The following is a 133,016-nucleotide window of genomic DNA, read 5'->3' on the forward strand; positions in this document are numbered from 1 at the left end:
CCAGCTGAAAAATGGAAAACCTCCAGTTTTGGGATTTGAAACTAGCAACATGTATGGCTTGTTACCTGTGGAAAATCGGTTAGCCCGAGCTGTGAAAGTTTGGTAGCCACGGGCGGTCGGCACTACCGGAATTGCGGAACAATGTAGTAGAGGATGATTAGGGGCCTGTGTGGATGGCATTTGAAACTATGTAAAAGGCCTTTTGAAACCGTTGAAATTGATCATGAAAAGGGAGCTTATATACATCGGTTATAATAATAATAAGTTACTGCTTTTATCCCTTGCGCATACTGGCGAGTACACACGGTAAAAAGTTATCATGTACAGTACTGACACGGTTAAATCACAGAAAATTCGTGAATTTGGATCTATTTGATAATTTTTACATATAAATCAATGAGGAAACTGAACCCCTTTCGATATACCTTAAGTTTCTATTTGAATTTGATGGCCAATGGGAAATAATCGCATTTAAACCTATAGCATGTTAAGCGTCAACAGCAATGAAAATTATCGGTATCGGAAATTGCTTTCAACTATTTTGGTCTTACCCGAGTGGAATATGCCCTAATGAAAAAAGATGATCTCAATATTCCTAGGATCGCGTCGTTCACATTAGTTGGACTTGCGTCCTCTGCAAAGACCAGTAGTATTTGGAAAATTTGAAGGCTCAACTGTTAGTGTTTGTTGTTAATTGTTCTGCTGTGCAAATGGTATAAATTCAAGTTAGAAATTTAAAGAAATTCTGGATGATGAGCAATGGTTTAGACCTTGAGCTAAGGGATCTGCGGACGCTAAATTGAACGAGATTACCCGAAAACAAATTGAATTGTTACTTACAATTTAAAGGATAATACAAAATATTACATATTATTGAAAAGTAAACATGCGAGAAGAATTAACTGTAAAATTGTGACTGACAAGATTTATAAAGAAAGAAAACAAGTCTTTTGTGTAACGGGTCACGCAGCAAGTTATCAGGAAGTCGCCCAATCTTGGTGAAATTAAGGGACGCGAGAATGACGTATTCACTTCTTTTACTTTTAAACTTTTCTGTCTTAAGTAAGCAGTTAATCAAAATCTAAATTTATCATATAAGGCCCATTGTTATTGGATATTCAAAAGCTTTTATTTATAAAATTCGTATGATTCGCTCATTTTTTTTCTCTCCTGTTTTATTTACACGGTCATGATAATCAGTCAGAAAGGGAGGCCCGTCGTAGGTTTAAGACACCTAAATTAAATTCGCGCCAGCCTCTTAAATAACTGGTCTAGCCTGCCTGCTTAGCTCAATAGGCAGAGCGAAGACCTACGGGTTGCACGGCCGTATTCTCCGTGACATTTTGATAAAGAATCAATTGTCCTCCACCTCTGATTCATATGGGCAAAGACCTATATACTTCTTTGATATGGGGAAGTTGGCAGTTACTTGCGGAGGACAGGTTTGTACTGGTACAGAATCCAGGAACACTGGTGAAATACAGTTGAAAAATGGCGTTAAACCCAAACAAACAAATAAATGATAAATATATAACACAACCTGGTCTCTAATTATTCTGTAAAATATTGTAGAGGTAGAAAGATGTTTAGACAATACACTAAAAATATTTCAGTCATATTGAGACACTGCTGAAATTGCAAACACACACTTCATCTTATCTTTTAACTTCCTCGGTATCTCAGTCGTAAATCATCAGCTTTGAGTGTTCAAGGTCTGGAGCATCCTTGTAGTTATTTAATAGGGCGGTGAAAAGATTTACCAGTTTTTAACTCAGGCAGCCTCTAAAAGGGGCCAAGTAGAACCAACTGGGAAAAAAAACTTGAAAAAGTAATTTACAATGATACTACAGACCAAGTTTGATGAAGATCAATCAAATGATTCACAAGAGTTTATCTATTTTTAGCTCTGGCAACTCCTAAAAGGTCCCAGTCAAAATATTTAAACAGTTCAGACTAAAGAAAGGAAATTCAAAGGATGCTCCAGACCAAATGTGGTGAAGATCCATCCACTGGTTTTATTTATGAGAAATCAACAAAACCATTTGAATGAAAGGGATTAATTAATCATTAAATAAACAACAACAGAATGTGCATGACTTTTTTCAATGTTTATTATAAAGGAAAATATTCATATAAAAATAAAAACACATTCTACAAGAAAATTAACACAAGAAAATAAAACAAAATAAAAATAATCTCAAAACATTTTGTCTATTTTATCTGTCTGTGAAAAAAAATATGTATGCATTTCAATGAAGTTCGTTAACAGTAGATAACATTTTGAAAAAACAAGAGATACAAAAACTTTAAAGCCTTACATACAAAACAAGAGGGGTCATGGTGGACTATCTGGGATCGCTCACCTGGTAATGTGCTACATGTTTTCAAGGTCACACTGATACTAAACATAAACAAGAGGACCCGATGGTCATGAAGCGACCTCACCTTCTTCCCCACATGACCCAGTTTGAGGTCATGACGTGTTTTTTCTATATTGACATGAGTGACCTATTGTCAGCTAGTGGACCAGTTTGGAACATGACCTAGATATGATTCAGATAAAAACTTCTGACCCATTTCATGAAGATCCATTGAAAACTATGTCCCTAGGAGAGGCACAAGGTTTTTCTATTATTTGCACATATGACTAGTTTTCGAAGGAATGTGACCCTGTTTTGCCTTTAGTTAGAATCATCAAGATGAAATTCTCCCCACTTAATTTTCATGAAGATCTCATGAAAAACTGGCCTCTCGAGAGGTCACAATGTTTTTCTATATTATACTACTGGCCTAGTTTTTGAACGCAAACATGACCCAGTTTCGACTGACCCTAGATATCATCAAGGTGAACATTCAGATCAATTTTCATGAAGATCCAATGTGCAAATATGGCTCTGAGAGGTCAAAAGATCTTTAATAATTTAGACCTACGGACCTAGTTTTTGACCGCAAGTTGATCCCACGTTTCAAACTTGACCCCTAGATATCACAAGTGAACTTCAGCCAAACTTTCATAAAGATCCCATGAAAAGTATGCCATTAGAGAGGCCAAGGTTTTTTATTATTTGACTAAATGACCTAGTTTTTTAAGCACGTGACCCAGTTTCAAACCTGATCTAGATATCATCAAGCGGTGAACATTATGACCACAATTTTTAGGAGAGATCCATTTCACAGTATGGCCTCTCGAGGCGAGTCACAAGGGTGGGTTTCATTTTTGACCTACTGGACCCTCGTTTTGGACCGCACATGACACCGGGTTTCAATGCCTAGATATCATCAAGATGGAAACATTCCGACCAATTTTCATAAAAGATCCCATGAAAAAATATGGCCTTTAGAGCGGTCACAAAGTTTTTTTCCACTTATACTGACCTACTGGACCTAGTTTTTGACGGCAAGTGACCCCAGTTTCAAACTTGCCTAGATATCATCAAACGAACCTTGAACAAACTTTTCATACAGATCCATGGGAAAATATGGCCTGCTCGAGAGGGGTCACATGGTTTTCTATTATGTGAACGTACTGCCTAGTTTTTGAAGGCAAGTGAACCCACTTTCGAACTTGGACCTAGATATCATAAGGTGTAACATTCTGACCAATTTTCATGAAGATCTCAGAAATATATGGATCTAGAGACTGGTCACAAACTTTTCTATTTTTAGACCAATGACTAGTTTTTGACAGGACCGTGACCAGTTGCAAACTTGACCTAGATATCATCAAGAGTGAAACATTCAGACCAACTTTCATACAGATCCAATGAAAAATATGGCCTTTCGAGAGCGTCACAAGGTTTTTCTATTATTTTGACCTACTGACCTGTTTTTGACGGAAACGTGCACCCAGTTTTAAAATGATCTAAGATATAATTCATGTGAATGTTCTGTCAAATTTCATGAACAGCTCCCATGAAAAAATATGGCCTCTAGAGAGGTCACAAGGTTGTTTCTATTTTTTAGCTACTGACCTAGTTTGTTCATGGCACGTGAATTCACAGTTTCAAACTTGAACTAGATTATCATCAAGGTGAATGTTCTGACACAATTTTCATAAAGATCTTGTGAATATGATTATGGCGTCTAGAGAAACAGGTCAAAGGTTTTTTCTATTTTAGACCTCTACATAGTTTTTTATGGCACGTGACCCAGTTTCCCAAAAACTTGGACCGAGATATCATCAAGAGGAACCATCTGACCAATTTTCATAAAAACCCATGAAAAATGTGACCTCAGAGTGCGGTCACACGCACAAGTTACGGAAGGGAAGGACGGCCGTACGGGCGACGGACAACGGGACACCGCGCGGATCACAAAAAGCTCACCTTGTCACTTTGTGACAGGTGAGCTAAAAAGTAGGTCAGTAGGTCACATTCATGGTCACTAGTCCGTGTTATGAGCGGTGTGCAAAACTGTTTTATGTCATCCTTTCAAGGATGTATCTTAAAATAACAAGTTTAAGTTATGACGTCAGTAGGTCAAGGGTACACAGGTCACATATATGGACCATTTTCTGTACCAGTTTGCCAGGAAAACTACGATTGGTAAGAATTACTACATATCTTTCAGCTATGTGCACCAGTTGTAAGATCTTTTTAAGTATGCATGAACATTCCCTCATTTTTACAAAAAAACATCCTTAATGCGAAGAGTGGGGACTAATGCTCTTCCATCTCAACTTCCCTTATATTCCCCTATGCTACGACATGATTACACATTTCTCAGATGTCACCACTGCAATTCGTACTGTTAAACGCAGGGGGACTAACCCCCTTTACCTCTTAAATTCTCACTATCTTGTTTAATAAGCTACGATAAAATTTCACGTTTTTAATTTCGCCACTTATAAATTACTTTCTTACAGAACTATCATTACTATTTGAAATGCATGGACTTAGCTCCTTTCATCTCCTACGAATCTACTGACTTCCCCGTACTTCACCTACTTGTATGATCTATGTAAAATTTCATATTTTTCAAATTTCGCCAACTAACAAATTACATTCTTACAAAATAATTCTAAGTATGAAAAGGGCTGGGGACTTAGCTCCTTTTATCTCTATATCTCGATCTTCCCTGTATTGTCCCCACTTCTATTTGAATCTAAGAAAAAATTTCATAATTTTCAAATTCGCCCCACTTACAAAAATTACCATCTTACAAATAATTCTAAGTCGGAAAGGCCGGGCCGACTCGTGGCTCCGTTATCTCTCTATCTCCGCAGCTTCCACGGGATTTTCACTTGGAATATTTTGTAAGAATGTAATTTTCCAGCATTGTGGAACGAGAATTGTTTGTTAATGTATCAATCATTGCTCACACTAGGGGAGATTAAAAACAGGGATTCAATGTGGTACATGTCTCCATTTGTCTCAATCGTATTGTTAGGACAGACCTTAAAATGCTTAACCGATTCAGACTCGTGCACGATGGGCTTTTACAAATAAGCCATTATTATTTCTAATTTTAATGTCCATTGTAAGTAATTCTTACAACATGCGCGCTTCTGGCAAACGCAATTATCAAAGGCCTGGGCCTTGAACTTTCAGACCAAGAAATTTTTTTAAAGATTTTTCGATTATGTAAAACTTTGGGACCCCCAGGGCAGGGACTCTTTCAACCAGGGGCACTAAATTTGAATAATTCTGGTAGGAGGACCCACTAGGCCATGCCAACAAACCAAAATATCAAAAGCCTTAGGGGCATTGCAGTTTCAGAAGATTTAAAAACAATTTCCTATATAAGTATATGCCAAACTTGGGACCCACGGGGTGGGGCCTCTTTAACCCTAGGCGGGATAATGTGAATAATCTTGGGTAGAGGACCACAAAGGCAATGCTACTTACAAATACAAAAGGCTAGGTCTTGTGGTTTCAGTAAGACGATTTTTAAAGTTTTTTTCTATATAAGTCTAGGTAAAACTGGGACCCCCAGGGCCAGGGCACCTTTTCATCCCAGGGGCATATAATTTGAAAATCTTGAAGAGGACCATTAGGTGATGTCACAACCAAATACTCGAGTCTCTATACTTACAGTTTTTGGACAAGAAGATTTTTAAGTGTGTACCTTTCATGCCATGGAAACCAGCGGTCTGTGGAATTTAATATTTAATCTTTAGATCAATTTGAAAGGGGCCACCCAATGATCATTCCTGTGAAGTTTGAAGTTTGATTGTAACTCTGACCAGTGGTTTTGGAAGAGAAGATTTTTTCAAGACATTGTGATGGAGGATGCAGACTCGAGCCAGTCACAAAAGCCCCACCATGATGCCTTTGGATCAGGTGAGCTATTAAGCCGTCTCTCATGTCACTTTATTTAAAGGAGTCAGTGGCGCAGTGGTTAGCAGGTTCGACTACAATGCCAGCAATCCAGTCATGGCTGATATCCCGACTAGTGTCGTGCTGGGTTCTAAAATTACTTAAATTGGTACTGTTGTCCAGCAGATAGACGGCCCAGATGGAGGCTGGGGAGGGTACAAATATGAGCGCCTTGCCTGTGGGCTCAGCTGGACAAAGTTGTTCAGCCATTCCAGATGGGGACCTTTGTCAACCTCCACGTAAACAAGAACACTTGATCTTTTTTTTAGTTAAATGAAGAATAAATGGATTTATACTACATCTTGACAGATCAGAAGTTGTGTTGAGCCCGAGAAAGATAAACATAAATTAAAAGCAGTACAATGTTTGTGATAGGAGTTAATTCTTGGTGAAAACAGAACAGGAAATTATTAAAAATAACTTTCAACAGTATACATGAATCCATACCGCCAGAATCATAAAGGGAAGTAATCAAAACAATGGATTCAATAATACTTTCTACTATGATTATTATAAAATTATATTCAAACTTATGACAAATATATGAAACAAGAGGGCCATGAAGGCCCTGTATCGCTCACCTGACCTATTGACCTAAAGATCTCTGACCAAGTGTCATTAAAAAATGGTCTAAACCTTTAGATGTGGTCTCGAAGTGTTAACTAGCTTTTCCTTTGATTGGACCGGGACCTAGTTTTGGACACCACAGGGACCCAGATTCGAACTTGACCCTAAAGATCATCAGACTAATATTTGACCTAAGTTTCATGAGAAGCTACAGTCATAAATGTGGCCTACTCTAGAGTGTTAACAGCTTTTCTTTGAATTACATAGTGACCTAGTTTTTGAACCCACCTGACACATTGGAACCTGACCTATAGATCATCAGGATAAACCACTCGACTTAAGTTTCATTCAGATCGGTCATAAATGTGGCATCGACAGTTTATTAACTTGCTTTTCCTTTGATGTGAAAATGGTTGACCTAGTTTTGATGCTGCAGACCCAGATTCAAACTGGACCTTGAGACTATCACGAATAACATTCTGACCAAAGATCATGAAGATTACAGTAAAAATGTTTGGCCTCTACAGTTTTAACAGCTATTCCTTAGATATACCCGACGAGGTGACCTAGTTTTTAACCCAAGATTGAACCCAATATCGAACTCGTCCAAGAGTTTTATTGAGGGTAACATTCTTGACCAAGTTTTATTAAGATGGACCAAATTGTGACCTATGTGAGTAGTGTTAAAAGCTTTTCTTTGAGTTTGCCTGCGTGACCAGTTTTTGACCCAGATGACCCCCCAATACAAATCATCCACGATTTTATAAGGTTAACATTCTGGACCAAGTTCATTAAGAATGGGCCAAAATTGTGACCCTAGAGACGTTTTAACAAGCTTTCCTTTGATTGACCTGGGCACTAGTGTTTGATCCCAGATTGACCCAATATAAAATTCGTCCAAGATTTTATTGCGGGAACATTATGACCAAGTTTCATTAAGATGGGGCCAAAATTGTGACCTTCTAGGTGGTAACAAACTTTTCCTTGTGGTTTGGAACTGGGGACCTAGTTTGGACCCAAGACGACCCAAATATCCAAACTCGTCCAATATTTTATTAGGATAACATTCTGACCAAGTTCATTAAGATTGGGCTAAAATTGTGACCTCTAGGGAGTTAACAGCATTTTTCCTTTGATCTGACCTGGTGAACTAGTTTTGACCCCAAGATGGACCCCAAATCGAAATACATCCAAGATTTTATTGCGGGTACATTCGGACCAAGTTCATGAAGCTTAGGCCAAAAACTGTGACCTCTAGAGTCGTTAACAAATTGTTGACGATGGAACGGACGGACGACGGACATAGGGTGATCACAAAAGCTCACCTTTGAAGAACTTTGTGCTCAGGTGAGCTAAAAAACAAATGATACAAAAAAAAATGATTTAAAATGAAAAATAATACATTTATGTTCATAAGAAAAATGTAAACAACTTAAAAAAGTTTTGCCATTCTACATTCTTATTAAATCGGCAGCATTCAGATTCTTCAAGTTACACAAGAGCTTCACAGGAGACAGCACCCCGCTCGTATTCGAGCGGATAATGAAAACTGGCGCACACTATGAGGGAAGTGGTGCTGTCAGGATGGGCGTGTTTATCTCCGATGTGGATGAAGATATTGGACAAAGCTTTTAGTCTGTGTCAAATGTATTAAGTAATAACAGAGATAAAGATAAAGTGTATCAAAACATTAAATAAGTATAATTTTAAGCAAAAAGGAAGGAGGCACAATTCATGAAAAATTGGTGCCAGAGTTATGGACCTTGTGTCGTATGATGTGGGTGATAAGGTGGAACAACTATTTTAAGTTTGAATCAAATCCATCTAGTAACAAGAAGATGCTTTTGTAAACAAGAGCTGTCTGATGACAGCGCCTAGACTATTCGAAGAATTGATTTGAAGAATGGGGTCAAAATATTCCACGGATATGTCAGACAAAAGAAATAATAAGATTAGACAAACAATTGTTCCTGTATTATTCGATTTCGATAAGTCTTGCACTAAATGGCATATATGAGCCAATTCAAAGTCCAAAAGGGCCATAATTAGTCAAATAGTTACGTACTCTTGCCTACAGATGGAAATCATAATGCTAAAACCAAGTGTTAGAAGTGTAAAAAGCATATGTCCAAACAGTTTTGACCAAAACATAGACTTGTATGAAAAACAGAAAACCAATTTCAAAGTCCAAAAAAAAAGGAGATAATTCAGCCAAAAATAGATGACAGAGTTGTTCTCTTTTCCTACAGATCAGAGACTATTATATGAAAAACTTAACCAAGGTGTGACGCCGACGCCGACGCCGACGCCGTGGTGAGTAGGATAGCTCTACTTATTCTTCGAATAGTCGAGCTAAAAAGTGCATGTCTCCTCCAGTGTATAGTCATATAGGCAAGAAGTCAATAGGGGACAGGAGTGAAAGTCAAAGAGACACTGATGGTTGGCAGCAGTAGGGATCATCTACTTGGCATGTCCAATCATACCGCTAAGTTTCAACATTTTGGGCCTGGTGGTTCTCAAATTATGAATTGGAAACAGTTTTCCATGTTCAGGCCCCTGTGTCCTTGACCTTTGATCAAGTGACCCCAAAATCAGGAGTGGTCATCTACCCTGGATGTTCAATCATCCTAGTAAGTTTCAACAAGGTGGGTCAAGTGGTTCTCAAGTTACTGATTGGAAATAGTTTTCTACAGTCAGCCCTCTGTTGCCTTGACCTTCGGTGGAGTGACCCCAAAGACATTAAGGGTCATCTACTCTGTAAGTCCTATCACCCTATGAAGTTTGAAGGTTCTAGGTCAAATAGTTCTCAAGCTATTGACTGGAAATGGATTTCCATGTTCTGTCTGCTGTGACCTTGACCTTTATTAAAGTGACCCCCAAAAACAATAGGGGTAATCTACTCTGCATGTCCAATTATCCTATGAAGTTTCAACATTATGGGTCAAGCGGTTCTCAAGTTATTGATCGGAAATGGTTTTCCATGTTCAAGCCCCTGTGACCTTGACTTTTAACAGAGAAACCCCAAAAACAATAGGGGTCATCTACTCTGCATGTCCAATCATCCTATGAAGTTTCAACATTCTGGGTCAAGTGGTTCTCAAGTAATTGATCAGAAATAACTTTCCATGTGTAAGTCCCTGTGACCTTGACCTTTAACAATAGGAGTCATCTACTCTGCATGTCCAATCATCCTATTAAGTTTCAACATTCTGGGTCAAGTGGTTCTCATCTTATTGGTTGGAAAGAGTTTTCTATGTTCAGCCCCCTGTGACCTTAACCTTTGATGGAGTGACCCCAAAAACATTAAGGGTCGTCTACTCTGTAAGTCCTATCACCCTATGAAGTTTGAAGGTTCTAGGTCAAATAGTTCTCAAATTATTGACCGAATATGGATTTCCATGTTCTGTCCACTGTGATCGTGACTTTTGATAGAGTGACCACAAATTCAATCGGGGTCATCTACTCTGCATGTCCAATCATCCTATGAAGTTTCAACATTCTGGGTCAAGTGGATCTCATGTTATTGATCGGAAATCATTTCCATGTTCTTGCCCCTGTGACCCTGACCTTTGATGGAGTGACCCCAAAAACAATAGGGTCATCTACTCTGCATGACCAATCATCCTATGAAGTTTCAACATTCTGGGTCAAGTGGTTCTCCAGTTATTGATCGGAAATGGTTTTCCATGTTCAGGCCCCTGTGACCTTGACCTTTGATGGAGTGACCCCAAAAACAATAGCAGCCGCCTACTCCATAAGCCCTACCATCCTATATAGTTTGAAGGTTATAGGTCAATGGTTCTCCTGTTATTGACCGGAAATGAGGTGTGACATACGGACGGACAGGGCAAAAACAATATGTCTCCCCCAGTGTGGGGAGACATAATAACTGAGATAGAGTAAAATTGCACGAAACTTTTAACCTGAAATTCTAAGTAAAAAAAGGGGGGGGGCATAACGCATGAAAAATTGCTGCTAGAGTTATTGACATTGTGTCATATGATGTGGGTGATGAGGTGGAATAACAATTTTAAGTTTGAATCAAATCCATTTAGTGATAACAGAGATAGAGTGAAAGTACATCAAAACTTTAACCTGAATTTCTAAGTAAAAGGGGTGATAATTCATACAATATTGGTGTGAGAGTTATGGCCCTTGTGCCATAAGATATGAGTTATGATGAGAAATAACTATTTTAAGTTTGAAACAAATCCATCTAGTAATTACAGAGATAAAGAGAAAGACTTTAACCAAGGTGTATCTGAATTTATGATAGTACCTGGAGTGATTCCCATATACTGTGCACATTTTGTGTGCTCTAATTTAAGAAATGTTCATTGGTATCACACTTTATCAAAACTATGCTAAAAAGTAAAAAAGTTTTGATTTTTGGACTAGCACTAAAATACTGCTCCATTGTATAAAAACCAGGATACAAAACATTTTGTAACTTTAACCACTGTATATTAAAAGAACAATATCATCTAGTATATGGTAAAGCGATCCTTTCAAACTCATATAAAATTCCATGTTAATCAATCAAATATCACAGTATAGAGATTCAACTCCTGATTGAGTATAAATGCTACAATTTACCAACATACAATTTCAAATTTTGTATAGATTGTTTTATAATTGGCACACTTTCATCTGTAGGTGTTTTCTGTATATACACTTCAAAATGGAATATAGTGTCATTGACAATGTCACTGAGTGAATATTTATGTTTGATTCTGAGCATACGTTCACATGCCAGTGCGTAGTTTCTGTGCCAGTAGTCAGGGATAGCTTCTAGTGTTTCCTTCTCTACTGCTTTCTTGTACAGCTGAAAGATATCAACATAGAAAATAACTTGTAGAGATAGAACATTGAATTTTCACAGATAAAAAACATCAGATAAAGCCTAGAAATTCAACTCGAAGTCCTTAAAATAACCAAAAATATTTATCAAATAATTGTGAATGTTGTGCTTATTGATGTTTTGAGATATTTTCTGTACCTGCGGTTGCAAAGAATGTTTATACTAAAGATACTACGTTTTTGCTTTTTATGATAATGTCACATATATTAACGAGTTCTGTAGTACATCATAGGGAGGATATGTAAAGGTTTAACTATACTAGTAGTACTTATGCCTACTAGATATGTGTCCATAGGACCTTGGTGCCCCCACTCACTCCTGCCACTGAACAGTCATAACTATGTTCCATGTTGACAATGCAAGACTAAGTAAATATTCATAATGATATATAATCTTCATTGTTAAGAAATCAAAACTGGAAAAAACTATGTCTAAAGGATATCACCAGTGAATCAAAAGAACAAGAAACTTAAATAGAGTGGGTTTATAATATTAGCATTTAAACTAGAAATGTGTCACCGACATGGATGCCCCCACAACATGAGAAAGGTCACAAGCATGGTACTGCTCACAAACTAAAAGAAGGACCCTCGGCCCTATTTATTTACAAACAAGAGTGGCAGACTGTCACAAAATACGCCCGTCATCAAACTTGGCCTAATTCAAGGGCCATAATCCAAGAGTGCCAGGGACGATTTGGCTGGTTATCAAACTTGGCCGAGATATTATGCCCACAAATATTGTTACCAAGTTTGGATGAAAACTGTTTGACTTAGAGAGCGGACAAGGCTAAATTTGCAGTGTTTCGAGTAACTCAAGGGCCATAATCCAAGAGTGCCTGGGGCGATTTGGTTGGTTATCAAACTTGGCCAAGATATTATGCCCACAAACATTGTCATCAAGTTTGGTGAAGATTGGATGAAAACTGGTTGACTTAGAGGGCGGACAAGGCTAAATTTGCAGATTTTGAGTAATTTAAGAGCCATAACTCAAGAGTGCCTGGGACGATTTTGCTGGTTATCAAACTTGGCTGAGATACTATGCCCATGAACATTGTCACCAAGTTTGATGAAGATAGGATGAAAACTGTTCGACTTAGACAGCTGACATAGTAAAAAGGTCAACCAAGGGCTGTGACCTTGACCTTTGATCTAGTGAAATGCTTGTTGCGCATGACACATTGTCTATCCATGGTTACCATATGTGTGAAATTATTCTGAAATCGGACCATGCATGTCAAAGTTATGGCCCGGAAACGAACATCACCCTTTCCCATACACACACACACACGGACAGGGGTAACACTATATGCCCACCCCCACATTGTATGGCAGGGGCTTAAAAAGCATGTGTCTGTATGTGTGTGTGTGTATGTGTGTGTGTATGCGTGTGCGTGCGCATGTATGTGTGTGTGGATACCACAAAACACCAAGATAAAATAGGTGAAAGAGTAGAGCACAAAACTTTTTTCGCATGCTTGTCAGCATGCCTATAATGTTTTATGACTCAAGGACAAAATTAATACTTTGTTTAAGATACAATTTTTTGTTAGACTGACGGACAAAGACAAATTTAAGTGCCCAACTCCACTCTTCAAAAAAATCTGATGGTAGCGTGAGGAGGTGGAGGTAGAGGGCACAACTTAGTCTTTAAGGCAGATCCTGCACAACTTGAATTTGTCATTTAAAGTACCAGCTTCAGGCAAATAGTAAAAAGCATGCATAATGTGAGAAGGAAATGATTAAACTCATGTCATTTTCTTAAATTTGTCCCTGTTGGGTAGTGCAAGACAACTGCTTCATTTATTAAGAAACAGTTTCTTTATTATTCAAAATCCATCTTAATGAAGCAATAAAGGTACATCAGCTTTTTATTAACAATGTATGGAAAGGTGAAGTTATCAAATGGTAAATACACAATGACTAAACTTTTCTTTTTGACAAAATTCATTTATTTCTCGGCTTTAAAATGTCTTCAAAATTTCACAGCAGTTGTTACAGGGACTGGTAGATGGGGATTGGTTGAAGGTCTTACCTCATAAGATTTGATCATCAGTTCTGAATACATTGTATCTGTCTCCTTCAACACTACAGCCATTTCATACAACTTTAAGGCTATGTTCACTCTGCAATGTTATATCCAAATACAAGTTTATCTCAATTTTAGTATTTTCGATTTTCTGTTGCATTTTAATATTTTCACAAAGAATGGTTCAATTCCCTTTCCTCTTAAAGTCAAGGAACACACCTCAACACACACATCATAATGTCAAAACTTTATACACAGACAATATCTTCAAGATATCAAAATGACATATACTGGTATCATTTACGTTGATGGCTCAATAAGCTTAATATCAAGTAAAACTTAAGTCAGTAATCACCATTATTTAAGTTGATATTTTAAAAGTCATAAATCAGTATTTCTTAAATTGATGATTTAAAAAGTATAGTATAAAGCAGAACTAAAGATACAAATCTGTATTGCTTAAGTTGTATATCTTAATTCATTAGTCAAAATCATTAAAGTAGATACAGTATTTTAGTGAGTATAATATTCAGTAGAACTGCAAATTTCACTGTCTGACTAACACTGTAGGTAAAATTTCTGTATACTAAACTACAGGGGTGCTTTTAAAATGTATATAACAAAATCAGCCAACTACTGGCTGAATCTAAATATATTCTTGTATTCCACTTTTCAGTGACTTACATAATAATAAATATTATGATTATTTAAATATATAAACAGGAAATATCTTACAAATTATGTGAGCAACGGCATTATAACATATATTAGTACATTTACAATAAAATGACAATTACATATACAAAGTATAATGCAAAATATTTATATCAAACTGTTTACATCTGAGTTTGTTCAGCTAAATAGAATTCATTTACGCTGCATTTCCCTGTATTCTCCATTACATAACTTATTGAAAGACGAAATATAAGTATCATGTCAGGGAAAGTATAATCAGGGTACTGGTATGCACAATACAGCTTCATGTTATTTTAGTCATTTCAGAAGAAAGCTCCCAAGGAGGATGTCATAAGATGGATCTAAGATTATTTTTATATTGCAATGATATGTCATGCATGTATTTACAGCATAAAGTGGTGAAGCTCTATTAGAGTTCTGGGTTAACGCCAAAAACGGTGAGTAGATTGCAATCAAAGAGACCTCTTATAAATGTTTCTGAATTTATTCTAAGAAATAAATTGCAAATATCGGAACTGATTTCTGCATGGATGGACTGAGTAAATCATCTACTTTCATTTCTTACTGCATCACACTCAGCTAATATTATAAATTATTTCCTTAAAATAATTTTATTTATTTATTGAGAAATAAGGTTTTTCCGTTGCTAAGGAATCGGGATTAATTTGCTTTTATCCCCGAGTTAAACTGGTTCCCGTCTTATCAATGCAGAACTGTTGTGTATGTGTAGTGAGCCGAGAACATGGCTTGCTGTTCGATATAAAAGCAAAAATCCCGTGCAAAATCTTCACTGTATTTCTACACGTCCAGTAAGTTTAACTTACCCTCCCGCCACACCCCTATAATTGCTATGCATTAATTTTGCTTTATATATTTGGTTAAAAGAAAGAGAGAAAGGCCTAAACATTTAGTGTTTTTTCTTGGTATAACATGCAACATGGGTTATTTTGTATCAGTTTTGCTGCTTTTAGTATTATCCTTTCAGGATCGTTCATATTATGACGTTTGTTGAAATTGTCAGTGAGCTGGTAGTGCAACGTTATGACGTCTCCGATATCCAATTACAAACACATCCAAGGAAGTTACGTTAGAACATTTGGTTACACAGAAACTAAGTGTAAGGAACTTCCAGGTACTGTAAATGTTACATGGCGACGCTTGGAAATTACACATCGAGTTAAATCCCGGACATGGAACTGAACTACAGAAAATAAGTGAATTTGTGTTTTTGACTTGTATATCAGTGTTTGTTTAATAAGTTTGTTTCGAACTTTGTGAGGATATCGGAAGTTAGATGATTACTCTAGGACGTTTTTTATTCTTAAGATAAATTGAGGAAAAGAAATGATATAAACTTGTGCATTACATTTTCTTTATTATTTCGTTTATGTCTAAGTTTCATTGATACGTTAAAGCTCACTGATAATAATTCTTTGTCACTTCTATGAATCAGTAATTGTTTTATTTTAATTATTAGGATTGTCGCTCAAGTAAAGTTGAGGAGATCAGACGAGGCATCTGGTTAACGAGGGTGATAAATCTAATCGGGTTGGGTTTTTTTCATGGTCACGAAGTAATTTATACAGTGAATGTTGAACTATAGATAAATATAGGCATTTAGCTTCAGACATTTGTTTCGTAACTGTTCAGTGGATTTGGCATAATGGACATAGTCAGCTTAGTTGTGCATATGTAGGATGCGTATATACGGGCCTATCAGTGCTATTAGGATTCCTTAACCAGTACAGCTTGCTCACGACACCAAGGGTTGTTAATTTTGAAAGATGCACATTGCTATTTAAGGTTGGTTGACCCGTGTTGCTTCGGGTCACTAGGTCTCGTCCTTATAGTACTGGCGAGTCCTAGATTGCGTTGCATTGCGTTGCTTGCTTGTGAAGTGCCTGTAGTGCACCACTATTGTATTTGCGAGTCTGATATTGCATTGCGTTTTTAGCAAAGTAGTGTCCGTAGTGCATCACTATAGTACTGGCTATCTGTAGTTCTTTTTGCGTCTTGCACAAGTGAAGTGTCTGTTGGCATCACTAGGTTATTAGTGAGGCCTATGTTGCATTGCGTTTTGTGAAGTGGTGTCTGTAAAACATCCCTTGGTGATCGTATGATAGGCCCAAACAGTCTGGTCAATACCGATGGTAACCACGAGCTGTGTCACAAATATTTAATAGGTGCCGTTTTTTGTGGATAATTTTGGGTGCTTCTTTTTTGTTTGAAAGCATACTTATAAGCACTAGATGTTTGGCAGTAGCTCTTGACTTATTTCGAGGTACCACTTTGGTACGAAGCCAGAGTAAGCCGAGGTCTACGGTCATGCATTCGGGTGTGGTCCGTGTAGGCTACTATATACCTTTTGCAGGTTTTTCAGGATTATCGTATCGTGTATTGTTTCATGTTTACGCCTGGTCTCCTCTCGCTCGAAGATTTTTAGAGCGGCCAAAACATGCCAACTTAATCTTTCAAGTTTCTCTCACACAATCATATCTGTTGATGCATTTACTTTGGAAATGTAAAGTTTCTCTCATATCTATTGATGCATTTACTTTTAGCAAATGTTCCTTCAAAACTAACTTTTAAGTCATTATATTGGTTCATCATAAATTTCTTATGCATGTATTACGTTATATGCTCTTTAAATATGTAAAATATAGTAATGAGGTAAATAAAACAATGAATGTTACATGTTCTTATTTTATTTCGAATAACTTGAAATAAATGTCTGTTTATATCCTCAGTTCCTATCCGATAATGTTGAAACTATGAAAAGTTTCATGAAAATCTATATTATTGTGAAAATTTTCCTGTATGTGAAAATGTCATCAAGTGCATTTTCCCCACAGAAGCTCATTGCTAGAATTGACCAGATGACCAGTTTTCAAATTAATCTAACAAAAAGCCAAGCACCACCCTGTCTTTTTTACTGGCTGAAAAATTTGGTTTAATAAAATTTTGCATTGTAAAAGGATATTTATTTCAAACATGTAGAATTGCTTTAAATAAATTCTTACTTTGCATTCCACATCTCATTTGTAGCGACTCTTTCCCACGATTTTGCATCAAATCTAAAAAAAAGATGTTGGAATGATGTAAAAATGAACTTAAACTTCATGACGACTCTAGTGCCTTCTTGCATGTACCCATGAAGTCTCACCATGCTTACTCAATGTTGCCAGCAAGACTCAGTCATATACTGTGAAATCATTAAGTTTCGTGGGGGACTAATTTTTGTGGATTTTGTGCTTGCGTCAATCCACAAAATTAAGTCCCAACGAACAAATAAAATTCCAATTCATTTTATCTTCAAAAGATAAAATCCATGAATTCATATTCCCACAAAATAGCCGTTTCGGTCAAAACCACAAAAATTCATACCCAAGAAATTAAATGATTTCACAGTATCTTTGATAACTGCTCATTATTCATAACTGAGTGTTTTTATTCATAAGCTTGAGAATATTTATGATTTCTGGCACATTTAAAAGGATTAACTGCTTAACAAATTACAAAAAAAAAAAAACTGATCAAAACTGAAAATGCTGGTACATAACTGCAGAAGGAAGTAGCTATAATAATAATATACTACCAAATATAATCTGACATTCTTGTACTGCATGTGTCAGAATAGATCAGTAAAAGGAAACAACAGTGTAAGAACACATACCCTTCATAAGGGTACTCCCAGCCAGCTGAAATATTCTCTGCACTGTTCTGTATGGTGTTTATATCAAGTTTTCCCCCAGCTTTCATCACCAGTGAGCAAGGTCCATAGGGAAATAAATGATAACTTTGCTCCCATGATTTCTCACGCTTCTGTATACCTATACATCCTATAACTGGTCTCCTATAATAGTTTAAAGAAAAACAGAAGACTCATTAAGTGCATGTCCAACAGTTGGTCACATAAAAGATCACCGAGTCAGATGCTGAATGTAATATATACATGTATGTATCAAAACTAGTGCACAGTTACTGCACCTTTGCTAATATAACTTAGTAAAAACGAAACATTTCAAATAAAGTTAAGCTGAAAATGATCTTTTTGCAAAATATTAACATATCAAATGGAAAAGGGAACTTATATTTTGTCTATATTAACTAGAGCTATCACTAAAGGTGATGAATGTACCCCCGCATGCACTGACACAGTACATTGCAATCTGACGCACACAATATTGCATAATTATGTGGACTGTATGTATATAGACTGTATGTATACAGTATAGTAACAAAAAACAAAGTCCCATAACTCTGCAGAATATTTATCTAAAAGAACGTAACATGCACCATGCACAACTAGGGTTGGTACTGATCACTTGTGTGAAGTTTCATTAAATTGTGTGTAAGGGTTCGGAAGATTAGGCGCGCACAAGATTGCATATGCAGACTGTATGTACATAGTATGTTAACGAAAAACAAAGTCCCATAACTCTGCAATTTTTTTTTTGAAAGAACCTAACATGCACCATGCACAACTACTGTAGTTACTGATCACTTGTGTAAAGTTTCATTAAATTGTGTCAAGGGTATGAGGAGAGATGGTGCGCACAAGATTGTGTCTATGTATACAGTATAGTAACAAAAAACGAAATGCCGTAACTCTGCAAAACATTTTTCTGAAAGAACCTAACATGCCCAATGCACAACTACTGTTGTTACTGATCACTTGTGTGAAGTTTCATTAAATTGTGTCAATGGGATGAGGAGAGATGGAGCGCACAAGATTGTGTCTATGTATTTAGTATAGTAACAAAAAACAAAGTCCTGTAACTCTGCAATTTTTTTTCTGAAAGAACCTTAGATGCCCCATGCACAACTACTGTTGTTACTAATCATTTATGTGGAGTTTCATTAAACTGTGTCAAGGGGATGAGGAGAGATGGTGCGCACAAGATTGTGTCTACGGACGGACAGACACAGACAGATGGACGGATGGACAGACAGACAGACAGACAGACAGACAGACAGACAGACAGACAGACAACCTGAAATCAGTATACCCCCCTTTACAACTTTGTTGTTCGAGGGGTACAATAAAATAAACACTACCTCTTTATGTTTGCATCAAGAAAAGTTTTAAAGTTGAACACACGTTGGCCTGTGTCCAGTAGTCCAGTCTGTGCCTCCATATGGTGGCCAGGAAATGTAACACTGGGATAGGTGTGTCTTAACATTGGAACATACCATGGATATGTCATCAACTGAAAGGTCCAGTTAAATCAGGTTTAGAACTTTTAGGTTAATATGTAAACTGAATAACTATTTAAGTTTAAAGTTTTATAATATGAACGATTTTTGTCTAGTCATTTTAATAGTAAATTTAAATACATGGGTTGGTGAAATAAAACCAAGAAATTTAATTACAATAAATTAAACAATAATAGATATAAGTCAAATTTTGTAGAGAAAGGGGAGAGTGGAGGGGAAACAATCTACAAAATGGTACTTACCTCCTGATCAAGTACTGTGACATCTGGTCGATTATTTTCACACAAATACAAATACCTGTAAAATAAAGGTTTTATACATTACATCTAATTTTACTCATGTTCATAATTATGAAAACTGCAATACCAGCAGTATTAATTATTTTTTCTACCTAAAATATAAAATCTTGCAATTAAATTAATTATTTTCATTAATCAACTGCCTGCGAAATGAAGCTGTTAAAATACTGAAATAAAAGCACAATTACCTGAGTACATTAGAAGGGAGATCACCTACTGTCAGGACTAGAGCATTTTGTGGCATATTACGATAAAGCCGGGACCCAAACTCTGCAACTACTGTACTGTTTCCTTGGTTACAGTCCGACAAATTCTTACCCTACAACATTTATAATTATTATAGTATTATCAATAACTAGATGTTTAATAAAGATTATAAATGTATGCATAACAAAATATACAAACAAAACATCATAATGTATCAATATATTAGCAAGATATAGGTATTCAGCTACATGCAATTTACTGCAACACGAAAAGTGACTTTTTGTAGGCTTATCAGTCTGATTGAAATCAAAAAAACTATTTCCAAGACAAAGGAAAACACGAAACCCCATTTACATATATACAGTCTAAATGCCTTTCCGTCCACTGAATTATATACCACTATTGTCCATACAAAGACTTCATTTTACTTAAAACCCATGTATTTCATACTCTAATGGACACTATAACTCTCCCCCGCCCCCTACCCCCACGCCACTATTCATTTCTGAAGTATACTTACAATGTACATGGAAAACACTGCAGCTGCCAAAGATATTTCCATGACTGATATTCTTTTTGAGGAGAATGTTGTTTCTAACATCCTTAAAAGATATATATAAACAACAGTAAAAGTAACAATTGATGTATTTTGTTTTCATAAATAATTTCAACCTGATAATATTATTTACAACTTGTGAAATCACTGGAAATAAGTTTCACAAAACATTCATTTTTAAGATGGGCAAAAAAATCTGAGGCACGAATTAAAGTTAAGTAATGAGCCAGGCATTAATCACACACTAATTTACATAAATAAGCATGCATTTAATACAATGTTGTCTATGACATGTGCACTATTTTACCAACTGTCACAGTAGTCTTACTCACAAAATGTACTACACACTCACATGAAAACTATGAACGTGTTGAAAACTATGAATGTGTTGTTAGTCAAGTCAAGTTCTAATAGTTTCATTACTGAACAAAGCTGACTTACCTAAATACTGAAGAAAGACCAACAACTGCTAGCAAAACAATGATCATGTCTGACTGCATCCAGAATCTCTCAACCTGATTGTCAAATATAGAAATCAGAAAGTTCTTTTACAAGTACATTTGTAATAAAAAATAAAAATAAATAAATAAACTGTCAAATATCATCTTCAGATCAATATTACAGTCTTGGAATATTAACATGTTTCATCAACATGAACTGTTATTATTATTATTATTATTATTATAGATGTGTTTTAAACAGAACTGTTCTCCAGGGTGTAACTTATCTACATTTGACCCCTGAACATCTATTTAGACAGTACTAATGACAAAACGTATCTCCATTTTACAGTGGCACTTTTACGTAAGTTAAGACATATTTAGTTAAACTAAGCTAGAATAAGCAAGCACTGTACAACATAAAACATTGCTGTCACCTTTTTTACTCCCTGATTTTTACTGTTGATTCCTGCAAGGAACATAGTTCCCTGAATCCATTAAAATGATTCAGGAGAAGAAAGAATTTTCTAAAACCATTAAACCAACTGCCTTAGTCATGAATATCAGGACTTAATCCTTATTTTATCAAAAGCTACATACCACACCAAGGTAAAGTTGATTATCAAGATTCAAGTTGGCTCTCCAGGAAAACAGTATCAAATATAACAGACACATCACCATGGAAACAATCAAACTTGTACCATACCTGGAACTGTTTAATGCCATTTTCAATATTAAATATACAAGTATCATCAAGTGGCATCAGGTATTTCAATGTTTAAATGAGTATAAAAATTGCATAAGCAGGTGGAGTAAGACCACCACTGACCCAAATGGCAACTAAATGTCAAAACAAAATATTTAAGTCCTGACCAGGCTGACTTAGCCAAGGTATTTTCTTTATATTGCAAATATATATCAAAATAAATCTATATCACTCTTCAATGCCAAATATTTAAAATGTTAGTATACTGCCGAAGTAATGGTAGATGTTGTTAGCATTGCTGAAATATGACCATGGTGTATCAGGTATTATGTACTGGCTCTATAAGGGAAGGCAAAGCCTCTTGCAATATTGTGCTACTACCTTCAGATTTGCAGCAGTGTTAGCAGAAAGATTGTGAGTCATTATGATGCATTTCTTATTTTGTTTCATTGAAGAAAGTCACTAGCAAGTTTATCTTATATACAACCTTCATGTTACATATCTCTTAGCTCTTCTAACAATGTAGCAAACTGCATGTTTTATGGAAGGAACATAAAAACATATACAACATACTCCTACCCTTTCTTTGCATATACAGCGCCAAACACTGCCAATACTGCCCCAACAACTGTAAACTGTGACAGTACATGCCAAACATAGGTTCTGTAAAAAATTGTCCATTGTTTTACCAACAATCTGGAAATATTTCTTGGGGACCACAAGAAGGTCAATGTGACATGTACAAAAGTACATATTACTAAAAATTAACATAATATATATTTCCTGGGAATAAAATGAAGATCCTAATATGACAATACATATTTCCTGGGAATAAAATGTAGATCCTAATATGACAATACATGTTAATTTTCAGTAATATGTACTTTTGTTGATGCCACATTGACCTACCTGTGGTCCCCAAGAAATATTGCTATACTATTTTACATGTAAGACATATCAAAATTGTTTGCAGCAGAAACAGGTTTCAATAAATTTACACACTCCAAATCAGTTATATGGAGCACTGAATAAAAATTTCAGGCTATGCTCTCATGAATTTATTCTGTAGATCATGTATCCTCTCCATCCTGTGTAAGTTTATAATGATTCAGCTTTATTTCTTAGCTGACTGCTTGTACACATTTTAATGAGAAAATTTTAGCCTTACAAGTAACATTTAAAGCATTATGCAATTTACAATTTAAGCCAGCTTAATCAAGGATAGTCATTTAAACATAAGTAAAATACAAAATATTCTTCATCGCCAAATTGCACATATATGACTTATGTTAACAAATTCTCTCGAAATATAGAAATACTGTGCATGATATGGTGATAGATTTACCTTAATCCATCAACAATACTATGACCTGTACCATCTTCCTGAAAGAACAAATACTATTCTTAACAAAAGCTGTCAGCGGCAAGTAACAATACACTATTCAAGTTTGATGAAAATCCTTCAATGGGTTTAGGAGATACAGAGTGGACACAAAATGGAAGGCTCAAACCTTTGACCTTAAGTTGTGACCTTGGCATTGAGCCGGCATGGCTGACTCATGAGTTCTGCACATCGTCTTGAAGGGGTGTCCATTTGACCCAAGTTTTATAAAATTCCTTCAAGGGGTTTAGGAGATATAGAGTGGACACGAAATGGAAGGCTAAAACCTTTGATCTTGCATTGTGACCTTGATCTTGAGCCGGCATGACTGACTCATGAGTTCTGCAAATCGTCTTGGGCAGGTGATCATTTGACCCAAGTTTCATATGAATCCTTCAAGGGGCATTAGGAGATACAGAGCAGAAACAAAATGGAAGGCTCAAACCTTTGACCCTGAGTTGTGACCGTGACCTTGAGCCAACATGACTGGCTCATGAGTTCTGCAAATAGCCTTGATGAGGTAATCATTTGACCAAAGTTTCATGAAAATCCTTCACAGGGTTTAGGAGATACAGAGCGGACACAATATAGAAAGCGCAAACCTTTGAGCCTAAGTTGTGACCTTGACCTTGAGCCAGCATGGCTGACTCATATGTTCTGCACATCATCTTGATGAGGTGATCATTTGACTCAAGTTTTATAAAATTCCCTCAAGGGGTTTAGGAGATATAGAACTTGACCTTGAGTTGTGACCTTGACCTTTAGCCGACATGGCTAACTCATGAGTTCTGCACATCGTCTTGATGAGGCGATCATTGGACCCAAGTTTCATGAAAATCCTTCAAGGGGTTTAGGAGATATGGAGCGGACACGAAAGTGTTACGAACGGACAGAAGGACAGAACGACCGACGGAGACCATTCCTATAACCCCCAACCACTCGAGCGGGGCATTAAAAGAGGGGCATCATTCTGTAAAAAGTAAAACAGTTACGGTATCTGAGCACTGCATGTCATATCATCACAGTGAACCAGTGTATTCAGTTTCAAACCATTACCAATAGAACTTAACCAGAAATTGCTAAGTTGAAAAATGGACACGACTATGTAAATATGCAAAACTACTTTATAAAACCTTTATCAGACTATCACAGTGAACAATCCATTTCTATCAGTGGATATTGCAATACCAGTTTACATATAAAACTTAACAATTCAGGATGCTGATGCAGATGCCGATGCCAACACGGCAAATATGAGAGTGCAAAAGCTTTCCCTATTCTTCGAAATGCAGTAAGAATAGTGTCAATATGATCTTTTTAACTAAATAAAATGTTAAGAAGTGCCAGACATATACCTGCTCCTAGATTTGCTCCTGTTTTTAGTTTTTGTAGCAGGAATGCCACCTGCATTTAATATTTTCTTTCCTTTATACACTATAAAGGCAAGTCTTAACCCTTTACATGCTGGACACGATTGGTTTTCTGCCTTTGCGATCAGGGTAGATCATGGTCAGCCTGCACATCCATGCAGTCTGATCATGATCTGCACTGTTTGCTTTCAGTCAGTATTTTTTTGGTAAGCACTACTTTTAACAGTTGAAAGTATTGTCCAAATTGGAAGATGGACAAGTTCAATATAGAAACTTCACATGGTAAGGGTTAAGAAATCAATGAATTCCGGAGTCAGCACATGTTCTTGTCATATAACTGAAACCCAACATATTCATACATGTAAAGGCAGTACCTGTTTAGCAAGACTGAATGTTCCATATTCCTGCCTGAGTAGATGTTTTAGGAAACCTTCAAGGTTTGCCTGGTTCCCCCAAGTATATCTAGCTGAAAGCAACCATGATGATACTGGTAGATAGATGTAGGGAACCAGACCACATAGGAAGCTCACAGAAATAAGCAGCAAAATACCAGCAGACAATTTCTGAGAAAAGAAACAAAAAAGTTGTAAATAATCAATTCCCAGATAGAACATAACTAGATTTATACTGGATGTAGAGAGCACTGGATACAAAACTGCCATACACACTGAACTGCTACTTGCCCGGCTGTGAAAAAATATATACCTACAACTTCAGTAATTAGAATGTTAAAAAGAGATTTGATGTAAAAAGATTCAATATGTGAGGTGAACAGCCCTCTGAAAGGAAAACTGGACTTCTCTCTAAAGTCTCAAGCAAATTCAATGTGACTGTTTTGCTACATCTATCCAAAAATGTGTGTAATACTCAATATGTTACATGAACAACACATAGCATTTACCGGTGATGGAAAATGATTATTACTATGAAATCTTCAGTCTAACCTTGACCTTGAGAAGCTCCAGGAGAACCCAGATTGCTATCACTGCCACATATACCACACTGGTGTGCTGGTTACATAGTGTTATACCACACATGAACGATCCCAAATACGCTACCTGAAAAATAAAATTATCACATATCTTACATAAACAGCCTGCAAAATACAGCCTCCATGAATGGAATAAACCTTCAAAAATATCATTTTAAACAAACCTGTAACAAACTATAATCTAGAGCAGCAATGAAATTGTAAACGGACATAATGATAGTCAATTCCATTGTCCCTAAAGTGGTAGCAGACCAAAATGAAGCCCATAAAATATAGTTCAAAGCCAAATCTGCAAATCTAGCCAGACAGAGTCCATGCTTTCCAAACCAAGAAAACTCTAATGTTTCATACCAAGAGGTTATCTACATGAGCCGTGCCATGGGAAAACCAACATAGTGGGTGTGCGACCAGCATGGATCCAGACCAGCCTGCGCATCCGCGCAGTCTGGTCAGGCTCCATGCTGTTGGCTAACAGTTTCTCCAATTCCAATAGGCTTTAAAAGCGAACAGCATGGAGCCTGACCAGACTGCGCAGATGCGCAGGCTGGTCTGGATCCATGCTGGTCGCACACCCACTATGTTGGTTTTCCCATGGCACGGCTCAAATACTGAAGTTATTACCCTGACTTTCTTGTCTGTTTGCACAGTTTCAAACTCTACCATGAGATAGAGCAGTGTAGCTATACACAGGTTGTTCAGACTGAACACTTCTACAGTGGTAGACCAGGTCCATGTCAGCTTGTTTAATGACCACATTGACGCTCCAATAACTGAAATTCCCACACTTCTAGTATACCTATAAATTATCAAGTATTACTATAATCTAATGAAATCATGTACATGTAGTAGCATTACTATATATCAATAATGAGTGATTTCTTTGAACTGGTACATGCAAGTTTCTTATAGCAGACATTAGACTACAAAGTTTGCACCCTTTAAAGAAAATATTGAACCTTCATCTACTAGACTGTAGATTTATGTGGAGATCCTGAGAGAGAAGGCAGTCAATACAATAGTGACACATAACAAGTATCCATAATTTACATAACTCCTCCTACATGGTCTGTTTACTAAAGGTTTACCTGTATATGGTGAGGGAGAACATGAGAGTAGCTCCTGCTGAGAGTACAGCGTTAAGTAGGTTAGCTCTCCATGCTACACTACCAAATGGTATAAACTTCATAGCTGACCATAGTAACAATGTAAACAATGGGTATCCAGGGGGATGGGCAACCTGTAATGTAAAACATAGACTATCAGTTCAAACCCTGGATACTGTTGTTATTATAACCAACAAAAACAACAAAGGTAAAATTGTCTGACAAAAATATCTCAGTGCAATTCCATACTTCAGACCTGCAATAACACTAGAAATAAAAGGTTCTATAGTAACTATACAGAGTTGCATGTACTTTATTGTAACAAATAATCATGCAAGCATTTTCTGTATCAAACATACATCTCTATAGTAATCATTCACTTTCTAATTACAACTCCTTCTAATATCAAATATCATTAATCAATATAATTTATGCAGATGTTTAAGGACCACAATATACAAGGAATATAAATTTCTTCTATGTTACTGCTCATTTCTACAGCATACCAAAAGTTTTGAGCTTTTCTGAATACTTTATAAAGGTCAATAGTGATAAATTTCTACTGCCCCAGGCTAAGTGAATCACTACTACCTATAGCTCACAGAGTTACTTTTTTTTTATTTAGAATTACTAATAAATGAAAGCATTCATTATTTTAAAAAATTCACATCAATTTCAAGGCATGCCCTAAGCCCCATTAATATTTAATTACAATTACTTTTGCAAACCAGAGTGGCATTTCCAGGGATTCTACCCATACTGGCAAAACCCATCTGGAAATGCCCATTACAATGATTCTTTTGCTGTAAATGGTGTCCAACGAATTTTAACTATATATGGTAGATTTGTGAATATTTTTATGTATAACTAGACAATAAGACATATACCTATAGGACTATTCGGATATTTATTGATTCAAATAATGTTATTTTTCAACAAGAGATCACAGAGTGATCTTGGCGCCCACCAATGTGCCATTTTTGAGTGTTCCAAATTTCAAGTCTTAATGAATAGCTCAAGGTCAAATTTCATTTCTGTACACATCAGTGTGCATGTGGTCCAAATTCGAAAGCTGTAGCTTGAGAAATGTGAAAGTAGGTCACTAGATCAATTTCAAGGACAAAGTTCTTTGTACGCAAAACTATGCATGTGCATCAAGTCTGCAGGCTGTAGTTTGAGAAATTTGAAAGTAGGTCACTAGGTCAATCTTAAGGTCAAAGTTTATTTCGGTACACAAAACTATGCAAGTGGTCAAAATTTGAAGGCTGTAGCTTGAGAAATGTGAAAGTTGGTCACTAGGCCAAAATCAAGGTCAAATTACACTTCAGAACACAAATCTATGCATGTGGTCCAAATTTAAAGACTGTACCTTCAAAAATGTGAAAGTAGGTCACTAGGTCAATGTCAAGGTCAAAGTTTGTTTCGGTACACAATCCTATGCATGTGGTCTAAATTTGAAGCCTGCAGCTACAGAAATGTGAAAGTAGGTCACTAGGTCAATCTTAAGGGCAAAGTTCATTTCGGTACACAAAACTAAGCAAGTTGTCCAAATTTGAAGGCTGTAGCTCGAGAAATGTGAAAGTAGGTCACTAGGTCAAAATCAAGGTCAATTTTTTTTTTCGGAACACAGAACTATGCATGTGGTCCAAATTTGAAGCCTGTACCTTCAAAAATGTGAAAGTAGGTCACTAGGTCAATGTAAAGGTCAAGGTTTGTTTCGGTACACAAAACTATGCCTAAGGTCCAAATTTGAAGGCTGCAGCTTGAGAAATGTGAAAGTAGGTCACTAGGTCAAAATCAAGGTTAAATTTCATTTCAGAACACGAAACTATGCATGCGGTCCAAATTTGAAGCCTGTACCTTCAAAAATGTGAAAGTAGGTCACTAGGTCAATGTCAAGGTCAAAGGTTTTTTCAGTGCACAAAACTATGCATGTGGTCCAAATTTGAAGGCTGTAACTACAGAAATGTGAAAGTAGGTCACTAGGTCAAAATCAAGGTCAACTCATGCCAAGGTTCATCTTGCCATTCAAAACCATACATGTGGTCCAAATCTGAATGTTGTAGGTTATTGACAAGAAGATTTTAAAAGCTTTTCCCTTTACAAGTCTATATGAACCATGTAACCCCCAGGGCGGGGCCATATTTGACCCTAGGAGGATAATCTGAACAAACTTGGTAGAGAACCACTAGATGATGCTACATTACAAATGCCAAAGCCCTAGTCTTTGTGGTTTGGACAAGAAGATTTTCAAAGTTTTCCCTATATAAGTCTATGTAAACCATGTGACCCCCGGGGCGGGGCCATATTTGACCCTAGGGGGATAATTTGAAAAATCTTAGTAGAAAACCACTAAATGATGTCACATACAAAATATCAAAGCCCTAGGTCCTGTGGTTTTGAACAAGAGGTTTTTCAAAGTTTTTCCTATATACGTCCATATAAATCATGTGACCCCGGGGCGGGGCCATATTAGACCAAAGGGATATACTTTGAATCATCTTGGTAGAGGACCACTAGATGATGCTTCATACCAAATATCAAAGCCCTAGGCTCTGTGGTTTTGGACAAGAAGATTTTCAAAGTTTTTCCCTATATAAATCTATGTAAATTATAGAAATAAACAAAGGGCTATAACTCATCAAAATTGTTGAACCAGTCTGATTTTCAGCGGGGACACAACTAGGGTACCAATACATCATTCTGACAAAGTTTGGTCAAAATCCCCCTGGTAGTTTCTGAGGAGATGCGATAACGAGAAATTGTTAACGGAAGGACGGACGGACGGAATGACGGACGGACGGACGGAAGGACGACGGACCACGGACGCAGAGTGATTTGAACAGCCCACCATCATCAGATGGTGGGCTAAAAATACATGCTACAAATGATAAAACTACACTAGAACTTGTTGTTGCTGTTCGTCTTTGAAAAAAAAATCATGCCATTATTTGTTTACTGACCTTAATTTCCCATACTTCCTTTAAATATGCTATGAAGCAAGTCATTCATTCTATTATTTGTAGAATATGCTACACTAAAAACATTTGTCACTGCTATCACTGGTTGATGGTGCAGATCGGAATATCTGGCTCTCAAGTAACTGTTCTTGTGTGAGCCTCATAATTGCCAAACAGTCACCCTCAAGCCAGATATTCCCAACTGCAACTACAACCATTGACAGACTCTTATATTTGATACAAACTTTTAAACATCTATTGGTGTGTAACTACAGAGGAAAATGTAAATATGTATAATCTGGTCTAAGCTTACCCCTAATTCATGTGCAGCTACAATCAATTCCCCTGAAAAGTAACAACCAATACCAGTAAAACTTTTCTGGTGGCTTCTACTAGCAAACTGTCAATTCAAAACAAAACAGTTTAATGTAACAGATATACCTCAAACTACAAGGACTCTTCATATACATGTTCTTGTATTACAGAATAAAAGCTTAAAAACAAGCTTTGCTTTACTGACCCTTATTACATGATTGAATTATATAATTCAGGGTAATGTTGGTAAAGATGTCACTAAACTAAACAGATCTTAAATATATGAAAAAGCAAGATATCAAATGTGAAATCTACAGAAGTTCATACCCGAGTCACCTCCAGGAACTGTTGGATACATGGTGTAAATATACACTGCCAAAACTGCTACAGTGTGGCATGCTAAATACATAAAAGGTCTACCTCTTATCTGATGTCTGAAACATATAAATTATTATTCTAAATAAGAACTTCCCAAAATTCAATATGAACATTATAACTGTTTACAAATTCAGTCTTTAATACATTTTTAAAAGTAGATCCACCTTTCACTGATTTTAACTAATTTCAATATTACATATTTAAAACCTTTTGGATTTCTACTAAGACCTTTGCAGACTTTCAGTGTTGCAACTCCTGCACGATATTTAAAATGGTCATTTCTAGCATGGGCATCACTGGCAATGCAGATTGACAAGTCTAAGTCATACTGATGATATATTGCATTTCTGGTTTTTTTGCTGTTTTATTTCTTTCAGAGCAACCTTAAAACTTCAACTGTGTCTAAAGAAAGTTATGAAGAAAAGTCAAACATTCGCACAGAAATATTTGAGCATAGCAGATGAATGATTATGAGTAATAAAAATTGTTTGTAAAGTTAACACAGACTGATCACATGCTCTCCTTCCATCTGTAACATCTCGCTTCTTGTTACCAACTTCAATCTGTTTCTTCCTTTTGTCTCGCATAGTTCACTGAAATTTTTTGTAACATAATTAATTTCTTAGCCTGCTGGTGGTAAGTGATTCTGCCTTTGCGACCAGTGCAGACTAAGATCAACCTGCACATCATGGTCTAGCTGCACTGTTCGCCATTCAGTCAGTATCTTTTTCCAGGTAAGCATGATGATGCATCCCTTTTAACAGTTAATGGTACTGTCCAAATTGAAAGATGGACAAGTTCATTATAGAAATTTAGCCGGGTATGGGTCAATAGTCTAATAATAGATCAATAGTCTAAAACATTTTGCAATATATTATTTCAAATCATCATCAGTTTATTTATATCAGCTATGAGAATACTTGCTTTCCAAATTGCATACAGCATCACATTAGAACAAACAGAATAGATATATCAGTTCTGACAAGTTGAAAAAAATCTGCCTATATGAATGAATCAGATATGTTTTGTTTTACCTTTCTATTCTATCGTATTCGTTTGTATTGCTGACAGTAATCTCCAAAATAATACTGAAGGTAACCATATTGTCTCCAAGATAATTATTAATTTTAAGCAATTGATGATTTAGTGGTAAAAAGTACTGGATATATTTCCTTAGGACACTCAGGGGCCCCAAATTCCTGTCGCTATACAGTTATATGTTGTTGTTTTTTTATTATAATTGGTAGGATTTAAATCCAAAGTTGATGGTTATTTGGTGACTATATATGTAAAGAATTTAATAGGTCATATCGATCATATCACGACACGGCAGGTAGTCAACACGGCGGGTATATGTTAAGCCACAGAATACCTGGGAACTGGACGCCTGATGACAAGACACAGTAATTTCATTTGAAACGCGGCTTTGGAATGGTTGAAAAAAGTGTAAACCCAACATAATCTGACTGGATGAAAAGGTATTAAAGATTTGTGTCGCAATCGGGCAATACATTTTTTCTGTGAACTTTGGAATACTTTACAAGTGTCTGGTTGAATGCATTTCTTTTTGTCACAGGGTGAGAAAAATGTGCAGTCAGTCCGGGGCTCGAACCCGGGACCCCTCGCTTACAGGGCGAGTGCGCTACCGACTGAGCTAACCGGCTGTCTGACACATATTCTACCCTTATGTGACCAAGTCCGTACCGTGACATACACCCCCACAAATTGGAAATTCGTCCTCGAATTCCGAAGGTACATAATATTGCATGCGTCATAACACTGACCAAGCAAGCATGCCACGGTCCCACGTTGGGCGCCAAATGTCACAGGGTGAGAAAAATGTGCAGTCAGTCCGGGGCTCGAACCCGGGACCCCTCGCTTACAGGGCAAGTGCTCTACCGACTGAGCTAACCGGCTGCCTGACACATATTCTACCCTTACGTGACCAAGTCCGTACCGTGACATTTTTAATTGTCTCTTTAGAATAGTAGTTGTCAGTCGGCATTTTGCCTCAAATTCTATTCAACAAAGGGGTATAATAATGTGTGAAGAAATATTGTAAAAAAAATTGAAATGAATATTTTAAACCTATATAAAATTGCTATTTCTTGTGTGTTTGAAACTGTGCTGTAATGACATTTTAATGGTCAACTCAATTTTGGGGTATGTGATAAACTCATTTCTTATAATGAAAGCCTGTGGAACAAAAAAAAATGCAATGTCTGTCACAGTCTGACCTTCTTCATCAGTTCATTCAAGTAACGATCGACAATCTTTGCAGACAGGCATTTTGTGGAGTTAGACAATTATTGAAGATAATTTAAATACCTTGATACCTTGATCTTCGGGCCGTAATATTAGCTGTGCTTTCCTGGCCCCTCTTGTGAAGAATCTTCTGAGTATATCTCAAAACTAATTGTTACGTAAGTATTAATGAACTCTGAGTGCGCACTTTATAGTCATACTAAAGTCAATAACAACTTGGCACAAATTTCTTTGGATTCCAATTATCATTGTTCAGCAGCGATTTAAACACATTTACTGACTCAGCATTCACAGTTCTTGCACTTAAAGCATTCCAGTAAAAAATGGATCTTTGACTAAATGAGTTAAGCCTTATGTTATGGCGGCACTTTTTCTTCATGAATTTTAAGTGATGTCCTCGAAGACCACCCACAGATAAATTGAACATTCTGTCCCAATTCATATCGTCAAATTATGAACTGATTTAAATATCTGTATAACGTCAGCTCGATCACGTCTGTATTCTAATGTTACAAGACCCAGATTCCTCAACCTCTGTTCATATGACAAATGTGAAATATCATAAACCAACCTGGTTGCTCTGCGTTGCACGTCTTCAATTTTTCTAATATCTTTTTTCAAAAATGGTGACCACACACTGGATCCATATTCTAAAACTGGTCTAACTAGAGATTTGTATAATGTGAGAAACATGTCCCTGTCCATATACTCAAAAGACCTATGTATAATCCCAAGGGTTCTTTGTGCTTTATTAGTAATGTTGATAATATGTTGCTCAAAGTTCAAGCCCTCATCAAAAGTTACACCTAAATCTTTCTCAGATTGTACTGGATCTACATACACATAATTTCCATCAGTATCAGGCATTGTATATCTGTAATGCTCATTACTATTTCCAATATGCAGAACTTTGCACTTCTTTGCATTAAACGAAAGTTTCCATTCCAAACTCCAATTACATAGACTGTCCAAATCTGACTGTAAACTTTCACAATGTCTCATGTCCGAAACACCAGAATAAATTTTGGTATCATCAGCAAAAATCTTTACAAGACCCTTCACTACATCTGGTAAATCATTGATGAAGCACAAAAACAGAACTGGGCCGTTAAAGGCGAATAACTAAATACCCGCCCAGTGATAGTCGGAAATCGACGGTTGGGTGAAAGATGTAGATGTAGATCAGGTTCTGTAAACGGATACAGTCTTTGACAATCTGCCGACTCCGCAAAAATACTGTCGCGAAAATAAGTGACAAAATAACTTTTGCAACATAAACAATATAATGTTGCGGTCAGACTATTGCGTCTTGAGCTCAGATAACATCTAAATGTACAAATGAAATGAACTTATATTGTAAAAAATACCTCATCGCCTGTTGATATGCAATTGAAGAAAAATGCACGATCGAGTTTGCTTTGTTTACCTCAGTGCTCGCCCTTGACGAATCTTCAGCAAGTTTGAATGGCGGCTGCATTTGAAATTTGCGGACACGCATGACTTGGTGGGGGGGGGGTGGGGGCGGGGACGGAATTGAGAACAATCTACTGAGAATTATTTTTGAAAATTTATCTAGAAAAAGAAAAAAAAAATTAATTTGGTCCACAAAGTCAGGGTGGCACCTGTTTTAAAGGATGACCCCATACAGGCATACAGGGACACAGTAAATTATGGGTTCATTACCTACCCCCACGATTTCTTCATGTGCAAGCTTCTTGAACATATTGTCGCATCTAATCTCTCACCTCACTTTATCCAACACCATTTATGATCAGCAGCACAAATTCCAGGTCAGATGTTCTTGTGAAACCCATTTAGCTAAATACTGAAAATCTCTTAAAATTTTGTTAAACTCATACATTTAGCTCAATTTCAACTTTAACTTCAACTTTAAACTGCCTTAAAATCAATGCTGATTACACTTCGCAGGCGCTTGTCAGGATCAGTTATTAGCTAGTTTAAAAGATATGTTATGTGCATGGGGATTAAAAGTATATACATAGTATATACATATATTGAAAAGATAAAAGATCTAGATCTACAGGTCTAAGGTTGAAAGCAGTATGCACCGGTCTACAGAGAGCATGAGTCAAGTCTACCGACAAAAATTGGTAGACTTGGACTTGACTGGACATATATTGGAAGACTGTTCCATAGCCTGATGGTCCTTGGGAAGAAGGATGTAGCATGGTAGTTGGTCTTAGAATGTGGGATTAAGTTTGTTCTGGCTACCACAACTTAACTGACACTGTTTTTATTTTCTGATGGTCAGAGATCTGTAACAGCATATAAACATCCCTGAGCTGAAATTTTTTAGCTAGGATTAAGTAATTCAGATTTCTAGTAGGGAGGAGGTGATGGTTATATTCCTGGAAAGTGACTGCTATTTTATAGAACATGATCAGGGAGGTATGGTTTCTACGTTGTTCGAGCGTTTTCCATTTGAGAGTGTGTTGATTACTGAAAATCTCATAAAATCATTGAGTTAGGGCAAAAAAACGGACATATAGGGTAGCCATTGAAATAGTTTCCTGTTAGGTCCAAAGGCTGGGTCTGCACATTACAGATTTTCACAGGTTTGATTTATCATATATTAATACTTTCAAAATGAGAAAACCAACATAATGCATTTGCGACCAGCATGGATCCAGACCAGCCTGCGCATCGGTTTCAAAGCCTATTACAATTAGAGAAACCGTTAGCAAACAGCATGGATCCTGACCAGACTGCGCAGATGCGCAGGCTGGTCTGGATCCATGCTGGTTGCAAATGAACTATGTTGGTTTTCTCATGGTGCGGCTCATATATCTCCAAATACATGTCAAATGCACCAGATCTATTGTACAACTTTTTTCCAGGAACATCGCCCCAATAAGTTGTCCCTGAACATTTTGGGGTATCTTTGTCCCTGCATGGTTACTAATCTAAATTACCTTTTAGGTATCAATCATATATATATATATATATACATTAATAGTAGACTTGAAACATGGCTTATTGTATAATTATGACAATGGCGAAAATCTGAGGAGCTTTAATTTGAGTCAAACTATTTCTTGTTTGAAAATTAAATCAATGAAGTACAAGACAAAATATTTGCATTTTCATATTTCAAGTACTTAAAAGCACACTTCTCAATACAGAATGTATTTCTTATACTTGAACTTGTTAAACGCTTTTGAATAGCATAAAAAATGTATTTGGTTTACTCTGAAAAAAATTCTGGCCTTCAATCAAAATCTGAAAAAGTCTAACTTCAAGAAAACATCTCTCGTGTCCAAATGTTGTTTTTTTTTAATTTGCAAATTTTCAAATATATTACACTGTTGAGCAGACCTGTTTTTAAATGATATGCAAGTAATGCTGTCAATTTGATTTATAAAGTGTTTAATGCCAGACAAATTTTAGAGGGTGTGCATGCTAAGCAAGCCCACCACCTTCTTGTTCTGCTAGGTAATACATCATGTCCATGTCTGGTCTGACTATATATAAATTAACACTGTTCACTTAAAGAAATCCACATCTAACCTCTCTAAATAAAACTGTACAGTAACTGTTGTATCCTGTACATACACAGCTTGTTGACTTATATCCAAGGATTCATCAGCTGTCTGGAATACTTACTAAGTGACATGTAAAATTTTAAAGTCCAATATGGAATGGGGCAAAACTCATTGTACAATTATTGTTTTGATTCAAGAGTTTCAGTCAGCATTTACAACAAGATGGCCCTATGTCACACATCGGTTTCACAGCTCGGACAGATATTACAAGAAACACTTCTGCAAACTGGCCTGCTGATTCTGCAGAGATTTCCAAACTTTTCCATAGAGCCAAATAGGGAAAAATAGACCAGCCACAGGCAGCTAATTAAGTTTTCATTTTGAAAAATCAAGATGGCTTTTATCAATTTCAGTAGACAGTCATCCAAGGAACATTTCTGTTACATTATTTCAAAATCTGACCAGTGGTTCAGGACAAGATGGCATTTTAAGTTTTTTCTATTTTCAATTCTGGTGGCCATGCTAAATATATGAACATTCTTGGTAGATTGTCATCCAAGGAACATTTCTGTGAAATTATTTTTAAACAAGAGGGTCACTGACCCTAAAGCGCTCACCTGTGTACAAGGCTTCAAGTGTGTTTGTATAAGTACAAAAGCCTATAGTTAGTAAATGTCTGACACAGGGGCGTGGCCATTTTTTTTTACCTTAGGGCAATAATTTGGACAAGTATGGTATACATAAAGAGAAAAGTGACCACGACCCCTGGCGGCCATGTTTTTTGACAAATCAGAATAATTTGAACAATCTTGGTAGAGCGTCACACAAGAACTATACGTGTAAAATTATTCTAAAATCGGGCCAGCAGTTTCACACAATAAGATTTTTAAAGTTTCCACTATATACATATAGGGAAAAGTGACCACGCCCTCTGGCGGCCATGTTTTTTGATGAATTGGAATAATTTGAACAATCTTGGTAGAGGGTCACAAAAGGACCATTTGTGTAAAATTATTCTTAAATCCAGCCAGCAGTTTCACACAAGAAGATTTTTAAAGTTTCCACTATATACATATAGGGAAAAGTGACCACGCCCTCTGGCGGCCATGTTTTTTGATGAATTGGAATAATTTGAACACTCTTGGTAGAGGGTCACAAAAGGACCATTTGTGTAAAATTATTCTAAAATCAGGCCAGCAATTTCACACATGAAGATTTTTAAAGTTTCCACTATATACATATACAGAAAAGTGACCACGCCCTCTGGCGGCCATGTTTTTTTGAAAATTGGAATAATTTGAATAATCTTGGTAGCGGGTCACACAAGGATCATTTGTGTAAAATTATTCTAAAATCGGGCCAGCAGTTTCACACAGTCAAGAAGATTTTTAAAGTTTCCACTATATACGTATAGGGAAAAGTGACCACGCCCTCTGGCGGCCATGTTTTTTGACGAATCGGAATAATTTGAACAATCTTGGTAGAGGGTCACACAAGGACCATTTGCGTAAAAATATTTCAAAATCAGGCCAGCAGTTTCACACAAGAAGATTTTTAGTTTCCACCATATACATATAGGGAAAAGTGACCACGCCCTCTGGCCGCCATGTTTTTTGACGAATCAATATAATTTGAACAATCTTGGTAGAGGGTGACATAAGGACCATTTGTGTGAAATTATTTCAAAATTGGACCATTGGTGTAGGAGGAGATGTCGTTTGAAGATTTTTAGCTCTGGCGGCCCCTATGTGCAACCAAGCGGAACCGTTTGAACAGCTTTGGTAGAGGACCATCTAAGGAACATCCATGCCAAGTTTCATCAAAATCCATTTAGTGGTTATGGAGGAGTGGCTTTTAAACACAGTTGTTGAAGACGGACGGATGCACGCACGGACGCACAACGGACACAGCATGATCACAATAGCTCACCCTGTGCAATGCTCAGGTGAGCTAAAAATCAGGTCAACAGTTAAAAGAGATGTTTGTTGTTTCAAGACTTTTTTATTATATTATTGCTTGCTCTGACCATCATGTTTTTTGACAAATCAGAATAATTTTAACAATCTTAGTAAAGGGTCATCCAAAGAAAGAATCACTTTTAAATCAGGCAAGCAGTTTCTGACAAGAAGATTTTTAAAATTTCAACGTGAAAAGTGAAAATGCCATCTGGTGACAATATTTTTTGATAAATCGAAATAATTTGAACGAACCTGGTGAAGTGTTACCCAAGGAACATTTCTGTAAAGTTATTTTAAAGTCGGGCCAGCAGTTTCTGATGATAAGATTTTTTAGTTTTCATTACAGACATATTACAGATAATATATATGTAGGGAAAAGTGACCATGTCCTCTGGCAGCCGTGTTTTACGATGAATCAGTATAATTTGAACACTCTTGGTAGAGGGTCACACAAGTACCATTAAATTTTGTTTGAAATTATTTCAAAATTTGACTGGCGGTTTAGGAAAAGATGTTGTTTGAAGATTTTTCTAGTTTTAGCTCTGGTGGCCCCAATTTGTAACCAAGCCTGATTGTTGGAATAAATTTGGAAGACGACCATCCAGGACAAGTTTTATCAACTTCCCCTAGATGGTTTTAGAGAATATGTTAATTCAAGGAAACTAAGGACTGACATTGAATGATCATAATAGCTCATCCCGAGCATTTGGTGCTCAGGTGAACAAAAAACATGACACAAATTTAATTTCAACTTTGTTTTGGTGTTTTGCATGTGCATGGTTATTGCCATTTTACAGAAAAGCTAATGAACATGGAAAGTTAGATGATAGTAATTTTTTGTGGGTGAAAGACCAAAAGAACAACACACTTGACTGTCACATTTATTTTTTGGCATATTAGTAAAACAAAATCACAAAATATCCATATATTGCAATAAGACAACCCAGGCACCAATAAAGGGAAAAAACAAAACAATGTTTTTGGTGTTTTGTATAAATTCAAAATATCCCTGATTATTGTAGACTGTTTCACATTCACCCTAGTTTTATTTTCACTAATATTTTCGAGAAATGCAAATTTAAAATATTCATGCATATTAATCTGCATTATGTCCCACAACACAGACACTCGAGTTTTAAGAATTCTTTAAACAGTGAATATGACAGCCATCCAGGACACTGCTAAATAAAGCCTGCACAAAAATCAGTCAATCTACAGCACAGTAATAAGATCATTAACAGATGAATTTTTTTATTTATTTATTTGGGTTTTACGGCGCACCAACACAGTATAGGTTATATGGCGCCAAACAGGACTACAAATTTTGGTTCCACATCTCATTTACATCGAAATAAAAACATGAGGTACGGAATAAAAATTTGCATACCTGCTGGAATCACAGAGTTACTGCAAAACCAAGTGTTAAGACCCTATTAGTCGCCTCTTACGATCACGCAAGGGTAAGGCAGTGGTTCCAATTCTTTTCATACACAGATCGTCCCAGAACCACATGGGGCCATTAACAGATGAAATCAAATGACTTAAATGAAGAAAGTGCTACACACTTGATAAAACAGAAATCATATTAAAGGCCTTTGCAAGCTTTATAATATTGACTACTGAATGAGACAATGACAGAGGTCAGAGCAAAAGAGGTACATGCTAACAGTATTACAGATGTTCTGTTATCAACACTGTACCACTACTGCACCAGGGCAGGTATAAAGCAAATACAAACATCATACTGCAGCATGTATAAAGTAAACTCAAACTTCTGTTTAATCTTAACTGTAAATATAATCTATTATTAGCACCATTACCACACGTACATAATTATGCAAATATGAGATTATAAAACCCAAGTACTGAGATCACAAATGACTTAACATTGATGAGATTCTGTAGATAAATAAATGACTAAACCAGCAATGGAAAATTCTGAGTAAAATTATTTTAGTTAGTACAAGACAGCCTGTAAAGCATGTATCATAATGAAACTCCATGTACAAAGTTTACCTCTGAGATTAAACTGTATTTGGATTCAAGTTGTAAATTCATCTTAAAAATGTCTGTAACCACACAAAACAAAATATAAACAATAACAAAAATATATGCATGTGGAAATTAATTAGCACAAAATATGCGACAAAATACAACCTGACTTTATTCTAGGTCATACAAAACTCAATGCCCTTTGGTGCCATACTTACAAGAAAGTATAGGGTTGACTAGGAGTAAAGTAAAGGTTTGAAAGGACATTATGTGAAAGAGTACAGGCTGGCATTTATTTTCATAAACAGTCCAACACAAACACTAACAATTAAATTTCGTTTTAAGCTATTTTTGACCTGTTCCTTGAATACTGAAAATAGTATGCACAATATAGTAATGTTTGAACCTTTTTTATCAAGTGTGAAGAGATATCTAGTTCTAGGTCACTTTAGGATTAAAGGTATAAAATATTATCATTTTTTTAACTTGTCACAAACTGTCAGATAGTTTCAAACAGGTAAGCTGTTTTGTTCAATGAATTTAGGAAAAGCTGCCAGCCCTTTTGTTTATAATAGAGTCCTATGATAAGCCCCTTTGCTGCATTGTTTTAGCATGACCTTTAATTTAGTCCCTTTTCCTGGTAACATAATATTTAAATGATATTCATAGAATAACACCATTATCTACAATTGTTTAACATACTAACATCATCTTGTCTCTGCAGGAATGTGCTTAAGGAAAATTTAACAAAGACTCGGAATTACAGATGAAGGTGAAAACCATGAGGGTGAAGTACTTTTTTCTTTTTAAAATGAGGTAAGTCAAAAGAAGTAAAAGGCACATTAATTTCTGTTTGGTCCCATCTAGGATTATCACATTTTTTTTATTTAGGCCCAAGCATTTGTTCAGGTCTAACCCAGCTGTCAAACTGTTCCTCTGTTAGAAAACCTAACTTCAAAGCTGCAACTTTCAATGTGGCCCCGTCTTTGTGTGCTGTTTTGGCTATCAGTGCTGCCTTGTCGTACCCTATGTGAGGATTTAAAGCTGTGACTAGCATCAGTGATTCATTTAGCAATCTTCCTATAACATCCTGGTTCGCTTTTATACCATTCACACAGTTCTTTGTGAAAGAGACACTGGAATCAGCTAGCAGACGGACAGACTGAAGAACGTTACTAACTATCAATGGTTTGTAACAGTTAAGTTCAAAATGTCCGTTACTTCCACCTATAGTAACTGCAACATGATTCCCCATGACCTGAGCTGATACCATGGTGATGGCTTCACACTGTGTAGGATTGACCTTACCTGTAAAGTAAAAGATTTCCTTAAATTTCAATCATGTTTGTCAACTGCACAAAGATGTAGCTATCACTAAATGTTTACACATTATTGTTTCAAAGTACAGGAATCTACAATCTTTAGCAATACTATTTATTGGCTTAATGCCAGTTCCTTACAGTATTTTAGTTTCTTAAGTATATAAAGGGCTACAAATAAAACTAAATGCATGTGAGAGTTATAACTTTTAATTTACACATCACCTTATGATGTTAAATAAGTTTGCAAAGTTTCAAAGCTGTTGCTGTTATAATAATCAAGTATACAGGACCTAAAAATATTTAACCATGAAAATCAAATTTTCTATTTACAGTAAAAGAAAGGGCAATAATTTGATAAAATGCAAGTGAGAGACATGATTCTTGGTTTATGAACTCCCCTAATGATGATAAAAAAGTCTGCAAGGTTTCAGAGCTATATTCAATATTAACCCAGAAATTAAAAAGTTAAAAAAGGGCCAAAATTATTATAAAATGCAAGTGAGAGTTACAGTTCTTGGGCTGCTCACTCATCTTCTGATGATACACAAGTGTGCCAAGTTTCAAAGCTATAGCTCTTACAGTTGGTGAGAAAAAGTGAACATAAACAAGAATTTGAACCAAATAGAGAGGAAGTGAGAAACAATACCTCACACATTTAAAAAAAAATCCGACAAGCTTACAACAATTCAGGACAGGGACAGGATGGGACAATGTTTTGTGGGGGTATATGCCCACATTACTATACCTGGCATTATGCTGCTGCCAGGCTCATTCTCTGGTAGACTGAGCTCTCCCAGACCACACCTTGGTCCTGAACCCAGGAATCGTATATCATTGGCAATCTTCATTATGCTACTAGCTACTACATTCAAAGCACCATGCACTTCTAACAGCGCATCATGGGCAGCTAGAGATTCAAATTTGTTTGGCGCTGTCACAAATGGTAAACCTATATAACAGAAACATGACCATATGTACATATCTAAAAGAATCAAAGATTACAAATAACCTGCCTGCTTAGCTCAATAGGGACAGCCCCGATCTACGGATTGTGGGATCGTGAGTTCGATCCTCAGGCCGGCCTTATGTTCTCTGTGACGATTTTTATAAAAGACACTGTGTCTGAAATCATTAGTCCTCCACCTCTTATTCATGTGGGGAAGTTGGCAGTTACTTGCGGAGAACAGGTTTGTACTGTTATCAAATCCAGAAACACTGGTAAGGCTAACTGCCCGCCATTAATTAACTGGAATTCTGATGAAAAATGGCGTTAAATCAAAAACAAACATACAGTTTACTGAACTAATGAATCTACAAAATCTAATCCAATATATCTAGCTTAGTAATAATCTTCAAGCAACATTACTGAAATGACACCCAATTTTTATGGGTAAATGTATAAAGGAAAATTCCCCACATTCAATACAATTTGAACTGATAGATTTTACGACATCCTTTTGTCAGTTTCCTTACAAAGTTTAACACTTCTGTCAATATATCACATCCATATGTAAATCACAACTTTATCAATATCAAATAAAATGAAATAAAAGAAGTTTATTTCGGGTACATTATATTCTGAAGTCCAGCTAGTAACAAAAGAATATGTGATACCTGTATATTTTGCAATTTCGTCTGCTATTTTTTCAGCAAATCCTATCCTTGTATTCAAACCTGTCCCTACTGCTGTACCTCCTGGAATTTTATATAGTATGATCAACTGATATATTAATTAGCTGCTTGTTCAAGAAATGCTTTTTAAGAGGAAAGTCTGATGAAAATTAATTAATTTTTAAACAATAAAACATTCTTTAAGTATGTGACTCCCATAAAATATATGCGGAGATGACTGTGTATTGACAAAATAATCAAGTTTGACATATGCTATGATTAAATAATTTTTGTCCAGCCCACTGGCGGGGAGCTTGACATAGTTGTCCTAATGGCGGTTTGGTGTATGTGCGTGAGTGCGTCTGTTTGTGCGTGCGTCCGAGTTTGTCTGGGCTGTAACTTATCCATTTTTTTTTTGTCGTTGTTGAGTTTAACGTTGCACCAACACAATTATAGGTCATATGGCAACTTTCCAGCTTTGATGGTGGAGGAAGACCCCAGGTGCCCATCTGTGCATTATTTCATCACGAGTGGGCACCTGGGTAGAACCACCAACCTTCCATAAGCCAGCTGGATGGCTTCCTCACATGAAGAATTCAACACCCCGAGTGTGGCTCGAACCCACATCAGTGAGGGGCAAGTGATTCAAAGTCAGCGACCTTAACCACTCAGCCACGGAGGTCCCAACTTATCCATGGATCAAAAGATTCTTAAATAACTTGGCACATATGTTTGCCTCAATGACACGGTGTGTCGGGTGCAAGATAACCAGATTGGTAGCTTAAAGGTCAAAGTCATACTTTGAGGTCGAAGGTCAAAACTTAGTGCTGTTTTGCTTGTCTGGGCTGTAACTCAGCCATGGACTGAGAGATTCTTAAATACTTTGGAACAAATGTTTGCCTCTATATGATGATGTGTCATGTGCAACAACCAGATTGGTAGCTTAAAAGTCAAGGTCATACTTAGAGGTGAAAGGTCAAAACTTTGTGCAGTTTTCCTTGTCCGGGCTGTATCTCAGCCAAGGATTGAGGGTTTCTTAAATAACTTGGCACAATTGTTTGCCTCATGAGATTGTCTGTCAGACATAAGTAGTTGAAAGGTCAAGGTCACACTTAGAGGTCAAAGGTCAAAAGTTGATGCAGACAGCTGGTGGGCTCGACATGTTGCCCGTGGGCATCTAGTTTAAACACACATTGAAGAGAAAGACACATAATGACATGACATAATTATTTGACATATTTTTCTAATCAGTAGAATTTGTGGGTATATATTAAAATATTTAGGTAAACTTTTAAGTATTATAGATATCAGGGTATATATTCATGTCAGTAAATTATTACAATATTAACGATAAATAACATTCATGTATAACATAGAAACAGTGACCCAGGAACAGTATGAAATTCAAAAACATAACTAACCAGCTGCCAGTTCATACAGTCTAGGCAGTGTAACCTTGACCCTTTCTATACCATTATATATCTGCTGTATAAAACCACTGAACTCCTGGCCTAGTGTCAGTGGGGTAGCGTCCTAGAAGAAACACAAAATGTTAAAATACACAAACACAAAATCACTAATCTATTGTATCAGGATTCTGATAAAGTACAAAACATGTCATAAGCCAACGTTTCAATTTTTCTCTAAAATCTATACAAAACAAGGCAGTCTGAAAGACAGCTAAATCCCCCGCCACTGCTATGGATAGTGAAAGGGTAACCCTTTGATTTTAGCTGTGACCTTGACCTTGAACTGACATGGCTGACTCATGAATTCAGCACAACGTCTTGATGAGGTGATCATTTGACCAAAGTTTCATGAAAATCCTTCAAGGGGTTTAGGAGATACAGAGCTGAAACCGTTGACCTTGAGTTGTGACCTTGACCTTGAGTTGACATGGTTGACTCATGAGTTCTTGATGAGGTGATCATTTGACCCAAGTTTGATGAAAATCCTTCAAGGGGTTAAGGAGATACAGAGTGGACACCAAATGGAAGGCTCAAACCTTCGACCCTTAGTTGTGACCTTGACCTTGAGCTGGCATGGTTGACTCATAATTTCTGCAAATCATTCTGATGAGGTAATCATTTGACCCAAGTTTTATAAAATTCCTTCAAGGGGTTTAGGAGATATAGAGCGGACATGAAATGGAAGGTTCAAACCTTTGACCTTCAGTTGTGACCTTGACCTTGAGCCGACATGGCTGACTCATAAGTTCTGCACATCGCCTTGATGAGGTGATCGTTTGACCCAAGTTTCATGAAAATCCTTCAAGGGGTTTAGGAGAAATAGAGCGGACACAAAATGTAAGGCTCAAACCTTTGTCCCTAAGTTGTGACCTTGACCTTGAGCCGGCATGACTGACTCATGGGTTCTGCACATCGCCTTGATGAGGTGATCATTTGACCCAAGTTTTATAAAATTCCTTCAAGGGGTTTAAGAGATATAGAGCGGACACAAAATGGAAGGCTCAAACCTTTGACCTTGAGTTGTGACCTTGATCTTGAGCTGGCATGGCTGACTCAAAGGTTCTGCAAATCGTCTTGATGAGGTGATCATTTGACCCAAGTTTTATAAAATTCCTTCAAGGGGTTTAGGAGATATAGAGCGGACACAAAATGGCAGGCTCAAACCTTTGACCTTGAGTTGTGACCTTGACCTTGAACCGACAAGGCTGACTCATGGGTTCTGCACATCATCTTGATGAGGTGATCATTTGACCCAAGTTTCATGAAAATCCTTCAAGGGGTTTAGGAGATATGGACCGTCACGATTTTGTTACGGACAGACGGAAGGACGGACGCAGACCATTCCTATAATCCCTCCGCCACGGTGGGGGATTAAAAATACTTCATGTTTGTCAAAATAACAAGCATTCCAGAATTGAACCAAACTGCATAAAACTCACATGAAAATGTGATAAAGGTAATCAAATGCTATATCTAGAGGGTGAACAGTTTCCATGAAAAAATAGAGTTTTATCAAAAAAGAAAATGTGATCTATTTGTTAATAAGTATCTACACTGTACCTGTGTATGTGTTCGTCCTATTTTTACAATGTCTTTGAACTCTTCACTCTTAACCTTCAATGCATCATGTAACATCTGTAGTCCTGGTAACAACCTTTCATGTATCTCCATAGCAACAGCAATATGCATTGCTGTTGGAAATGTGTCATTGGAACTCTGGTGAAAAAAATTATCATTCTGCTACAGAAATTTTTTATATAAATTGATGTTAGATATTATCACAAAATTCAAGCTAAACAAATCATGGCATCCTCCAAACAAGAGGGCCATGATGGCCCTATATCGCTCAACTGAGTTAAGTTGCTTGCTTGAACAAATTTCTTTGCTAAAGCTTCAAAAAAAAGAAAGTAGGTCAGTAGGTCATATTCATGGTCACTGAAGGTCAGTTTTAAGACTGGTGTGCAAAACTGTACATGTCATCCAAATTTCAAGGCTGTATCTTAAAAAACAAGAAAGTAGGTCAGTAGGTCAAGGTCACAGTCGGGTGACCCCTTATCACTTGGAGTCATCAGGTAAATATAATTAAACAGTCTAGGAAATATGATCTGATAATTTTTGAAGTATTTTTCCTATATAACTCATATATCAAGTGACCCCTGGAGCGAGCCTCTTTTCATCCCAGGGACATAATTCGAACAATCTTGTTAGAGATCTACTAGGCAATGATACATACAAAATATCAAAGGCATATGCCTTGAACTTTCAAACAAGAAGATTTTTAAAGTTTTTTCCTATAACTTGGGACCCCCAGGGCAGGGCCTCTTTCACCCCAGGGGCATAATTTGAACAATTTTGGTAGTAGACCACTAGGCAATGCAACATACCAAATATCAAAAGCATAGGCCTTGCAGTTTCAGGCAAGAAGATTTTTAAGTTTTTTCCTATATATATCTATGTAAAACTAGGGAACCCCGTGGCTGGGCCTCTTTTCACCCCAGGGGCATAATTTGAACAATCTTGGTAGAGGACCACAAGGCAATGCTACATACCAAATATCAAAAGCCTAGGTCTTGTGGTTTCAGACAAGAAGATTTTTAAAGTTTATTCCTAAACAAGTCTATATAAACCATGTGACCCCCCTGGACGGGGCCATATTTCATCCTAGGGGAACAATTTGAACAATCTTGGTAGAGGTCCACTATATGATGCTACATATCAAATATCAAAGCCCTAGGCCCTTCTGTTTTTGACAAGAAGATTTTCAACGTTTTTCTCTATATAAGTCTATAGAAACAATGTGACTCCCCAGGGCCAGCCATATTATATCCTAGGGGGATAATTTGAACAATCTTTGTAGAGGCCCACTATATGATGCTACATACTAAATATCAAAGCCCTAGGCCTTATGGGTTTGGACAAGAAGATTTTCAACGTTTTTCCCTGTAAGTCTATATAAACCATGTGACCACTGGGGTGGGGCCATACTTGACCCTAGGGGGATAGTTTGAACAATCTTGGTAGAGGCCCACTAGATGATGCTACATACCAAATATCAAAGCCCTAGGCCTTGTGGTTTTGGACAAGAAGATTTTTAAAGTTTTTTCTTTCGGTTGCCATGGCAACCAGAGTTCTGTATGGAATTCAATTCTTTGAACAATTTTAAAGAGAACCATCCAAGGAACATCCCTGTGAAGTTTCATCAAAATTGGCTTGGTGGTTTAGGAGGAGATGTTGTTTAAAGGAAAGTGTGGACGGCCGGACGCCGGACGGATGCCACATGGTGAGCGATCACAATACCTCACTCTGAGCCTTTGGCTCAGGTGAGCTAAAAAAAACCCACTTTATCCAAAGCTGTTTCAAACCTACAGCGCTGAGAGGCAAGTGATTGAAATTCAGCAACCTTGAACATTCCGCCATGGAAGCCCTTTTAGAGGAGTTTTACTAGTAATCTTGTGGTGACATTTCTTACCTGACTCATGTTCACATGGTCATTAGGATGTACTGGAGTTTTACTGCCAAGTTTTCCTCCTAGTATCTCTATAGCTCTGTTACTGAGTACCTCATTCATGTTCATGTTACTCTGGGTACCTGAGCCAGTCTGCCATATCACCAGCGGGAAATGCTCATTCAGTGATCCCTTTGCTACCTGAAAGACAAGGCATTCAATTACAAAAAAAAACAGCATATATACTGGTACTAACTTCTTCATTAGACATGATTTTCTAAATACTCGAACAAACATACAATGGATGCATGCACACGAAGAGACAAGGATAATATGGTATGATCGATCCCCACACAAGTTTTAATGATGGGAGCATGGGGGCATCAAAACCACAGAAATGTCTGTTTCCAATTTGAAACTTCCGTCCCCTCACTAGTGTCAGCAGCAGACAATAAGGCTTATCCGTAGGAGTCATTGTGTTCAGAAAAAATTGTACAATAATGATTAATCTGAATAAATTGGTACAGAACAATGTACAATCTACTTAACCTGCACTTACGAAGTCAAAATACATGCATTTACGTTACTGTGTACAACTTATTGCATAAAAATTTACTGGTAAAAATAACTAGCATAATGCTACCTCCTCAGCTGCCTGTTGTATGGCCTGTGAGAGCTCAGCTTTCAAACCAAAGTCTTGATTTACTCTAGCAGCACAATACTTCAGGATTGCCAGAGCCTTTATTACTGGAATCTACAAAAAGATGTTGACAGAGTAAGAATCTATAGATACATTTGTATATCCTTTAAAACTGCTTGAGCCATTAAGCTGAAATTGCATACATTTATTGACTACTGTAAAAGCTGTAATTTTCGCGAAGGTTTACCTTTCACTATATTCCCGAGGTCCTACATCTCGCAAAAATTAATCCTCGTGTAAAACTTTACCATTAGTATATTGCTAATTCAAGTAGGATACCATATTTACAATTTCGCAAATATTAAACTTCGCAAACATAGTCAAAATTTCAAAATTGTGAAATTTGGACCCAGCGAAAATATGTGCCTTTACAGTACACTGATGCGGATACAAATTAATTGCCCTGAAACACTTTCTAAAACTAAACTGAATTAAAGTAGGGTCAGAGAGAAGAAAAAACATTCCATTTATTTTGAAAACCAACCTTTTGCAATTATTGGTTTCACCTTTTGCAAGGTGAAGGTGTTACAGCAAAATCTTCTTTACAATCTACCGGTAAAATGATTAATGGAACACACCTGGTCTAACTCTTAGACCTTAAAACTGTTGTTTTTTTTTGTATGCAAGTTGCCTTTAAGAACTACATAAAGTTTTTATTCACACTCGAGTGCAACTGACAGGTTTCTATGCAACTGACACTTTTCTAACTAAAACTAGAGGGAGTGGCACTTTAGGAGGCCTAGGGACTTTGAAGTTAGGCCATTTCTGACTTGTGGTGTTTTTGCTATGTGTTGCATTAACAAAATTTACTCATCAAGAAAGATCTGTTAAAACTTTGTGAACGACAGTACTGAAAGTGCCATCTACGAGCAGTAGTAATCACGGACAAGGTATGTGGCACTGAAGTGTATACTAAAGAGGAGATTGTACCATATGAAGGCAGTTCCTCTTGCCAAAACAATCCTATTTGCAACACCTACTCATTATTGTCTTCAACTGATGTAATTTAAGTCTCATTGGCCTTGTTTGGTTTTAAGATGTGATTGGCTGTTAGGCTCATATTCTATCGAAATTGCAAAGGTAAATTTTTTTCACCTTTTGGCATCAAAAACTTGATTAACTGTATGCTAGATGACTCTGTATAGCTTTTGCTGTACCGTGGCCAGAAGTTCCAATGGACCATGATTAAAACAAGAGCTGTCCATAAGACAGCTAATGCACGACTTTTCGAATTGTTGTCCCAGAAGCCGCAATATTACGCTAAATGTTTAAATATCTATAGAGTTTCAATCCAGAATCTGCATTAGTTTTGGAAATAGTAACTTGCATGCAAAACTTTAACAAGGATTTTCTAAGTCAGAAAGGGGGCATAGTTTAGCCAAAATACATATCAGAGTTAGGTTGGTTATTCACCTAGGAGAAGAAAAAATAAGCTTCAAAGCTATATGCATTGAAAGGATAGCTACACATTTTTGCATGCCAAACTTTAACCAAGATGTGATGCAGACGCCGACGCCAATGCCAGGGTGAGTACAATAGCTATGACTATTCTTTGAAAAGTCAAGCTAAACAATATGAAATAAAAGTTTTTACTTACTGGCATTAGTTCTGTTGGACCACCAATGTCAAAATTCATCAAAGACCTGGCAGTGTTTGCCCCATAGTATCTGTCTACTGGCACATGTATTTCACCAAAACTGTCAGTTTCTATTCGAGACATACCAGCATCTCCTGATCCTGTCTGAAATAATTGTGCACAAAATAATATAGCAGGAATTAATCTGAAAGAATTAAAAAGTTTTGTCAAGCATCTTTTGAAGCAGACAACATAAACAAAATACAGCTATCACTAATTAAAGGCACTCAGACACTGCTTTGATACAAGTGAAGTGAAATGCCGTGATCATGACCTTTAACATTGAAATGTGACCTTGACCTTGAACTTAGTGATCTGGGTTGATGCAGGGAGAGTAAATCATGTGATCATGAACTTTGACTATCATGCATGCCATGGCCTTGTGCAAAGTATCCCAGTACTTGAACTATATACGTATTTACTAGTCATTTGGGATCATTGAGTCCATTCAATATCAGTGTAACAAAATTCTGCTTAAGCTGGTGCTCGGGGGCATCAGGAGGTGTTGCTCCTACTTAATTATTGTGCTTGGTTGCATCCTATGCTTCAAAATGATCTTTTTATAAATCCTATTAACTATCACAACAGCAGTCCTTAAGTGCCATGTGACTGCTGTTAAAAAGTCTTCCCATACTTGGACTCACTTTTGTTATATTTACTAGTCTTTTGTGATAATTAGGTCCATTTAATATTGGTGTAATAGAATTCCACATAAGCCTATGCTAGAGGGCATAAGTGCAGTTGCACTTTGTCATTCATGAGCAGACTTAATCAAACTGAGTATCCTTTTATCGTGCTTAGTTGCATTCTATGCTTCAAAAGGATCCTAGCTTTTATGGATGGCAGTGGCTAAGATTACGGTACCGTAATCCTAGCCTCTGGTTCTAGGATTACGGAAGTTCCGTATTCCTAGACAACCCTATGAGGATAGGCTAGGATTTCGGCAGTATTTAAGACGCATCAAATATATGTTAGGACATGCATAAATGACGTTGTAAAATTACTTATTTCACTATTATTTTGTGCTATCGATCCGCTGTTTTGGGTTAGTATAATCTTAATGGTGGCACGCGGAAATATTATAGAATTATCTATGTTTCATATATACCTGCAATTTTTGTCATCAAATCAACACAAATGGTCTTTAATAACATACAATATGGTTATAAATAAAAAAAAATCAAAGTATAGAATATTTTTTTAAACCTAACGTTTACCCTCATATTTCTATAATATTTCCGCGAGCTGCCATTAATATAGCGTTTAAGATTATACTAACCCAAAATGGCAGATAGATTACAATATAAGGCAGGATCAAAAATCGCTATTTTAATAAAGTGAAATAAGAAGTTTACAACATCATTTATGCATGTCCTAACATATTTTTGATGTCTCTTAAATACTTCCGTAATCCTAGCCTATCCTCATAGGGTTGTCTAGGAATACGGAACTTCCGTAATCCTAGAACTGGAGGCTAGGATTACGGTACCGTAATCGTAGCCACTGTCTTTATGGATTTTACTGACCATGAATCTAGTGGTTAGGTTAAAATTGTACACTTTGCATGTCGTCTTGGTGAGATAAGCAATTAATGTTAGTTTTATGACATGTGGTTTAGACAATATGGTGCATACACAAGTTAAGATATTTGACCTTTGGTCTCCTCAGTGATCTCCCAAGTGTGACTTTGTTATCGGACCTAGTGATCTAGGATGTGTGCTATGCAAGTTGTCAATTGACTCATGATACAGTAAAAAATAAATGCTAGTTTTATGAAAATCTCTCCAATAGTTTAGATGATATGAAATAAATTCAAGCTCTTTGAACTTTGACCACGTATGCACCAAGTGTAACACCATGCCATGAAAAGCTTTCCAGTTACTGATCTGAAACTGCATGTGACCATGACCCTTGACCCAAAAAAACATAAGGCATCTGCAATCATAACTTGAAGTTTGACTGCTGTAGGCCTAAGCATTTTTTTGTAAGTAATCAGAAACCATTTCCAGTACGTAGGTCACAATCACCTGTCACTTGACAGTCAAACTACTGGCATTCAATCAATCACAGACAATCACCATGGCAAGACCTCCATTCATTGACCAAAATCTGTTTTCAGTCTCCAGATGTCCAATACAGAAAAATTTAAAGCACTTACTTAAACAAGGTTAAGGGTTTGGAAGGGGTTACTTCAGTGCAATATTCAATTTATGTTGTAAGTGTGTGGTTCGAATCAAGAAGGGTGCGAAAGCTGTCGCGAAAACTAATTAAAAACTTATTTTTATTCAAAAGTAACAATCACTATTTCCCCATCTGTACAGAGCCGATAACGATGTTTATTTTCACAGTAAAAAATAACCGCACTTACAACTGACATTCTACAATTAACTAGAATTTGATTTCTAAATATTCTTCTTTTTTATCCTTTGACAATAATTTCCTCTTTTTGGAGGTAAAAAATGTTTCTCACATGACAGAAATATCCGTTTCCGGTATTTTCACAGAAACGTCAAAATGTCAGGAAAAGAAAGACTTAACATATTTCCTAGTCGAATGTAAGTTATTCTGACAAACAATACGAATTTTAAAAAGATCTTAGTACGATGTTATCTGAATATGTCCTTGTTTTCTCTTTATGAATTTCGTTTTTTATCAGACTAAGAAAGTGGCATAATTTTGTCCACTGGCACAAGAGGCAGAGTAAATTTTGAACTGCCCTGTTATTGTAAATGTCACATGATCTAAATTTTACCAAAACATATTCAAAAATTACGTAAAATACACAGAATATAATCAAAAAGACATTTTCTAACCACCTCGGTAGCCTAGTGGTAGAGCATCTGCTTCGAGTGCAGGAGGTCGTGGGTTCAATCCCCGGCCATGTCAAAGACTAGTAGCTTCCTTGCTTGGCGCTCAGCATTAAGAGGGTAGTGCTAGGACTGGTCAGCCGGATGTCAGTATAATGCGACTGGGTGGGGTATCATGGCGCGTGTCTACGGCATGATATTCCAGTGAGGCAGCACGTACTATAAAGTTGGGCATTGTGCTCACTGCTTCAAGAAGACACCGTCGTTTATATGACTTAAAAAATATTGAAAAAGACATTAAACCCAAACACACACACACACACAGATCATCCATGAACTCCAAATGGCTAGTATAGATTCTAGCTTAGAGTGAGGCGATAACTGGATGATGATGATGATGAATCCTCAATATGAAATTAGCCACTGCCTATTCCAATGGAAGACCCAGTTATTTTGGTCCTTTTGCATGGCATTCCTAAAAGAAATGTCTAGCTGTCCTTAAGGGGTTTAATCTAGCTCCAGTAATCGGTTTTTAGCTCTACTATTCAAAGAATAGTCTAGCTATTCTACTCACCCTGGCATCGGCGTCGGCGTCACACCTTGGTTAAGTTTTTGCTTGCAAGTACATACAGCTATCATTTAAAGGGATATAGCTTTGAAACTTATTTTTTCTTTTTCTAGGTCAATTACCAGCCTCACTGGGTCAAGTTCCATAATGCAAGTTACTATCTCCAAAACTAATGCAGATATTGAATTGAAACTTCACATGTGTCTTGGGGGTTATAGAACTAGTTGATAGCACGAAGTCCCATAACTCTGACCTTCATTTTGGCCAAATTATGCCCCCTTTTGGACTTAGAAAATTCTGGTTAAAGTTTTGTGTGCAAGTACATACAGCTGTTATTAAAAGGCTTATACATTTGAAACTTATTTTTTCTTTTTCTAGATCAATTACCAACCTCACTGGGTCAGGTCCCATAACTCTGACATGTATTTTGAGCAAATTATGCCCCCTTTTGGACTAAGAAAATTCTGGTTAAAGTTTTGTGTGCAAGTACATACAGCTGTTATTAAAAGGCCTATACATTTGAAACTTATTTTTTCTTTTTCTAGATCAATTACCAACCTCACTGGGTCAAGTCCCATAACTCTGACATGTATTTTGAGCAAATTATGCCCCCTTTTGGACTTAGAAAATTCTGGTTAAAGTTTTACATGCAAAGTACTATCTCCAAAACTAATGCAGATATTGAATTGAAACTTCACGTGTGTCTTCGGGGTTATAGAATTAGTTGATAGCATGAAGTCCCATAACTCTGACATTCATTTTGGCCAAATTATGCCCCCTTTTGGACTAAGAAAATTCTGGTTAAAGTTTTGTGTGATAGTACATACAGCTGTTATAAAAGGCATATACATTTGAAACTTATTTTTTCTTTTTCTAGATCAATTACCAACCTCACTGGGTCAAGTCCCATAACTCTGACATGTATTTTGAGCAAATTATGCCCCCTTTTGGACTTAGAAAATTCTGGTTAAAGTTTTACATGCAAGATACTATCTCCAAAACTGATGCAGATATTGAATTGAAACTTCACATGTGTCTTCGGGGTTATAAAACTAGTTGATAGCAGCAAGTCCCATAACTCTGACCTTCATTTTGGCCAAATTATGCCCCCTTTTGGACTTAGAAAATCCTGGTTAAAGTTTTGCGTGCAAGTACATACAGCTATTACTAAAAGGCATATAGATTTGAAACTTATTTTTTCTTTTTCTAGATCAATTACCAACCTCACTGGGTCAAGTCCCATAACTCAGACATGTATTTTGGGCAAATTATGTCCCCTTTTGGACTTAGAAAATCCTGGTTAAAGTTTTGCGTGCAAGTACATACAGCTATTACTAAAAGGCATATAGATTTGAAACTTATTTTTTCTTTTTAGCTCATCTGATTTTTTGAAAAAAAATGATGAGTTATTGTCATCACTTGAGCGGTTGTCGGCGTCGGCGTTGCCTGGTTAAGTTTTATGTTTAGGTCAGCTTTTCTCCTAAACTATCAAAGCTATTGCTTTGAAACTTGGAATACTTGTTCACCATCATAAGCTGACCCTGTATAGCAAGAAACATAACTCCATCTTGCTTTTTGCAAGATTTATGGCCCCTTTTGGACTTAGAAAATATCAGATTTCTTGGTTAAGTTTTATGTTTAGGTCAACTTTTCTCCTAAACTATCAAAGCTATTGCTTTGAAACTTGGAATACTTGTTCACCATCATAAGCAGACCCTGTACATCAAGAAAGATAACTCCATCTTGCTTTTTGCAAGAATTATTGCCCCTTTTGGACTTAGAAAATCAGTTTTCTTGGTTAAGTTTTATGTTTAGGTCAGCTTTTATCCTAAACTATCAAAGCTATTGCTTTAAAACTTGCAACACTTGTTCACCATCATAAGCTGACCCTGTACAGCAAGAAACATAACTCTATCCTGCTTTTTGCAAGAATGATGGCCCTTTTTAGACTTAGAAAATCATGGGTAGGACAATATTTCTATTATACAAAAAAATCAGATGAGCGTCAGCACCCGCAAGGCAGTGCTCTTGTTCTAGATCAATTACCAGCCTTACTGGGTCAAGTTCCATAACTCTGACATGTATTTTGGGCAAATTATGCCCCCTTTTGGACTTAGAAAATTCTGGTTAAAGTTTTACATGTACATGCAAGTTACTGTCTCCAAAACTAATGCAGATATTGAATTGAAACTTCACATTTGCTTTCGAAGTTATAAAACTAGTTGATAGCAGCAAGTCCCATAACTCTGATATGCATTTTGGTCAAATTATGTCCCCTTTTGATATTTAACCTTTTTGGGTAATATTTTCCTGCTTCTGGGACAATATTTCGAATAGTCGAGCTTGGCTGTCTTACGGACAGCTCTTGTTTTTTATGAATTAAGTATCTTTTCAATGAAGATATTTTATTGATCAGGTGTCAGTTTGGCATGACGTCACTTTTGTAGCGACTGATAATGCAAATATTGTGGAGGTGAAAGTAGAACCTAGTGACGCGTAGCCATTAAACTACTGGTGTGGGTTGTGATGTTTTTTTTGTTCAAAATAAACAGATCAAGATATTTTGTTCATTTAGTTGATTTTACTATCTGTATATATTTTTAAAGTTTTTGTCAAGTTATACAGGTTATTGATTTATTAGCAGGTCAAAACGATCTGGAAGAAGTGACATGTTGTCACTTGTGTATTGTCCATTCTTGGGTGCGCTTCTGATAATGTTTTACAAGTTTCAAGTTATCCAACATTTTCTCAGTTAGCACATATATACATATAAAAACATAGGAAAAAGACATTTTTAAAGAAAATATTAGATGTTGTCACGCTAATATGAGCACAACATGATGAATACAGATCTAGATCTCATCATATACCTGATAACATAACATTATTTTTATGCTCCCCAGAGGGCGAGAATAATTATAGTCTGTCACATTTTTGTCCAGAGTAAAACTTGGAAAGTATTAATGGCATTTGATTGAAACTTCACATAGTCATAGAGGCCATTGAGACAAAATGCAGTGTCAAAGAATCATAACTCTACCTTAGCCTAGTTTTGAATTAGCTCCCTTTATCAAATAAGGCTTGTCCGGAGCATTACTTGAAAAGTATTGATGGCATTTCATTGAAACTTCACAAAATGATAGAGGCCATTGACTGGAAGTGCAGTGTCAAAGAACCATTACTCTACTTTACCTATTTTTTGAATTATCTCCCTTTATCATACAATATCCGGAGTAAAACTTGAAAAGTATTAATGGCATTTGATTGAAACTTCACATAATCATAGAGGCCATTAAGACAAAGTGCAGTGTCAAAGAATCATAACTCTGCCTTACCTAGTTTTTGAATTATCTCCCTTTATTATACAAAATAAGGTTTGTCCAGAGTACTTGAAAAGTATTAAATTAATGGCATTTCATTGAAACTTCACAAAATGATACAGGCCATTGACGGGAAGTGCAGTGTCAAAGAACCATAACTCTACCTAGTTTTTGAATTATCTCCCTTTATTATACAAACTAAGGCTTGTCTGGAGCATTACTTGAAAAGTATTAAAGGCATTTCATTGAAACTTCACAAACTTTGACACCACAACATAAACTTAACTGGCATTTAGAACTATTTTTTAATGCCCAGCTACAAAATAGAATGAGGACAGTGAATGTAAGTGTGAATGGAGAAACCCAAACATTTTGTTAGCTCACCTGAGCCAAACGTTAAATTTTTTGTTTAGGTCCACATTTTCTCAAAAACTTTGAGCTACAGCTTTGAAACTTTGTACACTTGTTTATCATCAGTAGTTGACTATGTAGGCCAAAAACCATAATTCTAACCTGCATTTTGTCAGAACTATGGCCCTTTTTGTACTTAGAAAATCAGAACTATAACTCTTTTTTTACATACTGACCAGCACTTGCAGAAAGGCGATGGCACCCATAGGTGGTGCTCTTGTTTGTTATTAATTTAAAATGGCTTTAAGCATGTTCAACAAAAAAGACTTTTTAACTGCATCTTAACTTATTAATGCCTCCTATACAAATTTAGGGGCCTCCGTGGCCGAGTGGTTATGGTCGCTGACTTAAATCACTTGCCCCTCATCGATGTGGGTTCGAGCCTCACTCGGGGCGTTGAATTCTCCATGTGAGGAAGCCATCAAGCTGGCTTACGGAAGGTCGGTGGTTCTACCCAGGTGCCCGCTCGTGATGAAATAATGCACGGAGGGGCATCTGGGGTCTTCCTCCACCATCAAAGCTGGAAAGTCGCCATATGACCTAAAATGTGTCGGTGCGACGTTAAACAAAAAAAAAAAAAAAAAAAAAGTTATGAAGAGTATTAAGATTGAAATAATCTGAAATCATCTGTTTGGTTCAGATTTAAATGGATCTTAAAATACATGTACATGTTTGACTTTTTCAGGGCTATGGCCAACATGAAGCAGAGGTTGAAAGGGGCTCAGAAAGGTCACAGTTTACTGAAGAAGAAAGCTGATGCATTAACCATGAGGTTTAGACAGATATTAAAGAAAATTATTGAGGTATATATATATTATTTTTACACCATCTAATTTATTTCCATTTTAACCCTTAGCCTGCTGGCGGCAAGTGATTCTGCCTTTGCGACCAGTGCAGACCAAGATCAGCCTGCACATCCGTGCAGTCTGATCATGGTCTGCACTGTTCGCTATTCAGTCAGTAATTTTTCAGTGAACACCCCTTTGAATAATAAATGGTATTGCCCAAATTGAATAATGGACCGGTCCATTTTAGATATTTAGCAGGGTAAGGGTTAATCGAAGGAGACTGAAACCGTGTGTTATTATGCAACACATTCACTGTTTATACGTCACAATTTATTACATCATAGTGACTAATATGATCATAGTGGCACACTGGAAAACAAAACTACTCAAAACCGGCAAATATTTTGTAGATTTCCTTAAAAGTGTAGATAATAATCTTTGATAATGTATTAGAATTGAAATAATATATCTCAAACAGTGTTTTACTCAGAAATAAAATCATTTTTGGTTGTTCAGATGCATATTATTGTAATTCTTGGACTGCACCCTCAAGATATAATTTCTTCACATCTGAACCCCAAACAATAATCTTATTGAAAGACAAATCACTGTTTGGGGTATATTATTTCTTATTTATTTGTTTCTCATAAATCATTGATGTGTTAGAGTGGAACTTAGCAAATAAAGCTACTGGTAGTCACAGCTAATGTAATATTCTTTATAAATTTACTCACCATTATAATTTAAATTCATGAAATGTGTAAACTTATAGTTTGAATAATTGTTGAGATATCTGATTTAGACAAAGATGAAGATGGGAGATGTAATGAAGGAATCAGTGTTCTCACTTGCTGAGGCCAAGTTCACTACAGGAGACTTCAATCATGTTGTTCTACAAAATGTTAACAAAGCTCAGCTTAAAGTACGATCAAAGAAAGACAATGTAGCAGGTTAGATAACTCATTATCCAATGTAACATTTCTTCATTTTCATGGCTCTGTATATTATAGACATGGGATAATGATTATGGTAGTCATAAGTCAGCTGTAATCAATTACATTGTTTCAAGTAATCAAATAAAATTGAGCCGTGCAATGACAAAACCAACATAGTGGGTTTGCGACCAGCATGGGTCCAGACCAGCCTGCGCATCTGCGCAGTCTGGTCAGGACCCATGCTTCTCGCTTTTAAAGCCTATTGCAATTAGAGAAACTGTTAGCGAACAGCATGGATCCTGGCCAGACTGCCTGGATGTGCAGGCTGGTCTGGATCCATGCTGGTCGCAAACCCACAATGTTGGTTTTCTCATGGCGCAGCTCAGTTATTCATCAAGCAGAATTTGGATTACTTGTAATTCTATTTGATAATTGTGTTAAATGCTTTGCTGTCTTTTTCCTCATTTCCTCAAGATTGTTTTTCTTATTCTGCAGATATTACATATTTTTCATAGAGAATGAGTTTGGAATTTTATTTTGCATTTCATTTTTATCCACTCTTTGTACAATATGTTAATATGTCTATGTTGCTTTTCAGGTGTTCAGTTGCCTGTATTTGAGCATTATGCAGATGGTGTAGACAGTAAGTAAATTTTTGTTATTCTGTAGCATTTTTTAAAATTCCAGAATTTGTAAAATGTGAGATATACTTCACATGGTCTTCACTGCACAAAATTAACACTGATTTTGAAATGGAATTCTCATTTTTAGGTCACGTGAACTTTGTACAGGGCGAGCTATTAGTATAGGTTAATGGTCCCTCATGATTGTCTGTCACCTTTTGTCAACATTTTAACATACCTTCTCCTATGAAACTACTAGGCAGAATTACACCAAAATTGGTCTGTAGCAACCTGGCAAGGCCTCCTCTCAAGTTTGTTCAGTTTGCTTTCTAAAAACAGTTTAAAGGGCAGTTAGAGCTAAAAATTTTGAAACAATTCCTTCTCATGGAACACCTAGAACTAGGTCAGTAGTGTCCTTGTACTTTCATGGACTTCTCTCAAGTTTGTTTAGTTTAACTTGGCCCTTTGTAGGGGTCACTAGAGCTGAAAATGGGATAAAAAGTGATTTTCAGGAACCACTTGATCAATGGACACCAAACTTAGTCTGTAACATCCTTGTATAGACTGCTCTCAACTTCTTGAAATTGTTGTACTAGGCCTATTTTTAGGGCTACCATATCTTAAAAAGATTTCCTTAAACAATTTCTTCTTATGAACCATTTGAAGGATTTCCACCAAACTTAGTCTGCACCATCTTTGTATTGTCCCCTCTTAAATTTATTCAGATTGTTCCATTCTACCCATATTTGCTGCCGATGCTATTACAAAACATAAGCTGTGTATAGCTTTTGACCAGCATACTTATACATTTTATATTACACAATATACACATATATCACAAATTCAGAGCTGAAAGACATATTACATCACAAAAGACCAGTGGTAATAACCAATATTGGTCCTAAGATATGTTGTGAGATTACTTTGAATATGTAGAAATTTACTTTTTGTTTGGCTGTTCCTCAAAATTTTGATAATTATTGTCCTTTCCCAACCTAAATGCTGTTTGTACTTTCAGGCTATGAGCTGACAGGGTTGTCCAGAGGAGGTCAGCAAATTGACAAGTTAAAGAAAAACTATGCAAAAGCTGTAGAACTTCTAGTGCAGTTAGCTTCCTTACAGACCTCATTTGTTACACTAGACGAGGTCATCAAAATAACAAATAGGAGAGTAAATGCCATAGAACATGGTAGGTACCTCAGTAAATGCCATAGAACATGGTAGGTACCTCAGTAAATGCCATAGAACATGGTAGGTATCTCAGTAAATGCCATAGAACATGGTAGGTACCTCAGTAAATGCCATAGAACATGGTAGGTATCTCAGTAAATGCCATAGAACATGGTAGGTACCTCAGTAAATGCCATAGAACATGGTAGGTACCTCAGTAAATCCTTAGAACATGGTAGATACCTCAGTAAATGCCATAGAACATGGTAGGTACCTCAGTAAATGCCATAGAACATGGTAGGTACCTCAGTAAATGCCATAGAACATGGTAGATACCTCAGTAAAGGTCATAGAACATGGTAGATATCTCAGTAAAGGCCATAGAATGTGGTAGGTATCTCAGTAATTGCCTAAGAACATGGTAGGTATCTCAGTAATTGCCACAGAAAATAGAAGGTATCTCAGTAACACCGTAGAACAGGGCAGGTATCTCAGTAAATCCTTAGAACATGGTAGGTATCTCAGTAAAGGCCATAGAACATGGTAGGTATCTCAATAATTGCCTAAGAACATGGTGTCTCAATAATTGCCATAGAAAATAGAAGGTTTCTCAGTAAATGCCATAAAACATGTAGGTACCTGAGTAATGCCCATGTTCGTTTTGAAGATTTGGTAATGTGTTTCAGATTAAAAGCTTACTTTTTATATTCAGCCTTGCAGTTAGAAAGAAAAACAAACATATTAAGAATTTTATTTGCCATAGGAACATATTTAAATATTGCTGATAAATCTGTACATTATGTACTTAACTTTTCCTACAGCTTTTATTCAGTTGAAATGAAGCTTGGTGTACATCATCCACATGAAGTTGGCATATGTGTATTTTTGGTACTTCCATTCTTTTCTAGTTGTAACTGGCATTTTGTATCCTTTCAGTGATTATTCCTAGAATAGAGAACACCATATCTTATATCACAACTGAATTAGATGAGAGAGAAAGAGAAGAGTTCTTCAGGTAAGTTCTCTTCAAACGACACCCATTTCAGTTTGAATTTTGAAACCATTCCATTAAATACTGGTTATAGGGAGCAAGTAATTGAAATATTGATTACTGTACAGCACCTGTGTGTGTAAAATATGTCATAATTATAGATCATGGTCTGTGTTTCACGCTTGTACTGATACAATGTGGAATTTGATGTAACCCTGATTTCATTTAGATAGTAAAAAAGATGCATTCAGGGTAGTGTACTTGATTTTAGTTTGACAGTACAAAGTAGATGGAAAGCTATCTTACACACACTTCCATCTGTGTCCAGATTTGTTTAATCTTGATACACTTCCACTTATCAATGTATATTTGTAATTATCAATTTGATTAGCGTCTGAATTACATTAGTCGTTCCTTGTTGTATGACAGAAGGTCTAAAATCCCCACCAATATGTTGTGAATAATGCCGTTTTTAATAGAATATATAGGGTAATGTTAGATGCACACTAAATACTGTTATTCTCAATATAAAATTGGGTAACTTCTAATGGCTGCAATACACACCAGGACCCATCTGAAATGTCTGTACTTTATATTTTCTTGAAGAATATTGTCAATGCTGAATAAAAACCATAAGAAAAGTTGGGGAAAATAGCTCTACAAAGCAAAAATCTTAAAAATGTTGGGATGCATTATGTTTTTTAGCTCCACTATTTGGAGAATAGAGGGTCTATTCTACTTGCCCCGGCGTCGGCATCAGTGTGGCCTTTCTTGGTTAAAGTTTTTCGGCAACCTTTGTTTTTCTGTCATATCTTTGTTACTATTGCTTATATCTTACTGTAACTTCACATAAACATAGTCCAGCATACAAACAAAGTATGTGCAGGGGCTAAGCACATTATACATAAGGTCAAGATAACCAAGGTGTTATACTTGGGTTATATTTAAGGTTTAAAGTTTTTCGGCAACCTTTGTTTTTCTGTCATATCTTTGTTACTATTGCTTATATCTTACTGTAACTTCACATAAACATTGTCCAGTATACAAACAAAGTATGCGCAGGGCTGGGCCCATTATACCTAAGGTCAAGGTCACAGAGCTTTTATACTTGGAATTATTTTCATGTTAGATTTTTTTGAAAGCTTCGTTTATAGGGCATAATTCTGTCAAGAAATACAATTAGTCTAATAGAGTTATGGGGATTGTAACCACACATGCAGATGATGATTATAAATAAATATTTTTAATTTCAACTCTGATTTATGTTTTTGACCAAATTATGCCCCTTTCATACTTTAATTTTTTGACAAACTTCGTTTTCTGTACATAACTTTGGTACTGTATAAGATAATGACTTGAAGCTCAAAATATATCTTTACCATCATCATCTGCATGTGTGGTAACAATCCCAATAACTCTAATTGGTGTTTTTGACAGCAGAATTATGCCCCTTGGAGTATCTTCCTTCTAAAGTAGAGGTCTCTTATTGAGACATACGTTCAGTTTACTGTCAAATCGCCGAATAGTGGAGTGCTCTGTCTTACGGACAGCTCTTGTTTTTAATGCTCCTGGCATATAGCATTTCTGCTATCTATACATACATAGGTAGGTCCCAAAATCTTGTGTGTCAAACTTCTCCCACACTATTAGCCTGATTTGCTTCAGACTTTCACAGATGAACAGACTTGATGTGCAGATGACTGCAGTTATGGCTTGTCGATAGTTTTGCTTTATAGAATATAGAGAAAAATCTTGTGTGTCCAACTCCTCAAACACTGTTGAAAGGATATGCTTGAAAGTTTCACAGATGTAGAATCTTCATGTGAAGATGACCATAAAAATGGACTTTCTTATGTGGCTATTTTTTTTAGTATTATACTCCTTTCTTAATTTCACATAATAGGCCATGGTGAAGAAATCTTTTATGTTCAACTCCTCATACACTTTTTAAGGAATAGATTCAAAGTTGCTCAGATGCACAACCTCTCTTGAATGCCCATAAACGATAGGCTGTGGCCATTCTGACTTAGTGTTATGGCCCTTCGTTAATTTCATATAGGGTATAGTGAAGAAATTTTGTCTGTTCAGTGCATACTCTTTGAAGAAATGGGTTCAAAGTTGCATAGGTGAAGAAGTTAGATATGAAATTGCGCAGTATATGGGGGCATCTGTGTCCTAAGAACACAATTCTAGTTGCACCATTGTTCTGTTTAGTGTCTGTAAACTTTTCATTTCTCCAAATGGCTGGCAACTTATTGAGAATATTTTAAGTACCCAGTCATAAGTGACAGTACGGTTAAACATTTAAGTTGTTCTTTTACCAAATGAGCCATGCCATGGGAAAACCAACATAGTGGCTTTGCGACCAGCATGGATCCAGACCAGTCTGCGCATCAGCACAGTCTGGTCAGGATCCATACTGTTTGCTAACGGTTTCTCTAATTGCAGTAGGCTTTAAAAGTGAACAGCATGGATCCTGACCAGACTGCGCGGATGTCTGGTCTGGATCTAAGCTGGTCGCAAAGCCACTATGTTGGTTTTCTCATGGCGCGGCTCAAATATTTCTGTTGTTTGGTGATATACTGTTAAATCTACATGGATGTTCATTGTTGTGGCCTCTTTTTACTTTGAAATATTACAACTACATCAGAACATTGTGTACTCAACTTCTACAGTTATCATCCAGTTGAAATGAAATTTGGTATACATTGTCACTATGTAGTGGACATGTGCATATTTTTGGGACTTTCATGTCAAATTAGTTTTGCTGAAGTTATGACCCTTTTTTGGAGTTTGAAGTATTAAAACTAAATCAGAAAAGCGTGTTCAAAACTCATCCTACAGTTAGCATGCAGTTGAAATAAAACTTTACATCATAAACAAGAAGTGAACACGCTTGTATTTTCGAGACTTTCATGACCTATTATTTTTCCTGGAGGTAGGCCAAAGTTGACATCATTCTTGTTTGCATACAGACAAAAAGTCTACATTTTACTTTTTAATGAAATGCTGCTTTTGTACTTTTTAATGAATATTGCTTGTGTATATAAGTTTACCTATTTTTCTGTGCAAGTCTGTATGCTTATTTTGATAACATTATTAGTTTTCATGAATAGACACATTGGTTGTCATATATATGGCTATAACATTTTAACTTCAATGAATTAACAATTGGGCTGTCGAATATATGTGGCATGTTTATATTTCCTTAGTAAGGGTCCAGGCTTTATTCTGATGATGTTAAGCCATGACTTGTGGTTTATAAGAAACATGCATAAGCAGTTGACTGTTTTTTCTCTAGTTATAGAACATTAATGTTTAGCCATCTAAGAAAATGATAGTACCATCTTTAATGGTACAAAAAAGTTGCTATGGACATTTGCTGTCTACCATACATTGTATCTTTTTTTTTTTTTAACATATTAATGAAATGTTTGCATGTGAGCGGCGCCATGAGAAAACCAACATAGTGGCTTTGTGACCAGCATGGATCCAGACCAGCCTGCTCATCCGCACAGTCTGGTCAGGATCCATGCTGTTCACTAACCATTTCTCTAATTGTAATAGGCTTTGAAAGCGAACAGCATGGATCCTGACCAGACTGCGTGGATGCGCAGGCTGGCCGCAAAGCCACTATGTTGGTTTTCCCATGGCACGGCTCATATATCTTTTAATGAACAGATTAAAGAAGATTCAAGAGAAAAAGAAGAAGTTGCGAAAGGAAGCAGAAGAATTGAAGGAAAAGTTTCGAGCCCAGGGTATAGAAGTGGAGCAACCTGATAGTATACTAGATGAAGGACATGATGAAGATTTGTTATTTAATTAGCGATAATTTCTAGGGGGGAAATAACAAAAAATAATTGTCATTCCTTATGAGCAAAGGTTAGGCTTTCTTCCTGTTTGGAGGAACTTACGCTAGTGTTAGAGATGTTTTTATTCAGTTGTTATTTAATGTAATCAAGAAGTTAAGACAAGATATAGTGATGGATATTGTAGATAAGAGGCTGTAGGTAAAAGAGTATATCTGTGGTTACTCACACACATTTCAAGACGGTGGGTAGTTGAGATGACCTGACATATATGTTAAGGTATTAACAATGTGCTTTAAAACAGTGGCATTGATTCAGTTGGTATTACCTGGTAACTTCTTTAGTAGGATATATGTATTTGCATAGTTAATAATGTTTCTAAAGCAAGGTTACACATGTGATATCAAGTGGAATACATTTTGAATGGATGAATGTTTTCAGATGGTAACTTTATATAATTGTGAAAGTATTTTTGTTTTCACTTTGGCCATGGTCATGTCATCATACAGTTTTGACATAGTAATTGGAAAACTTCAGGAAAATATGTGAATATACAGTCAAACTTCGTTCGCTCGAACTCAGACAATTCATACACCGCCCTTTACTCGAACTCATGGTTAGGTCCCGGGAAAATCCCTGTGTAATGTATATTATTCGTTGGCTCGAACTACTGATATCTCGAACAAATTCTGTCGGTCCCAACAAGTTCAAGTTAACAAGGTTCTGCTGTACTTTAAAAAGTTATTCCATTTCTCCTAGTTCGTACAGATCTTAATCTTTTGTAAATTTGACCACATGCTAAATGAAGATCAAGATTTGTGTACTACTGCTAGTTCTGTTATGACAAACCATATTTTAATGGTGGCATTTATGTTGACCTACTTATAGTGCACTACCATAATATTAACATTCTTCTTTATATATGACATAATAAAACTGAGGTAGTATATAGCAGAAGTGTAAATCAGTTTGTTTAAACACTTTATAAATCAGTCATATACTGCAGGGAATTATTCACTCCGGATATGCCCTTGCAAAGTTAAACACACCTGCAATATATTTATGTTAAATATTATAATTTTTGATATTTGTTATAAAGGTAAATATATACTTTAAACTTGACAAAAACCTGTATAGTTAGACCATTCAATCTGTTTAATGCTTCTCTTCACTGAAATCCTAAGAATACATTTTGGAGAGTGGATGTATGGACCTGTGATCCTGAGCTGATGTTCATGAAAGAGGGTGAATGTGCGAATGTATTATTATATTTACATGAATGGGAGTATATCTACAAATGCGAGCTCCTGAGCATATGTACACAACTGGGAGTGGATGTATGAAGGTGAGTTCCTGAGTGTATGTACATGAATTAGAGTGAATGTATGAATGCAAGATCCGGATTGTATGTGCATGAATGGAAGTGAATAATATATATGAATGTGAGATACTGAGTAAATTTACATGAATGGGAGTGGAATAATGAATGTAAGATCCTAAGAATATATGAATGAGAAGAGATTTATGAATGTGACATCCTTAGAATATATGAATGTGACAACCTTTCGAAAATATGAATGAGAGATTTATGAATGTGACATCCTTAGAAAATATGAATGAGAGGAGATTTATGAATGTGAAAGTGTATCTAGTCTTACATGTAGCCATGTAGGTTCTCAGTGTAAAATATATGTGAAAATTTCAGAAATGTTTCCTTACAATTGGAGATCACCTTTTTGCCTGTAAGTAAATCTAAAAAAGCTGTAAAAATACTTTTTGAAATAAAGACTCATTTTATAAATGTCTTGATTATTACACAATTTGTCTTTAACTCTGGATAAAAATGAGTTTAGATAAGTAATGAATTGACATTAAACCTTGTGTAGTATTGATGAGGTATGGTCTTGTATAAGTTTACAGTAATTTCTTAAAGTCTCAGTGGTCATGAATGCAATGTTTATCCAAGAGAACACTGATGTTTTCATTATGGTGTATATATTACATTCTCAGATATCTATGATAGGCTAGAAAGGACACAGGAAATTCTTCACGCAAGTACATAGAATGAAATAATGGTTTTGACCTTTGGATGTTGGTTTTTTCCCAGCAGCCAAATGACTCCAAATGATACAACTTTGTCTTTATATTAAGTATTATCATAACAGTTTTAGAATTATACATAAAAAAGTTTGTATATGCTCAGCAGGTAAAATAAGACACACAGTCCTTTAACTTTCTTGTGGTAGGTGGCATTTATCCTTTGAAAATATTTATAATAGATAACATTTATTTCATGAGTAATGTGTATATATGGAAGAATCACCAATTGATTTGTAGTATTTGGAGAAAGAAAAAAAAAATGTACATAGGAATTAATTCCAATGAAATTTACTGTGATTTTATATATGTTCGTGTCTATATATTGACAAATGTATTATGTCTGTGAAAAATAAAACATCGATCTGTAGTAGTTTTATTCTTTGTTTGTTGCTGTATAATACATCTCATAAAAGTCATACTGTAAGCTATTTTAAAGGCAAGAACAAGTGACTGGTTAAACAAACTTGGGCCTCCATGACTGAGTTTTAAGGTCTAACTATAAACCACTTGTTTGGTTCAAAAACCCTCCTTGAATTACATGGAGGTATTTTAAAATAGACAACAAATGATATGCAAAAAAGAAAACGATTTGTAGGTAAAAGTGGAACTTGAAGAATATGAATGAAGAGATCTGAACAAAGTTCACTCCTACAGGGCAATATACAGACTGCATGCCCCTAGCTGCAAGGTGAACTTATATCAAGTCATGATCTGTTCTATATTTGGTCTGAGTTCTATATTATGATGAGTAGAATGTAAGGTCAAGGTTACAAAATGTCGAGCTGAATCATGTATATGCTCTGAAACTACTTGAGGGTTATTAAATATGGTTTGTATGACACATACCCTTAGCTTATAGCTGAAAACAGACTGCTGCATCTATATTTTGCATAGATTTATTAATCCCCCGCCGTGGCAGAGGGATTATAGGAATGGCCTGCGTCCGTCCTTCCATCTGTCCTTCCGTCCGTAACAAAATCGTGTCCGGTCCGTATCTCCTAAACCCCTTGAAGGATTTTCATGAAACTTGGGTCAAATGATCACCTCATCAAGACGATGTGCAGAACCCATGAGTCAGCCTTGTCGGTTCAAGGTCAAGGTCACAACTCTAGGTCAAAGGTTTGAGCCTGCCATTTTGTGTCCGCTCTATATCTCATAAACCTCTTGAAGGAATTTTATAAAACTTTGGTCAAATGGTCACCTCATCAAGACGATGTGCAGAACCCATGAGTCAGCCATACCGGCTCAAGGTCACAACTTAGGGTCAAAGGTTTTGAGCCTTCAATTTTGTGTCCGCTCTATATCTTCTAAACTCCTTGAAGGATTTTCATGAAACTTGGGTCAAATGATCACCTCATCAAGAGGATGTGCAGAACCCATGGGTCAGCCTTGTCTGCTCAAGGTCAAGGTCACAACTCAAGGTCAAAGGTTTGAGCCATCCATTTTGTGTCTGCTCTATATCTCCTAAACTCCTTGAAGACATTTGATCAAACTTGGGTCAAATGATCACCTCATCAAGACGATATTCAGAACCCATGAGTCAATCATGCCGGCTCAAGGTCAAGGTCACAACTTAGGGTCAAAGGTTTGAGCCTTCTATTTTGTGTCCGCTCTATATCTCCTAAACTCCTTGAAGGAATTTTATAAAACATGGGTAAAATGATTATCTCATCAAAACGATGTGCAGAAATTATGAGTCAACCATGCCAGCTCAAGATCAAGGTCACAGCTAAGTGTCGAAGGTTTGAGCCTTCCATTTTGTGTCCACTCTGTATCTCCTAAACCCCTTGAAGGATTTTCATCAAACTTGGGTCAAATGATCACCTCATCAAGAACTCATGAGTCAGCCATGTCAACTCAAGGTCAAGGTCACAACTGAAGGTCAAAGGTTTCAGCCCTTTATCTCCTAAACCCCTTGAAGGATTTTCATGAAACTTGGGTCAAATGATCACCTCATCAAGACGTTGTGCAGAATTCATGAGTCAGCCATGTCAGTTCAAGGTCAAGGTCACAGCTAAAATCAAAGGTTTACCCTTTCACTATCCATAGCAGTGGCGGGGGATTTAGCTGTTTTTAAATACAATGTATTTTAACATTTAGCAGTTGACGTGTGCAAGACAAATTCCCCACTATCCATGTCTCACTAGAGAAAGGCATGTAAGAATTTATGAAGTACCAACTCTAATATTAATCGTCTATGAAACAAAAGACTATGGTAGTTACAGTGTGAATGCAATATAATCATGTTTGTAAAATATTTTCACATTTGGATTACATCTGGACAATGGTCTGTCATGGAATTCCAATGTCCACTGGTTATTTGATCAGCAAGGTAGTTACACAACACAACGTAATAAATATCAAAGGCCTGAATGGCCTGAGTCGGCTAATGATTGATGTACTGACAGTATAGTTTACCAGTTTCAGTTTGTTTTTAGTTTTTTTTCTTAAAATTTCATAACACAGCTCGATATTTACCCAAAATATTATATCCGGATACGATTCCACTTTTCTCCAGTTTGAACAATATATTTTATAAGTTGTGATGATACGAAGACATTTAGCAGCAATTGGCAGTATCTGACATTGAAGTTTACGGTTAAATTACCTCTTATTTAAATCTTTTCATAAAAAATTTGTTTCTTTTCGCCAAACATAGACGATCTACTTTCGATTTCAAAAACTACAAGAAAATACAATTTAATGTTTCGCCGATTTGTTTATTTCTCGAAAAATAAGAATTAAAATCATTTTTAATATCTGTAGTAACTAAACAAACCAGTAAGAGCTTCTTCTTCCGATAATTTATCCGTTTACTGACTGCAAAATTCATGTGTGTGTGTAGAAACCCACGCAAAGTTTATAGAAATCATACGATGCGTGTATACGTTCAATGTGGGAGAATTAAGGCTGATCGGGATCGGCTATGTTACCTAACGCATCCAGACGATTCAGATTTTGTTTTTAAAAAAGCATTGTGTGCGTTTCTGTAATTTTATATACGTTTAGAAATTATTAGACATGCGTATTTGCATTATTTCTATAAGTAATTTACCCTAATACGCATCTTATCTGGAGCCCTGTGGAACTATTTTTTGTCTTTCGCTGGATGTTACGCAAGCTTTGTAAGCCTGCGCAATTCATAAAATGCACATTTATGCTTAATGAGTTACATTCGAGTATTGCACAATTACAAGTCATAAATATGACAGATTACATCGTATATTGGTCATAGCAAAGGGAATTCACGCAACTTAACTTCATTCTTGCAGTGAACTGTTTGAAGTTTGAGAAATCTAATGGAACTACATCGCTTCACTGTGTTATTTGGTCCATTTAGACTTAGAGAATCGCTGGATAGCAAGGACTCGTCAAAACGATTACATCGTTTAGCCGACTCAAAAATGAAATAAAACAAGTTGAACTTAATTTTTGTTTATACTGGACCACACATTAAAAATAATGGGCAAACTAATCAACACAGAAAATGATCTACTACTTGCAACAAGTTAGTATTTTATTGATATACTAGATACATGTGCAGTGTCAGAAAATTATGTACAAGTATACACATAAATATCTCCCAAAATAACAAGAAAGGTTATAGTTTTTATTTTACAAAACTAGCAAGTTATTTGACACTTGTTACAAAAGAAACATGTAAAATGACCAGTTATAAACTGTACTCGAACTTTCAAAAGCAGACTAATTACGCAAAGATTTTTTTAACATAAAGAAAAAAAAATATTGCTATATAAGGATAGTATATTGTTTATTAAGTAAAACTATTGCACCAAGAAAGCCCTCAGATCTCTTCCCAAAACACCTAAGCATACTGTCTCCCGAACTTTGTCCATCACAATAATCAGTCATCCTGAAACAAATGAGCATACATAAACACATATATATTCAGTTAAGACTTATAGAAAACGCATACAAAGTATTCGAAAATCACCCAACGACCGATAATATAATGGAATCCATCAACTGATAATATAATGGAATAATAACGCGGAATTTCCGAAATCATTCTCACTGATGAATTTTGCGCGAATCCAAAGGAACAGTTTTTGACACACTAGCAAATAAATGTGCCTTTTATACTTACAGTTGTGATAAAACATGGGCACTTTCATACACATATGTATCTGAAGATGATACTGGGAATATTGAGTAAACCTTTTTGTTCTCCCTGTTTACTGACTACACTGCCAGAATAACAAAAGATGTATGCCCAACATGATTTGTTGTCCCATTTTCAGTCCATGATTACTATAACCTTGACCTTTGACCTACTTACCCCCAAAATAATACGGGTCATAAACTTCGTAAGTCCAACCAAGCTACCAAGTTTGAAGGTTCTTGCCTTTGACCTACTGATTCCAAAAAAACATTACTAATGAAGTGATGGCGGGGGTAGAAATGAGAAACAACGACGGCAACCACACTTACCCATTCGTCGTCATCAACACCCTCGTTCTCCTTAGTCGTCGGCACGTCTGACTTCATATCCATTATCTTGTCTGTCCACGATGCCCCGACAGATTCTCCGCCGGCATAATTTGAGACTGTAGATGACACGCTGTCAATCTTTGAAATACTGACTGAAATGTAAATGTACGTTTATTCAACATGAGGCTTGATCATGCTCATATATTCATCACAGGAAACATTCTAACAATGTAAAGCTATTGAAAAGGTTACACCATTTACTGATCTCTAGCATTGGCCTGCCTGTATTACTTCCGTAACTATCAAAAGAATGAGGCCCTATGGAAGACATTAAAATAAATATTCAGACGTCAGACTTTAACATACACTGTATCAAATCAAAAACAGCGCATACACACAAATGGGCCATCTCCTCGCGTTTTCACTCTAACGTCATCACCTGACTCGTACTCAAGACCTCCAATCTGGTCTTCAGGTACCCATAGAGCAGCTAAATCGGGCGATCCATGCTTGTCTGTATGTTTAGTGAGTTCTGGTTTATTTATTGCAGAAAGTGCCTGTGCTTTGTCTAGAAGGTCAGTCTGACCTCTCGCCTCCACCTCTATCAATACAAAAAAATCTTTAGTCTAGATTCAACGTTTTGATATGCATGTCTTCTGTTTAAATTTTACCAAAGGTACTATTTTCATTAAAACCCTTGTATGTAGGTTCAATTTAACTTTTACACAAGTTTATTCAAGCATTCGTGTTTCATACAAAATTATACATATGTGCAGATTCACTGCAGCAGTGGTTGTTAGTTTTAATAGTCCATTTTAAGACAAAACTTATATGAAACAAAATGGTTTATTTTACTCATTCTGTTTAACACGCTAGCGTTTTCTTCTGAGTGCCCGAACATTAAATACATGCAGTAATCAAATACAATATACAGGTTCAAGATATATCTTTTATTTTTCTCGAACAAAGTAAGCCGATTTGAGAGAAAAAAGCAATTCTAGTGATTAACGATCGTGTTTCGACCAAGCGACACATCTAATTAAAACACATTGCAGTCTGCTGTTGATATCATAACACATGACTTCTTATTTACGTTTACCCGGGTGTTACATCAGATCTCTAAGGCCTTTTTTGCAATGTAATACAGAACATGACAAGTATTCATTTCAATTGTTCAAAAACTAAGGCAGCGGTAATTTTCTTTATTATCATACATCATTGTTATTTCCAGTATAAAACTCTCATATGAGCCGAACTATGAGAAAACCAACACAGTGCATTTGCGACTAGCATGGATCCAGACCAGCCTACGCATCCGCGCAGTCTGGTCAGGATCCATGCTGTTCGCTAACGGTTTCTCTAATTGCAAGAGGCTTTGAAAGCGAACAGCATGGATCCTGACCAGACTGCGCGGATGCGCAGGCTGGTCTGGATCCATGCTGGTCGCAAATGCATTATGTTGGTTTTCTCGTGGTGCGGCTCATATATACCATTCTTGAATAGCATGCCCGTCCATAGTCAAAACAAACAGATTTGACCAATGACCGAAGAACCATTCAAAAAGAGTTTTATAACATGAGGCCAGATATATTTTTATTTTTTGACTCATTAACTTGGCAAACTGATGTTGAATATAGACTGTTCATATGACACAAACTAAAGCTCGGTGCTTTCTGTAAGGAGTCATTTAAGAGATAGAGGATATTTGTTCGTTTAGAACAGTGTAAGATCGAGATACATTTCAAAGAGTGAACACTATATGCAGTCTTTTCACGAGTTGCACAGTAACGAGTAAAAGGTAAACAGTCGTCTTCATGGGTGAAATATATTTCTATCTTACATGTAAAACACATTTCCTATTTACTGTATGTATATTCTAGGTTTTCAATGGTTTTGAATAATACCCATTTGGCCGTGCAACGCCGCGTGCACTGCGTCATGACGTAACAGTGTCCTGGCCTCCGGATATCTGAGTTGAAAAATTGTCAATTAAGTTAATAAAATTTACTATCCCACTCAAAAATAGAACATTTATAAGAAACCAAAGGGTAACATACTGTATGATGAATTCAAAAATCCCGTTGAAACCTTTTTAGTTTCACTGAAATTTGGCTCGATTTCAGTCCCGTTGCTGTCAAATTTACGTCTGTGTGCCCTCAATATCTTGATGAAAAATATGTAATACTGGCTCTGAAAGTCACAGAAACAACATATCAAAAGATGAAAATGCGTGATTTTTAAAATATGCGTTTATTCACATAAATTTCCCTTTGGCGGGAGAGAAAGGAAACGCGAGCTTACTAGTATACACGTGAAAGGATGATTACCCGGCATCAAATTATATCACTGCAGTACGTCAGCTCTAGTCTTAATTGCTTTAATTTCATTGGTCACAATCAAAAAGGAAATATATCACTGCCGCTTTGGATAATGATGTATCATGCATTACCTTACCTTTGTTTTCCTACAATCAGAAATCTGAAAATGCGATCGGTTTTGAATGCATCCCTCAAACAAAATTCCATTGCCACTGTAAAGAAAAAACAAACACTGAATGACAAGGTTCCGTCCGTTCTTAGAAATATATAGTAATATGTATGCCCGGTCATACTTAGTGACAAAAATGATATCTGGCCTACAGCAGTTAAGACTAAAAGGAAACAGACACTTAGACGAGAGTACGAAGGGTGACCATAATATTTAACATCAGTTAAATCGTTATTTTCTGAAGACTTCTGAAATATGTCCTGAGTTTGAAGAAAACTGCCTTATTCTGTCAAAATGATAACTTTCATAATGCTAGCTAGCCTAGCTCCCTGGCTAATGATTCAGAAATGATTTACACTCTGTAACAGGTGTACATGTACATGTATATATATATAGAGATTTAGCATTTTGAACTATCCTGTCACATAAAGATATTGAATAATAGCATGATGATGACCAAGCCCCTTCAAATATATATACAATATGTTGGTACATAAAGTTATACATTTGGTACTAAAGCAAAATTATAAATAGTTTGATATGATGCATGACTAGCTCTCAGGAACGAGACAGCGGTGTTTACAGCCAACATGCGTGTAATAATTAGATTACCTTTCATATTTTTTGCTATTCCATTCTTCACTCAAATTGATATTTATCAAAGGCAAATTTGACAATGGTTGATTATCGTAAATACGGCTCATGATCGCAAACTAGTGGTGAATTTCGGCTGTTTTTTCAAACCCGGAAGTCACATTGTAAACAATGACAGAAAAGGATAGTTCTTTACATTTGTAAAACTTCTTCTCCGGCGCCGGTTACTAATAGGAATTTAAAGTTCTCCGCGTTACGTAGTATAGAGGAGAACTGTTGTCTTGACACGGTATATCACAAAATCGCCCAAGCGTTGTATAAGGGATTAAATATTGGTGAGCGATTTTGGTGTGTAGAAAATCAGTTCTACTCTTCGAGTTGTCAACACTCTTTGTTTCGTAAGTTACACGTCAACATGGAGCAGATTATGCTGGGCAGGAAAGAAGAATTAGACGATATGATAGAAAGCAAAGTCAAGGAAGTCATCAAAAGTAACAATAAAGAGCTTTTGGAGAACATAAACGGCATGTTCAACAACTACAATCAGATAAGTGATTCAAATTCTACATGTTCTATAATCACCGTGAAACACATGTTTTCAAACGTAAAAGTAACGAGGAACAGTTTAAACAGAATGCTAGAGTTCTAGAAAATCTTGAAAGTGCAGATGCAGAAAAACATCTGAGTACAGAAAGATACACAAAAGCTAAAGAACAAATTATTGAAGGTAATAATTTTAGTCTGAAAATTTTGAATTGAAGGATTACTCAAAAATCAAAATAGATATATGTTTTCGTTTGTAAAATGTAACGGGTACGTAGTTATGAATTATACATGTATATGTGCTATATATATGCTATGTATCTATAAGAAAATACAGATACGGGATAACAGGTAATAATTTTCAAAAAAAAATATTTTAGCGAAGGACGCATTGAAAAGGCGTCAGAAACTTATTCAGCTGGCAGATAGTTCAAGACGAAAAGAGAATATACAAGGCGGAAGCTAGGGCGTCGAGAAAGGCGAAATCAGAAAAGGCAACGAAACTGGCCTTACAGGAAACAAATTCATCCAGTTTCTGTTTGAAATCAATTACTGACAAGTCATTAGCATCACACATAGAAATGACCGTTTTCTGGTACGAACAGTCTGCTTCTTTAATGTTATTCTGAATTTTGCATTTTTTCAGCATAACTTTTCTTGATTTTTCGTGACCCCAAAAATGTTCATCTGTTTTTTCATACTTTCTCTTTTTTCGATTGAGATTGTTTGAATGTCCTAATTCCATTCTTTTTCGCACCAACAATGCGTCTTTGGTTGCATCAAGTTTATTTGACTTTGTCTGGTGGATGGTTTTTATTATATCATTAGTTTTTTCTACACCTTGACCACTGAACTTTGACAAACTTCCATGTTCACTGAGGAAATATGGTACATGATATAGGAGGGCATGAAAATACGGCGTAACATTTTACGGAAGATACCCTTCACGCTTCATTTGTCCCAAAGACAGAAAATCTCCAAGGAATTTATGGCACTGGCTAAATACTTGTTCGATTTCAAACTGTTCATTTCCCTTTCTATTTATAAGCATATATAGTTCATAGAAATCTCTCCACAGTTGTATTGTACGGTCGCGCCTATCTTCGTGCAGACAGAACAAGAGCTTTTCTGGAAGTAATTTCAACAGTTTCCTTTTGTCATTTCCAGAGAATGAAGTGTACTCCATTTCACCAGATTTTGATATCCACGTGCGAAAGTTACAATCACAGTCTTGGATCGCCTTGACAAATAATGACAGATTGTCTGTTGCACCACCAGAGATCTTTGCGAATTGATCTTTTGAATTTGCATCATCAATTAAATTCCGCAAAAGAATGTCAGTTACTCTCATCATCAAATGTAGCTCATCCGGAATATAGTTCTCGGGTTCAATGTTTATTAATGGCGGCTGTTTCGTACCGTATCTATTCTTAGAGGACGCGGAAGATGCTAGCGTTTTCATTTCTTTGACAGTTCTTGTCATATCATTACTGTGGTAATATTCACATGGCAACGATATATCACCCCGCGATTCATTTGACACTTTACACCAGGGGCATGCATAGTTAGCAATGCTGCTGTTTAGACCCATTAAGAGCTGGATGAACTTCAAGAGTTGTTCGTGTTTGTCTTTGGGGAGGCTGCGTTTTTTGAACGTGGCTTTCCCTGTTGGATATTTTTCCTTGTTGTTTTTCATATCACCACCAACAAATAACTTAAGGGGAATTTCTATGTCATTGAATTGAATAAATCCCTTCGAATGAATGTCATTAATTTCATCAAACAGTGGGCCTAGAGATTGTTACAAGTTCTCCGAACAATTTACAATGGCTAGTACTCGTTGATCATTGTGACTAGAGGAAGACGCACTTTCATCAACAAATGAGAATGATATCACAACAAATTTGACACTCTACTTACAGCTGCACCGTCACCTGGCACTTTAAGCTTTAAAGGTTGCGGCAATGACCCGCGCACATTTAATAAATTTTGAAGATACATATTTATTTCTGACGAAAGACCAAGATATGACCCCGGAAGCATCCCAGGGGTGCGTTTAACGTCGTATTGGTCATTCATTTCATTCCTGCACGAAATAAGATGTGTGTTCTTGGCATAGAAGGGACCTTCATAGCAATTTCATGATATGCTTTATCCGAAATCAGTGTACTATCACAAACATTTAACATTGATTTAACATGTTCTTTTTCAACAGAGGCCATATTTTCATATGATTTCTGGACACTTTTAGTTCCATTCACATTCACTATGCACTCATCGCCAGAAAATGTCTCACAAACTAATTGGTTTGGTAACACACCAAAAGTTTCAATAAAACCTAAAGCTTTTTCGGACGTTTCTTCAAGTTTTCGAACTACTCTGTAGCGATTTTTCTTTGATGAATTGTCTATTCTTATGCGTCCACTATTAGACAGGCCAGGAGGAGGTGTAGACATCATTGGGGATAACACTGATTGGTCGTTGCTTTGTTGTTGAAAAGATTTTATTTCGTTTTCATACACTGTGAATGTCTTAACTTTTTTATCAAAGAGCGATCTCTTTTTACCACCACTTATACTTCTAAATTCTCTCCGAACCCTATATATTTCATTCCTAACTCTAGCCTTGAGACGTTCATCATCTTTCAACTGATAGAATTTCATGTGTCTATTTATAATATTTATTAGACGTTCATCATTTGGTTCGATGTTTCGCAAAACACAGATCGGGATTTCTATCTTTATAGTCTCTGGGGTCAGGAGAATGTCTTCTGAATTTATTTGTTTCAGTAGGGTGTTAGCCATGATAATGTAGTTCATAAACACAACTCAATATATTTGTATTTGATAGCAAAATCAAAAGCAGATTTTTTTTTCACAACATCAAAATTAAGCATGAAACAATAATATTTACAAAAACAACAAACAGATATGTTTTATATACAGTCAGTGTTCTTCAAAGACACTTACACATCTAATAAAGTGCAGGATTCAGTGCAAGCGTATAGCTGACATGAACTTCAATGTTAATTTGCCGTCTTCTTTAACATACATTTTTCTCACATTGAGACGAACGGTTAGCTTAATCGGAAATTTCAACTTTCTTCCGGTGCCATCTTTATTCAGAGAATAGCACCAGTAATCTGGGAGATCTAACAAACTAAAGTCATTCAACTCGCACAGCTTTGTTGATTCACCAAATACATATCGGTAAATATCGAGATCAACGCACATCACAACTGTCGGATTTTTAGATTTCAGTCTAGCCTGTACCGCTCTCTCAAAGGTTAGAGAAAAGTGTCTGAGCCTATGATCTTCAATAGATGGCGGAACGTAGTGCGAAATTAAAGTGGCCGATAGATGGCATTCTGGTTCCCATGTAGCTTCAGAAACGTCATAACCAACCCATTTCACCAGATATTCGTACCCCTGAAAAAAAAAGTTGAAATCATATCACTAAATATCTTTATTTATGTAGGAAGTATCTAGGGGTTCCGACACGTATCATCACTAGAATCTAGAATTTAGGATTATTTACATCTTAAATTTTGTTGAAAATGAAATAACATATGGAACTAGCCGATGTTCACTTAAAACTTGGATCTAAATGGTTTACAGATACCAGCGTTCACCCGATGGTTTACATTCTCTTTCAAAACCTAAATGACCGAGGGAGTCCAAATAATAATAATAATATGCACCTAGGTATTTTGTTCTTTAACAAGATATACTGAAAATGTTTGTGAAAACGTCCCTTGTATCACAAAATATTTAACTTTTTTTTTTATTAATCTTTAACATTTTTCTGCATGTGCGAATCCTAGTGATATAATTGGTGTTCCTCTGTTATTTGCGTTTTCGAAAAACAATGTAACAAATCGGGTGAACGTTGCTATCTGTAAACCATTTAGATTCAAGTTAAAGGCAAATATCGATGAAGTCTTATTTCTTTTTTCATTTTCAACCAAATCTAAAATGTAAATGACCCTTAATCTCTAGAAAAAAGGAGGTTCGTACCCCTAGACACTTCCTTTTTTATTTATATAGCACTAGCATTGATATTTACGGCGTCTCCCATCTATAAAATACGCTGTCGTTGAAAAATAAAATCTGTGAGCTCTATATAGTCGTCACTTTTGGCGGGTCGGTGTTTGTGCGTGCGTTCGTCCGATTTTTTCCGGGCCAAAACTTTGACATTTATGGACCAATCTTGTTTATATTTGGCATGAATGTTTACCTCAATGAGAGGGAGTGTCATGTGCAAAGTCCATGTTCCTATCTCAAAGGTCAATGTCCCAGTAGGAGGTCAAAGGTCAAATTGAAGTTTGTCCTGACCATAACTTTGACATGCAGAGACCAATCTTGTTTATATTTGGCATGAATGTTTATGTCAATGAGAAGGAGTGTCTTGCACAAACCCCATGTTCCTATCTCAAAGGTCAATGCCACAGATGGACGACAAATGCCAAATTGAAGTTTGTCCGGACCATACCTTTGACATACATGGACCAATCTTGTTTGTCCGGAGCATTTCTTCTTCGTGTATGGTGGGATTTCGATTTGACTTGGCATACATATTCAACATTATGAGACGGACTGTTATGCGTTAGAACCAGGTCCCTATGTCTAAGGTCAAGCTCACACTTAGAGTCCAAAGGTGATCGACATTCTGGCGGGCTCGACATTCTACCCGTTGGCATGCAGAATGTATTTCTAGTTGTTTCATTGGTAACAAAAATGCATAAAAAAACGGTATTGACCACAATTTAGATGCATTAAACATGAAGAATAAAGTGCTGACCATGTTGAACTTGTGTAGACAAGATCCCAGATTTGTTTCAGTTGTTCAATGATATAGTTCACAGAAATCAAGTATGGTAAGTAATCATACTTTATCTGATATATTGTTGTACTAAAATTTAAGTATAACTTTTCAAAAAGTAAACAAAATCTACTTCGGCAGCATAGTTGAGGTAATAGAATATGCAACATTCCGCACGCAACAACTCCCCCCCCCCCCCACCCCCCCGCACACACAACCTATCACTGGCTCAAGCGGAACTCTATTAAGCAGAAACATGAATGGACACAACACTGAATTCTAGTAAGTGGAAATATTCAAACACATGTGGATTCTTAAGATAATTTTCAGACAGAGTTCTCTCTAAGACTATCATTTCAGACCTAAAGAGAACAAACTAGGGCCTTCCGACAAGAGTATTTTATTGGTATTTCAAGGACAGGGATACATTCCCGCAACGTGGGGCATTGGTCTGCTGATGTGTCAAGTGTGGTGTGCTGTGTGTTGTTTGTTTGTCACCTTCCGCTTTCAGCCTCCACCGCTGGCTAGCCTTCTGGTGAAAAAGGAGCTGAGTGCGGAAGTCTTCCCTGCCAGTACATAGCCTCTCTGCAGGCAAGCCCTTTTGCAGTGCCTCCCAGTTGGCACCACATGGTAACTGAGCACCTTGCTGCCTCAGGCAGAACTGCAGGGGACTCGGAGGAGGTCTGCCCCGAGACATGTGGCATGTCAGACCCACCAGTGTGTGGACACGCCCTGATGCCTATGAACAGACGCCAAGCTATGGCACAAATAGCTCCTGTGTTCCCAGGATAGGGTTTTAACTCGGAACTAAGGGTGAGGTAACCCCAAAAGAAACCTAGAGAGTTGAAGACAGAGGTGCTGGGCCATTGGACTCTCTTAACGGACCACAGCACTATGCAATATCGCTATGACTACACAGCTATCCAGCAATGTGGTGCTGAATCTCTGAGGTCCCTCCAGGGGGATTCAGTGCCGGGCTCTGAGCCTCGACAGAATCCACCCACAGCTACTGGCGGTCCCTCTATCTCCTTCAATCCACAACATGCAAAGAGAAGAGGGAGGAACATACCAAGGAGAAGAACCAATCCGCATCAACCTTTTAGGCTGATGCATTGGAATGCGGAGGGTGTCTTCAACAAGAAAGCTGAACTTGAGCATATCCTCCATGAGAAAGACATAAATGTCTGTTGCATTCAGGAAACTCACCTACAGCCAGAGAAATCCTTCAAAGTCAGAGGATTCCAGTGTTTTCGCTGTGACAGAATTGGCAGACGAATAGGAGGCATCATGACATTGGTCAGGAACAACATCAGCGCTGTCCAGACCAACATGCATATGGATGACTCCGAGTTCCAAATTCTGAGCCTCAGAAAGAACGAGTTCAATTTGAAACTAGTAAAAATATACTCTCCAAGTGACAAAACTCTGTCCCTTGACAAAGTTACAACTGATGAAACCAGGTTCATCATTGTAGGAGACTTTAACAGTCACTCACAAAGCTGGGGATACGACCACCTGGATAAACGTGGAGAGGAAGTGGAAACCTGGCAAGATGATAACAAGCTAAACCTCATCAACCAGCCAGATGATCCCCCAACTTTTTACTCCAGAAGCTGGCGAACAACATCAACCCCTGATCTTGCTTTATGTACTGAAGACATACATGGACATGCCAAGCGGGAGGTCAGTAAACAACTAGGAGGTAGCGACCATCGCCCAGTCCAACTTAATATGGACCGTATAGCCTCTACTTCACCTGACATCCCCAGATGGAACTACAAGAAGGCCAGGTGGACCTTTTACCAAAGTCTGAGTGATGAGCTCTGTAAAGACATCAGAATGGAAGGTAGAGACATCAACCGGGTTGTCAAAGACTTCAACGCCAGTATACTTAAGGCTGCTTACAGCGCCATTCCAAGGGGAGCAAGAAAGGACTATAAGCCCTACTGGAGTGTTGAGTTGGAGAACTACAGGCAAAGTTATCAGAAGCCAGGGAGGAAGCAGAAAACAATCCCTCACAAGAAAGTAACCTCTCTCTACAGCAAGCCAAGGCCAAATTCCCTAGGCACAAACGGGAAGCACAGAGGAAGAGCTGGAGAAACAAAACAGCCTCACCCAGCCTAGAGCGAGATGGCCAAAAGCTGTGGACATTGACGAGACAGCTGAACGATGAAGAAACAGGAAGAGCCTCAGTAACTTTGGAAGAGAATGGTGAACTGTTCACGGGTAAACAAGCGGCAAACACTTTTGCCTCTAACTACAAAGATGTTTCCAACATCCCCATCAACAGGGAACGGCAAAGGGAAGCTCGAAGAGAAAAAAAGGGAAAGGCAGACAAGCCAAGTAACACCAGAATGCATGAAGCAGAGTCTTAAACTGCATGAGCTACAGACAGCTCTTAGGCAGTTGAAGACAAAGAAGTTTCCTGGACCAGATGCAGTCACAAATGAAATGCTGACCCATCTGGGCACTGCAGCAATTTGCAAACTCCTGAAAATGTACAACTACAGCTGGATACAAGGACTGCTTCCATAGATAATGGAAAGAGGCAATCATGATCCCCATCCACAAGAAAGGAAAGGATCCAAAGATCCTGCAAGCTATCGCCCAATCAGCCTAACCAGCTATGTTGGAAAGACCATGGAGAGGATTGTAAATGCACGCCTGAAGTGGTACATGGAGACTAACAACCTATTTGCAACGCAACAAGCTGGCTTCAGACAATTCCGCTCCACTGAGGACCAGACCACTTATCTATCGCAAGAGATAGAGGACGCCTTCCAAGAGTAGAATGTCGTGCTTACAGCATGGATTGATCTGCAGAGGGCGTTTGACAAAGTCTGGACTGATGGACTCCTCGTCAAGCTGATGAGGACTGGAGTAGGAAGTCACATGCTGAGGTGGATTAAGTCATACCTCTACAACAGGAGAGCAAGAGTCAGTTTAGAACATGCCAGCCGTAGTTCCTGTTGCGTCGTGGTGTCCCACAAGGCGGAGTCTTATCCCCTACACTCTTCTTGTTTTTCATCAATGATCTGGTGTCTGAACTACCGAAAGGAGTTAAGGCTGCTCTCTACGCTGACGATCTGGTGTTATGGTGTAAGGAAGAACATGCCACTACAGCCACATACAGGATGCAAGAAGCCATCAACAAGCTTTCAGCTTGGGCTGAAGATTGGTGTGTTTCGATCAATAGAGAGAAATCGTCCACCACACTATTCTCCCTGTCGTGAAAGCAGAGGGCGGGTAAAATCAAGATGCAAAATACTTTGCTGATTGAAGCAGACGAGGCAAAATACCTTGGAGTGACCTTTGACAAACGGCTAACCTGGAAGCCCCACATTAGTCAAGCAGAAGGGAAGGCCAGTAGGAAGTATGCCATGATGCGCAAACTTGCTGGAACAACATAGGGAGCAAATGAGCAAATACTCAAGACAGTATATCAGGGAACAGTGAGACTCCATTTAGAGTATAGCTCAACTGCCTTGTCCACTACTGCCAAAACTAACCAACAGGCTTTAGACAAGGTTCAGAACCAAGCATTGCGGATCATGATAGGTGCTACAAAGTCTACACCAATCTCCTTTATGGAGAAGCTTACAGGCACACAGCCGTTCAGGTCTTTTCAAGACCATCCCATGAAAGCCAAGCTAGATGCGTCAAACGTAGCAGATTCGTACATGAGGCAAAGAAACTCAACTGAGAGTTCAAAACTGAGCTGAGCATACCAACGACTCCCCTAGGTAGTGAAGACATTATAAACCCACTATCGAATGATCTGTCCTCAGTGACTGTGGGACTTGCTGTTCCTCGTCTTGGCCGCGGGAAGCAAGAGGATGAAGGCATTCGGAAGAGCCTCACACTTGCTATGATCAATGAAGACTGTCCTCCGGAATCAAGGACTCATGTCTATACAGACGGATCAGCCACATGCGCCGTCAAAGATGGAGGAGCAGGAGTTTTCATTCAATAACCATCTGGCAAGAGAGAAACACTACATGCAGCCACAGGAAAACACTGCAGCAATTAAAAGGCAGAGACTGAAGCACTCATAAGGCCATTTCAGTGGTTGAAGACCCGACAGAAGAAAGTTCCTCAGTCGTCTTTCTCACAGATGCACTGTCTGTCATGGAAGTACTGATCAACAGTAAAGCTCCGCAGCTAGCCAGGAGAATGCAGAGCCTGAGTATAACCTGTAAAGTAGCACTTCAATGGATTCCATCCCATTGTGGACTTGCAGGCAATGAAGAGGCAGACAAACTGGCTAAGCTAGGAGCTCAGTCAGAACAACCAACAGAACCTGTGAGTTAAAAGGAAAAAGTCACCATCATCAAGGCAATAACGAGTCCAAGGATGGAGGAAGATACTTTTCATCTCCTTGATCGGTCTAAACAAGTGGTGATGGTCAGACTCCGCTCAGGGCACAACAAGCTCAATGCTCACATGTACAAGAAATACAAGTTTATCAGTGCATCACCGTCAACTTGTCCATGTGGTGAAGAAGTTCAGACTGCGGAACATATACTTCAGAGATGTAAAACGCATGATCAGGAGCGAGCTGCGACTTAGCCGATAGATACCTCAATCCACCAGAAACTGTATGGAGGCATTGAGGATTTGCGGCAAACCACAAGTTTCATCGAGGCAACTGATCTGACAGTGTAGTCGCGAACGACAAGAAGAAGAAGATTCCCGAAACGATTTTGTGATGATCAAATAAGTTCTGATATAATTCCTTTAAAAAGATAAATACTTTTTCAATAACTGATTTGTTTATCAAATATCCTGAGTCCCAACACATAAAGTTCATATATTCTTCAGAAAGAGGGGAGGTGAAGACATTTTTAACTAAAGTAAGAGGAAAAGGTATAATTCTGTCGTGTTTAAGTCCCTGTAAAAAGTGCGCATTATTTGCTCAATGACCTGCAAAACTTTTCAGTGATAAGCCGGATATAAAATAGTTCTCCCTATATAAAATGTCACGCTGACAATGACATAAAATCATTCATATTCCGCACATGTAATCAAAGATGAAGTGAATATGTTGCAGAACAAAAATCATACGCTTGAGTAGAAAATACTTCTCGGGTAACTGTAGTTACGAGGCCCTCGTACTCACTCTAACATAACGATCCGCATAGCCAACATTGTGACATGTCCTGTGATAAAACGAGGGTACATTCATCTACATCTTAACATGATAGAATAATCCAAAATTTCGCGTATGTAGCTCGAAACTTTGACTTACGAAATGCGTTGATGCGAAATTTCGAATGACACATATCGCCCTGAAATATAAAAACATTGTCCAAGGTTGTTTACAATACAATTGTTTTGTGTTTCTTCATAAACAATGTGATAAACTGTTTTATTTACAGGGTTTTTTTGACATGCATTTCACACACAAAAAAATCAACCGAACATATATGTAATCAGCAGTGATGTCGAATTTGACACTGAAACAAAAACACTATTAATTTATAATATGAACTCCATTTATATAATTGTTGAGTTCTGCATAAATACTCGCTTTGGCCAAATTTTACTTTCAAAAGGGATGAAAAAGTCAACAGCTTAGTGTAATACATAGGCTAAAATGAGGAAGTGTCGATTTACATTTATTTCACAAAAGCAACATTACTATCATGAATCACTTGTAAACATATTTAAGCGGATGTGGATGTGGTACAAAGACAATCGCTATGATTAAAAAAAAAACAAAAACAAAACCTTCCTAGTTATTTTTTGAAATAATAGGTTTCTTCTGGCCTATTCTTGTAAGATTTAAGGCGTAAACACTCTTGAAAAGAAGTAAAACACAACGACATCTTTATACTCTGTTATCGGTATATCAGTATACACTTGAAATATTTCATTCTGCATGTTAGAAAATGGACGGATATCAATTGTGATGAATTTAACTTATTTTTTTAACAACTGATGGAATTTATTTGTTTTTTTTTTATCAGCAGTGGAGTAAGTGTTAGCCTATACAAGAAACAAGACGAAAAATACTAATGCCATTAGTGGAAATAGTTAACTGAATCTCATTTTTTCTTGAGTATACAAAACAATAGTTTAACAAAGTAAGAATATGAATTAATAATACAAAAGACTCAATGACATTTTTGATCTTACGCGTTTCTTTAAATTTTTGTGAAAACTTGGATAATCTAATACACAAGTATTGTATTTTTTAGACAGTTTTTCTCAATTATTTATACAATAACTCGACAGGACATATATCTAAACAATGTTCAACAAAAATCTCTCGATAACCGAATTAAATCTCGAGGAAGCAAAGCAATATATCGGTGGTGTGGTTTTTGTTGCCATAATCATGGCTGTTGGATTTGTTGGAAACTTGCACGTACTTCTCGTGTACGCCTTCCGCATAAAACCTTCAAATCACAGAATATTTATTTTGGTACTAGGAGTACTTGACTTTATCACTTGTATTGTTGGAATGCCATTTATCATCGTAGACCTGAGGAACCCCCTGACCTTCACCATGTCATCCGCGTGTAAAATCCTCCGGTTTATAAACTACTTTATATGTTCGGCATCTGCTTTGACACTTCTGGTGATAGCAACAGACAGGTAAGTTAAAGCTTTAATGTCACTTATCATATTTAACTAATTCTGATAAATGAGTTAAGATTATAAAATATATTTAGGCAATAATAGTATATATTATAAAAAATGACTACTAACCCACTTTCCTTATATTCTACACTGACTCACGTGGTGAATTATCGTCGGGATGTTTACCATTTTTTCATTTATCTTTGCATTTATTAAGAATAAGCGTGTATGTTGTAAGTTTAAAGTCCTAGAAACACTGTTTACGGCTAACAAAATTACAAAATTCCTGTAACTTGTAACCCGCAAAACTCTGCACCGTTTGATTTGCACAAATATTTAGCAAAACAAAAGCATAAGATACTGAGAAGAAAGCTCATGTAATTTAAAATGCGTAAGAGTTCATGTTCATTTAAAAAAGAATTCTCGTTTCTCTAATTGCAATAGGCTTTGAAAGCAAACAGCATTGATCCTGACCAGACTGCGCGGATGCGCAGGCTGGTCTTGATCCATGCTGGTCGCAAACCCACTATGTTGTTTTTCTCATGGCAAGGCTCAATTATAGTTTTACACTTTTGCTGTATTTGCATTTTCTAACACGGAAGGCGTTGTGTACTATTAAAATATCGACCGTTCCATATTAAGCTTTTTAGCATGAAAATGAAACGAAAATTAAACAAACTACCGCAGTCACATACAAATTATCATGATTTTGTAAGTAAAATAGAAATCACCGCGTGTCCAACGTCAAAAGCAGCTCTACGTAAATTACGTACCTATATCAGATGCGGCATTAACTACAGAATTTCCCTGTAAATGCATAGGTGCTGTGGAAAAACTTAGACATTAGCAATTCATGTCTTTAGAGCGCCGTTCTACCATTATGGGTGACCTGGAATCAAATCCAACTTTGTACTTTTTTCTAAGATCAATTTAACAGGTTCATCTTGGTCGACATTTTTAACAATGATATATTTTCATATTGCTTACAATTCAGGAATTGTGTTCCGTAAGATCAAATTAAAATTAAACAAATAAACAAAACAAAAAGATCAAATAAGTAGTATTAAGTGTCTTCGAATTTTTTGTTCAAACGTAACGTTTTAACGTTACGCTGACCAGTCGCAACAACTGATCTTCATGATTATCTTGTAAAAAGATCGCAACTTAGCTAAATTGGGAGAGCGCAGATTTACGGATCAAGGGGTCGTGAGTTCGAACTCCGGGCGAAGCGTATGCTCTCTCAGACGATTTGTTACAATACATTGTTTCTGACCGTGTAGGCCAAGAACCATAACTCTGATTGCATTTTGTCAAAATAATGGCTCTTTATGTACTTGTAAAATTTGGTTTCTTTGTTAAGGTCCACCTTTTCTCAAAACCTATGACAGCTGTAGCTTTGAAACTTTGTACACTTGTTTATCATCAATAGGTGACTGTCTAGACCAAGAACCATACCTCTTTAGACACATTTTGTCAGAATTATGGCCTTTTTTACTTACAAATTCTGAATCGTAATTCATTTCTAACATACTGTCCAGCACTGTCCAGCACTTGCAGAATTGCGATGACGCCCGTAGGAGGTGCTCTTGTTATATATTAGTGATTAATTTTAAATGCAACATGAAATTATATTTTCAGATACCGGAAGATATGTGTTCCACTTGGGCGACAAATTTCACAGCGGATGGCCAAGACGCTGTGCCTCCTTGTATTGTTCATTGCTTTGTTGATTTCATGGCCAGCACCAGTCTTGTACGGCCTAGCTACAGTCCAAACTTCGGACCCAAACATTAACGGTACAAGATGTTATACCGAAGACAAGGAAAATTTCGCAAAATACCAAGGTTACTTTAATGCATTGTTGATTCTAATTGTTGTCGTCTGCTTCACTGTTTTCTCGTTGTTCTCTACACGTTGATCTGGCGTGTAATTGTCAAACACAGTGGACAGAAAGGCCAGGCAATTACGGACCGTCCCGAAGAATCTTCGTCAAACGTTCAAGTTACTAATACCACCACTGATACCCTTGAAATGACCTCCGTGACAGTCAATTCATCGGGAAGCGATACAGAAGAGAAAGTTGCTGGACAATTCTTGCCGCCAGAAAAGCAGGTTTATGTTGTGGACAAACACAGCCACTGTGAAGATGACAAGAATAAGGGCAAGAAAACGGGGAAGTCAAAGAAAGCACAGAGACATCATCAGCAGAGTTCTGACAGGTCCAGAAAAACAACGTTTATGTTTCTTGCGATTACTGTTGTGTTCTTTATGAGTTATGTCCCCCATCTGATCCTCAAAATTGTTACATTCATGAACAAAAGTTTTGTTCCCCAAATGTCTTTTACAGAAAAGGTGGTTTACAATACCTTCATTTGGTGCTTCTTCATTAACAACATGGCGAACAGTTTTATCTATGGGGTTTTTGACTCGCGGTTCAAGAGTGAAGTGAAAAACATGTACAGCAACCTGCTCCGTCTTGCTCGACGTAAAGTATATAGATAAAAACTGACTACACTGGTTATTTGTTTTGAAGCTTAAACAGTTAATCAGAAAATAACATTTCGGAACGGTTTATTTAATGCGCCTAAACTTTTTTTAGCAAATTGATATTAAGGAATAAGCATTGATATGAGTATTTTGCAAGTTTAATTCACACATTTTCACAGAACATAAACATTTCTTTCGAGATTGTTAAAACAAAATTGGAGCACAGCTGTGGTGAATATCTCTGTGCAAGGTTCTATTAACAATCTGTGATTGGGAGAAAGACACATCCTACTACCAACAGGAGTTAAGAACTACGTCACGCAGCAATTTAGTTAACTAAATGTTGTACAATAGAAACTTTTTTTCTTTTCATACACTACTTACTGGGCGATCTCATTATCATGAAAGAAACTACACTTTATTATTATTACTTAAGAAAATCTAATTCATTTCGCACGCGTAGCATTATCTGCTCATTATAATCTTGTTCCCTTTAAGACCTCGCAAAAGTTTTAATCTTCTGATATAAAATGACACATTTTTTACATAGAATATGAGTTGACCTGTTTACTAAAGGTTTTGACCTCAACAGTGATGTCAGAGTTGATCAGTATCTTAAAATTCTATCATGAAAGGATTTCAATGATGTGACTTTTTCGCTTCCTCAAACCACTTATCTATGTTTCAGTGATCGTGTATATATCGACGTGCATTTGTTGCCCATTGGTCCACTGGGTCAGTACATATCTGCTACAGGCATTATATACAGCGTTCGTATCATTTTGCGGTATTTCGGTTTGTGATAGGCTTACGTTAGCAGACCTGAGTGACGATTTAAGCTTTAGAGACAGGAAACATAAAATTAAAATGGAAAGCGGAGAAATTAATTCCATACATGATTTAAATCGCGAGGCAGCTCAGCCATTTATTGGCAGTGTTACATTTATTTCCATCATCATGATCATTGGATTTATCGGAAATCTGCACGTGATTTTCGTGTATGCATTCAGGATGAAACCTTCTACTAACAGAATTTTTATTTTGGTCCTGGCTGCACTGGACTGCTTGGCATCTGCTCTCGGGATTCCGTTTATAATGATTCGTTCTTTACTCTTCTTGTTGTTCCTCAGCGATGACACTACTGGTATAGCCGTAGACAGGTTTGTGTCTTGTTATGTGTGAGGTATTAGTAGGCATCAAGTGTAACGAAACGGAATCGACGATATTCTAGATATTTAAGGGGGTTTAGATATTGTATTTATTTGTTGTTGTTTTTTTTTTCTTTATTCTTACAGGTAAAATCAGTGGCTCAGCAATTTCTCATATGCTCGTAATATATAACACATTAGATATTAAAATTTAACTTTATTTTCGTACCTAAAAAATAACATTATTATTATAATTATAGTACACTGTTGAAACTACTTATGCTATTGGTAGTTTGGCAATATCTTCAATAATACTAATAGTGAATTTATGAACTTTCTGTGATATTAAGACAAAATTGAGCCGCGCCATGAGAAAACCAACATAGTGCGTTTGCGTCCAGCATGGATCCAGACCAGCCTGCGCATCCGCGCAGTCTGGTCAGGATCCATGCTGTTCGCTTTCAAAGCCTATTGCAATTAGAGAAACCGTTAGCGAACAGCATGGATCCTGACCAAACTGCGCGGATGCGCAGGCTGGTCTGGATCCATGCTGGTCGCAAACGCACTACGTTGGTTTTTTCATGGTGCGACTCAAATATCAGTATGCTGTATCAATAGTAGCAATAGTAATATCAATATGCTGGTCGGAACATCGGAAATTCAACAATATCAAATTGTGCAATGATATCATTTTATTCATTTTACCACTTGTGTCCAAATTTAAAATGTTACAAAAGTACAGACGCATGTTTTGTTTTTATTCAACGAGAATATATCATTTATAAGAATTCAGATGTGTAGATATTTAAATATGGACACATATCATACTAAATTAAAATCTACATCCAAGATATGAAAAAGATAAAAGAAAGTTTTTTATTTTTGTCTTTTTTCTGTCTTATACAGCAATTCGTTCGTTTGTAAATTCTAGACATTTATGTATATTTTTGTAAATTCTTAAAATTTGGATCGAGGTCGTAAAATGCGTAACAGGACATAGCATTACATGTAATGTTGTTGAATTCATCATGTTATGTCTAACATACTGTTCTAAATGTGCGATAATTTATATAAATTTAGTATTATTCAATATATTGCAAAAAAAAAAAAAAAAAAAAAAAAAAAAAACCCGAGGGCATACGTCCGTAATACGGTAGTAGAAGTTTCGATTAGAATACTTGGTAACATTTAACTGATACTCAATAATTAAGGAATAACTGTTCTAGTGTACTAATTCATCGGAACATGTATAATGAATGCATTTTTCATGAATGTTCATGTAAAAAATATAAATTATTCTATCATATTCATTTGACCAAGATTATTCAAAGCTAAGATATATATATATAAAAAAAAAAAAAAAAAAAACAACAGGTGACCTATTTTGAAAGATTTTGTTGTAAATACATTAACTGGTGTATGACCTAACCTAGACCGTAGAACTACTCAAGAAAACGGGTCTTTATTTTAACCTGTAGCCAGGATCCATACCTATATGCATAGAATTGATTCACGTTTCGGTCCAGGTCAAAATCTTCCAGATATGTTCATAATAGTGAAATGTTCATAGTTCTGAACACCAAGTACCTTCTATGACCTTCAATCAACTCTAATGCTACCCCAGGTGCCTGATCTTTGTCACGAACGTACGCATAGGGCACGGGTGTACTTCCTTGCCATAGGGATGGAATCAAGTGAACAATAAACTTAACTTAAACACAGACGCCAAAATAGAGATAATTTTAAGCGTGAACTATTCTCGAGGGCTACCAAAGATACCTTTGCTCGGACTTGACTTATTTGATTGCGTCCGTAATACGGTAGTAGAAAAGCCGTGTCTAAAGTATGCGTATTTGATGGTAATTTGCCCGATTGTTTTTAAAGAGAACCGGTGCAAGTCACGCACATTTGTCAATAAGCTAAATCTGTGACCGGGCTGATTGAATGACATTTTGATCTGACTTCATATTACAACGATTTACTTCATAGCAAATATCAGACTGCACAATTTCTTAATCAGCCGCTTTTGTTATGTATCGCTGATGCCATTCTATTGTAGTAACTGTTGAAACATATATAGGCCTACTGTAAGCAATCGTTTATACCGCTCTCGGCGGTCGAATTTCCGGCCTATCAATTTATTCTTTTGTGCAGCGTTTATCAATGCTATCTAAAAAAATATATATATCTATTTCAGTTGTATAGATGAAACTACATACAGCATGTTTATATCATGGTTGTGCGTGCGTGCGTCAGTCCGATTTTGTCCAATTTTGTTTTTAAATGTTTATACCATTTTGCTTATAATATTGTTAAGTTTTGTATTTGAGATGTAGATATTATGTAGGCTATATTGATATGCAATAAAATATGTTTAAACCAAATGTTTATCTCAATGTCAAGCGTGTTATGCGCAAACCCCATGTTCCTATCTTAAATGTCAAGGTCACAGTTGGAGATCAAAGGTCAAATTGAAGTTTGTCCCGAGCATTTCTTCTTCATGCATGGTGGGATTTCGATGTAACTTGGCATGAATGTTCACCATTATGAGACGGAGTGTTGCGCAAGAACCATGTCCCTAGGTCCAAGGTCAAGGTCACACTTGACTTCGAGGTGAGATATATTCAGTGCGCACGAAAATCAAACAAATTTTCTTTTTATTTTATGCTCAATTACGTTGAGATGTTCATTTTGCAACAATTTTTAATCTCAACGCGGGAAACAGACGCGCGTAAACAGACATGACGTCAGACTTGTTGTGACGTTAGAAAGACGAACACAACATAAAGTTCCATTTTATTTTATTGTTTGCTGCATAACATTATGAAATTTTCATTAAGTAAAATACTTTTTATCGAGACATACACAATAAAGAACAAAGTGCGATTACAATTTTCATCCTGTTTTAAGCAAATAATTTAAAATTCATACATAATGTGTGAGGGGGCGGAGCTATATATATTTCATATTTTCACAGTGTAAGTGATGAGATACAAAAATTTCTAACTGATAGAATAGAGTATTTCGTAAGTTAGCATAAAATAAAAGTGCATACTGTGATGTTATACAAAAATATTTTCTGTATTGAAACGTTTTGATGAAGAAAAATCATAATTAGATCTATCAAACATGTTATCGTTTGAGTTATCGTGCGGGATTTATTGGTTCAACACCAGTTATCAAAACAGTAATGGGTAACGTATCGGATTTCGGAACACATATATTTGAAATATGATTCTCTAGGTCAAGTTTGAAACTGGGTTATGCATAGGCGTAGGAGCAGGGGGGAGGGGGGGGGGGGCAGCGGGGGGCAAGCCCCCCAAAGTGTGCCCCCCCCCACCCAATATTTTGGAAAAGAGATATAACTTGCAGTCTAATGTAACGATTACTGAATGCATAAAGGGAAGTAATTCCATTAATATGCAAATTTGTAAACCTGGCACTAAAACGTTACAAATGGTGGCAGCGGTGGGATGAAGTCAACTGCCGGGCTGGAGTTGCCTTACCCATGCATTTCCTAGGCCAAATCTCGGGACGAGATTTCTCGGAGGGGAAAGTAATGTAACGATTACTGAATGCATAAAGGGAAGTAATTCCATTAATATGCAAATTTGTAAACCTGTCAGTTGTCATTGGAGTAAAATGACAATATATAGGCGCAATATATCACCTTTGGTGATGAGCTAGCTTTTCACCGACGGGACTTGTGTGTGTCTATCCGTGTGGATGCCAGTACATGGCACTAAAACGTTACACTAATATAACATTTACTTAGCATCATATAATTCTTTTCAACCTGATTTCTGTTTTGCATTTGGCCTTCTCTTGTATTCTGACTTGTCTCTTTCCGTAGAGTGAGTAGGCCTACTGAAATATGTACGCGTCACGCCAAGGGTTGTTTTATTACATTTTATAAAAATAATATATCATTGAGCGCAATCACTACAGTTCCGGTTTAAGCGTCTGCAAAATCTGTGTAACTATTAAGCCTGCACGCATGTAAACGTTATGTTTTTGTTTTTCATTGTCCATTCAAGGGAAATGATATTTCCACAACTTTATATCACAATTAGACAAATGCAGCGCTAATTGATTGTATGTCCAGGGCTTCAACAGAAGAATGTAAAAAAATGGCACACTTAATTAGAACAATACATAATATGACTGATTAAGACAGTTCAGCGCCTAGTCGTTTGTGTATCATCAGAATTACTCAATGATTGCTAAAACATAGAGGCTTGAGGGGGCCTATGGCCCATTTGGCCCCTGTACAAGGCTTTGTCATGAATAATGCACACATACCTTGCTGGACCCCTCCCCCCCCCCCCCCCCCCCCGCCGGTCGAAAAGGGTTTGCCCCCACCCCCTCCACCAAAGTTAAAATCGCTCCTACGCCCATGTTATGTGGGGTTAAAAACTAGGTCAGTAGGCCAGATCAAAGGAAAAGCTTGTGACTCAGTCTTTATTAAACTTTGTCAGAATATTTGTCTTGATAATATCTGGGTCAAGTGTGAATCTGGGTTATGTGGAATTGAAAACTAGGTCACCCGGTCAAATCAAAGGAAACGTTTGTGAACACTCTAAAGGTCACATTTGTAACCCAATATTTATGAAACTTAGTCAGAAAGTTTGTCTTGATGATCTCTAGGTAAGTTTGAAACGGGATTATGTGGGGTTAAAAACTAGGTCAGGTCAAAGGAAAATCTTATTAACACTCTAGAGACTACAATTTAAGGTTGAAACTCATGAGAATTGGTGAGAATGTTTATCTTGATGACCTCTAGGTAAAGTTCATATCTAGGTCATGTAGGCTCTAAAACTAGATCATCCGGTCAAATCAAATGGAAAACTTGTGAATACATTAAAGGCCACAATTGTGACTCAATCTTTATGCATCTTGTCTTGATGATCTCTAGGTTTGAAACTGGATTATGTGGGGTCAAAAACTAGGTCAATAGACCAAATCAAATAAAAACCTTGTTAACAATCTAGAGTCCACAGTTTAAGTGTGAAACTCGTAAGAATTAGTCAGAACATATGTTTGTCTTGATGACGTCAGGTTTCAAATTTGAATCATGTGGGTTCAAAAAGTAGGTCATCCGGTCAAATCAAAGGAAAAGCTTGATCACTCTCCAGAAGCCACGGTTATGACTATATCTTCATGAAACTTCGTTAAAATGATGATCTTGATAATCTTTGGTCTAAGTTCGAATCTAGATTATCTGGAATCAAAAACTAGGTCACCTGTTAAAATCAACGAAAAACCTTGTGCATGTAATAGGGGCTGCATGTTTCGTTTGATGTGCATGAAATTTGGCCAGAAGGTTTGTCTGCATGAAAACTTAGATGAATTTTTATCTGCGTCACGTGGGTAAAAAGCTAGGTCACCGGGTCAAATCAAAGAATAAGCTTGTTTACACTCTAGGAGACACAATTTTAATTTTATTTTCATAAAACTTGATAATAATGTTTGTTATAAAATCTTGGTTCATTTCAAATCTGGTTTATGTGGAGTCAAAAACTAGGTAAATTTGTCAAATCAAAAGAAAAGCTTGTATACACTGTAGAGGCTATTTTTTCCAATCTTTCCGAAACTTTGGCAGAATGTTTGTCTTTATGAAATCATGGAAAAATTCGAATCTGGGTTATGTGATGTAAGAAACTTAGCCACTTAGTAAAATAAAAGAAAGTGTTTGTTTATACTCGAGAGGCCATAGTTTCGTCCAATCTAAATGAAAATTGGTCAGAATATTCGTCTTCATGAAATAACTAGGTAAAACATGTTTACACTGTTATGGTATGTTACTTAGGTTGGCAACCTAGGGTCATCTTAGCCCTCTTGTTGTTTCTCGTCATCGCCAGATTATATTAGATATTGTATTTTACCCTTAACATAATTTACTTCGAGCTGTCTATATCAAATATTATTGGTTATCTTGCGGGTAAATCACTGGATGCTTGTAGTATGTTATTGGAGAAAAGGCTCTGAAGTTAGTCTGAACTGAATATTTCAACAAAAATGAGACGACTGAGTGCAACAAGAACAATGCATTTATCTTGCATTTTAATATTATGTTTCTGTTGTTTTCATTTAGAAGCATGGATTAACATGGCAAAATACAACCTGTCTAACTTTCTCAAACCGATCTTCTACCTACGGGTAGATGGAGGTAAAAATGATTGGATAAAAAGTTTTGAAAAGAATACGATATGTAATGAAAGAAACGTGAGTTTGTCTAAAACCGCACTACCTTTGACAGGTCTTGTCAGTTTTCCAGGGTCAGGGAATACATGGACGCGGCACCTTATACAGCAAATGACAGGTAAATATTGCTTAAAGTATCTATGCTTATCTGTCACTGTTCAAATATTTCATAAAATATGCTGAGTTGAGCAAGACAGTAAAATGCAAGAAATATTACATCAAGTTTTATTTAGATAAAAATCCTCCATAACGTATTAGAATCGAAATAGTTTATCTCAGACAATGCTTTGCTCTTGAATAAAATCATTGTCCTTAAGATGCGTATTATGCTGTGCCCTCGTTATTTAATTTCATCGCATCAAAACTCCGAGCAATTATTTTATTCAGAGACAAATTACTGCTTGGGATATATTTTTTCTTAAATAATTCAAAGATAGTATGTCGACAAGTATCATAAACACTCCAGTCGTGGTGTCCTAGGTGTTTTATTTGCTTGTTTTGCGCTTGTTAAATTTTGTGCATGTCAATGTCAGTCACTTACTACCTATCTATACAACTACCGGAGGCTGTCGTCTTGGAACGTGGCCAATCCTATCTTGTCTTTTTCCTTGTTTTTAAGCGATATATTTCTTTATTAAAACTTTGAAATTGTATTGCATGAACTTTTACAGGATCATGCTCAGGAAGTTTTCAATTGCAGGTATCGGCACTTCCAGTGTATATTGCGACGGAAGTTTGAAGAAGAGAGGGTTTCCATACGAATGTTACCATAAACTCAGGAACAAGACCGTAGTTATAAAAGCGCATGTACCAGAACATCTTCCATTGTTTACAAAGATCATCTTCCTTATCAGGAACCCTTACGACGCCTTTCTATCATTTGCAAATTATAAAGAAGCAGGGCATACGGAACATCCAACGGAGGGAAAGTTAAAGAAATGTGCGTAGTCTAATTTAACCGGGAGTAGATCTAATTACATTATTACAAAAACATAATGATATGGTTATTGCAAAAATTTCGTTATAACGGTATTGCAAAAGCCTAATTAGAGTCTATTACATTATTGCAATAATCTGCGAATTATATGGTTTAAGTGATCACAGTCTTAAAATATTTCTTAAATTCATCATGTAACCGATGCTTCGTTTTAAACGGCTTCATTGGTATGGCAATTTTAAGCGTTATATAAATTGTAAAATTCAATATTTGATGACTATGTTTTTCAGCACTTACTAAAACCGTTGAAAGTTCAGGGAGAAATTACGTTAATCTTGCCAGAAACATCACCTTACAGTTCAAAGGACCCGTGCATGTTTTGCAATATGAGAAGCTTAAAACCGATATGGCAAACGAGTTGAGAAAACTTGCGAAATTCCTTGGAGTGAATGTGACGAAACATGACATTTATTGTACAGTGAAACTACAGGAAGGAAATTTTCACCGCAACACGACTGACGAAAAGCATATCAAACTATTACAACGGATGTACGACAAGGAAAACCTGTTGAAGATACAAGAAATTACTCGGTATACTGAAAAGTTGTTTAAAGAGGCTTACGATTTAGGTGTTGATTTAAAAGGTCCCGAAGATCAACTATTTCAATAAAAACATTAAAAATCAGGCTTGGAAATTAAATACATTGGTTGTGTTTAACACGCTGGCACCAGACCAGAAAAATGCAAGCACTCACAGACAAAGTTTAACGTTGGCACCCGCAGGCGGTGCTCTTTTTTCATATTTTCGTGTCTACTTTTCATGTTTACCTTCGTCAGTCATCTTGAACTATTTTATAAGAATGTATAGGGATAGTACACATAAACAGTCTTGTTTGAACACGATTTCTCCCGTTAATGTATGGGTCCGGTAAAAAAGTAGTTTTTATGCCAGAATGTAGGGAAAATACGCGTTTTGTGTATTAACGTCTACAGACGTCAATAAACAAAAGACGTCATTACACAAAACAAACGTGTATTGCCTCTATTATTGGATAAAAACATGAAACAAAGGCTCGATAGTATAAAGAATTTTCAAAATTGTGACTTGCGTAGGCATTCTCTGAAGATGGACGACTACCATGTTAAACGCTATCTACTAGGTGCCACAAGAAAGACTTGTTGGTATTCACGCTTGAGATGCCCTTTATAGTGAAATAAACGAGGTCAAAGGTCATTCGGGGCATATTTTCATGTGTGTCACATAAAATACCTTGTATCTTGGTCATTTATTGGTGTAGAATAACAACAATAGTATCAAATTGAAGCCAGGGTTTTGTACATTTATTTACAAACACATAATCAAAAATTTTCTCATTTACATAGGCCTACTTATGAATATTCATGAACAATAATTCGTTAAAAATGTTATTATTAAATAATACAAAGATAAAATCTTAACTATTTGTGTTTATAAATGGACAAAAATAAGCAATATTACATTTGAAACATTACTTTATATAAATATGTATAAATATATATATGTTTGTATCATTATTTATTGTTTGCAAGAGTAAATACTGTCAAAAATGGGTAGGGTATATTAATCATGAAAAAAAACAAATATTAAAAAAAAAACTGACAATATTTACATTTCTCAAATATAAACCATATTTTGAGATAGTACGATATTTCGATTTTGGAATAGTGTTCTTCATAAATATTAATTAAGAGCTTTTCAGCTCATTTGCATACTCATGAATATTAATTGAAATGTATCAAATATGCATTCAAAACGTTCATTTAGTACACATATATCTGTTCTTAACCATTGATAAGAATGTTATCAGTTTTATAAATGTCCAAGTAAAGCTTGTAAATATTCCATGCATTAAGAATATATTATTAGTATTTAAAGGTCCAATACTAAGGAAAGTGAACATTTTAATTTCTTTTAAAAAGCACAGAAACTATTTCATTTTATTGGAAAATGAAAGTTGGTATGTAGAAATTCGAAATAAATCGCAGTATATGTACAATTATTTTTTCTATGAAGTATGAAGAAAGTTAAAAAGACCTGGGGGGTCATTCTGTCGATTCATTGAAATTTCAACATAATACACATACATTTCCTTGAGTTCAAAAGACCTTCTGTAAATTTTGACCTGCCAATCTTCATTATTTAGTGTCTTGCAGAAGTCTATGCACTGGCTATGAAAAAAATTGCCAGCTCACTTTCCCTTAGTAATGGACCTTTAACACTTATACAAATACTGCACAACATAGTTTACACAGTTCAATCTTGCTCATAGTCTTTTCTCTATACACGATACCAGAAGACTTTGTTTTTAAAATGTCACAACTTTATTGTCCTTGTTGCCATGTACATTTCTAAAGTTGGTATATAAATAGCCTCGCATGCACATTCAAACATGCAAACCTGGTTGGATCGGTAGCATTTGCACATTTAACAACCACATTTCGTCTTGCAATCCACATTAGTATATAATATGTTACGTTGGGTATTATAGGAATACAGTCATATATGTCACCCGTGGTATCCTTTGTATGCATGCAAACCTAGATCCATTATTTTACGCTATCGATGCAAAGTTGTGAAGCGTAATTAGTATGTATATAACTGGCATATATGTATAGCTATGATGGTCTGTCTGTATAAAAAGGATACACATGTTGTCAGTCTGTATAACCCAGATACCCAAAATGTCCTGCATCTATACCTAAGGTACCGACAGTTGCCTCTTTTTATGCCACGGCCACTCAAAGTGTATCTGTATGTACCACTAACCTGACCTGTGTGTTTATCCATATTATTTACCCAGAGTGACCTGTCTACCTTGGATACATTGCCGGTCTTTATGTATATCAAGGATATCCCTATTGGCATACATATATAGCCCAGATAGCCTGTATGTATACAATGGATACCACGAGAGGCCTGGTTGTACACCTAGGATACCCATAGTAATGATGATAGTTTTCTGTATACTAGTATATAACCAGGAAGACCTATATACTCAGTATACCCAGAGTGGTTTTTATGTATAGCAAGTTTACAAATAGCAGTACCCAGGATCCAATAGTGGTCTGTATTTATAGCCAAGAAGACCTGACAGTATACCAAGGATACCCAGATAGACCTGTCTTTATATCTAGGGTACACGGGTGGCATGTATTTATACCCAGGATATTCATAGTGGTGACATTAAGTAAACGGTCAGGATATTTGTATACCTAGGACTCTTAAGGTGGCCTACCTAGGATGCACTCAGGTGACCTGTCTATGTATCAGGCATACTCAACGCATATACTGGCCTAGTGTATAGCAACGATGGTCTGCCTGTATACCCAGTTTTTTACCCAGAATGGCTTATTATGTAAAACCGGGATGTCCATAATGGCCAGTATATATGGCCACGATGACATGTTTGTATATCCAGGCTACACAGAGTGGCATGGCTTTATACCGTGGATACATAGGTAACCTGTCTGTATACCAATGCCATCAAAGGTGACCTGAATGTATAACTGTAATGGCGTGTCTATATATCCAAGATACCCAGAATGGTGTGTATGTAAATCGAAGATACCCTGAGTAGCCTTTATATACAACTGTAAAGCCAGGATGACATGCCTGTATACCCAGAATATCCAGAGTTGCAAGGAAACTCGGTTTGCCCTTCTGTATGTCCAGAATACCCAGAATTGCCTGTCTGTGTATTCAGTATACCAGTATTTGTCAGTATGTATACATGTGTAGCCAATATGACCTGTATGTATGCACAGGATACCAAGATAGGCCTTTCTGTATACCCATGACCTGTATTCATTGCCAAGGTACCCAAAGTGGACTGTATGTATGGCCAGGGTGGCTATACATTTATGCACAAAACACACAGAGTGAATGATTGTATAACTAAGACACCTATAGTGGAATGTACATGTATGTATACCCAGGATAATTTTCCTGTATAACTAGGATACCAATTTTATCTGTCTTTGTATCAAGGCTACCTATTGTTGTCTATATGTATAGCCAGATTTTCCCTAGATGTCTGTATGTTTAACAAGTAGGGCCAGTCTGCATACACAGGATACCCAGAGTGGCATGTCTGTATACCCTCGATACCGATAGTGGCATCAATATTTAGCTCGGATGGCGTGTCTGTAAACAAACGATACCAAAAATGGCCTGACTATATATCACTTCTACACAGTTTGCCTGTCTGTATCCTAAGAATATCCATAGTGGCATGTATGAAAAGCCAAGTTTGCCTGCCGATATGCTAAAGATACATATTTGCCTTCTCGATACCACTAGATACGTTTTGTGCCCAGTCGTTATACCAAGTATACTATTGATAGCAATTTAGGCTATCCTGTCTGTAAACCCAATATATGTTTTAAATAGTATATCGTTTAATTATCCGTCAAAATACTTCAAAACCTTACATAAAACCTTTTGTACATTCTCCAGTAAATTAGAAAAACTGAACATGCTGACTTCTTGACGGTCATTGTGAAAATTGGTTGTCTGAGATGGTGTCAACCTGATTTAAAATAGTAATGTTTTTCAATCACAATACTGTTGTAAAAGTTGTAGTAATGGTCTTATTATCAGTTGTATTTATCAATGAATCTTAATATTGCAACAAATTACATTAAAACTTATGTAAACGCTCATATATATGCATACTTTTGAACATACTTACCTTTGGTGGTTGTTTTGATCGCCATTTTGAAAAAATTGCAGCCATATTGGCTGTGAGACATAGGTTCAAAGTTTGAAATAGCCGGTAGATATGTACCTTATACAAAAGAATTGCCTTGCTTTTGTGAAAACAACTACACAATTATGCTAAAGATAACTGTTTGTCAGAAGTCAACTCAACCCACCCACTTCTAGCAGTATCTACACATAAAACACTTTTGATGGCGATATAAACAGTTGCGTTTATCAAGAAATGAGTATCCCGCATATCATCTGTTATACCTTTCTGTTTTTCAAATTATGAAAATTATATATAAAACAATAAATATTGTACAGCTGTACATACGTGCCAATTTGTATCGTAATTTTGTACGATTTTGTCATTTTCATTAATATTAGTTAATATGCAAATGAGCTAATTTGCATATAGTGATTTATTTTCATAGTTAAATACATTGGCTTCAATTAAATACCATTTTTGCTCACTTATTTCATCAAAATGGTGAAGATATGATGCCATATAAGTGAAATTAGTAAAAATTGCACATTAGATAATGACCTTTGGCCTAATTTCTTGACCTTAATTTGACCTTAGGACTGTGACTACCGGCATCAATGAACTACTTATATCATATACTTCACATATAACACATAAAACTTTCATCTTCACGAAATGCCTACGTAGGTGTTTTCCAAACACATATATGAAAATAATTGGTAAACTACAATGTATTATTTCCATATATAATGACTTTACGATTTCGGCAAAACTTTTAATGTGCATGCTGTTGTTCTTGGACAAATACTTATTTAGTGACGGATGAGTACGACAAGCTTTCAAGTTTACTATGAATTGTGTGAGAAAAAAAGAATGAAATAAAAACATACCGACTGAACCTTCCCAGAATCATTGCTATAATTCCTATAAACAAGCAATCGCACAAGTCACACACGATTCAATACATTCATGATAACCCACAAAAATTGAACCGACGCTGAGTTCAAAAAGCAATAAACATAAATAGGTACAAAACAAAAAGGTAGAAGCCGGTAAGCACATTGTGGATACTGTAGGGGAGAGAGCAGTGCGTTTGGGGTTGGTAAATGATACAGCAAAACATATCATGGATCAGACTGCATCTGTTGTGCTATACAAAGAGGTTATCATGGAAGAAACAAGACGCGGATACCAGATACCAGTCCATTTGCGCAGTGATGCATAAGCATTTCAAAAATAAAAATTATATATTAACAGCTCATGAACTGCCTTGTTTGTATACAATTTTTCTTCCGTTAATACATTTGTTGATCCAGTGAAAAAAAAATCAGTTTTTGTGCAAAAATAAAAGACAGTGACGTCCATTGCTTCTCTCCTGAATCGAAAATGTCGTATACAGTAACAACAGCGGACATCCGAAATAGTAGATTCCGATCTTACAAACAGATTTCCCAGCGTCAAGGTAAATAGTAATCTGTCAATTAAATCTGCAAGAAATTTGGTCACTGCCTGATGTTAGGTATAATCTGAGTCACTTGGCCTGTAGGAATAAATGATATAATTTCTTATGTTTGCAAGCTGATGATTATAAAATTGACTTCGAGTCTTTTCGAGAGGAACATTTAAATGCGTGCAAACTGTCTCCCGTAAATTTCATGATTAAGAGCAAGTTTAACTTTAAGTAGCATTGGCAAGAGCTTCAATTAAAAAGCTGGCGTTTTAGATAAATGGCCTTGTAGATTTCGTCTGTGAAATTACCTGTTAGAATGAAGCTGATTTCAAATGAGTGAGTGGTTGTTTTGTACTGAAGCAACCACTAAACATGTAAAAATGAGTTACTGAACAAAGTATTTTTGTCGAGCTTGCTTGCGGTGAACTCGATATAGTCGTCACTGTTGGTCGGTGTATGTGCGTGCGTGCATCCAATTTTGTCCGGGCCAAAACTTTGACATGCATGGACCAATCTTGTTTATATTTGGCATGAATGTTTACCTTAATGAGAAAGAGTGTTATGCTTAAACTCCATGTTCCTATCTCAAAGGTCAAGGTCACAGTTGGAGGTCAAAGGTCAAATTGAAGTTTGTCCGGACCATAACTTTGACATGCATGGACCAATCTCGTTTATATTTGGCATGAATGTATATGTCAATGAGAAGGAGTGTCATGCGCAAACTCTATGTTCCTATCTAAAAGATCAAGGTCACAGATGGAAGTCAAATGTCAAATTGAAGTTTGTCCGGATCATAACTTTGACATGCATGGACCAATCTTGTTTGTCCGGGGCATTTCTTCTTTATGCATGGTGGGATTTTGATGTAACTTGGCACGAATGTTCACCATTATGAGACGGACTGTTTTGCACAAGAACCAGGTCCCTAGATTTAAGGTCAATGTCAAATTTAGAGGCCAAAGGTGCTCGACATTCTGGCGGGCTCGACATTCTGCCCGTAGGCATGCAGAATGTATTTCTAATTGTTTTATTGGAAACAAAAATGCATAAAAATACGATATTGATCAGAATTTAGATGCATTAAACATAAAGAATAAAGTGCAGACCATGCTGAACTTTTGGAGACAAGATCCCAGATTTGTTTCAGTTGATCAATCATATAATTCACAGAAATCAAGTATGGTAAGTAATTATACTTTATCTGATATATTATAGTACTAAAATTTAAGTATATCTTTCCTGGAAGTGTGTAAAATGTAAACAAAATCTACAAGAATATACATCGGCTGCATAGTGAGGTAAAAGAATATGCAAGATTCCGCACGCAACCCCCGCCTATCACTTGATTTTTTTAAAGCGGAACTTTATTATGCATAAACATGAATGGACACAACACTGAATTCAAGTAAATGGAAATATCCAAAAACATGTGGATGCTTAAAATAATATTCAGACAGGGTTCTCTCTAATACTTCCGTTTCAGACCTAAAGGGGACAAACTAGGGCCTTCCGACATGGGTTATTTTAGCGGTATTTTAAGGACAGGGATACATTCCCGGAACGATTTTATGATGATCAAATCAGTTCTTACATAATACCTTATAATGATAAATACTTTTTCAATAACTGAGATATGCTTTTAGATATGCTTTACATTTTTACGTGGATGTTTTTAGATATGTTTTACATTATTCATAGTGTTCTTTACATTTTACATGGATGTTTTTAGGTATGCTTTACATTTTTACATCAATGTTTATGCTTTACAGTTGGCGTTTGCAATATGACTTCTTCTCGGCGATATATGACCATTTTGTGTCGATTCGCCGTAAAACCCAACTCACTCACTCACTCACTCGCTCACTCACTCAAAAGCTGATTTGTTTATTAAATATCATGAGTCCCAACACATAAATATCAAATATTCTACAGAAAGAGGGGAGTTGAAGACATTTTAACTAAATTAAAAGGAAAATGTATAATTATGTTGTGTTTAAGTCCCTGTAAAACTGTGCGCAACATTTGCTCAAAGACCTGCAAACTTTTTCAGTGATAGCCGGATAAAAAATAGTTTTCCCTTTATAAAATGGCACGCTTACAATGACATAAAATCATTTATATTCCGCACATGTAATCAAAGATGAAGTGAATATGGTGCAGAATAAAAATCATACGCTTGAGTAGAAAATACTGCCCGGGGTAGTTACGAGGCCCTCGTACTCGCTCTAACATAATGATCCGCGACATGTCCTGTGGTAAAACAGAGCAGTTAATGATGGTACATTCATCTACTCTGAGTCGCCACGACACTCTAATGATGGTACATTTATCTACTCTGAGTCGCCACGACACTCTAATGATGGTACATTCATCTACTCTGAGTCGCCACGACACTCTAATGATGGTACATTCATCTACTCTGAGTCGCCACGATACTAAGGAAAAAAAAGTTTATAATATATATAGCGAACTGCTAACATACTTCAAATAATGGGCAAGCTGTGTTCCCCACGAAAAACAAATATCACATGGAGTAGGTACTCCAGGCATCCACCTTGGTAGAACCTATGCCTACACGTTCGCATAGAGTATGTCTATATTTCCTAGCAATAGGGACGAAATTCTTCCAGATTTAAGAGCGAACACTGTACGATCACATTTTTAAGTTCTTCTATGTCTACCTAAGTGCTACTAACGTGCCTGATCTTGACAAGGACTAATACATCTACGTCTATACATGGTAGTATAATCCGAAATTTCCGAGTATGTAGCTCGAAACTTCGACTTACGAAACTCGAAATATCGAGTTGTTGATTCGAAACTTCGAATGATTCATATCACCCTGAAATATGAGAACATTGTCCAAGGTTGTTTGCAATACAATTGCTTTGTGTTTCTTCATAAACAACGTGATAAACTGTTTTATTTACTAGTTTTTTGTTGTTTTTTTTGTTGTTTTTTTTTGACATACATTTCATACAAAAAAAATCAACCGGACATCCGGGCATATGTAATCAGCAGTGATGTCGAATTTGACATTGACACAAAAACACGAATTTATAATATGAACTCCATCTATATAATTGTTGAGTTCTGCATGAATACTCGCTTTGGCCAAATTTTACTTTCAAAAGGGATGAATAAGCCAACAGAGTGTAATATATAGGCTAAAATGAGGAAGTGTTGATTTAAATCTATTTCACAAAAGCAACATTGCCATTATGAATCACTTGTAAACATATTTAAGTGGATGTGGATATGGTACAAAGACAAACGCCATGATTGAAATAAACAAACAATTTTCTTCCTAGTTATTTTTTGAAATAATAGGTTTCTTCTTTCTAATGGCATTTAAGGCGTAAACACTCTTGAAAAGAAGTAAAACACAACGACATCTTTATACACTGTTATCAGTATATCAGTATACACTTGAAATATTTCATTCTGCATGTTAGAAATTGGACGGATATTAATTGTGATGAATTTAACTTATTTTTTTTAACAACTGATGGAATTTATTTGTCTTTTTTATCAGCAGTGGAATAAGTGTTAGCCTATACAAGAAACAAGATGAAAAAATACTAATGCCACTAGTGGAAATAGTTAACAGAATCTCATTCTTTCTTGAGTATACAAAACATTAGTTTTAACAGAGTAAGAATATGAATTAATAGGCTAATACAAAAGACTCAATGACATTTTTTGATCTTACGCGTTTCTTTAAATTTTTGTGAAAACTTGGATAATCTAATACACAAGTATTGGTTTAAACAGTATTTATTTAGAAAACTGCACATATAACAATATACATGAATTTGTACATGAATGGATTAGAAAATAAGTTTACAAAAACTTATATGAATTCTTCTCCATAATACACAAGTATTGTACTTTTTAGACAGTTTTTTTCAATTATTTATACAATAACTCGACAGGACATATATCTAAACAATGTTCAGCAAAAATCTCTCGATAACCGAATTAAATCTCGAGGAAGCAAAGCAATATATCGGTGGTGTGGTTTTTGTTGCCATAATCATGGCTGTTGGATTTGTTGGAAACTTGCACGTACTTCTCGTGTACGCCTTCCGCATGAAACCTTCAAATCACAGAATATTTATTTTGGTACTAGGAGTACTTGACTTTATCACTTGTATTGTTGGAATGCCATTTATCATCGTAGACCTGAGAAACCCCCTGACCTTCACCATATCACCCGCGTGTAAAATCCTCCGGTTTATAAACTACTTTATATGTTCGGCATCTGCTTTGACACTTCTTGTGATAGCAACAGACAGGTAAGTTAAAGCTTTAATGTCACTTATCATATGCATATTTAACTAATTCTGATAAATCAGTTAAGATTATAAGATATATTTAGGCAATAACAGTATATTAAAAAAATAATGACTAGTAACCCACTTTCTCAAGTATTCACATATTATAAACAGAACTGAAGAAAATGCCTAGAACTATGTAGGGAGTTATCTAGAAAAGAAAGAAATGTTTGTTTTTTGCTGCGATAACTTCACTAAAATCGACTAGCGTCCTTACAATACACAACCTTGACCTGATACCAAATATAATCAAAATCTGATAAAAAAAAACTGTTGCCTTTAAACTTAATACACTTTTTTATAATCAAACTTTGTTTAAAGTCATATGACGAGAAAGTAGGCCAAGCATATCTCTGTAGATTTATAGCCCCATTTGCTGTAAACCCAAAACAAACAAACCTTTCTTTCTATTTGACATATTAACTTCGAAGAACATCGTTTTAAAGAAAAGGGAATATCCGTAAAGGTTTATTAGGAAGTAAAAATATTCACAAGTATATCGGTACATATAAGCTGACTAATGCAATGTCAATTGAAAGACAGGGGGGTTTCCTTATATTCTACACTGACGCACGTGGTGATTTATCGTCGGGATGTTTACCATTTTTTCATTTTTCTTTGCATTTATTAAGAATAAGCGTGTATGTTGTAAGTTTAAAGTCCTAGAAAAACTGTTTTCATTCCACTTTTTCAGATTACGGCTAACAAAATTACAAAATTCCTGTAACTTGTAACCCGCAAAACTCTGCACCGTTTGATTTGCACAAATATTTAGCGAAACAAAAGCATAAGATACTGAGAAGAAAGTTCATGTAATTTAAAATGCGTAAGAGTTCATGTTCATTTGAGAAAGAATTCACGTTTTAATGAACAAAAACATTTAAACAAATAAGAAAATGAATCTATTCCTGATAATAAAGATTATTTATATTTAGACATGTTGCTCTATTAATTAAAAAAATACATTGCGTGAGAGTAAATATTTTTTTCTTATGTATGTATCTTTTGCATTTTACCATGCAAGTAGACATCCCCGGCTGTAGAAATAGACATATATATTTACACTTTTGCTGTGTTTGCATTTTCTAGCACGGAAGACGTTGTGTACTGTTAAAATATTGACCGTTCCATATTAAGCCTTTTAGCATGAAAATGAAACGAAAATTAAACAAACTACCGCAGTCACATACAAATTATCGTGATTTTGCAAGTAAAATAGAAATCACCGCGTGTCCAACGTCAAAAGCAGCTCTATAACTCATGTCTTTAGAGCGCCGTTCTACCATTATGGGTGACCTGGAATCAAATCCAACTTTGTATATTTTTTAAGATCAATTTAACAGGTTCATCTGGGTCGACATTTTTTAACAGTGATACTTTTTCACATTGCTTACAATTCAGGAATTGTGTTCCGTAAGATCAAATTAAAATTAAACAAATAAACAAAACAAAAAACAATCAAATAAGTAGTATTAAGCGTCTTCGATTTTTTCCCAGTAAACACCTGACGTCGTATCGACGTTGGTTAGACGTTGGATTTTGGTCGCGACGTCGGCGACTCGAATCCAACGTCTAACCAACGTCATATCCACGACGTCTAATAGACGTCAGACTTAGACGTCTAGAAGACGTTGGAATTAGGTTGGATATAAAGTCTGATAAATGTTATGAATTATAAAACTTTTAAACTAGTATAATTTTGCTAGTATAGTTTCAAGATATTTACTATTTATTATATAATGTTTTCATAAAGGCCTGGACATGCGCTTATAAATAATAGTTCATTCGCACATCAAATATTGTTAATTATATTATAATATCGCATGAGATTGTCTATTTTCGGAAACGGATTTGTTCACGAATTTTAAACTGTTCAAGATAAAAGTGCATTCTATACACATGTATAAATTATTCTACCTAAGGATCTTCTCTTCTACACATGTTAATTTATTAGTCATACATCCGCGAGATAAGCCTGCATCGGTTTACACAGTCTTCCTGTAATTTGATATTTGTTGGGATAAGATAGAGCAAGTTTATAAATACTTTACACAAAGGGAGGGATCCGCAACGTGAGTAACAGATTTTTAAAAATTATACTTATTTTAATAGTTATACTGATTAATGTTCCGTATTTTTCACAGACTGATGCATATTTGTTTGTAAAGCAATTTCAATTAACACCAAACTTTTACATTTAACGAAATTATAGAAGATTTTTCATAGAATTTAAAATATTACATATTTGTTTTGCACTTAGTAATTAAGCTCTTATTAATAGCACTAGTATATTTATATAAATTTTCTATTTTTATGAAATGATGAAACTGACAAATTTTATACATTTCAGATGGAAATATTAACGGAGTTGAAGAATCATGCAAAACTGACGAAACTTGAAAGTTTCAATTATCGGATTACTTTTTGGACTTATTGTATTTGACTTACGTCGTCATAATATAAAATAAAGATGATAAAATACATGTGTTGATCACTTGTTAGACCGCAAATTACGTAGAAAATTTGGTCAGATTTTGGTTGAAAAGTGGTTAGATTTAGGTTGGAAAATGGTCGGATTGCGACGTCTAGCCAACGTCGGGATCCGACGTCTAAACGGTTTGCAAATCCAACCAAAATCCAACGTTAATCCGACGTCGGGGTCCGACGTCTATACGACGTCTAACCGACGTCAAATGCCTACTGGGTTTGTTCATACGTAACGTTTTAACGTTACGCTGACCAGTCGCAACAACTGATCTTCATGATTATCTTGTAAAAAAATCGCACGCTTAGCTAAATTGGGAGAGCGCAAATTTACGGATCAAGGGGTCGTGAGTTCGAACTCTGGGCGAGGCGTATCTCTCTCAGACGATTTGTTACAATACATTGTTTCTGAAGTAATTTTGTCCGCCGCCTCTGATTCATGTTGAGATGTTTATCATCATTAGATGACCATGTAGGCCAAGAACCATAACTCTGATTGCATTTTGTCAAAATAATGGCCCTTTATGTACTTGTAAAATTTGGTTTCTTTGTTAAGGTCCACCTTTTCTCAAAACCTATGACAGCTGTAGCTTTGAAACTTTGTACATTTGTTTATCATAAATAGGTGACTGTCTAGACCAAGAACCATACCTCTTATACGCATTTTGTCAGAACTACGGCCTTTTTTACTTACAAATTCTAAATCGTATATCATTTCTAACATACTGTCCAGCACTTTCCAGTACTTGCAGAATTGCGATGACGCCCGTAGGAGGTGCTCTTGTTATATATTAGTGATTAATTTTAAATGCAACATGAAATTATATTTTCAGATACCGGAAGATATGTGTTCCACTTGGGCGCCAAATTTCACAGCGGATGGCCAAGATGCTGTGCCTCCTTGTATTGTTCATTGCTTTGTTGATTTCATGGCCAGCACCAGTCTTGTACGGCCTAGCCACAGTCCAAACCTCGGACCCAAACATTAACGGTACAAGATGTTATACCGAAGACAAGGAAAATTTCGCAAAATACCAAGGTTACTTTAATGCATTGTTGATTCTAATTGTTGTCGTCTGCTTCATTGTTCTCGTTGTGCTCTACACGTTGATCTGGCGAGTAATTGTCAAACACAGTGGACAGAAAGGCCAGGCAATTACGGACCGTCCCGAAGAATCTTCGTCAAACGTTCAAGTTACTAATAACACCACTGATACCTTTGAAATGACTTCCGGGACAGTCAATTCATCGGGAAGCGATACAGAAGAGAAAGTTGCTCGACAATTCTTGCCGCCAGAAAAGCAGGTTTATGTTGTGGACAAACACAGCCACTGTGAAGATGACAAGAATAAGGGCAAGAAAACGGGGAAGTCAAAGAAAGCACAGAGACATCATCAGCAGAGTTCTGACAGGTCCAGAAAAACAACGTTTATGTTTCTTGCGATTACTGTTGTGTTCTTTATGAGTTATGTCCCCCATCTGATCCTCAAAATTGTTACATTCATGAACAAAAGTTTTGTTCCCCAAATGTCTTTTACAGAAAAGGTGGTTTACAATACCTTCATTTGGTGTTTCTTCATCAACAACATGGCAAACAGTTTTATCTATGGGGTTTTTGACTCGCGGTTCAAGAGTGAAGTGAAAAACATGTACAGCAACCTGTACCGTCTTGCTCGACTTAGAGTATATAGATAAATACAGATTACTCTGGTTGTTTGCTTTGAAGCTTAAACAAATAATCAGAAGTAAGCATTTTGGAATAGTTGATTTAATTCGCATAAACTATTTTAGCAAAATAGTATTAAGACGAATTTGTAAGTCATAAGCATTGGTATTGTGCAAGTATAAATTCTCTTGTTTAATTCACATACTTTCACAGAACATAAACATTTCTTTTGAATCATTTTTCCAGACTGAGAAAAAGAACATCAAATTTATACATTTTCAGTTTAGTTAAACAACACCTTTTTTAAGTTCTGAAGAAGTATCAACAATTACCTAATACTTGGATATGATTAATTTGTATGCAAATAATATCTACTGAAATACATACATGTAAAATTAATACATGTTTTGTCCTTTGCATTACCACACAAAAGTAACACATTATGTTATTCAGTTCCGGACCTTATATCAACAGAACACATGTAACTTTGGTTGACCCTACTTTTTTGTCACACTACTGTTTGAATTTACCTCGGCGGGGATTTATTCCGGTCCGTGTTCCGATATGATTTTGTTCAAAATAAGCGAAATTCGAACTCCCGCGACTTTTTATCTTGCTTTCTGTGCAAGCAGTTGCAATGGTAAGCTGACGACTAAGTTTTGCAACATATAAAACCCAAAGATTAAAAGTTGTTTCTGCTTTGCGTAACTGCTCGATGGTACACCAGTATATGTACTTCACAGATCTTTCAGTCTCAGTGATGTTGACCCTACTTCCGTTTTCTCTGTGAATCATTTGTCATAAACACGCGAAATTTATCATGAATCTTGTCTTATTTTAATGAAAATACATTCCGCGAATGCAATAAGCCACATTTTACACACAAAGTGCCAAAAATGAAAAAAAATAAGGGTTTATTTCTTGGGTACGGCTTTCAACTACACCACAAAGGTATATTTTCGACCGATTTAGGGTGAATTGCTACATTATAACCTATACCCTAATAAAAGAATGAATTTAACGACCCGTTACACCAGAAAACATGCGTAAAATTCGATAATATACTGCAAATCGAGCGAAATAAAGGCAAGAAAACGTTGATCAAAAGTTGGTGTCAGACACAACATTTTAAAATCAGAATTTTGTGTCAGTAAGAACCTTCCCTGTGAATCATGTGGTGTCAGTAAGAACCTTCCCTGTGAATCATGTGGTGTAAGTAAGAACCTTTCCTGTGAGTCATGTGATGTCAGACTGAACATTTGTGGTTTACTTATCCGACTTGAACCCTCGTATTTTCGGAAGTAATGGAGATTTCGCCGGGATATTTGGCAGACAAAGAGATACAATGTTGGGCTATTTATTGAGGGTAATGCCAAGCTTATTAGAAACGAGAAAAAAATCCGCGATTCGATATCTAAAACAATGAAAATCTGCCCGTTGATTAGCCATCTGTGTGATTATTTGGTGGCCTTTTTTATTCAAAAAACATTCCTTTAGATGCCTTTTTTATCCTCGAAACCCGGTAAGAACCCGGTTTTCATTGATTCACATTGTGTATTTAAAAAAATGAAAATACTTACTGCAAAACGAAAACAATCTCGGAAAAGTGTCACGTGGTCCAAGCCGGTGTCATGTTGTCTCGTGGTGTTGCATCATCACGTTATAGAGTGTGTTCTTGGAAGCCGACCGCTCCTATTCAACTATTTTAACATGTAATGATATAGTTTTAAAATTCATTTTAATTGAAAACTTCTAATATAACAATTTAGTTTTGGCCAATATAAATAGAATTTCTGAAAATTAATTTTCGTATTCAGTCAAACACTTCGATAGAAGGTTACTAGTTTATTAAGAAATTCCAACATAAATCTAAGTCATTTTACTACTTTAACCCTTTTTTTAAATAAAAAAAGTCTCAAAATATACGATCGGGCGCCATTTATGATATTACATTATGCAGATAATGACTTTTCAATCAAGTATATCTAAATATTACACAGATATTAAAAGTTTCCCCACAAAGAAATAATTTTGTTTTTGTTGTCTTATTACATGTCTTGCTGACGTTTACATCCTGTATGTTTTTGACTTTTAAAAACAGGAGCGGAGCTAGGGGTGTTTATTAAAAATGTTCTGAAAGTGAAAAAATGTTGCAAAATATACTGTCTTTAATTTTAAGGGCATCATAGCAAGTGTTGCGGTAGAACAGTTTGTGCATGGATATTTAAAATATCCTGTCTGCAGTAAAATCATCGGTTGTCCATCTTTGACTTTTTATCATAATTAATTGAATGGTTAAAGTGGTTAAAAGGGGCATATTCTTTTATGCAAAGATGTGCTTTAAAAAACAAAGACAAATATCAAACAGGGAATGCCACGTACCAAACACGCAGCCTCCCCAAAACGAAACCCACAGCACGCAGACGCGTACACAACAAACACACACACACACACATACACGCGCACACACACAAAGCCAACACATAAGGACAAAACGAACAAACAAAGGAACACAGTGGGGCACCGCCTTGGAACGGTCAGTGGCAAAAACACCACTGGGGAGCTAAGTTCACGTCTGAAGTGATTACTTTTTCCATTACTTTGCAGTCCTGTCCCATTTCGATTGAAGATACAGTTTTAACATTTTCTTTGATCCGATGTTCACACATCTGTTATCTTTAGACAAAAGGTAAACCCCCAAAAGTGCTTTATGAGGAAGTAAAAGTTTATGCATAGACTAGTGTTGGTCAATATAAACACTTTAAAATCTGAATATTTACACTTATGTATGAGCTGTGAGAGCTATCTTATCCTGGTTGCCCAAACAAGTTATTTTAGCACAATGCATAAAAACTTGACTGTTATATTATATTTGTTATAGATTTACATTAACAATTGCACCTTTAACCGAAATTGATTAGAAATGCATTTGTGACCTCTGTCGATCTTGTTTGAGTGTGTGTTCGGGTTTAACGTCTTTTGCAACAATTTTTCATCTACAATTCAATACGAAAGCTACACAGTTTCAAAACCTGCCTGTTGAAACATTCTATTATCCATCAAATGCAAATGTAAACTAGAGATAATATTGAAATCAGCTATAGTAAAGGGATGTAATCACAAAAGTTTATAAAATAGAAATATGCATTTCTAATAGGGGTCTCACTGTATGCAAAGATTTGTTTTTTTCCTTAAATCAATTTCTAATATCTCTAGTAGAATGTACACAAAATGAAAAATGTCCAAAAAATGTTGTTTAAATGTGATACCACCTTTTGAAAAGAAATCACGATAAAGTAGTTTACATTTAGGTATGGCTCCAACTATTTGAGAACCCATGCTTCAAGTATTTGGGAACCCACATGTATAATTCTGACCGTTTGAGCGTGAAGAGTGCTACACACTTCGTTACTGCTCACGAACAGACCTAAACACAATTTGTTATCATTTTGCTTTGTTGCGTCTATGCTTTTAACGGATCTTCTCAAATATTTTTTAATACAACCATGTATTTCATACGCAAATAGATATATCTTAGCTGCTATTTATATCTTTTATTTACAGTTTTGTTTTCTCCTTGACTTAAGGCTTAGGTCAAGACACAATAGCGTCCTAAACTACTTAGATGCCAAATTTTCTCAAAAGAGAAACACACTCGGTGAAAAGATAGTGAACGCTAAAGGTGATTCCAAGACTCTATATGAATTAATATCTGAACTTACTGGTACCGAATCTGAAAACCAACTGCCTCAAGAAGAGACTAATGATTCAATGGCCGAAATCTTTGCTGACATTCCCATGGCAAAAATCTCAACAATATGTCAATCCCTATAAGTGAATACCAAAACTTTGAACCTCAAGTAAGTGATGTATAAAATTTAGACTGAATTGACTCAAGAAGAAGTGAAAAAAACTCATCAGTGATTTGAATACATTTGTACTACGTCTTCAGAGCTAGATATTTAGACGAACTTCTCCCTAATATCACTAAATTGGTTAATCTCTCATTGCAACCAGGTGCTTTTCCTGCGAAATACAAACAAGCTTTGCTAAAAAAGCAGATCATGAACTAGAGCTTTCCAACTATCGTCCTGTGAGTAACTTATCATTTCTGCCAAAAGTTACTGAGAAAGCTGTTCTTTACAGATTAAACAAACATATCAATCAAAACAGTCTTTTGCCTAAGAACCAGTCTGCATTTAGGAAATATCACTCCTGTGAATATGCGCTGATTCGGTTGGTTAATGGTCTTCTAAGTCGTATGGAAAAACAGGAAGTCCCTTATTGCAATTGACTTGAGTGCGACATTTGACAGCGTCGGCCATGGCATTCTGCTAGATTTCCTAAAAGCACAGTATGATGTCTGTGAAACAGCTCTTCAATGGGTAGACTCCTACTTAATGCCTAACACTTGTAAGGTTGATATCAACAATGCATATCCATCAGACCACCAGCTTGAATGCAGTGTGCCCAAAGGCAGTTGCATTGACTGTATCTCACCTTTGATGTGCTGAAACGCTTTTTGATGTCATTCCCAAATCCATATCAGTCTACGGTTTTACTGGCGACTATATAGCAAATAAAAGCTTTCGACCAACAGCTGCTTCCATAGAATGCTTTGTGTAACAGAGTAGTGTCCCGGTCTCCCAATCCGAAGGTTCGGGAAACAGAATAGTGTCCCGTTCTTCCACTTCAAATGCTTTGGGTAACAGAATAGTGTCCCGGTCTCCCATACCGAATGCTTTTGGTAACAGAAGTGCATCCCGTTCTTCCACTCCAAATGCTTTGGGTAACAGAACATTGTCCAGGTCTCCCTTACCAAATGCTTTGGGTAACAGACTAGTGTCCCGGTCTTCCACTCCGAATGCTTTGGGTAACAGAATAGAGTCCCGGTCTTCCATTTCGGATGCTTTTGGTAACAGAATAGTGTCCCAGTCTTCCACTCCGAAAGCTTTGGGTAAAAGAGTAATGTCACAGTCCCCCACTCCAAATGCTTTGGGTAACAAAATAGTGTCCCAGTCTCCGATCACTCCGAATGCTTTGGGTAACAGAATAGTATCCATCCAGGTCTCCAACACCGAAGCTCTGAGTAAAAGAGTAGTGTCATGGTCATCCACTCCAATTGCTCAAATAGATAAAAGAGTAGTGCCCCGGTCTCTACTTGAGAATACAAGACAGAAATGGACAGCCGACTTGTGTAGCAAAAAACAACTTGTATTTAAAAAGTATGTGAAAACTATAAATCAAAGATTAATATAAATGATACCAAAAAAATAAAAGACTTTTAATGGCCAAAACTAAAACGAATAAGTTTGCCGTATGATAGTTTAGGAGAAAAGCTGACCTAAATATAAAACTTAACCAGATAACGCCAACGCCGACGCCGATCAAGTGATCACAATAACTCATTTTTTTCAAAAACTCAGATGAGCTAAATATGTCAAATCTTTATTGTCCTCGTCGCCATTTACATTTCTACAGTTGGTATATAAATAGCCTCGCATGCACATTTGCACCTTGAACTGCCACATTTCGTCTTGCAATCCACATTAGTATATGATACTTTACTTTGGCTACTATAGGAATACGGTTTTACATGTCACCTGTGGTATCCTTTGTATACATGCAAACTTAAATCCATTACTTTACGCTATCGATGCAAAGTTGTGAAGCCTAATTAGTGTATGTCCAAACTGGCAAATATGTATAGCTAGGATGGCCTGTCTGTATACACAGGATACACGTGTGGTCAGTCTGTATAATCCTGATACCCAAACTGGCCCGTATCTATACTTTAAGGTACCCGTAGATGCCTCTTTGTATGCCACGGACACTCATAGGGTATCTGTATGAATAGCTAACCTGACCTGTATATGTATCCATGATACCCAGAATGACCTGTATACCTTTGATATATTAGCGGCCTTTCTGTATACTAAGGATATCCATATTGGCATACATATATAGCCCTGATAGCCTGTATGTATACAATGGATACCACGAGAGGCCTGTTTGTACACCTAGGATACCCATAGGTTTTTGTATATATAACCAGGATGACATGTATTTATATCCAGTATACACAGAGTGGTCTTTATGTATAGCAAGTTTACAAATAGCAGTATCCAGGATCCAATAGTGGCCTGTATTTATAGACAACACGACCTGAAATATACCAAGGATACCCAGATAGACCTGCCTCTATACCTAGGGTACACCGGTGGCATGTATTTATACCCAGGATATTCATAGTGGTGACATTAAGTAAACGGCCAGGATGGCCTGTTTGTATACCCAGGACACTCAAGGTGGCCTATCTAGGATACACTCATGTGACCTGTCTATATACCAAGCATACTCAACGCATATACTGGCCTAGTGTGCAGCAACGATGATCTGCTGTATACCCATGTTTTTGATCCAGATAGGCTTATATGTAAACCCGGGATATCCACAATGGCCAGTATATATGGCAACGATGACATGTTTGTACATCCAGGCTACACAGAGTGGCCTGGGTCTATACCATATGCCTTGGATACATAGCGTAACCTGTCTGTATACCAATGCCATCCAAAGTGATCTGAATGTATAGCCGTGATGGCATGTCTATATACCCAAAATACCCAGAATGATGTCTATGTAAATCTAAGACACCCTTAGTAGCCTATATATACAACTGCATAGCCAGGATGGCATGCCTGTATACCCAGAATATCCAGAGTTATCATCTCCTAAGCAAGGTAACTCGACTGGCCCTTCTGTATGTCCAGAATACCCATAATTGCCTGTATGTATATTCAGTATATCAATATTTGCAAGTATGTATACATAGGTAGCCAATATGACCTGTCTGTATGCACAGGATACCCAGATAGGCCTTTCTGTATACCCATGATACCCATAATGACCTGTATGTATAGGAAGGGTACCCACAGTGGACTGTATTTATAGCCAGGGTGGCCTTTCTGTATGCACAAAACACGCAGAGTGAATGATTGTATAACTAAGATACCCATAGTTGAATGTGCAGTGTATGAATACCCAGGATAAATTTCCTGTATAACTAAGATACTCATGTTATCTGTCTCTATATCAAGGCTATCTATTGTTGCCTGTATGTGTAGCCAGGTTTTCCCTAGATGTCTGTATGTATAGCAAGAAGGGTCAGTCTGTATACACAGGATGCCCAGAGTGCCATGTCTTTATACCATCGATACCGATAGTGGCATGAGTATTTAGACCGGACGGCCTGTCTGTATGATACCAAAAATGGCCTGCCTATATATCACCGATACACAGTTTGCCTGTCTGCATCCTAAGAATATCCACAGTGGCCTGTATGAAAAGCCAAGATTGCCTGCCGATATACTTAAGATAAATAGATAAGCTAAATAGATACTACAGTATGCAAAACAGGTTTCTGTATTGTTTCAATTTATCTATATCTCATGAGAAGTTATGGATTCATAAAACGCGTGAAAAGTGAAGATTTATAGAATAAACTACTAAAACAATGCTACTCTGACGGATATCGAACCCACGCCCACAAAATACAAGGACTGCAATGATGATACTTACTTGCACAATCAAGATAGATTTGATTTTGGTTTTACGGCGTACCAGTACAGTAAGGTTATATAGCGTCAAACAGGACTAAACATGTTGGTTTCACATCTCATTACCATCAAAATAAAACAATGAAGTATGGAATTAAAACTGTTTGAATCACAGCAAAACTAAGTGTAAGGGTAAGCCAATGGTTCCAACTCTTTTCAGACGCATATCGTCCAAGAACCACATAGGGTTCAGTGAGTAAGTTTTTATTTTATTTTGTTGGGTTTAACGTTGCATCGACACAATTATAGGTTTGACATATGGCGACTTTCCAGGAAGATCCCAGGTGCTCCTCCGTGCATTATTTCATCTCGAGCGGGCATCTGTGTAGAACCACCAACCTTCCTTAAGCCAGCTGGATGGTTTCCTCACATGAAGAATTCAAAGCCCCGAGTGAGGCTCGAACCCACATCGATGTGGGGCAAGTGATTTGAAGTCAGCGAACTTAACCACTCTGCCACTGAGGCCTCCTAAGTGAGTAAGTTACCAAGTTTTGAATATAATCATGGTTAGAGAACACACGCTTTGTTTAGTCATTAAATACAAACACGTATATATAAAATATGAGTGTATTACAAAATATTTCTTTTTAAGCCAACAAAGATCGTTCATTGAATAAATAGACAGGTTGTACACAAGTGAAACATGATTCAACAGAATACAGTGAGCAATAAAGCAGATTTGGCTACGTGAAATTGCATTGTTTATAAATATACCAAGAGACAGTACCAAAGAAAAAAAGATCATAAAATTCATAACAAATTTCTATCTTTAGATATTAATTCAAATAATTTAGATAAAATATATAAAGTGCAATCATCCCTGTAACACTATTCATCAAATAAGTTTGAAAACTTATAACATTTTATTCAATGTCTTTAAAATAATACTCAAAAAAATTATGGTGCACCAACATAATAAAATCTGTAAAAAGATCCTTTTGAAGCAAAGAATACAACCAAGAAGAATAATAGCAGACTCGGTTTGGTCGAGTCTGTTCATGAGAGGAAATGAAATGTGCAACACCTCTCGCGCCCCCTAGCACCGGCTTAAGCGGAACTCTATTATACATATGTTGAATGGACTCCATGATCCCAATGGACTAGAAAATATAACAACACTGAATCCAAGTACGGCATATTAGAGGGCGCCAAACAGAACTAAATTTTGGTTTCACATCCAAACTACATCTAACTAAAATATGAGGTATGAAAACGTTTCACATCTCATTACCATCAAAATAAGAATCAAAACTGATTGAATCACAGCAAAACTAAGTGCAAGGGTAAGACAGTGGTTCCAATTCTTTTCATACGCATATCGTGCAAGAACCACTTATGGTTCAGTGAGTAAGTTACCAAGTTTTGAATATAATCATAAATAAAGAGCACACGTTTTGTTTAGTCATTAAATACAAACGCGTATATACAATGTATGAGCTGTATTTTCAAGCCAACGAAGATTGTTCATTGAATAAAGTTTTACACAAGTGAAATATGACTCAACAGAATAAAGTGAGCAATAAAGCAGACTTGGCTACGTGAAAATACATTGTTTATAATATAACAAGAGACAGTACCAAAGAAAAAAGATTTTAAACAAACAAACAACGACAAAGTGAAGGGGGTGCTGAGAGCTTTACCCTTACAGAAGCAAGCCTCTGTGGCGTATTTGCTGTGTATATGCCGCGAACACAGTAGTACGCCAGAGGAGTACATTTTACATACACCGCATGCCGCGTACATGCCGCGTACTATTTCGACGAGTACACAGCATGTACGCAGGAGGTCACTAGTACACTTCAAGTACGCAGCACAGACTCTGAAAATTTAAGGAGTACACTGCATGTACGCAGGAGGGACTTGTACAAGAAAATAGTACACTGCATGTACACCGCAGATACTTCGAAATTTGTAACACTTATATTTAGTTGCATTAAAGTTGTTTCCCCTTGATGCAGTTACGCCATTTTCTTCAGATGTTTACCAAATTACATGCTACAAAAATTGATTTATTTCATTGAAAAGTGGATGAAGAAAAGCATACTAATTTATTTGATAACATCAGTCTACATTATTTTGGTAAGGGTAAATACTTATTGATGCATGTCACTTATCTTTTTTCTGTTTTTTTCTGTCCAAATGATCAGCATTTGCATAAGAAAGTTGGTGGGGTAAGGAATTTACATTATCACAGCAGTTTCGCCACAAGAGTACACAGCATGTATGCAGCAGGAGTACACAGCATGTACGCCGCAGGACTCGGGCCAGGAGTACACAGAATGTACGCCGCAGGAGTACACAGCATGTACGCCGCAGGGGTAGTACACCGCAGGCTCATTTGCATGTGAAAAGTGTATGTGCCGCGTACATGCTGCATACTATTTCCCGCATACTAAATTCCTCCAGCGTACATCCTGTGTACTATGTAGTCCACAGCATGTACGCAGCAAGTAGTACGCGGCAGAGCTCATTTGCATGTCAAAAGTGTACTACAGACGTACTATCGGTGTATGTGCGGTGTATATCCTCCCAAACGAAAAAAATAATTAACAATACACTAACAAAACACTAACAAAACATCAACAAAACATATTTTGATATTTTGTTAGGATGTTTTGTTAGTACAGCATTTAACAAAACACCAATACTGTACTTCCAGGATTTTAAGTTGTTAGTATTTTGTTAATGTTTTGTTATATCAGTAATGTTTTATTGATGTTTTATTACACTTTGGAGAATGTAAACTATGTTTTCTTAGTGTTTCATTACACTTGAATTTGTACATGCTACATTTTGTTGGTATCTAATTTGACTTATAGAAACAGGAGCTTTTGTCTTGGAAAGTTGGACTTAACCCTTAGCGTGCTGACGGCAAGTGTCTATGCCTTTGCGACCAGTGCAGACCAAGTTCAGCCTGCACATCTGTGCAGTCTAATCATAGTCTGCACTGTTCACTATGCTGTCTGTAAATTTTCAGCGAACACCCCTTTTAAAAGTTAATGGTTCTGTCCAAATTGGAACATGGACAAGTTCATTATAGAAATTTAGCAGGGTTAGGGTTAATTAGTAAAATTTTGGAATGGAAAATAGCATGAAAAATAATAACTTAGAAAGCTTTTGTGATGGAAACTATAGTCACAGAAGTTTTGGGAGGTATTTTTTGTGAACATAAAATATTTTAATGTATAAGTATTTTTATGACCAATAACTACAATAAACTCAATTAGATAGGTAACAGAACAAATGGGATTAAAACATGAATTGTAATGCAACTTGTATATATTATAATGTATTCATGCACTTTGCAGAAAAGTTCATTTTGAACTAATTAAATATTTATTGAAATAATTATCATTACTTTTTCACCTAGAGTTACATCAAAAAGAACATCACTAACAGTAGTTGCATATAGATATTATATTGCAATTTTTCCACCTGGCTATTAAGGGGTGATAAATTAATCTACTGCAGTGTACATGTTGCTTATCTTACAACAGGAGATTACCACAGACTGATAAGATCTTGTCTGCTTTATATTTAGAAACTCTACCAAGAGGTCAGCCAATGAAAATAAAGTCAGGGAACTACTTCTGGCAACTGTGCATGTACCACAAAAAGTAATCCTTAACTTTTTGGGTTTTTTATCAGAGTAATCTTTAAAATTTATGTGTATCTAAATGGAATAAAATCTTACTCTAGAACAGAAATAGCTTCCACATCATACATGTATCTTTCATTAGCTGACTGTAAATGACACATTTGCCCAAGAATATCAAAAATTCAAATCTAAACAGGAAGTTCTGTGAGAGCATGATGGAGTTATTTCACTACAAAGAAGTTTATTTATATAGCTCTTTGTTTTCTATGTGCAGTTTATATTTTACACGGAAGTTTAAGAGTGATGAAAATAATACAAATGGTGAGTCAATATAATTTATTTATTTTCCAACAGTAATCTAGATTACCTGTAACTATGATAAATCATGGATTCAAACTGGAAGCAGGTTGTTTACTTTTCGTTTTGGTAGCTTTCACAAATGACTGTTGCTTCACATATTTTTTTTTGTTCAAATGCTTCTGTTTTGCAAATTAAAAAGCTGTATGTTTTAGTTTATCATGCTTTTAATTTACTAAATAAAAAGTGAATACTTTTAAATGAAATTATTCAACGGAGACAAAAACTTTAAACCAGTAGAGTTATCTCCCCAATCACAGGGTAAACAATGCTACCAGTCTGCTTACCATGGCACTGCAATTACTTCAGTCTGTAAATTCAGAGAATAATATTTTGCTTTAAAATTAGTGTTTTAACCTGTTTTTACTTATTAATTAGTCTATTGGTGTTGCACACATTTATGTTAAGGTAAATGAAAATTATTGTTAACAAAAATAATTGTTTATGGATTATTTACTTGCTTTTATAAATGATTATATGAGCCACGCCATGAGAAAACCAGCCACTATGTTGGTTTTCTCATGGCACGGCTCATATTGTTTATTTTACAAGACTGGGGTAATTAAATTTATTAAAGGTCCATTACTAAGGGAAAGTGAGTTGGCAATTTTTTTCATAGCCAGTGCATAGACTTCTGCAAGACACTAAATAATGAAGATTGGCAGGTCAAAATTACAGAAGGTCTTTGGAACTCAAAGAAATGTATGTGTATTATGTTGAAATTTCAATGAATCGACAGAATGACCCCCCAGGTCTTTTTAACTTTCTTCATACTTCATAGAAAAATAATTGTACATATACTGCGATTTATTTCGAATTTCTACATACCAACTTTCATTTTCCAATAAAATGAAATAGTATCTGTGCTTTTTAAAAGAAATTAAAATGTTCACTTTCCTTAGTATTGGACCTTTAATTTAATCATGTTCATCCAGATAATTCTTTTAATCTATTGAAGAGTATAATGTAATAAGAATAAAGACTTATGTAACCCTCTATTTGCTATACATTTGGTAGAACTAGTAACATTTTTTGGCCCCATCATCACACTGTATACAGTTAAAATTTTAGTTCATTGACATACCCAATAATAAACCAAAGGTTTTTATGAACATTTTAAGTTTTAAACTAAATCTATTTTCAGGTATAGCAACATATGTCATGTATGTATATAGGTATGGCACACATGAATGAATTGGGACCTTATCAACGTATTGTGTTCAAAGAAAACCTAACGAATCCAGCAGTTCAAAAACATGTAAGTATATTATACTGGTATTATATATTACTATATACATGTATACACTATCAATACCATAGTTGTATGTTTGATTGAATGTGGGCAATTGAAAAAAAATTCCTGAACATGACTTAATAGATCAATTTTAAAACTTATTTCCAGCAAACTCATGGCAGGTTTTATAATTATCTCCTATATATCAAGTCCAAATCAATATATAATAATTAAAAATACCAAATTAAGTAATCACAACTTGAGGTGTAAGTGCAGGTAACTGGCAGAAATCAAACTAAGTTACTATTTATTATAACAATATGGAAAGGGTAACACCAATGCATAAGACCAATCTATTAATCATTTTCCCAAATCATTAAATATCTGTCTGCCATCGCTGGAACCTTATCAACATTTGAAATCAAATTTAAAAAAATAAGTTTCTTGAAAATATAACAAGTAATGTTACAGTTGTTACTGGATTAAATCTGCAGTGTTGCCTGTATCATAAAGATGCACTATTTTGAATACCAAATATTACTATGACTATGATAATTTAATTAATTTTGAAACCATAAACAAAGGAAAAAACTAATGAAGAAACTGCTTTTATGATTTAATATCTCTTGGTTTATTACATCTTCAGGTTTTGCAGTGAGACGAATGGTGACAATGGCTTTGTGGCAGTTAGTGAAAAACTGTGGAATTTTACACTGATGATGGCTACAATTTACAGAAAATTTCTCAACCAATAGTGACATTCAATTGAAAGTAATAGCATATCTTACACCGACTATACATCAGAATGTTGTTGAAAAAAGCCATGGCAAAAAGTGGAAAATACTGATCAATATACTTCAATGACTTTGGAACTGAGTAGAAAATGGTGACATTTTAGCACCATATTGTGTGTATACTTTTTCTTGCATCCGCTAAGTCCAGCCAGGATCCATGCTGTTCACTAATGGTTTCTATGGTTGCAATAGCATTTGAAAGCGAGCAGCATGGATCCTGACCAAATCAAGCTGATGCGCAGGCTGGTCTGTAGCCATGCTGATCGCAAAGCCTCTATGTTGGTTTTCTCCTGGCACGGCTCATATATAAATTCATGTATGTAAATAATGTTTTGCTTATGGTATTTTGTCAGCACAGGTAATGAAATACTAAAAAAACATAAAATATTTTGTTAGTGTTTTGTTCAAATTTGTGATCTTGCTCTTTTGCATATCATATGTTTTGTTGGTATTTTGTTAACAGTGTTTTGTTAGTGTTTTCTTTAGCACATATAATGAAACACTAATAAAACATTAAGTATTCTGTTAGTGTTTTGTTTAAGCCTAATTTGCATATCATGTTTTGTTGGTATTTCGTTAGCAATGTTTTGTTAGTGTTTTGTTAGTGTTTTGTTACCTCATTTGCATGTCATTTGCTATACTAATAAAACATCATCAAAACACAGTATAGTATTAGTGTTTTGTTTAAGTGTTTTGTTTCCCCCTTTTTTTCGTTTGGGCTGCGTACTATTTAAAGCCCTTGATTTCAGTACACATCATGTACGCATCATATACGCTGTATGTACACAGCAAGAGTACGCAGCAGGCCTTTTTCTTCTGTAAGGGTATTATTACCTAAAACTAACTACAGCTCTAACTAATATGCGCAGCGCGCCAAATACATATATGTGAATTCATTAACAATAATGCGCAAACAGATAGAGGATAATTGTTGGTTTCGGTGTAATATCACGTTATAATTTCACCGAGTGGGCACCAAAAGTGATATTTTCACGAGTGGCGCAGCCACGAGTGAAAATAACAACTTTTGGTGTTCACGAGTGAAATTACCGTGATATTACATCGATACCAACAATTTTTCTGTTTATTTTATGTCTAAAACTCTACTTTTGTTGTGTTTATTTCAATAAAATGTCGAAATTTGCGGGAAATTTTATCAGGAAGCATCGCAAAGATGACGTCATTTTAACGACGTCATCGTCATATTGTTTCCGGCTTTCAGTACGCTCGGTAAACTTTTTGACGTTAATCCGAGTATCAGATTTGATAATTTTCACTGAGTGGCCAGTGAGTTTATCAGGATATAATTCACCGTTATATTTCGATAAACCACCGAAAAACATAAAATAAATGTATAATTATTAAACAAATAATTATATCATAACCAAAAGCATGAAGCACAAGACATATGATTATTAATTAAGTAATAATACATAACTAAGCATGGGAAGAGTATATGAAGCAAATTACTTCAATTTACACAACATTATAAAATACATGTTACCCTCTGATATAAAATATAATATACATGTGATGATCAATACAAAGTATCGTCTAACTCACAGAGAAAGAGCAGCACAAAACTTACAGGTAAGGTAAATTAAGGGAGGGTAGGGAGGGTAATTTTTTACTATCAAATTCCATGCGGAGCGCTAGCGCGTAAAACATAAGCTGGGCTGAAAGGTCAGAAAACTCTAGACCCCTAGAAAGTCACGTGACGGCCAGGAAGGCGCTGCAGAGGGGCACCGCTGTTTGATTGTCTGAACGAAATTAAGGAATTTAATTCTATTTAAACAAACAAACAACGACAAAGTGAAGGGGGTGCTGAGAGCTTTATTATTACCTAAAACTAACTACAGCTCTAACTAATATGCGCAGCGCGCCAAATACATATATGTGAATTCATTAACAATAATGCGCAAACAGATGTATAATTATTAAACAAATAATTATATCATAACCAAAAGCATGAAGCACAAGACATATGATCATTAATTAAGTAATAATACATAACCAAGCATGGGAAGAGTATATGAAGCAAATTACTTCAATTTACACAACATTATAAAATACATGTTACCCTCCGATATAAAATATAATATACATGTGATGATCAATACAAAGTATCGTCCAATCACCAGACGTAGAGTAGGGTAGGGATGTAGTTACAGAAAAGGAAACAAAGACCGTTTAAACGGCCTGTTGCATACGACTAATAATTTGGAAACGTGTTTGGGCGTCATTGTCTATGTATGACTGGTAACAGGTGGAGCGCCAATCACCTAACAATTTAATGGAATCTGTAGGAAGGCCAATTGCGTAACAAAAGCTCGCTCCGCCTCTGCGGAAACTATGACTGGCTTTCTCCGAAGGGTTTAAACCACTTAGAGCGAGGCAATTGCGGACACGGTTAATGAAAAGGTCACAAGTAAGGGGTAACAAATGGCCATTAACTTTGTAGATAAAAGCAGGGTCGTCCAAATCTGCCCCAGGAGTAAGCTGAAAACAGTTAAAAAGCGCTTGGACAGGACAAAGTTAATTTGATTTGAGGCGGGGCATGGGTAAATCAAAAGTTCGTGATTTAAACTGAATCACTTTACTCCATCTAATATGAAGCATAAGTTATATCTTTCCGCCTTAAGTGCTTCTCCGGGCTAAACTGAACTGGCAAGACATTACTTTTCCTTAGTAAACCGTAAAACATAATCAAACATACAGCCCATACCGTAGCATCTAAGGAAGATGATATGTCCAGATGTGATAAAATGCTTCGTAGATGCTCTGGAGTAATAGGTTTCTTGCGCAAAACAAAGTCACCCAAATGACGCCGAATACCCTTTAACGTGCACGTCAGTGCAAAATTATTACTTAAAGGATTAGGGAGGTTCCACTCATCATGAAAAATGCGTATGATATTCAAATACTGTTTGATAGAGTTATATTTTAAAGATTTTGCTAGATAAGCTGCATAACGGCAAAAATGAAGTTGCTGGGACAGGGGCATATCCAGATTTGGAGCAAAAATCCAGATAAGATTTCCGATGTGTTTTATAAGCTCTTTTTGTAGAGTCAGCAAAAGCACAACCCGTGTAGAATTGCACAGCTCTGTCCAGCTCGGCCTCTTGCCCACCTGTAATTAAATATAGTAACCCGATTTAGACATTTGCAACAAATGTCTGGCATATCCATTCTTTTCATGTAGTCTGCTTACACTGTCACTAAGAAAATTTGAAACACCACTATAGTATACAGCTTTTAACCGAAAATTGAATATTGCTGACAACCAAAACACACACAGCAAACAAGCCATTACTATTGGGTCTTTACATGTCCCTTTGTTAATGATTGCACCGGCTGCTTTATTGTCACAATGTACATAGACTTTTTTATTGGTCCAAAATGGGGCCCATCGGATGGCGGATGGTTCAAGTGACATAACTTCTAGGTAATTTATCGGCATCTGAGAAATTTGTTTAGACCAAGGTGTGTATACAAAATCTCCATTGTAGAAACCTCCCGCTGCTGTTTTACACGAATCAATGCTGACCGCTGTTCCCGGTCGGCCATCAATCATTGGCATGAAACCATTAAAAATATCCATGAAATTTAACCACCACATTATTATTATTATTATTATACCAGATTTATATAGCGCCCTTTTCATGATCAATTTCACGTTCAAAGGCGCTTTACATAGTTCAAATGCAGCCACACAGGGCGCATAAATTCATCCTCTACTAATACAGACACAGAGCGATCTGACCAGAGGGACAGAGTAATACAAAGCCCCCACGACAGAGAGATCAGAAATCAGATACAGGCTTGTCCGGCTAACTTAGCCTAGCTCGTTGCGATTAGACAGCCTGGTTCTTTAACGTGCCCAGTGTATAGCACTGATACACGCAAGGATTGCCTGGGTTCCTGACCAGTACACCTCTTAAATCTAATTTCATCTCGCGGGTTACAAGTGTTCTATGCCACGCGCTTTTCAACTTTGCTGACCGTTCAAAAAGTCTGCGCATATGGAACCTTCCGCCATAAATACATTGCGTGATTTCCTGCAAGGCTCTGAATTTCGCATTTAGTTACTTTTTTGGACTGCAAGAATTGCTCTAATATTTTCCGGATTTCACATAATTTTTCACCGGGGACACTAGTTGTCATAGAAATTGATCCCAAGGTAATTCCTAAGAAAAAAATTTTTTGCACTGGTCCGTCGATTTTTTTGTAATTTATAGCAAATCCGAGTTCTCGTAAAAGTCTGAGCAACGTAGTTAATGCTTTTTGACATTCTTCATAAGTTTTAGCAATTATAAGAAAATCGTCAAGGTAACATACTATTGTCTTAAAACCTTTCTTCACCATAATTTCTCTTACAGATTGTGTAATCTTATTAAAAATTTCTGGGCTACGCGAAGCACCGAAAGGTAAGCGTTGATCTACCATATAAGTAAAATGACTGTCCCCGGTAAAACGCCATTTTAGACCTGTGGCTTTGAAATTTGATGGATGTATTTTAACTGATCTGTACGCAGATGCTAAATTAGCAATTAGGTGTCACAAAATCTACAGCATCCTGAATCGTCTGATACTGGAAATGGTTAGTAGCTGCGAAGTCATTTAGAGAGGAACCGACAGGGCGGCTGCAATCATGAATTAATCTCACTTTGTTTGAATCCTTTTTTGGAATAGCTCCAAGTGCAGACACAATATGGGGCTTTTCATGTACAATCTTATAATGTCCATTAGCAAGTTCGTGTTTGATCTGAGATTCAGACCGCGCGCGCATATTCCCCGAAGTGGCAGACTTATAATTGTCTACATTTACGGGTTCAGAGATATTGTCTGGGTTCACTATATAGAAACCGTCTTTTATTCCTGATAAGATAAATTCGCGATCGCAGCATTCCTGTGGAAGGTGTCGCTCCCAAGCGTCGTAATTGAGTGATGTAGAGGCGTGTCACATAGATGACTGGTTGTTCGTTGGTTGTTGTCCGCCTTGTGTAGCAGGTGACTGTCTTCCCCCTTGCGGTTTTGGGTGGCGGTAACGGCAGTTTGTACCAAAAGGACATGATCCTTTGGCCTTGAAAATACGACAGTCTTCTCGAGGTTGGTAGGCTGTCCCTTGTTGCCCTGATGTCTGATTATGCCTAGTGCGTTTAGGAATTAGAAGTTGTAGTTCCATATAGGGTGAGAACGTTCCCCACTCAAAATTGTGCTCGGCTTGGAGCTCTCTATAAGTTTGATCAAAGTTCAGCACACTACTCCATTCGTATATTTCAGCGAACTCGAATATTTTGGCTGTATATGCGAGATAAAATTCTATATTGCTGCGGTGCAACTCCCCAGTTGCCAAAAGGTGGTTAAGCAAACGCATATTGGCTGCTCCCCATTCTTCAATGAGATCCCAAGGTATGGATGATCCTCCTCGGTTCACAGTACGAGCGCCCCCGTATCGTTAGCTCCTGTTCTCAGCACAAATTCTTTTCGCCTATTCTGTCGTCTTTTCTTACATTTTTCTGTGAGAAAGTGTGTAATATGGACAGCCTTTTTTGATTTTGCTTTCAGAGTCAATAACGCTCTAGGGTCCATGTAATTAACAGGTTTGTTTGGCGTGTCCTGGTTCGGATGGGCAGTAACGTGATTGTCTGTAAGCAGCAAATTATCAAGTGTCTTACCTGACGCATAGAGTAAAGTCTCATTCGTAGTTTCAATATCCGGCAATGCATGTGTATTAACGGCACAACCATTCCATCTCTTCACTTGCTCCATAATAAGCTTAACTGACCCTAAAGGTAGTCCAATCGATTTCAGATCCGCGACCTCGACAAGCTTTAGTGTCTCTTTTTTCACGAGTTCTTCCTGGCAGAGGCATTGCACAACTTTTCCGGGTAATCCAAGTGCTTTAACCCACTCGTCGAAATTAGATTCCTCATTAGAATTTTCACTTCTGTCTAAAACTGTTTGTTCAGTTTCTGTCGTCAATTTTATTCAAGTGCTATGTAACAATCCAATTTTTTACTATCAAATTCCATGCGGAGCGCTAGCGCGTAAAACATAAGCTAGGCTGAAAGGTCAGAAAACTCTAGACCCCTAGAAAGTCACGTGACGGCCAGGAAGGCGCTGCAGAGGGGCGCCGCTGTTCGATTGTCTAAACGAAATTAAGGAACTTAATTCTATATAAAATTCATAATAGATTTCTGTCTTTGGATATTAATTAATAATGTATAAAGTCCAATCTTTCTTGTATCACCATTCCTAAAACAAGTTTGAAACCTTATAACATCTTATTCAATGTCTTTAAATAATCCGAACACTAAAAGAGGGCATGTAAGAAGACGCCAATTAGAACAAAAATTTTGGTTTTACATCTAACAAAAATACGAGGTATGAAACCAAACCTTTTATACCTGTTTGAATCACAGAGATACAGCGAAACCAAGTGTTCAGACCCTATTAATAGCCCCCGATCATGCAAGGGTAAGACAGTAGATACTTAGCACACAAGTTGCCTCAGAACCACATGGGGTTCACAAGTTTTGAGTTATCGAATAGGAACTAATTGTTTGTTTGTTTTGGGTTTAACGCAGTTTTTCAACAGTATTTCAGTCATGTAACGGCGGGCAGTTAACCTAACCAGTGTTCTTGGATTCTGTACCAGTACAAACCTGTTCTCC

General features: G+C 36.5%; 8 protein-coding genes, 2 long non-coding RNA genes and 1 pseudogene across 11 annotated transcripts; 6 read left to right on the plus strand and 5 right to left on the minus strand.

Moving 5' to 3' along the window:
* Positions 1-10,379: 10,379 nt before the first annotated feature.
* Positions 10,380-34,113, minus strand: LOC123529475 (transmembrane protein 260-like). Its single transcript, XM_053518001.1, has 20 exons — positions 34,025-34,113; positions 30,900-30,985; positions 30,342-30,448; positions 30,013-30,044; positions 26,722-26,873; positions 26,258-26,432; positions 25,590-25,703; positions 25,020-25,208; positions 23,240-23,277; positions 22,474-22,557; positions 21,789-21,900; positions 21,190-21,263; positions 20,713-20,794; positions 20,174-20,304; positions 19,929-19,983; positions 19,528-19,679; positions 18,143-18,322; positions 17,490-17,543; positions 13,780-13,870; positions 10,380-11,709 (listed from the first exon to the last, which is right to left on the minus strand). The coding sequence occupies exons 2-20, from the start codon at positions 30,977-30,979 to the stop codon at positions 11,470-11,472; spliced, it is 2,142 nt and encodes a 713-aa protein (XP_053373976.1). The 5' UTR covers positions 30,980-30,985; positions 34,025-34,113; the 3' UTR covers positions 10,380-11,469.
* A 4,873-nt stretch (positions 34,114-38,986) lies between these two features.
* LOC123564100 (fumarate hydratase, mitochondrial-like) lies at positions 38,987-52,762 on the minus strand. Its single transcript, XM_053518006.1, has 9 exons — positions 52,662-52,762; positions 50,255-50,398; positions 48,601-48,711; positions 47,982-48,158; positions 46,073-46,228; positions 44,465-44,576; positions 43,047-43,127; positions 42,178-42,381; positions 38,987-41,418 (listed from the first exon to the last, which is right to left on the minus strand). The coding sequence occupies exons 1-9, from the start codon at positions 52,668-52,670 to the stop codon at positions 40,994-40,996; spliced, it is 1,419 nt and encodes a 472-aa protein (XP_053373981.1). The 5' UTR covers positions 52,671-52,762; the 3' UTR covers positions 38,987-40,993.
* Positions 52,730-68,177, plus strand: LOC123529467 (V-type proton ATPase subunit D-like). Its single transcript, XM_045309814.2, has 7 exons — positions 52,730-52,848; positions 58,085-58,202; positions 58,990-59,137; positions 59,721-59,765; positions 60,764-60,934; positions 61,852-61,930; positions 65,588-68,177. Exons 1-7 carry the CDS (start codon positions 52,808-52,810, stop codon positions 65,730-65,732), a joined length of 747 nt encoding a protein of 248 aa, XP_045165749.1. The 5' UTR covers positions 52,730-52,807; the 3' UTR covers positions 65,733-68,177.
* A 3,124-nt stretch (positions 68,178-71,301) lies between these two features.
* LOC123529463 (arpin-like) lies at positions 71,302-75,527 on the minus strand. The gene is made up of 6 exons (XM_045309802.2): positions 75,367-75,527; positions 74,722-74,797; positions 74,325-74,457; positions 72,662-72,868; positions 72,268-72,419; positions 71,302-71,689 (listed from the first exon to the last, which is right to left on the minus strand). Exons 1-6 carry the CDS (start codon positions 75,456-75,458, stop codon positions 71,681-71,683), a joined length of 669 nt encoding a protein of 222 aa, XP_045165737.1. The 5' UTR covers positions 75,459-75,527; the 3' UTR covers positions 71,302-71,680.
* A 3,183-nt stretch (positions 75,528-78,710) lies between these two features.
* LOC123545377 (uncharacterized) lies at positions 78,711-86,105 on the minus strand. The gene is made up of 2 exons (XM_045331700.2): positions 85,832-86,105; positions 78,711-79,319 (listed from the first exon to the last, which is right to left on the minus strand). The coding sequence occupies exons 1-2, from the start codon at positions 85,895-85,897 to the stop codon at positions 78,882-78,884; spliced, it is 504 nt and encodes a 167-aa protein (XP_045187635.1). The 5' UTR covers positions 85,898-86,105; the 3' UTR covers positions 78,711-78,881.
* A 365-nt stretch (positions 86,106-86,470) lies between these two features.
* LOC123529446 (D(2) dopamine receptor A-like) lies at positions 86,471-92,303 on the plus strand (annotated as a pseudogene).
* A 3,307-nt stretch (positions 92,304-95,610) lies between these two features.
* On the plus strand, positions 95,611-100,432 carry LOC123529455 (WSC domain-containing protein 1-like). The gene is made up of 3 exons (XM_045309788.2): positions 95,611-97,254; positions 97,837-98,076; positions 98,364-100,432. The coding sequence occupies exons 1-3, from the start codon at positions 96,951-96,953 to the stop codon at positions 98,741-98,743; spliced, it is 924 nt and encodes a 307-aa protein (XP_045165723.2). The 5' UTR covers positions 95,611-96,950; the 3' UTR covers positions 98,744-100,432.
* Positions 100,433-107,385: 6,953 nt separating this feature from the next.
* Positions 107,386-113,136, plus strand: LOC128546750 (5-hydroxytryptamine receptor-like). The gene is made up of 2 exons (XM_053518044.1): positions 107,386-108,548; positions 111,905-113,136. Exons 1-2 carry the CDS (start codon positions 108,202-108,204, stop codon positions 112,764-112,766), a joined length of 1,209 nt encoding a protein of 402 aa, XP_053374019.1. The 5' UTR covers positions 107,386-108,201; the 3' UTR covers positions 112,767-113,136.
* Positions 108,555-111,068, plus strand: LOC123565863 (uncharacterized). The gene is made up of 2 exons (XR_006689262.2): positions 108,555-110,659; positions 110,938-111,068. It is a non-coding gene; the product is annotated as an uncharacterized LOC123565863 (long non-coding RNA).
* A 10,928-nt stretch (positions 113,137-124,064) lies between the features above and the next one.
* Positions 124,065-127,008, plus strand: LOC123527865 (uncharacterized). Of its 2 annotated transcripts, XR_008366165.1 has the most exons (3): positions 124,085-124,275; positions 125,456-125,569; positions 126,192-127,008. It is a non-coding gene; the product is annotated as an uncharacterized LOC123527865 (long non-coding RNA). The 2 variants fall into 2 exon arrangements; XR_008366164.1 differs by having other exon boundaries at positions 124,065-125,569.
* Positions 127,009-128,417: 1,409 nt separating this feature from the next.
* Positions 128,418-131,128, minus strand: LOC128549078 (uncharacterized). Its single transcript, XM_053525257.1, has 3 exons — positions 131,006-131,128; positions 129,296-129,476; positions 128,418-128,960 (listed from the first exon to the last, which is right to left on the minus strand). The coding sequence occupies exons 1-3, from the start codon at positions 131,126-131,128 to the stop codon at positions 128,875-128,877; spliced, it is 390 nt and encodes a 129-aa protein (XP_053381232.1). The 3' UTR covers positions 128,418-128,874.
* Between the last annotated feature and the right edge of the window lie 1,888 nt (positions 131,129-133,016).

Source organism: Mercenaria mercenaria, chromosome 1 (assembly GCF_021730395.1).
Source record: "Mercenaria mercenaria strain notata chromosome 1, MADL_Memer_1, whole genome shotgun sequence".
NCBI classification, from domain to species: domain Eukaryota; kingdom Metazoa; phylum Mollusca; class Bivalvia; order Venerida; family Veneridae; genus Mercenaria; species Mercenaria mercenaria.

Bases quoted from the DNA above. Each gene is read 5' to 3' on its own strand.
- LOC123529475 (XM_053518001.1), bottom strand. From the start codon at position 30,979: ATGCGAGACAAAAGGAAGAAACAGATTGAAGTTGGTAACAAGAAGCGA. The intron at 23,278-25,019 runs GTACTGCCTTTA...TTGTTCTTTCAG, and splicing joins CATTCAGTCTTGCTAAACAG to GAAGATGGTACAGGTCATAG. The intron at 20,795-21,189 runs GTAAGTCAGCTT...ATATCTTTTAAG, and splicing joins GGTCTTTCTTCAGTATTTAG to GATGTTAGAAACAACATTCT.
- LOC123564100 (XM_053518006.1), bottom strand. The intron at 48,712-50,254 runs GTAAGTAAAAAC...ATCTTTTTGTAG, and splicing joins GTCCAACAGAACTAATGCCA to ATTCCAGTAATAAAGGCTCT. The intron at 41,419-42,177 runs GTATAGTAATGT...TTTACTTTACAG, and splicing joins TGGCAGCAGCATAATGCCAG to GTAAGGTCAATCCTACACAG.
- LOC123529467 (XM_045309814.2), top strand. From the start codon at position 52,808: ATGTCAGGAAAAGAAAGACTTAACATATTTCCTAGTCGAAT. The intron at 60,935-61,851 runs GTAGGTACCTCA...GTATCCTTTCAG, and splicing joins AGTAAATGCCATAGAACATG to TGATTATTCCTAGAATAGAG. The intron at 61,931-65,587 runs GTAAGTTCTCTT...TTTAATGAACAG, and splicing joins GAAAGAGAAGAGTTCTTCAG to ATTAAAGAAGATTCAAGAGA.
- LOC123529463 (XM_045309802.2), bottom strand. From the start codon at position 75,458: ATGAGCCGTATTTACGATAATCAACCATTGTCAAATTTGCCTTTGATA. The intron at 74,458-74,721 runs GTAAGGTAATGC...TGTGACTTTCAG, and splicing joins CTGATTGTAGGAAAACAAAG to AGCCAGTATTACATATTTTT. The intron at 72,420-72,661 runs GTATGCGCTGTT...TTTACATTTCAG, and splicing joins AGGAGATGGCCCATTTGTGT to TCAGTATTTCAAAGATTGAC.
- LOC123545377 (XM_045331700.2), bottom strand. From the start codon at position 85,897: ATGAATGTACCCTCGTTTTATCACAGGACATGTCACAATGTTGGCTAT. The intron at 79,320-85,831 runs GTGAGTACGAGG...TTTTTTTTTCAG, and splicing joins ATGCGGATCGTTATGTTAGA to GGGTACGAATATCTGGTGAA.
- LOC123529455 (XM_045309788.2), top strand. From the start codon at position 96,951: ATGAGACGACTGAGTGCAACAAGAACAATGCATTTATCTTGCATTTTA. The intron at 97,255-97,836 runs GTAAATATTGCT...TTTCAATTGCAG, and splicing joins CCTTATACAGCAAATGACAG to GTATCGGCACTTCCAGTGTA. The intron at 98,077-98,363 runs GTGCGTAGTCTA...TATGTTTTTCAG, and splicing joins GGAGGGAAAGTTAAAGAAAT to CACTTACTAAAACCGTTGAA.
- LOC128546750 (XM_053518044.1), top strand. From the start codon at position 108,202: ATGTTCAGCAAAAATCTCTCGATAACCGAATTAAATCTCGAGGAAGCA. The intron at 108,549-111,904 runs GTAAGTTAAAGC...TTATATTTTCAG, and splicing joins CTTGTGATAGCAACAGACAG to ATACCGGAAGATATGTGTTC.
- LOC128549078 (XM_053525257.1), bottom strand. From the start codon at position 131,128: ATGCGCGCGCGGTCTGAATCTCAGATCAAACACGAACTTGCTAATGGA. The intron at 129,477-131,005 runs GTGAGATTAATT...TTACTATATTTA, and splicing joins CAAAAAAGGATTCAAACAAA to ATTACAGGTGGGCAAGAGGC. The intron at 128,961-129,295 runs GCAAAATCTTTA...GAAAGATATAAC, and splicing joins GCCGTTATGCAGCTTATCTA to TTATGCTTCATATTAGATGG.